The 126,295-nt window shown below is 35.9% G+C and overlaps 12 protein-coding genes, 2 long non-coding RNA genes and 1 pseudogene across 18 annotated transcripts; 9 read left to right on the forward strand and 6 right to left on the reverse strand.

Annotated features, from left to right (window-relative positions):
• The first annotated feature begins 13,193 nt into the window (after window positions 1–13,193).
• On the forward strand, window positions 13,194–14,687 carry LOC143530631 (uncharacterized). The gene is made up of 2 exons (XM_077026117.1): window positions 13,194–13,886; window positions 14,552–14,687. Exons 1-2 carry the CDS (start codon window positions 13,315–13,317, stop codon window positions 14,685–14,687), a joined length of 708 nt encoding a protein of 235 aa, XP_076882232.1. The 5' UTR covers window positions 13,194–13,314.
• A 15-nt stretch (window positions 14,688–14,702) lies between these two features.
• Window positions 14,703–16,609, forward strand: LOC143530583 (uncharacterized). The gene is made up of 3 exons (XR_013134892.1): window positions 14,703–14,805; window positions 15,019–15,110; window positions 16,374–16,609. It is a non-coding gene; the product is annotated as an uncharacterized LOC143530583 (long non-coding RNA).
• A 7,655-nt stretch (window positions 16,610–24,264) lies between these two features.
• LOC143530582 (uridylate kinase PUMPKIN, chloroplastic-like) lies at window positions 24,265–26,016 on the forward strand. The gene is made up of 3 exons (XM_077026074.1): window positions 24,265–24,544; window positions 25,562–25,720; window positions 25,806–26,016. Exons 1-3 carry the CDS (start codon window positions 24,310–24,312, stop codon window positions 25,886–25,888), a joined length of 477 nt encoding a protein of 158 aa, XP_076882189.1. The 5' UTR covers window positions 24,265–24,309; the 3' UTR covers window positions 25,889–26,016.
• Window positions 26,017–33,398: 7,382 nt separating this feature from the next.
• LOC143530584 (pyruvate kinase 1, cytosolic-like) lies at window positions 33,399–39,807 on the forward strand. 2 transcript variants are annotated; one of them, XM_077026076.1, is made up of 16 exons: window positions 33,399–33,594; window positions 33,687–33,783; window positions 34,611–34,708; window positions 34,852–35,007; window positions 35,081–35,158; window positions 35,528–35,659; window positions 35,886–35,966; window positions 36,068–36,139; window positions 37,001–37,090; window positions 37,206–37,350; window positions 37,459–37,547; window positions 38,063–38,158; window positions 38,253–38,320; window positions 38,426–38,525; window positions 38,664–38,723; window positions 39,465–39,807. In XM_077026076.1, the coding sequence occupies exons 1-16, from the start codon at window positions 33,526–33,528 to the stop codon at window positions 39,615–39,617; spliced, it is 1,584 nt and encodes a 527-aa protein (XP_076882191.1). In that variant the 5' UTR covers window positions 33,399–33,525; the 3' UTR covers window positions 39,618–39,807. The 2 variants fall into 2 exon arrangements, with proteins under 2 accessions (XP_076882191.1, XP_076882190.1); XM_077026075.1 differs by lacking the exon at window positions 33,399–33,594 and having other exon boundaries at window positions 33,693–33,783; window positions 39,465–39,806.
• Window positions 39,808–41,750: 1,943 nt separating this feature from the next.
• LOC143530585 (histone H2B-like) lies at window positions 41,751–42,249 on the reverse strand. Its single transcript, XM_077026077.1, has one exon. The coding sequence runs from the start codon at window positions 42,195–42,197 to the stop codon at window positions 41,772–41,774; it is 426 nt and encodes a 141-aa protein (XP_076882192.1). The 5' UTR covers window positions 42,198–42,249; the 3' UTR covers window positions 41,751–41,771.
• A 1,856-nt stretch (window positions 42,250–44,105) lies between these two features.
• LOC143530598 (uncharacterized) lies at window positions 44,106–51,323 on the reverse strand. 2 transcript variants are annotated; one of them, XR_013134894.1, is made up of 2 exons: window positions 51,221–51,323; window positions 44,106–44,396 (listed from the first exon to the last, which is right to left on the reverse strand). It is a non-coding gene; the product is annotated as an uncharacterized LOC143530598 (long non-coding RNA). The 2 variants fall into 2 exon arrangements; XR_013134895.1 differs by having other exon boundaries at window positions 51,230–51,275.
• Window positions 51,324–60,385: 9,062 nt separating this feature from the next.
• On the reverse strand, window positions 60,386–60,941 carry LOC143530586 (large ribosomal subunit protein eL27x-like). Its single transcript, XM_077026078.1, has one exon. It carries the CDS (start codon window positions 60,912–60,914, stop codon window positions 60,507–60,509), a length of 408 nt encoding a protein of 135 aa, XP_076882193.1. The 5' UTR covers window positions 60,915–60,941; the 3' UTR covers window positions 60,386–60,506.
• Window positions 60,942–62,021: 1,080 nt separating this feature from the next.
• Window positions 62,022–64,959, forward strand: LOC143530632 (flavin-containing monooxygenase FMO GS-OX5-like). The gene is made up of 8 exons (XM_077026118.1): window positions 62,022–62,558; window positions 63,323–63,393; window positions 63,794–63,940; window positions 64,025–64,107; window positions 64,191–64,324; window positions 64,411–64,586; window positions 64,708–64,790; window positions 64,914–64,959. The coding sequence occupies exons 1-8, from the start codon at window positions 62,030–62,032 to the stop codon at window positions 64,957–64,959; spliced, it is 1,269 nt and encodes a 422-aa protein (XP_076882233.1). The 5' UTR covers window positions 62,022–62,029.
• Window positions 64,960–68,461: 3,502 nt separating this feature from the next.
• Window positions 68,462–71,528, reverse strand: LOC143530587 (uncharacterized). The gene is made up of 8 exons (XM_077026079.1): window positions 71,223–71,528; window positions 70,546–70,608; window positions 70,332–70,427; window positions 70,005–70,052; window positions 69,783–69,854; window positions 69,628–69,686; window positions 68,984–69,077; window positions 68,462–68,793 (listed from the first exon to the last, which is right to left on the reverse strand). Exons 1-8 carry the CDS (start codon window positions 71,517–71,519, stop codon window positions 68,647–68,649), a joined length of 876 nt encoding a protein of 291 aa, XP_076882194.1. The 5' UTR covers window positions 71,520–71,528; the 3' UTR covers window positions 68,462–68,646.
• Window positions 71,529–72,499: 971 nt separating this feature from the next.
• Window positions 72,500–80,239, forward strand: LOC143530588 (U1 snRNP-associated protein usp106-like; annotated as a pseudogene). The gene is made up of 13 exons (XR_013134893.1): window positions 72,500–72,715; window positions 73,550–73,602; window positions 73,770–73,938; window positions 74,020–74,083; window positions 74,217–74,296; window positions 74,827–74,977; window positions 75,126–75,187; window positions 76,926–77,000; window positions 77,759–77,817; window positions 78,156–78,237; window positions 78,339–78,382; window positions 78,935–79,168; window positions 80,209–80,239. The product of XR_013134893.1 is annotated as a U1 snRNP-associated protein usp106-like (transcript).
• A 507-nt stretch (window positions 80,240–80,746) lies between these two features.
• LOC143530589 (uncharacterized protein At5g01610-like) lies at window positions 80,747–83,496 on the reverse strand. Its single transcript, XM_077026080.1, has 2 exons — window positions 82,970–83,496; window positions 80,747–81,071 (listed from the first exon to the last, which is right to left on the reverse strand). The coding sequence occupies exons 1-2, from the start codon at window positions 83,456–83,458 to the stop codon at window positions 81,033–81,035; spliced, it is 528 nt and encodes a 175-aa protein (XP_076882195.1). The 5' UTR covers window positions 83,459–83,496; the 3' UTR covers window positions 80,747–81,032.
• A 10,953-nt stretch (window positions 83,497–94,449) lies between these two features.
• On the forward strand, window positions 94,450–97,941 carry LOC143530590 (uncharacterized). 2 transcript variants are annotated; one of them, XM_077026081.1, is made up of 5 exons: window positions 94,450–94,607; window positions 95,467–95,693; window positions 95,811–95,891; window positions 96,911–97,261; window positions 97,377–97,906. In XM_077026081.1, the coding sequence occupies exons 1-5, from the start codon at window positions 94,496–94,498 to the stop codon at window positions 97,476–97,478; spliced, it is 873 nt and encodes a 290-aa protein (XP_076882196.1). In that variant the 5' UTR covers window positions 94,450–94,495; the 3' UTR covers window positions 97,479–97,906. The 2 variants fall into 2 exon arrangements, with proteins under 2 accessions (XP_076882196.1, XP_076882197.1); XM_077026082.1 differs by having other exon boundaries at window positions 94,479–94,607; window positions 95,470–95,693; window positions 97,377–97,941.
• Window positions 97,942–99,247: 1,306 nt separating this feature from the next.
• Window positions 99,248–102,765, reverse strand: LOC143530622 (thioredoxin F-type, chloroplastic-like). Its single transcript, XM_077026108.1, has 3 exons — window positions 102,396–102,765; window positions 100,590–100,689; window positions 99,248–99,640 (listed from the first exon to the last, which is right to left on the reverse strand). The coding sequence occupies exons 1-3, from the start codon at window positions 102,704–102,706 to the stop codon at window positions 99,506–99,508; spliced, it is 546 nt and encodes a 181-aa protein (XP_076882223.1). The 5' UTR covers window positions 102,707–102,765; the 3' UTR covers window positions 99,248–99,505.
• A 6,093-nt stretch (window positions 102,766–108,858) lies between these two features.
• LOC143530633 (uncharacterized) lies at window positions 108,859–109,392 on the forward strand. Its single transcript, XM_077026119.1, has one exon. The coding sequence runs from the start codon at window positions 108,859–108,861 to the stop codon at window positions 109,390–109,392; it is 534 nt and encodes a 177-aa protein (XP_076882234.1).
• A 5,362-nt stretch (window positions 109,393–114,754) lies between these two features.
• On the forward strand, window positions 114,755–120,672 carry LOC143530623 (uncharacterized). Its single transcript, XM_077026109.1, has 7 exons — window positions 114,755–115,137; window positions 116,026–116,264; window positions 116,832–117,399; window positions 117,795–118,137; window positions 118,489–118,583; window positions 118,920–119,114; window positions 119,823–120,672. The coding sequence occupies exons 1-7, from the start codon at window positions 114,955–114,957 to the stop codon at window positions 120,453–120,455; spliced, it is 2,256 nt and encodes a 751-aa protein (XP_076882224.1). The 5' UTR covers window positions 114,755–114,954; the 3' UTR covers window positions 120,456–120,672.
• Window positions 120,673–126,295: the final 5,623 nt, after the last annotated feature.

The raw sequence follows: 126,295 nt of genomic DNA on the forward strand, positions 1-126,295 counted from the left end.
TAATACTGAAACAAGTTAAAAGAAAGTTGAAAGTATTAGAGTGATAAGTTTAGTTTCTTCTAAATAATGTATACGAGGGTGAATTATAAATACTAGATTTATTATTTAAAGAGTTTGAGTCATAGTAAAATAAGATTTTGGTTCTATCAAGTTTTCTAGTATAAATAGAGGGTTTGGGGTAATATAATATGTGGTCTTTTCGTGTCAAGTATTATAATCAAAAGAAAAGAATCGATTTTAGTTGAGATCAAGTTTTATGTACACTTTCTTCGGCCTGATTTCCAACGTGGTAAATGTAAAGACGGATATTAGCAGATAACAAAATTATCATAAAACAAGATCATGAAAAGCAAAAGTAGAAAAAGAAAATGGTAATTATTATTACATAAAGTCAAGAGCTATCATATCTTACGGGTGACCCATCTTATATTGTACCATAGTATGTTGTGGGTGGATGTGGACCACTCAAATCACGTCTAAACTTTCATACAATGATTTTGATTTCGCATAAGATCATTAACAATCCCTTCATGCTACTTTTAGATTATAGTTTGTCTATCTTATGTCCATGAATATCCCTTACAAGATATATGAATAATCATATGTTCGCATATTCCTAAAAGACAGGGGCGGAACTATATAGTCACGTACGGGTTTACGGGAACCAGTGAGTTTCGAAATTTATATAGAATATAGGTATAATTTATAAGAGTGAACATATATACAATTTAGAACTGTGGTCTGGCGGTAACACTCCTCCGTTTAATCCTGCCATCCTTCTGTTAACCCGGGTTTGAGACCCAACCACATCGCCTCAGTTTTTAATTTCCGTTTTTTCCTTTTTTTTAACCAGCAAAGTTAGGTTTTTAACTTATTAACCATTACCCATCACTAACACACACAAAACATAACACAACTTCCGTTCTTGCAGTTCAAACCCTAACCCCCCACCATCTATCAATTCACCGCCGGCCGTCTCTCTTTTCTCATAACGTCCTCAGCATTTCTCTCCATCTCTCCTTCACTCCAGTCTTCACAATCACAGTAAGGTATGTTTTGATTTTTTACTTCAATTATTCTTGTTTATTTACTGAATTTACAATTAGAAAGAATGATCATGTTGAAGTTTGTTAATTGAATTAGAAAATTGGTGATGTTTAAATTTGATTTGTAGGTATTATGAATCTTAAAAGATATTTCTCAAGTGAACCATCAAACATCAATTATCCTTTCTATGGCGATGTTAGTTTTTTGTTAATTTATCGTATTTATGTTATGTAATATACCTTAAGGCTTTACCCGACCTGAACCGTTGAACCGACCTAAACCTCTGAATCGACCCGAAATTTTTATGGCCGGTCGTATAAAATTAGAGCATTTAAAAAGAGTGAATCCATTGGAAAAAAAATCCTAAATCCGCCACTGCTAAAAGATGAATAATAATATATTCTTATGTTCCCCTATACATTTAAAAGATGTGTAATAAGTGAAATATTATTACGTATAAATATACCCAACGCATAATATTTGCTTTACAATCTTAAAAGTTTTTGGTTCATAAAACCTTTGATCACGTCTTCAGATCGATCTTCTCGATATAATGACAATTTAAAAGTCTAGATATTATATATGTACATTTCGTAACATGGATATATAAGATTTAATGTGAACTTGTATAATAGGAGTGTACTTTATTATAGATAAACTTGAACAATAAGAAAAAAAATACTATTTAGGGTTATCTATCTAGTTTGTTACAGAATTAGTTACTAGGGTTTGTAACAATTCGGATTCTCCATATATTATACCCGACCCGCTTTTTATGATCGGGTTATTTTATCAAATAAAGTATCACATTTATCGAACTAATACCATTTTATTATTATTTTGAATATATTTAATTAATCCTTAAATATAACTTCCAATAATGTACAAAATTTACCCTGAACTTAAGTTTTTAACTCTTTTTGTATCCATTTTTAAAGTTCAGGGACTAAATAGAAAATGTGATATTATAACCCATATTCATAACCCTTTTATCTAACCCAAACCCATATCCATTAACCGTTTATGTTCAACCCGAGACCCGTATATCATAGCTTGGACCATAATTTTCGCCTTATACTTGGAAACTTAATCAAGGCCTTGTTAATATTGCTATAATCGGCCTTGCCGACATACCTAATTAAAGAAAAACGACTTTTATGAAACGATTTGATCGTATTAACGAAGGGTCTTAACCCGTTCTTCAATAAACAAGATATCGGCCACCAAAATACAATTAAATCTGCATGGACGAACCTCAGCCTAGCGCCTACTAAACCCATGTGTCTAATTAGATTGATCAGCCTTCTATACCCTGTTCATTCGCGTTTCTGGCCGTCCGGTTGAACTCGTCGTTGGCCTTCAATCCATTATTGTTTCAGGTAATTGTTTGCTCCTTATGAATCGATTTTAATCTTGTTTCAATAACCCTAACACTAATTGGATAAACAATAACTGGTTTAATCGAATTGCAGAATCTAGGGTTTATGTATATTTGGGGTTAATCTGGTCTTCTATTTTTAAACTATATATCTGGTACAATAAAAAATTGACACCCTAGCGCGGATGGCTAGGGTTTTGCGTTCAACTCTTTCAACCGGCCAGGGGCGCGAGTTCGAGCCCCCTTGATGCGATTTTTGGATCTTTATTTTTCCAATTTGTTTTAAAGGTTAAATGCTTTTTTATATATATATATAAATAAACATTATTTTTTTTATCAAACCGACATCTTGGAGTTTGTGTTTCTTGTGAAATCTCGTAAAAACTTTCGTCTACATATATGTGTGTGTATCATCCTTTAAAAATTGTAACAATTGTATTATTAAACTAGGTTATATACCCGTGTGATACACGAGTTGAAAACATTATTTCATTTTAATAATCATGATTTTGAAACTTAAAATCAAATAAACATGTAACCAAATACATTTACTAATAGTATTGATAAAAAATAGAGTGAATGACCAAACCAGATAAAATGAATAAGTAATAACTTGTAGATATTGTAAATAATTAACTAACATTAAAAATTCTTACAATTGGCAAAACATAGAAAGTACATATTTGTGACAACAATAAATCATAGATGGTGTAAACTGTAACCATACATACCCCAAAACAACTAAAGAAATCATTTTCAGAAGTTCGACCAAAGCAACAAATATTACACAAGAGAAGCCGAAATGCAGGTAAAAGTAAATTGAGTCATTATAATTTTTAAGACTTCAGTTCAATATAAAGCTCACCAGGCCAGTAATTCTTGAGTTCTATGGTAGTTCAAATCAAATTCAATAAGCGTCTGTAATCCAACAATGTTTTCATTGCGAGTTCTTCCTACTCAATATACTGGGGACTCACGTCACAAAAATATTGGTAAAAAACACAAGTCAAGCATATTAACAACCAATCCATGTTTACATGCACCAAAATATGTGACTTCAAAGTGTAACTCCAGTACAACTTACATCAACAAATAAGATTAAAAAATATTCACTAACCAAATGTCATGAATGCACTGTCTGCGTGAAACTTTGAAGATATTACGATATTAAATAACAAACACTACCGTGTTTTATGGCCACCTTCAATACTTCTCATAGTTTTGATAGCAGTGCAAGATAAATGTTGTTCTTCATGTACTCACAATGATTTTTTTCAGCCAAAGCTTTAGCATGTGGACATAAAAGTTCATAACTGAAATTTAAAAAGTTATTATAACATAATCGTGTCCCTAATCTGTAAATCATATCATGCGGGAATTAAAAAAAATAAGAAAGATGACTAATTAACTTCTACAATCGCATACTACACGCTCCTATGATGTCTCTCAACGTTTAAAACTTTAAATATGTCGTGTTCGCGGGTTGACGGGTTTAACCCGACATGAACCCAAAATCTTGACACGAACCCGAAACCGTGTTAGACATGTGAACCCAAACATGAAACATATATTTGTGGGTTGACCCGAACACAGCTCGTTTGACCAAAAGTTTATCTTTGATGGTTCATCCCAACTTTTGAATAATTTCTGCTCCAATATACCTATAAGACAAACAACAATAATAAAAATAAAACATATCTATATGTTCTACTTGTGATGGATTTATTTGTTTAAGTTCGTTCGTTGACGTCGTTCAGCTTAATTTGTTTTAAGTTTGTTTGTTTATGTACATATATATTAATTAAAAAAATTGACCCGTTACAACTTGGTCTAGTTTTAATAACTTTGTAGGCCCAACACATTTTCCTTGACATTAATTTTAACCGATTTAGTCATATTCATTCATAGGGGTGTTCACGGTTCAGTTTGAAACCGTGAAACAGCCCAAACCGGTCATCGGTTTGGTTTCACGATTGGTTTTTTTCTCAAGTGTTGGCCGATCGGTTTTAATAATTTCAAACCATAGCGAACGGTTTAGTTTATGGTTTGTACCAAAAACCAATCTTAAAAACCGGACCAGACCATATAATTTAGTTATATTAAATTTTTTAGATATTTTATATTATTTTGTTAAATATAAACGGTAGTGTAACTGTGTAAGTGTATATATATAATGTTCATATTAATTAATAATCAAGTACTAACTGAAACTTGAAAGATGGGTTGGGTTGAGGCCCAAATTCAAACGCAGTAACAAGTTGCAATGAATCTGCTTTTAGAACTTTTTTTCTCATTAAACTACTAAACTCCAAATAATATACATTTCATGTTTTCAGACCGCTCGTGTTCGTGTTTAAACGCCACTATGGACGAATTGTATTTAAATAAGTTTTGCAAATTATTCACAACCCACCATGTCCAAACCGTAACTAACAGTTTGGTTCGGTTCGGTTTAAAAGTTCAACGGTTTGGTTCGGTTCGGTTTAAAAGTTCAACGGTTTGGTTCGGTTCGGTTTAAAAGTTCAACAGTTTGTTTCGGTTGGGTTCGGTTTAAAAGGTCAACCGTTAATAACGGTACAGTATAAAAGTTCAACGGTTTGGATCGGTTTAAAAGTTCAACGGTTCGGTTTAAAAGTTCAACCGTTAATAACGGTTCGGTTCACGGTTTGACCCAAAAACCGCGAAAACCGGTCCGTGAACACCCCCATTCTTTCATTTGTGCACAGATATGTTTGTTCGTTTAAGTTCGTGAACTGTTTGTTTGTATTGTTAATGAATGAACATAAACGAACAGGAACACAACATTCCAATAGTTAAAGCAAAATGATTACCTGTAAACTTGAATCACCAACACCACAACCACCAATGAGTAACAATTACAACCTGCATAAGAAATCAACAACCAAATGAAAATAGGATAACAAACAGTTGATAACACCACAAAACTTGAGCAATACAGTGAACCTAATTACCAAGATTAATCAAAAGAAAATACAAATTGAGCTGAATTTGTTACAAATTGATGTGCATGTGAGGGTTGATCTTCAAACCCTTAATATTAAAATCCATATGTCTGTTATAGATTTAGATGCAGATGCTTCTATAATGCTTTAGTTTTATAGGTTCATAATTTAATATATCTTGTTATCAAAACTATACCATAAGAGATTTGTATTAACCTGAGAAAACTAAAATAATGATAGATGATATCTAAGTAGAATATAAAACACCTAAATATAATAGAAATTCAACCAAAACCAACCTAAATAAAACATTCATAATATCAATAAAAATACGAATTTCACCGAATTGAATATCCAATTGAGAAATATAAGCTATAAAGGAAGATGTACAATAACAACCAAACAGTAAGACCGTACGAGGATTAGCAAATGATCAACCGGAGAGTGACGAACCGTAATAAGCGGAGCAACCAAGACAAACAGACACGGTAACAATGAGACCCGATGATGAAAAAGAGCAGAAGCTTTCAAATCCCTCTTTACCAAATAATCATGTATTGTCTAACCTATTAATCAAACCCGAAACACCAAATGGTACTAACATAATATTGTCTGATAGGTTTTACATGACCAATTAATTTGTAGTTACAAGTATATAACTCAATTAATTATCTAGGTTTTAGAAAAGTTAGGAGCGTCGGGTCACATCTATTTTTAAAATCAATTGATGGGATAAACGGAGCATAATTAAGTCACCCAAAAACAGCACGAAATCAATTGCTAGATGATGATGATAATAATAATAATAATAATAATAATAATAACAATAATCCACATACCTAAAGTGAAAATGGCACAGAGAACTGCTGATTTGCTGCACACCTCCCTGCAACCAACACGAGTAAATTAATCAAGAAATTCATCAACATTATTTATTAGACTGATTTGTAGTAGATGGATTAGATACCTTTTAGTCAGTTCTGGTTTCTGGTCGTCGTTCGAAGATGATATGAGAGTTATCATCAACTGTATTAGCTTTTCATTAAAGAATCCAAGATACATAATATAGGATAATTATATATTTTAAATGTTCGTATTAAATTATTTAATATATTACAAGTTATATTTATTTATATAATTGGATCATATTATTTAAACGTTTTGTTTTATATATAAAAGTATTATATTGTATATTAGTGGTAGTTTATAATTAATAAAGCTAGTAACCAGCTTATAGATGAATGTTGAATAATAATATTTGATTTCCCACAATAATAATAATAATAGAAACCCATCGTTTAATCAATAACATTTTAATCACAAATGAACTCAGATCCGGTCGAATCCCGAATCTATTGTACATATTATGTAAATTATAATTAATTCATATTATATTATTTAATTAGAAATCTTTGTCGGTGAATCCCGAAGGGGTTTAACTTCTCTCATCCTCACTTGTATTTCGTCCATCTGATCAGGTGAGTAATCACTCCCCTATTTTACTTGTTTTCAAATGTTTTGGGGACACTTACGTACCATTTATCATATTATTTATCTTATTATTTCTCAAACGCAAACTGTGTTCTTTGTGTTGTGTATCAATTGAATGATTGCATGTTACTTGCTATTTGCTTAATTGCTTACTTGAATCGCATTCGGAGAGGTCCAACATAATCTCATTATAGTATGATCATACGACCGTCGTAGTGGCCGGAGCCCGATCGCATTGGCAATGGTTTCACCGACACCTCATTTTTGGTAACCAATGCCCATTCGCATGGCAACGGTTTAGCCCTTTCTTTATGGTTGATTGTTTATGTATGTGCTACGGTTTAATTGTTTATACTCACAGATAACAGTTTTGCATATTTTTATTCACTTATATCATTATATATTATTACCACTTTTGTTTGTGTCAAAACTGGTGATCTACTCACTCAACATGTGTTGTTGACAAACATATATTTTGTACGCATTTACAGGTTATAGATTTGGATTGCTTATCGAACTGAATCTCACATAGAGATGACTTTAGAATAAAACATATACAAGAATAGTTGGTTTTGTATTTGTAATTTTCTTTATTTTTGTTGTATATGAATGTTGTTTGATAATAAATAAATTAATTAGATATTGTCGCTTTATAATTTCATGATAGTAACCTTGCGAGCTGTGACAATTAGTCCACGCCCCGGCGTTTCCGCCGTAGGTTGGGGTGTGACAGGGTTTCTCCTAGTAATAATAGAAAGTACCATTGGCCTCTTAATTTGTTCGGCCATTGGATAATCATTGGACGATCTATGCTATGGTAGGCCAATGCATCGACCACGGACAACTTGGTTCAGTTTTGAGCCGACCGGTTACAAAAGATTGAAAGTCGACCCACCAATAGATCCCATAGATCGTGAAGCTTTTATGCACCGAATATAATGCCTTCTTTTGAGCAAAAAATTTTGTCCTTCTCGTACAATGTTTTGCTTATGGCATTACGAGAATGAATAACAAACACATGAGCAAAAAATATATTTTTAACTAACGTCAATTATATCACATGTTCGCATTTATAAAACTGATGCATGTATCTATTAACAAATTAAGTCAAAAACACAACACCATCCGCTAATTTTTATTTGGCTAAATTGCATTTTTTGTCATTTATGTTTTGTTCAAATTTCAGGTGTTATCCTCTAACTAATGTATTTAGAATAATTGTTCTTTATATTTTGGTTTGTATACAATATTTGTCCTTTTGCCCTAACTCCGTTAACTTTTAATTAGATTAAGTACTTCGATCATGCTTGTGCAAGCGAGGGTTTAATCAAAAACTTTATAAAACTATTTTGAATAGTTTAAGCATCTCATAACAAAATTAGATTATGCATATCTAAGATCAAAGCTTAGGTTTACATACAAAACATAACTTTACTATGCTTAATTTACTTTTAAGTTTTAACTAACTAATATAAGTAGCAAGGCTTCTAGCGAATTTGAAAAGGGCAATCAATAAATCAGAACATCCTCATATGAGTTGATCAACGTTTCACAAGATCAAAGCTTTCTTGATAGCGAAGAAACATACAAACAGAGCTTAAGAGTGGGCGTATGTATAGAGAGAACTGATATTAAGTGATGTGTCAAATGAACCCCAAGAACGCTTTATTTATAGGCTATTTCTGAATCCATAGCTGATCGTTAAGGGATCAATATCGATCCAACATCGTCGGCAAGACTACCTAACACATCGATGGCGATGCGTTAGAAAATGGACAAATATTGAATAACAATTTCGGGAAGATAAATTTGGAATCTCCCACCATTAAATGACTATTTTGAGAATTTTTTCATAGATATATAATATAATTTTGGGAAAATTCCCATAGTGGACTTACTTTGGAAAGAGATTCCACTTTTGTCCCTTCAATTTTAAATGTCAAAAAATGTCCCCCTCTAACTCATCTTTGACGATGTGTTAGGAAATCTAACGCTTCTTTTACGATTTGTTTGTAAAACACATGGTCAACGGCGTGTTAGCATCTAAAACACATAGTCAAAGACGTGTTAGCCTCTTGTTTGTTTTCTTTTTAGTATTATACTCTCTTCGTCCCATTATAAGTGTCATAGTTTGACTTTTCAAGTATTTCTTTTGCAACCTTGACCGTAAATATTTTTGTTCGTGTCATATAATACTTGATGAAAATTATATCAATGTAAAATACATTTAAAACCCAATCCATTCATATATTTTACATCAAGTATTATATAACACAAACAAAAATATTGTCGGTCAAAGTTAAACAAGAAAGACTTGAAAAATCAAACTAGGACACTTATAATGGGACGGAGGGAGTAGTAATATAACTAATTCTACTTATATTTATTTTTCTTATAACTTTTAATATATAAAGTTTTATATTATTTCGAACATACTTATGGGACATGCTTGTTTTTATCTACGAACCGAGATAAACTTCCCGAGCCGTGTCAAACTAATATCGAAATATTCATAAAATTTGGCCCTCGTTGTTTTAGATAAAATTTATGCCAACATATAGATAAAAACAAGCATGTTTTATCGGTATATTCGATATAATATATAATTTTATATATTAAAAGTAAGAAAAAAAACGAAAATATAAGTAGAATTAGTTAAATCAATATAATATTGAAAAAACAAAGAAGAGACTAACACGTCGTTGACCATGTGTTTTGTTACCTAACTCATATTTGACGATGCGTTAGGAAGTCTAACGCATATTTGACGATGTGTTAGAAAGTTTAACGCGTCTTTTACAAACACATCATCAAAGATGCGTTAAATTTCGTAACACGTCATTAAAGATGAGTTAGATTAAAACATTTTGGAATCTTAAAATTTAGGAATTAAGATTGGAATTTCTTTTCAAAGTATGCTTATTTTAAGAATTTTTCCAATAATTTTAGGTATTATTACGTTATGAAATGACTGAATGATTATGACTACGTGAAAGCAGGATTTATGTACAGTGTGAGTTGAGGGGTCTGAATCTGATAGCTTATACCAGAAGCTGTCTGTTTGTCTCTCTTGACTTACTGTAACAAAACACACACAAATAGTGTGTCATGTGTGTGTGATTTCCCTCCATAATTTCTGTTGCTCTGATGATACATGTAGACAGGGTCAAATCTTGAATGTACACTATCCCATCGTATTTAATTTTAAAATATAAAAACAATTATTTCATACGTATGGAGTATTAATAGGTTGGATATAGATATTCACTATAGCTCCCCTAAAAGTTTTACAATATTTTCATATTAAATCGGGTCGGGTCATATAAAAAACTCATTTCAGAAGATGATGATTGCATATAGGTCAATTTAATATGCACCAAAATGCTACATAATTTAAACCCCGTGTCAAACGTTGTTACGAGGTTTTCAAAGATGTGTAAAGATCTTGAAAAATTGGTTAAGCTACGATGATTAGTATAAATTTGATGTCGATCAGTAAGAGTTGTAGTTAACATGGACGAAAATGACCAAGAAAGTGAAAAGGATGGAAACTTTCACTATAGTAAACAAGAATTTGTACAGAGAAAATTAGATGGAAACAACAAGTGAAGCGATTAAAAGATATTTTATTATGAAACAAAACTAATTATGATTATGTGTTAGCTTTCCAGATTCCGTGTTGCTTCAAGAAATTTACCCGGTTTTAGGGATGAGCTTGGGTCAATACATGTATCCGTACTCGTACCTGATTGTACACGTACCAAAAATCAATAAAAACATGTATCGATACTCGCACCAAATTTTTTGTTATGGTACGGGTACAGGTATCGGTACGTGTATTTCGATACGATGCCCGTTTTTGTACCACTTTGCTCTTTTTTATCCAAATCTTCAACGATCTTGAAACCAATACCAGTACGAGTAACAAAAAGTTGAATTAGTCCGAGTATCTGTAATTGCATAGGTACGTGACATGTACCAACTTAGTACAAGTACCAAATTGGCGCCGATTTAATGATAAGATAGTATTGAATAACCATAATTCGGTCGCCGACTTTAAGTGATTTGTTTGTTGGTTCGAGTCTTAGATGTTATATTATTTATATTGAAGAAACATTTGGTACTTTGTTCAATAATAACATGGTTGGAGAATTTGTTTTATATATTAAATATCAAGAATCTCAATTAAACCCCATATATATATTTTAACAGGTACAAAATACTAAATGTACCCATACCGTACCCGTACTTGTACCCTATTGTACCTGTACCGAAATTTAACAAAAATAAGTACCAATACCTGTATCAAATATGCTAAATCGATACGAGTATGATACGAGTACGAGTACGAGTACAAGTATGGGTCTTGAGACAAAATAATCATCCCTGCCCAGTTCAGACTTCAGAGTATGATCACAAGATTCTCCTCGGGCCCGTTGGACAACATTGGTATTAAATCTGGCCCAAAATATTATTAGGGTCCACTTGGTATTTTGATCACGGTTTCTAGCTCCAAAATATTATTCGGGCCCACTCGTGTCATACGTTTGATGTTTGATGAAATGTGCAAATTTGTGATGATTTTAAGGTTTTATGATCATAGGATGTTGGACGTTGGAGTTCTTGTTTTATGATCATTGGAAGGATTGTTATCATCTAAACTGTTTGAAGTAACGATGTTAAATATTTGTTAAATTCATATTAAATAATGATTTTACTTGAAAATTTACAAACGATAATATATATATTATTAAAAACAAGTTCTCTCACAAATTTACTATTTACTTGATTTTGTGCTTAATTCACTTGTACCACATGCTATTTTATTTGTACTAAGATAAGTTTTAAAAATGCCCCTTCAATGTCTTGCAAAATCCGATGACACCCCTCTAAGTTTTGTTACATCACAAATATTTTTTTTTAATTTACACAACCAAACAAAAGGCACATTAATGATTCCGTATGCTAAGAAGTCTAACTTCATGTGCCAATCGTGTTAATGGATTAGTCATTCATAAACTTTATTGGACAAATCATCTATATTTAAATAATTTTATCAAAATATTTATTATATCTAATAATAGTCATAGAATAAATTAAATTAAAGTTAATGAGTTTGCGTAAAGGTTTAATTATGTTATATACAGAGTTTAGATTGATGTAAAATGCATGTTCATAATTTTTGAACATATTGCCATTTTATTTTTGGGCTTTCTCTTTTGATTGTTATATGAGTTACGGTACTATAACGAGCTGAAACATCAATTGGTATGGTTTAACATCACCGCCGCAACGTACGGGTCCGAAATACTGGTTATAGACAAATATAAGATCATCCTTTTTGCCTAGCATGTTCGAACTTGGTTGAAGATATAATTATTTAAATCATGTGTTTGAAGTTTGTTACCTTACTTCAAAGATTTAGAATGCTATTAGTCGTTGATTGAAGCTAGAAATGATTTTAGATCAGCCGGATACGTCTAGATGGGAGAAAAAGAAAAATATGTATTTACGGCCATTATTTTTACTATTTGGTGATTTGAAGAACTCGAGATGAGGTTGTATTTTGCTAACACAATGACACCAAGAAACTATATTTGATTCGATTGTTGTGGGTTCGTTTTTCTGGTGGTTTTCTAAAATTGTAACTTTCATTTGAATCAGGTAGCATGGCTTAAAAACTCATACTAGCATCTAATGTTTGTTTTTCTCCTGCCAGGATTTTCTAACCGGGTATGGTTTTTATTACTTAAATAAAACTTCATACTTAGTTTAAACAACTTCTGATCATACATGCTTTAGAAATCAGAAGTGCTTCAAATTAGGGACGAGCAAATGTACCGGGTACCGTCAATACCGATTCGGTACTAACTATTTGATGTTTCAGGATCGGTAAAGTACCATATTTATCAAATTTTTACCCTTGGTACCGATACCAAAACTTTAAGAAAAATGGTAGCGGGGAATTTGAAATCTATGTCGGTCAGTCACGGTATGGTACTGAGCTCATCACTACTTAAACACATCGGATATAGTTTGAAAGACATCAAAAGTAGTCTCGGCACTTTATGCTTATTTCAAGAACTCAAAATTAGTTTAGAGTTAGATTTAGAACTCATCAAAAGTCAATAATGTAGTTCACACACTTTAAAATTAGTTAAGAAAACTTATGAACATGTTTTAAAGACTACAGAAACAGTTAAAAGACACTTGAACTAATGCTGTTTAGATCAGTAAGGTACTCATTTGTAACTTAAAAGTCTTAAAACATATGAGATACACTTTTAACGGAAACGTGACGGAATATCCCTAACGCCACAAAACAGCTGACCCAACCACCTTCATAACGCTTAACGTCTCGTTAACGTCGTCTGTCTAATTTTCACCTCTTCTTCTACCTCGTCGGAGTAACCAGAAACCCTAACCATAACCCCAATGGCTTCATCCACAAACGACGGAACCCCTCCGATCGGCGACGGCAGTGACGTCATCACCAACGGCGACACCCCGGCCACCACCGTCACACCTGCCGCCGTGAATTCGCCGGCGAAATCGAGTGAATTGACTCCGCATGAACGGCAGAGTAAGAAACAGAAGCTCGATTCCGGTGATCACCGGAGGGAGCGTGAGGAGTGGAGTGATTCAGCGATCAGGATTCTTCTGGATTCGTTTACGGATAAATATATGGCGTTGAATCGGAGTAAATTGAGGTATAAGGATTGGGAAGTGGTGGCGGAACTGGTGGCTGAGGGTTGTGATAAACAGTCTCGGAAGAGTATTGAACAGTGTAAGAATAAGATTGATAATTTGAAGAAGCGGTTGAAGCTCGAGACGCAGAGGATGGAGAGTAATGGAAGTGATGTTAGTAATTGGATTTGGTTCCAAAAGATGGATTATTTGTTTGGGAATGCAAATGCTGCGAAAAGCGATGCGGTCTCCGATGATGATAAGTCTGCGGGAATATCTGCGGGCATATCCTCTGCTGACCGGCTACGCCCATCTGCAAGGTTTGATATTGGAATAATTTGTATTCCAATTGGAGAACGTTTGGGCACGAACAATTAAACAAACGGAGTCTGAGTTTTCTTGTCCGTGTTCGTTCGTTAAGAAAATGAACATGTTTGTGCTCGTTTATGTTCGTTTGTTAACATTATAAACAGACGCTTGATGAATGTAAATGAACAAACATAACTGAACAAAGATGAACGAAAATAACTAAGCTAAAACTAGTTAAAAGAAAGTAAAGATTGAAGAACAATTTGTTGGGCCCAAAAAGTTATTAAAACTTTATTAATTTGTAATGAGTCAAAAAGTTTTAAATGAATATTTTTGCGGGCGTAAATTAACTAACTTATACAAACGTTAACTAATGAACATAAGATCATAAACGAACGAACATAGATGATTTTTTTTATATGAACGAACGTAGACGAACGTTATGAACATAAATAAACGCACGACTACGAGATATGTGTTCATGTTTGTTCGTCTGACTAAATGAACAAATTTTTTGTTCATGTCCTTTCATTTATTAAATAAACATACATCCCGCCTGTTCACTGAACATTCGGTTTGTCTACAGGCCCATATGGCTATATATAATTTATCTGTAATGCTGTATCAAACTATCAATGAACTCATATGATCTTATGTATGTTTCTTATGTTTAAAGGCTTGCTCCCCACAATGGTTCTGTTCTTAACAACAAAAAATCCAAATCAGATGTGAAATGGAAAAGGGTGGTTTTTAAAGTCAGTGGCACTGCATTGGCTGGAAATGATCAAACCATTGACCCAAAGTTTGAGTAGTTTTCACATGTGAAATGAATTCATGTATCTGTGGCAATTTGCGTATTAATTGTTATGCTTTTAGGTGGCTTTAAAAGTTGCAGAAGAAGTAGCTGCTGCTTCCCGTTCCGGTGTTGAGGTAATTGTTGGTTAATGTTTTATCCATGCTGCAACTTGCAATTTTATATTTTTTTTAAACCAAGTTATTGACTTAAAGTAAAGTAAGTTTCTTTTATGTGCAAAACTGCCTTTAACTTAAAGACAATCACATAGTCATGAGCTATTACTTTTGTCCACACTATTTTGCATATTGTTATTATCACCTAAAAATATTTATTTTACTTGTGATTAGGTGGCGATTGTTATCGGAGGTCGTAACTTCTTTTGTGGCGATTCTTGGGTGTCAGCAACTGATTTAGATAGGCCGACAGCTTACCAAATTGGGTAATTTTAGTTGTCATTTTTACCTTAAAATCATCACTAGATTGTCCCAAAAAACTGTACACGTTTAACAAAAGTAGTTTTAATTTACTATTTTTTTGGTTTACCTTTAATTATCTTTATCATAAATGTAATGTTTTAACTCAATGATGTGTTAAATGAAATGGTAAAATTTGAGCTTTTACGCCTTTTAGTAACTAAAAGTTGCATCTATTGCATATATCTTAGAATTGGAATATTATATTTAAGTTTTGGTTTTTTATGTGTGGACAATATTTTTGGGACCGATGGTGTATATTTTAAAATAAAGATTACTGAAGAGGTAGGTTCCTGCAAAGCCCAGTTGGACCCGCAAGACTCACCTTGAAGAGGTACGTCTGCGCAAAGACCAACTGGATCCGCAGGACCCACCATGCTCAGAGAGATGAAGACCTTACACGCAGTAAGCCAGCTGTTCCCGCAGGAAAACCTCCCTTGGTACAGTACCCTGCCTGTTCCCGCAGCTATGGGTACAAGCCAAGAAGGAAGGCTACCCGCACTAACAGTAAGGCTACACGCGCAAGGCACTAACTCTTATACTTCAGTAATGTCACCTGAAGAAGGAATGAGCAAGGCGGGAATATTCCCGCCCAAAAGAGCCAGTCCGTACGCTTCTAGAAGATCTTTTGTACTATACCTATCAAGGTATGGACAAATAGACAAGATTTGACGAAAGCGACCCATGAACCAATCACAGGGTGACAGCTCACCGACAGTAGTACGAGGAGGAGCACGCTCCAGTACAAAATGTCACTATCAGCCGCTGCCTATCCATCAACTCCCATCTTGGCACGAACGTAGCCCATAGTTGGTGGAAAAGGAATATTATATACAGCTGGCCGTACCTGCTTGGAAACCTACCTTCGGCTATAAATACTCCAACACCTTGGAACGGTATCATCATCTTATCTGATATTATCTTATCTTATTTTCTCATAGCTATTTCTCTCTATATACACTTATCTATATACACTTATATTAAGAGCAATCTAGTCTGATTCTCACGCCGGAGGGTGGTCACAAGGAGGAACCCCCCCCCTTCTCAGTGACGAGCTCACGGTGTCTGTTTTGCAGGTCGAGAAGAATAACCATCTTTGCCGGACCTAACCCTCGTGGGAAACATCTACTTAACCCTAAGATTATCCTTAATCTGTCGGGGTCACTTAGTGTTTCTTCAATTACTATTTTATTTAGGGGTTTCTGATATTTCTGTGATGGTTTGTGTAGCATGATGGCAACAGTTATGAATTCAATATTGCTTCAATCAGCACTAGAGAAATTAGGTATTCAAACGCGTGTGCAAAGTGCGTTTGTGATGCCTGAAGTTGCTGAACCATATAACCGGTTACGGGCTATGCGTCATCTTGAAAAAGGAAGAGTTGTTATTTTTGGTGGGGTCGGTGCTGGCACTGGGAATCCGCTTTTTACTACTGATACAGCTGCCGCTTTAAGAGCCGTTGAGAGTATGATCCTTCATAGCATCTTTTATGTTGCATTATGGCAATTTTGGCACTTCTATTAATTGTTTACATTTATTAAAGTTGTTACTTATATATAAATGTGTATGTTATGTACATACATAAGATTAAACTAATTTGTTCATATGTTTTTATTTTTTTTTAAACGTTTACTTCACATGTGCAGGTAATAGAACCTATACATGACTTGTGCATGTGCGGTTCTACGAATAAATGAAATTTGTTTATATTCCTTTTTTTTATCTTTTAATTTAAAAAGAGATGTATAAACCTTGCATTTCAACCATTTTTTATGTTTTAAAAAATTTTAAGATTCAAAAAATGAATGATTTGCTTTGTTTGTCATGTTCTCACAAAAAAATTGTGTTCTTCATAAAACGCTCCCACATAGCGCGCGCGCACACAAACACATAGGGGCATGATCAAGAGAGAGCTCCTCCTTAGAGAGGACTAATAAAGAAAACGTGAAAACTCAACCCGACATGATTTTTTTCTATAAAAATCTAATTTAAAAAAAAAAATTTGATCTCGATATTACATATAGGCAATACACCAATATTGTCATGTTGCATATATGCAATACAAGAATATCGGAATCATTTTATTTATTTATTTATTTGTTTTACTGAAGAATAACCAAGAAGGATGGAAAAAAAATGTTTTTTAAACCAAGTTTTCACAATTTCTTTATTAGTTCTCTAGTTCTCTCTTGATCATGCCCCCATATACACATACATAGATATATGCATCGTCGACGGCATAAATCACTGAACTATCAACTTGTTGATGACATACTTTACAGGCGTAATTTTCTTGGTCCACTTCTCAGATGCGTTGACGACCAAGATGTCGACTACTTCCTAAGGGAAGTACACGAAGGCATCTGTGGAGTACACGCAGGTCCACGCGCAGTTGTAGCTAAGCTAAACAACGCGGGATACTTTTGGCCGGGGATGCATACGGATGCGCTGGCCTACATCAGAAAATGTAGGTTCTGCCAGCTTTACGCAACCAACACGCATCGCCCGAAGAACAAACTTGTTCCAGTCACTTCTTCATGGCCATTCCAGAAGTGGGCCAGCGATGTGATAGGCCCATTTCCCACAGCAGCAGGGAACGTTCAGTTCCTAGTGGTAGCCATCGACTACTTCACCAAGTGGATAGAAGCAAAACCCCTAGCCCAAACAACCGCAAAGCATATCAAAAAATTTATTTGGGAATTTATTATTTGTTGTTTTGGACTTCCACAGAATTTGGTGAGCGATAACGGCACCAACTTTGCTGACCAGAAGCTACAAAAGTGGCTAAAAAGCTTCAAATCACCCACACCTTTACCTCAGTGGCACACCCGCATGGTAATGGTGAGGTGGAAAGAGCAAACAAGAGCATCGTCGACGGCATAAATAAAAGACTCCTGTAGCACAGATCCGGTTGGGTGGACGAAGTTCCACATGTCCTTTGGGCAAACAGAACCCTGAAAAAAGCAAGCACGGGCGAAACCCCGTTCAGCCTCACCTATGGCACTGAAGCCATGGTCCCAATCGAGATTGGTCTACCCTCACCAAGAGTCATAACTCAACCAGAAGACAATGATGCGGAAAAACGGTTAGACCTTATGCTAACCGAAGAGCGCAGAGACTTAGCCGCAGCGCGTGAAGAGAACTACAAGCGACAAATGCAAAAGTACTACAACACGCGGGTGAAACTCTGCAACTTCAATGTCGGAGACTACATACTGCGTAACAACGAGGCTTCGAACTAGGAACGCCCAGGAAAGCTGGCCCCGATATGGGAAGGGCCATACGCTATTAAAGAAGTTCTGGGAAATGGCGCATACCGGCTCGAAAGGCTCGATGGCACCCCCATCCCAAGAACATGGAATGGAGCTCAATTACGCAGATGTTACATGTAGATTAATTCCAAACTTGTAAAGAAAAGGCCTAGAGCCACTTCTAATGGAAATGATTCTCCTTATCACATTGATGTTGATAGCCTTACCTTTATACTTATGAACTGACCACACTGATATGCCGATATTCACCGCATAAATAAGTGAAGGAGGAAGTAAGTCGTTGCGTGTGGAAAGCGGCACAACCCGCATAAACACAAAAAACAGCAAAAATTTCTAAGGGGAAGATGAGGAAAACCTTCACGCAGGTCAGACATAGATGAAGTTTGGTCATCCTACTAAGTGAAAGTGACGGTCCTACCCGCACAATCATGATAGAGGAAACAGAACATTAACCTATTATCTGACACGCGTCGAAAGGTTAACTTATTCAAAACACTTAAAAAATTGCTAAGTTAAACTAAAATATGCATGAACAAATCATATAAGGTTTACAAGGCAAGGCGTTAACAAAACATTTATATTCACATTAAAAGCTGTTCAAACATTACAAAATGGCCAGGTATCTACCCGCCTACAAAAAATACAAATCTATCCTAACGGTTGGAGAGGAATCTCAAGATTCAGACTTCGGGACCACTCCCTCCAAACCCACTTGAACCCGCACCATCAGTTGGCTGCGGCTGTTCAAGGAAAGATTTGAGAACAGCTAGCCCGTCATCAGCAGCAACAACTTCGTTCACCTTCTCCACAACCGGATGAGAGAAAGCAGCATACTGGTTCACAGCTTGGTCGTAGGCAGCTTCAGTATCAACATCATGTAGAGGAAATTTGGAAGGCGGGATGCCTTTCTCTGCAAATCCTAGACCAAGCAGGAAACCGGCCTTCTCTCCATCCTCATGAGAAGCGTTGAGGGCTGCACTCATGGCATCATCATAGGATGTGTTCGCGAAAATCCGATGCACAACCTACAAAAAAAAAAAAAAAAAAACTTTTCTAAGTATAAAGAAAAAGAGCAAAAAGCAAAGAGTTATGGAGCTATGCGTACCTGCGGCAACGCTTCTCGTAGAAGCCAGTCCTTATTGGACAGAACCTCTTGAAGGGTAGCGTGAGCTTGATCGCGTGCGCGTTCGGCCTCATTCTTGTTTAAGTTGGCGAGCAGCACTTCCTTGGCAGCAGCCTCCTCAACGCTTTTAAGCTTGCGCTCAGTGCGATCAAGCACACCCTTCTGATCCAAGAGCTCCTGTAGCTTCTTGGCATCTTCCAAAGCCAAAGCCTCATGAGCCTGCTGAAGCTTCTCCAGTTTAGCTTTTAATTCTTCATTCTCAGCGCGCAGAGGCTCAGCAACGGCTTCAGCTTTGGTGGCCCTTTCGGTTGCATTACGCGCAGTTTCCTTGGCCAACCTAAGTTGTTCGTTAACAGCTTGGGTAGCCTTGGAACGGGCCTCATGCCTGGCTTGGATTTCGGCCTCAAGATCCTTGAAGGCCTTCTCCTTCTCAGCAGCGGTGGCGGCAAGCTTCTTGTTCTCCTCCCGCAGCGATCGCACCTGAGCCCCCTCCAAGCTACGCGCAGTCCTTAACTTGTCGTTTTCACGACAAAGTAATTCGACACGCGGCTGCATCCGGGCGAGTAGAATGCGGAGCTCGTTGGACAACCTGCCCTCCTGGTAGCTAGCCATTGCCTCCCCCAATGCACCGCTTGGAGCGGCATGGCGCGCCCAGTCGACGCAATCTGCAGCCGTCCTGAGAGTCGTACCTCGGCGGATATTCCACCTTGGCGCATAGACCTCATTGGAATCTGAAACTGCAACAAAAAATAGTTAAGAAAAAATGAATCAGGAGGGATAACAGGCCAAAGTAACCCCACACACCTGTAGGGTCGATAACAGGCCGATAGCCGCTAAACCCATCACCCGAACCTAAAGGATATCCATCCAAGAGGTCAAGGAGATGGGAAGGAGGCAAAGATTGGACCCCCTCATCAACAGAGGTAAGTCTAGAGGTCCCAACTCTAAACATACCTGAAGAACCGGCCAAAGACGAGGTAGTCATTGACGCCGAAAGTGACACTGTAGAAGCCACTGAGGTAGAGACCATCGGAGATGAACTCATTTGAGATGAACTCATAACCGTGGTAGCCGCCGCAGATGTGCTCGCAGAAAAAGTCACCGCCGGTCCGGTGAAAGATGTAGTAAAGATGGCACTGACGGCTGGCGGAGAAGTTGAACTGCTCAGCGCAGCGAAACTGGATGACGTCATAACCGCAACAGTTGCTTCAACAGTATGAGCAACTGAACCAGCACCAGAAACAGGCGCAGCCGCCTGGGTCATCGCCTCGGATAGGTTGACCAAACCTATCGTCGTGGGTCCTGAACCGCTTCCTCCCGCACCGCTCTCGAAAGCAGATAAGTCCACTCCTGCATGAAGAAAAACCAAAGATATAAAAAACAAAGGCGGAAGGAAATGCGGAAAAGGTACACAAAAAATATACTTACTGGCTTTCTTGATCCTGAAAGACCTGACAGGCGGAGATGGACCCGAAGAAACTGGCCTCTTCACGACAGTTACCTTCGCAGCGCTTGGTGGCTCGGAAGTGACAGCCGTTGTCTCAACCTCTGAGACAACGACCTCGTCACCACCACCAAGGTTCCCCGCCGCCTCCTCACTCTTAGTCTCGGATTCAGACTGATTCCCCAGGTCAACAAAGGTAGCAACATTCGTTTTGCCCTTCGCGCCAGCCGCCTTCTTTTTCCTCACAATAAAAGGCCCATCTGCGGAGAAATTCCAGCAGAAGTTTGAGCATGAAGATGACGAGGATTAAAGAACTCCTTACCTGGCCGAGTGGCGCTTAAAATTTCGTTGTCTGGCGGGTAGACCTCTACAAATCTATCCGCAGTCTGCTCCAAAATGGGTAACTCGTTCTCATCGAGATCACGAGTACCCAACCGTGCGGGACCACCAGTCTCCCGCGGGTGCAAGAGAGACTGTAAGTCGTTCCCCTCTGAAATAAAAAGATAACAATGTTAGAAGAAAATCCTAAACCAACAAAAAAGACGGAGCATACCATAAGGAATATAGTTCAAACCGTATTCAAGGACGATGGATATTTGCGGCGTCCCAGACCCGGCATCCTTCCACACGCGGCTCATCCCAAGCATCACCATCCCAGACTCCGCGAAGCGATAAATCGGAGTCTGAATCTGGGAAATCTTGGTGAACCATTCCGCCTCCTGGTAATTGGAGGCGTGAAGGCTAGGAAGTGCCCTCCCATTCTTGAACGTCATCGCGATGGGGACGACGCGAGCGGAGACGTAGAAAAACTCCCGCTTCCAAGAACGAAGACTACGCTCAGTAGCGCAGATCTTCAAACCCTTGATCCGAGTAACAAGGGTATACCAACCCTGGATGCACCTCCAAGTGTAGAAGGTCATCAGGCGGTCGACTAAAGGCTCGATACCCAAAATACGGCTCACCCATTCAAAATGGCGAACTTTAGCAACTGCCATTGGGTGCACCTCCGTCAAATGAACACCGTATTTCTCTAAAACACGGTACACGAACTTCGTTAATGGGAATCTCAGACTCCCATATAAGAAGAACGAAGCGTAAACCCCTATCTTGCTTTTAGGGGCATCGTACACCGTCTGATGGGCCTCCGGGAACTCCGGCTCATAGGGCTCCAACATAAATTTCTTGACGATGTAATGGTATACATCGACAGAAAAAGTACACTGACACTCGCCAGCAGTACTCTTATCGTCCTTATCGGACGTCGACGTCGGGTTCTCGAGGTAAACGTCGGACTCCTCGACATTAACCTCTGGATCATGAGTAGAAGAAGACATTTTATAAATGTTAAAGATGAAAGAAAGCGGTTTCAGGAGAATGCTCGCCGGAAAAGATGAGAATTCGCCGGAAATCGCTTAAAAGGAAAAGGAGAGTAAAGTGAAGATGATGGATGAGATACACCCTCTCCCCCTTATATACTCATCGCAATGAATGCGATGAATTTAATGCGGATGAGAGAGAAGGCGTAGGAGCAATGACACGGCGACACGTGTGGATAAAGCAAGCTGGCAACAGGTGTCAAAAGGGCGCGTGCCATAAAACTCGTGCCCACGTGCCTGAAAAAGCGTCCTGATTGACCACATGCTGTCACGTCGTCATAACTTCCTGCACGTCCTGAAACCGTCAGAAGACGCCAACGTCCCTTCAACCGTTTGGACTGTCCTTATCCTTTCACCAACTCTCCGAATTCCAAAAAGATTCAAAAATAAGAGGGAATATACCCCCTTACCTTGGAAAGCAAGAAACCATAAGACAAGTGCGGGTACAGTGTCAAAGCGAAACCCTTCACATACTTAGCACTTGCAGGGAATTGAAGCCAAGAAGATACCTTGGAAAACAAGAAACCATAAGACAAGTGCGGGTACAGTGTCAAGGCGAAACCCTTCACATACTTAGCACTTGCAGGAAATTGAACCCAAGACGGATCTTATGGGTCATGCTTGCAGAAAGGGAAATAACACCCCCGCATGGCGGGAACGTTGAGAACTAGATTGTTTGAAGCTTCAAGGTGGAATTGGTTGTTTAACATTACCGATCACTATGTCTAAAACTACCAATACCCCATGGAGAACCTACACAAGTGAAACTCAACGCTCCCGACTTGCGGAGAGGTTACGCACCTACCCGCATCATACCCAAAGATCAGGCAGAAAAAGTCGGGAATTTTCTGCAAGTGACATTAGGAAAACTGCGGGAAGAATCCCCACGGAGAACCTTTAAAAAACGAAAACCCCTTTAAAACCCCTTGCTTAAAGTCCAAAAGGTCACCTCACTTATTAACAATTCATGAGAAGAACAATGGACTGGGGGGACTTGAAGAGGTAGATCCCCGCAAAGCCCAGTTGGACCCGCAAGACTCACCTTGAAGAGGTACGTCTGCGCAAAGACCAACTGGATCCGCAGGACCCACCATGCTCAGAGAGATGAAGACCTTACACGCAGTAAGCCAGCTGTTCCCGCAGGAAAACCTCCCTTGGTACAGTACCCTGCCTGTTCCCGCAGCTATGGGTACAAGCCAAGAAGGAAGGCTACCCGCACTAACAGTAAGGCTACACGCGCAAGGCACTAACTCTTATACTTCAGTAATGTCACCTGAAGAAGGAATGAGCAAGGCGGGAATATTCCCGCCCAAAAGAGCCAGTCCGTACGCTTCTAGAAGATCTTTTGTACTATACCTACCAAGGTATGGACAAATAGACAAGATTTGACGAAAGCGACCCATGAACCAATCACAGGGTGACAGCTCACCGACAGTAGTACGAGGAGGAGCACGCTCCAGTACAAAATGTCACTATCAGCCGCTGCCTACCCATCAACTCCCATCGTGGCACGAACGTAGCCCATAGTTGGTGGAAAAGGAATATTATATACAGCTGGCCGTACCTGCTTGGAAACCTACCTTCGGCTATAAATACTCCAACACCTTGGAACGGTATCATCATCTTATCTGATATTATCTTATCTTATTTTCTCATAGCTATTTCTCTCTATATACACTTATCTATATACACTTATATTAAGAGCAATCTAGTCTGATTCTCACGCCGGAGGGTGGTCACAAGGAGGACCCCCCCCCCCCCTTCTCAGTGACGAGCTCACGGTGTCTGTTTTGCAGGTCGAGAAGAATAACCATCTTTGCCGGACCTAACCCTCGTGGGAAACATCTACTTAACCCTAAGATTATCCTTAATCTGCCGGGGTCACTTAGTGTTTCTTCAATTACTATTTTATTTAGGGGTTTCTGATATTTCTGTGATGGTTTGTGTAGCATGATGGCAACAGTTATGAATTCAATATTGCTTCAATCAGCACTAGAGAAATTAGGTATTCAAACGCGTGTGCAAAGTGCGTTTGTGATGCCTGAAGTTGCTGAACCATATAACCGGTTACGGGCTATGCGTCATCTTGAAAAAGGAAGAGTTGTTATTTTTGGTGGGGTCGGTGCTGGCACTGGGAATCCGCTTTTTACTACTGATACAGCTGCCGCTTTAAGAGCCGTTGAGAGTATGATCCTTCATAGCATCTTTTATGTTGCATTATGGCAATTTTGGCACTTCTATTAATTGTTTACATTTATTAAAATTGTTACTTATATATAAATGTGTATGTTATGTACATACATAAGATTAAACTAATTTGTTCATATGTTTTTATTTTTTTTTAAACGTTTACTTCACATGTGCAGGTAATAGAACCTATACATGACTTGTGCATGTGCGGTTCTACAAATAAATGAAATTTGTTTATATTCCTTTTTTTTATCTTTTAATTTAAAAAGAGATGTATAAACCTTGCATTTCAACCATTTTTTATGTTTTAAAAAATTTTAAGATTCAAAAAATGAATGATTTGCTTTGTTTGTCATGTTCTCACAAAAAAATTGCGTTCTTCATAAAACGCTCCCACATAGCGCGCGCGCACACAAACACATAGGGGCATGATCAAGAGAGAGCTCCTCCTTAGAGAGAGGACTAATAAAGAAAACGTGAAAACTCAACCCGACATGATTTTTTTCTATAAAAATCTAATTTAAAAAAAAAATTTGATCTCGATATTACATATAGGCAATACACCAATATTGTCATGTTGCATATATGCAATACAAGAATATCGGAATCATTTTATTTATTTATTTATTTGTTTTACTGAAGAATAACCAAGAAGGATGGAAAAAAAATATTTTTTAAACCAAGTTTTCACAATTTCTTTATTAGTTCTCTAGTTCTCTCTTGATCATGCCCCCATATACACATACATAGATATATGCATACATAGATGTATCTATACCTACACATACATCGATATATGATTACATACATATATACATACATAGAATATATGCATACATAGATGTATCTATACGACTATACCTGCATGCATATACACATACATATGCATACATAAATGTGTCAATAACTACATGTATACGTAGATATACATAAACAAATATTGTCAATAAAATAGTTCTCCTCTGGTAGATCTCAAATGTGATGGCTGATCATATGTTTCTTTGTTAACCAGTCAATGCAGATGCTGTTATAAAAGGTACAAGTGTAAACGGTATCTGTGATGATAACAATGTCACTATCGATCAAATATCCTTCAGTGATGTGGTTTCTGGAGATTGCATTTCCATGGATTTTATGGCCATACAATTTTGTGAAGAGAACGCGATTCCCAGTTAGTTTATTCTCTCTTTCATAATAATTTTGTTCTTAAAAATGCATATAATTAATTAGATTAACAATTGTATTTGCATTTGCAGTTGTCGTATTTAACATGCTGGAACCCAGGAATGTTTCGAAAGCATTGACGGGAGAACAAGTTGGCACTTTGATTGATCAGTAGCACTAACCGAGTTCAGCCGAAACCCGCCTGCCCATGAAGTGTTAATATATTGTCTTCGGGTTAGTTAGATAGGCATAAAGTATATTAGTTTGGCAATGAATATTAATTGTGAAGGTAATTCCTGTTTGGAAATTGACCCCAATAAACGAGATTCTTTTAGAAAAAGAAAAATGGAAATCAATGATGGATCTAACGTGTACTTACTAAATTTTAGACGTGAACGAATGTGCCCAGTGAAATCTCACTTATGGCTAAATTTATTCTTAGGGTACTCAAGAAGTTGGGACAAGGATAAACCTTTTGTATATTACATGATATTTGGAATTTAAAGGAATTGGAATGTATAAAGGATTTTGAATTTGAGAGTGCTTTTGGGTTGTGAATTTTTTTCGAAGGAATTGAAATTTACAAATGAATTGGAGTCATCACTTTGAGTCTTTGACCATAACCTGCCAGGCACGCCACCGACGCTAACACGTTAACTGACACCAAACACGTTACTAGTGCCGGCCTTGTAATCGACACCTGGTGCGTAATCAATGACGTGCGTCTGATATGTTAACTGACATTGGATGTGTAACCAGTGTCTAATGCGTTAACCAACATCAAGTGCGTTAATCGACGTCGCACGCGTTACCAACAAACGACCCAAATTAATGCCATGCTACTCGATGTTGTTTCAATAAAAGCTCAAATCATGTCATATTTATATAAACTCGTGCCAAGCGCAACCCTAACTTGAAGCTTATTAACAAATAAGCATGAACACAATCTACCTATACTAATAAACAAAAATAATGATGATGATGTGTCATAACCACATTCAATATTAACTTTAATTTCCTTTCTACTTTCTAATCTCCATTCTCCTTAATTTATGGTATCCATAGGTCATGTGTATAATTGGTATAACCCATTAGTTGTAACCCATAAAAATGTATTTAATGTTATTTAAATCATAATAACTTTTACAAACTCATTACATGTAATTTTACCATTAGATATAGAAAGTTTGACCATAATTTAAAAAGAAACATATAAACCATTGAATATCTATAATAATTTTAAAATCAAATAGTGAGTTATTAAATTAGTTAAACAATGATTTACGAACAATTATCGTATAGTTATTAGTGACGTTTGTTTATAACAAATATTCAGTTATGTGTGTACTTCAAATTTCGTTATAATCTTTTAATTTATAAAAGCAGGGCCGACCCAAGCTTTTTAGAGGCCTAAAGCGGATGATAAATTTGGGGCATTTTCAAAAAATAATAATAATAAGTTGTCGCCCGCCTGTTTCAATGTAAACACTATCTTTTTAATGTTGAAATATGTTTGTAAAAAAGTTGTTTTGCATTGGATCAAGAAGAAAAATAGGTAGATTAAAGGATGGCTAACATTAGTGTGTTTAGTTGATTTAGCTACACCAAGACATGCAAAATTATAATCAAGATAACATTATATATGTTCAGAAACAAAAATATTAAAGTAAAAAAAATACAAATAAACATATCCTGATAAATAAATATCACTATACCAATTGATGCCTTTTGCTATTCAATTAGTTTATTTAATCATTAAGCACAGATTCATGAGTCTGCTACCATTCTAATTTGTATTGACGCTTTGATTTGCTAAAATAACGACACTATTTTTTTCATTCCCTACGATGTTTTCTTTAATTTTGCAAGATCCCAACGGTTTAATTGGATATTTATATCATAAATATTTGGTAAAATGTGACCCTAATTTTTTGGGTGGCCCTAAGCCCAAGCTTCAGCCCATTATACTATAGGGGCGACATTGTATAAAACACTATTTAAATTATATTTGTATTGAATATACAAAACATCTTTAATATATTTAGGTACCAATAATTGATTTCACGTTATCTTAAAACATTATTTCAATCATAAAAAAGTAAAATTTAAATACATAACATTTTAAGTGTGTGTGATAATATCTAATTATTAATCTATAAATTCAAAACAAAATTCCTAAATTACGTATGATTAAATACCTAAATTTTGGTTATTTGACAAAACCCGTGTAATACACGGGTTCAAAAGCTAATTTTATATACAGAAGGTCATTAACGAAGATTTTGAACCGTTAGAATTAAAAATAGATGCTTGAGACCATGGAAATTGCCACGCTATCATTCCATCATTTTTTTCATACTAGTAGAGTGCCCGCGTGATGCGGCGTCGAACAATAGTTAAAGGTTGTTAACGAGCTAATATAATCCAAACCAGGGCTAGCTTGAACTGGACTCGAACTTCATTCCGAGCTGAATTGGCTAGGCTTCAGATTAAACTTGAGATGGTATGCTTGACTGTTAATGTATGATTTGTTGTCCACAGCTGATCGAATAAGTTAAGGGTAGTTTAGTCTTTAATGTAATATGGCTCATCGCTATGCATGTTTAGCAAATGAGGACCATTCATTATAGATTAAGCTCATTCGCTAAGGGATTTAGCAAATGAAGGCTCATTCGTTAATGTAATATCCATTCGTTGAGGATGTTTAACGAATGTGAGGTCATTCTCTATGGGAAACCTTATTCGTTAGGTGTGTCTAACGAATGAGAGACCTCATTCATTAGTGATGATTAACGAATGAGGGTAGCTTATAAATAGGCATTTCCTAATGAATATACGTAGATATCTATGCCATATTTATTCTCCGTGTAACGTTACCATGCCGAATTCTCTATAGGCTTAACTTATGTAATGTATGAACAACAATGTATATCAATAAAGTATTGTTAATGTAATCGTCTTGTGTACGTATCGTGTTATGCGATTAGATCTTGGCTCAACTTTACAATTTATTATCATAAATATTACACATATAACTTAATCATGTCGATGGATTAATTCTAAGACTTTACTTAACCAAAAAGTTGAGTAAGTCAGTTGCTTGTTATAAGGACTGAACTTGTGTTTATAGAATATATAGTCTCTCCCATATTGTTTCTCCATTCATATGGACAGAGAAACAATAATAAATGTTTAACGCTAAACAAAAAGATAAATTATTTATAAGATTTCTAATGTGTTTTAACATTTGTATTGAACTTTATATGCATTTATATTTTCTCCTTCTTATACGAGAACCTAAATTAAGCATAATTCTTCAACTTTTAAATCATTGATAACTTTTCTCCACGACATTATTATATAAAAAATAACACCATAAAATCAAGCCTTTAAAAAAAATTACATAAGTATTTTCTTTTATAAAAAAACAAACTACTTTTTTTTGCTATACTATTTTTTTAAAGAAAAAAAATGATTTTCTTTATACTTAGGTGTGTTGTGCGTATAATAAGCGTGATTATAGTCATGCGTAATTATGAAAATATGTTGTGTAATTATCATAGAAGGTGTGTAATTATCTTTCTTTATGCGTAATTATGTGCAGGGAAAATTGCAACATATATTGTGTGATTATGTACGTGTCAAAATGAGTTGGTGTTATTTTCAAACAGGTTAGAATTAGGTGGTGTTATTTTCCAACTGATCAGAATAGGTTGATATGACACGCACAACCCGACGTTAGTAGACGCGTCAGGCTCGCTATGCGCGTCAACCAACATTGAAACGAACACAAACCCACATCTGTCGCATAAAGCAATATCAAACTTGTAATCAATGTCGATACACATGTAATGAAGGCACATCGACCACATAGTTGTTACCGTTACGAGCGTAAATTGACGACCATAAACGCATAATGCATCATCGGATGCGTAACCAGATTCGGTACCTGGGTAACCCGCGCTTGAACGCATGAAATCTAACGTCCCCATGTGTGTAACGCGACATCTGGCTCGTAACCGATGTCGGTACGCATGTAACCCGACATCAAACGCTTAACCAGTGTCGGTGTAACCCGGCGATGCTAAACGCCTTGCCAGAACCCGGTTGTCGGTCGTAAATCGTATTCGTGTAACATGCGAATTTTTTAAAATTACAAAGTATATCATTACTATACTCAAATTAAAGAGAACAAAATTTTTGTTTTTATGGTGTAGTTTCTTTTTCTAAATATTAACGTATGAAATAGTTATGATCTTTTAAAAATCATGAGGGGTAGTTGGTTTTACTTGAGGGACCAAAAATATAATTATTGTTTATATAGTAAAAGTTGATAAAAATTGAGGGGCCAAGATGTAAGTATTGATAGAAAGACATCTTTACCCTTAAAAAGAAGTTAAAACATGCATTAAGACTTGTAAACTTAGCAATATTTGTTGAACCTCTTAACTTTTAAGAGGTCCTTCACTCATTCTTTATATACAATAGAGATAAGGACCGGATGAGAAAATTTTGTATAACATGCTAATAGAGTATTGTTAATATTTTTCAAGTCTTCATTTCTTTTAAATGTTAATAACTTTTGATACAGCATATTTTTTTAAATTATATCATAAAATCGATTTTTTTTATTCTTCGTAATTTGAGTATAGCCTTGCTATACCTTTTTTAAGTCGAGGTGAAGTGCGTATAACGTGTTTTTTCAATATGCATAATTATATAAATATGGTGCGTAGTTATTTATGTTAGTTGTGCAATGCTGTAATTATGTATGTGCATAGCTATAATCATAAGTTGTGTAATTATCATATAAGTTATAATATTTCATATAAGGTGTGTAATTATTTATATAAGTTGTCGTTAAAAACAAACTATTATATAAGTTTGCGTAATTATTTATATTAGTGCACAATTATTGTGGACATACCCCCATCTCACCCCACCTCTATGCGCCACATGTTGCATTTTTATGGTTTCTTATACTACGCAAGTTCACTTCTCTTGTACATCAACTCTTATCTCTCTATATATGTGTGTGTTCGTAGTGTAATATAATTAATATGATGTGATGTAAAATGATACAATGTAATATGATATAATATAATTTGTAATTGAATTAATATAAAGTTATAATAAGAAAACTATAAATTATATGTTTTGTGTTAATTGCATAAATGGTCTATGAGGTTTGAGAAAATAACAAGTTTTGGATTTACCTTTGAAAAGTAATAATTTTGATATCAATGATTTTCCATTCGTAACATGTTTGGGTTCTAACTTCTAACATTATATTTTGCTAAATATTCTTTTAAATTTTTAAAATTGACAGTTTTGCTTTTTTAACTAAGGGATATTGGTTTTTAATACTCTTAACTTTCACCCGTCGGTTAATTTCACTCCCAACTTTCGATTTGTTATCCACCACTCACAACTTTCACTCTATTTGTTTACGGCACTCCCGAACTTGACGGACCCTAACTCCGTTAGTTTTTTTGCTGACGTGGCATTATTCTTGCTGACATGTCATTGTTCTTGCTGACGTGGCTTTTCTAATAATAATAATAATAATAATAATCTGTCTTCTTCATCGTCTCTCTCACCCAGGTCCCCAACCACCCCGCCCTCTTAATACACACAGCGACCGCCACCGCCACCACCGTACAACTCTTCACAGACACCGACACCACCATACAATCATCATCCGATACCTCATCTCCTGACGGATCCAACAGTCCGCGATCCACTAGTTCCAGAAACGACTTGCTGCATCAAATACGATAACAAAACAAAACCTAAACCATCCGCTTCAAAATACGAACATCATCATCGCCAATCGGCTCTTCGTTTCGACAAGCATACGTCCAATATCACTATAATTTCACCAAATGAACCTTAGAATGTTAATAACTTAGGTTCGGTTATCGGAAACCATGGCGGTGGATTAGGAACAAGTTCGGTAGCTTTAGGATCGGTTAATTCGAGTCGGAAAGGCACCACGAAGGATTCGGCTACAGTTTCCCCAATTCGAGACGACCTTTAAGTTTTCAAGTCTTGTCTTCTTGAATATTGATTGAGCACCGATTGAACAATAAAAAATGTGACGAGTTGTGCGGTGGTGCCGGTGTATGTGAGTTGTACGATGGTGGTAGTCTGTGTGTATTGAGGGTGGTATCTTGTTGATGTGATGGTGGTGGCTGTTTGTATTGAGGGAGGTGGTTGGGTGGGGAAGATGATGAAGAAGACGTGGGGGGGGGGGGGATGAGATATTATTATTATTATTATTATTATTATTATTATGAGTTTTTATCATAATTTTATTAAAAAGAGCCATGTAAGCAAGATCAGTGACATGTCAGCAAAAATAATGCCACATCAGCAAAAAAATTAACGGAGTTAGGGTCCGTTAAGTTCGGGAGTGCCAGAAGCAAATAAAGTGTAAGTTGGGAGTTGTGGGTAACAAATCGAAAGTTATGAGCGATATTAACCAATGGATGAAAGTTAAGAGTATTACAAACCAATATCTCTTTAACTAATTACATACTGTGTATTACTTATAACATATTTGGGGTCTAACACAATTTGTATAGTGAACTTTAATTTTTAATTTAGTTTTGTAAATGTTTTGAGCAAATTTAATTTTTAATTTGTGTTTTATTTTTTATAGATTACAAAATAATAAATAAATTTAAAGTCTTAACTTTGCTAGCAAAATGGTTGTAAAAGTAATAAACAAACATGTATGCAAATGGTGTTAAAGGTTGTTTGTCAACTTTATGTTAAGTCAGTGAGAAAACTAATTAAGGGGTAACTTGTTTTTAAAACTTACTTATTAAGAGAATTCATGAGCCATTAAAAAATGATTTTTTAAGTAAACTAAGCATACTCTATATTTGTCTAATTATATGGTAACATCTAAATGAAATCATTCAAAAGTTATCAAATAATCCCTTAGTCTTTTAGACTCCCAATATATTACAAAAGTAAATCTTAAGAAATATTTATGTAATTATATAAAAAAAGAATTTGAATTGTCGTTTTTTAAATTTAACATTATATTTAACAAAAGTTAGCATCATAACTAAACATGTTACCAATTGACAACCACATATAACAAACACATGTTAATTTTAAATTTTATACTCTCAAAACCTATTACTTTTGTCAAACCATAGCGACCTAATTAACTTTATGCAATGCTAATATAATTCTAAATGCGTTGAGTGGCCACATTTATATATAGGGGTATGATAAGGTACAAATGGAATTAACCATCTAAACATACGTATAGTTAGAGTAATTATTATTATTCTGCAGTTTTAAACTTGAGTAATTATATTAAGAAAAATGAAGAAGAGTAATAATAATTGATCTATTTATTTGTACGATTCTCATATTAAAAACATTTCTATTTGATCCTAACACACATATATATGTGTTTTTAATTTTGGTTTATAACTTTATACGTATAATTTATGTATCATAGTTTAGGCTTTAATTCAAACTAACGAGCCAACGAGTCAAATTACCTTGTCTCAAGCTTGGCTCGTCCACAAACCAAAGTGATCTCAAGCAAACTTTTTCGTGCGAGTATCGAGCTTTTTAAAAAAGATAAGTTAGAATTTATAACAAAGGGCCAAAAACATTGAACTCGGGTAGTTAGAGGATGAGAAATGAAAGAATTGACGAAACAACCCCTCCTTCCGCCACCCCACTCTGCTTTAAATATTTCATCCCCAATATTCACCGCTTTCTTCTGCAATTGCAGTGCTTGCTTGGATTAGGTTTTACTGACACTTGTCCGATTACGTAATCATGAACTCCAATCACCTTCTCCTAGAAGAACCGATACGTATGGCCTCCATTCTCGAACCATCCAGGCCTGTAAGTTCCTTTTTAATTTACCAATTACCGTTTCATTTTACTGTTTTTTTATAACTAACTGTGTTTCCGATCGTTGTTTTTTTGCTTTGTAGAGTTATTTTCCGTCAATGACGAAGATCGTTGGTACTCTCGGACCGAAATCGAGATCCGTGGAGGTTATTTCGCAGTGTCTCGTCGCCGGAATGTCCGGTAACCGTTTTATTATTATTATTATTATTATTATTATTATTATTATTATTATTATTATACTACTTTATTGATCTAGTAGTGTTTTTATCATGTTTTAACTTTTACGTGAACAGCTTCAGAAAGTAAAATTGGCTTGCTGTGTGTGTGAGAGTGTTTGGTTAATTGACAATGTTTTCTGAATAAGACAGTAAAATTGTTTATTATTATTATTATTAATACTAGTATTATTATTACTATTATTATTATCATTATTGTTGTTGTTGTTTACTGTACTGCTTTATGGATCTAGTACTGTTTTTATCATGTTTTACGTGAACGGTTTCAGAGAGTAAAATTGGCTTGCTGTGTGAGTGTTTGGTTAATTTATAGTGTTTGTTGAATGAGATAGTGATTGTTTTGAAAATTGTCTGATACGGAACGAAGTTGTGTTTGTGTATTGTTTGCTCAATGTTATTTCAAAGGAGATTGATTATGTTAAAGTTTTTTTACTCTGAATGTTTCAAAGTTCAAATTTGAAGATTAAGTTTTATAATTGAGAAGTTTATATAAGGTTTTTTTTTACATGTATAGGTTAAAATGTGTTTCGATTGGTCGAAATGAGTCTTTGTTATTTTGAGTTAGGTCGGTCATTAGTTTTCTGGGCAAATTGGGCATATAAATACTGTTTGGTTGATTTAGAGCAATCATACATTTATAGTATTTTTTTTACTACTGAAAACGGTCAAATTACTTACTGATAACTGAAATTCAAACAATTCCGACGTGGCTTCTGATTAGTGTGCTATTTGGGGTTTTTTTCCTGATATTTGTTAGTTTTTTACATGTAGTGGCACGTTTTGATTTTACATGGGGTGATGCTGCATTTCACCAGGAGACATTGGAAAACCTAAAAATTGCTATCAAGAATACAAAGAAGTTGTGCTCTGTAAGTTTCATTGCTAGTTAGTCGTATGATAATCATTTGTATTTAAAGTATACGTCATTTGTGTATAGACGTATACGACTATACGTCATGCAAAAGTTGAACAAAGGCCAGGGCAGTTAATGTGTTTTTTCCTATATTACCAGGTTATGTTAGATACAGCTGGTCCCGAGCTCCTTGTTGTGAACAAAGGTGATCATCCGATACCTCTTGAAGCAGATTCCTTTGTTGTTTTAACACCGGATCAAGAGAAAGAAGCAACTTCAAGTTTATTACCAATTAATTTCAGCGGTTTGGCTAAGGTGATCGTTTTATATATCCATTATATATGGTTATTGTTTTGTTCTAATTTGAAGAAACTTTTGGTGTTTGTAGGCAGTAAAGCCCGGTGACACCATATTTCTTGGCCAATACTTGTTTACAGGAAGTGAGACAACTTCTGTTTGGCTGGAGGTAACTTGACGATTAAAAATCATTATGTTAATGTACATTCAAGTAGATATATTGTTTACAGAAACATACAATTAAATATGGTTACATGTTTACCTCGTATATATAAAGTCAATACTTTCAGGTGTTAAAATGATATGAATTTAAAACTTTCCATGGAGCTTATAACCTACCATATCGGACTTTGTAAAAAGAATATTAGAAGCATGACCCTTACCAAAATAAATAGTTTAAACTTTAAAGCCAACAACTTTCATCTACAGAAGTCTGCTATGTTACAGATAGGGTTGATACAGTTGGGCCTATGACATTTCTATATGTTTATTTACTAGACTCATGATTCCTAATCACGTGCTTATATATTCAATGCAGGTTTCTGAGATCAAAGGAGATGATGTTGTTTGTCTGATAAAGAACTCGGCTGTTCTTGCTGGAACATTGTACACTTTACATGCTTCTCAAGTTCATATCGATCTACCTACACTAAACGATAAAGATAAGGAGGTAATTATTAACCCTACCAATTGATCAATTATGGGTGTTTACGTGTACCAATAATCGTTTAAAATGAATCATATGTTTCGTCATCAATTATTTATGTTTCATTCTTTTTCTTTATCCTTTTTTTCGGCGGACCCAGAAATTGCATAAATAGAATGTAACAGATTCTGTTTGTTTTGATCTTTCTTGATTTGACAATGTTTGACTTGCTACTTTCGTATAATGTTAGGTTATCAGCACGTGGGGAGTCAAAAACAATATTGACTTTCTATCTTTGTCACATACTCGAAGTGGGCAAGATATCCGACAAGTATGGATTACTTCTTTTTTTTATATATTTATAAAACTTCTTATGAATGTTTGTATTTACTTTTTTTCCATATATGACTCATTTCTCTTGCTATTTTGCAGGCTCGTGAATATCTTTCTAAACTAGGTGACCTCAGTCAAACTCAAATTTTTGCAAAGATTGAAAATGTGGAGGTGAGATAATGAGATGCTTAATTATGGTATTTTCTACAGATATTAACATAATGTATGTAGAGGCCATTAAGTTATTTATCCCTTTTTCATTAAGGCCACACTTATATTGAACTATTTTATAATAGGCCTTTTAAACGAACAAACGACCAAACACAAACAAGGTTTTTCTGTTCATTAAGAATATGAATGTGTTTGTGTTTGTTTATGTTTGTTTGTTAACAAGTAAATATGAACATCAATTTGTTGGGACTGAAAAATTAATAAAACTAAACTAAACTAAACTGTAATGGGTGATTTTTTTTTAATTTCACAAAGTAGACTAAATTGTAAAGTAGGAACTATAAATTTGAATAAATATATAAACAGATGTAAACTAATGGCCATAAATGAACGAACATAAACAAGTTTAATAAATGAATGAACGAGACATGCGTTCATGTTTTTTGTTCAACTAAATGAGCAATCAATGTTGTTTGTGTTCGTTCGTTTATTAAACAAAGAGCATAAACAAACTTCTTGCCGAGCAGTTCATTGAACATTCAGTTTGTTTACAGGCCTACTTTATAGGTCATCCAAGAATGTATCTAGTTTCATACTTCATTATACCAATTTCAACCAGAAACATTTTATACGAAAAAATGCCCTACCCTTCAATTTAGAAAACAACAATTGAGCCTATAAACCTATAAAACATTGACACTTCGGTTTTTGTCTTTTCAAATTAATTAAGAGAATTTTCGTCATCCAACAAGTTTTTGTAATGCGAAAATTGGTATAAATGAAATCAAGTACATATTGGAAGTCGTGCATAGATAATAAGTTTTCATAGTAATTATTTTTAACGTGTTCAATATACTACAGGGTCTCGTGAATTTTGATGAAATTCTTCAAGAAGCCGATGGGATCATTCTTGCTAGAGGGAATTTAGGGATTGATCTTCCACCAGAGAAGGTTGATTTTGTTTTTGTTTTTGTTTTTGTTTTTGTTTTTGTTTTTTTCACTCATTCTGAGTAAATCATTAATTTTTATTTGTAGAGACATAACCGATTTCCTTATTTAAACGCAGGTGTTTTTGTTTCAAAAAGCCGCTGTTTACAAATGTAACATGGCTGGGAAGCCCGCTGTTGTTACTCGTGTTGTTGATAGCATGACTGATAACTTAAGGCCCACACGTGCTGAAGCTACTGATGTTGCTAATGCTGTTTTAGATGGTAAGTAACTGGTTAATAATATTTAGTATAATATCAGTAAAATTATATCATTTATAGAATAAAGCTACGTCTCGGCTTACACTGGTGTAATTTTATGATATGCGTCAGGGGCTGATGCAATTCTTCTAGGTGCAGAGACAATGCGGGGGTTGTACCCAGTTGATACTATCTCTATTGTTGGTAAAATTTGTGGCGAGGTATTATTATTAATTTTTTGCTTTATTGGAAAATTCTCTATTGATTTTTATATAATTCCGTTTAGGGCAAGCTAGATGAAATAGAAACAAGTTTTAAACTTTTTTCTTATTTTAGCAACCGATTTTAGTTGTCGTAAAGTAGAAATTGATTTACACTTTACTACTGATTTTAGCAACCAAGTTTGTTATTTTTTTTATATATATTGTGTAGCAATGAATGAACTATTAGCTGGTAGCTAGGGTTTAAAGTGTAAATGAGCTGAACCTGAACTCGACTAGGTTCAAGCTCGGCTCATTATTGAGTTTACAAGCTCAAGTTTGACTCAGGCTCGGCTCGTTGTATATTAGTTAATTACTTTATTTTATTAATATACATAATACGTCTATAACATAGTTATCTTATAGATTTTTGCTTTACTTTGTTTTGTTTTTGTTTTTTTTTTTTGCATAAATGCAACATATAACAGTATCATAACTGTTGTTAAATATTCTGCTTTTTACCATACCGTTTGCAGTCTGAAAAAGTGTACAATCAAGATGCGTATTTCAAGAACACTGTCAAATACGTTGGTGAACCAATGAGTCACATGGAGTCTATTGCTTCTTCTGCGGTACCCAACTTCGATATTTTTTATATTGTTAAATAGAATAAACTTCTTTTTAAGCAATTCTTAAAAATTATATTAACTCGTGAAAGTTGTTTAGGTTCGTGCTGCCATCAAGGTGAGAGCATCAGTTATCATTTGCTTCACTTCATCTGGAAGAGCTGCAAGGTGTGTGTGATAATTCAAGTTTATAAAAATATTTTATGTTTTCGGTTTATGAAATGTATAATTTATTAATTTTATATGTAACATGAAATTTTATAAAACATGCAGGTTAATAGCTAAGTACAGGCCTACGATGCCAGTGCTTTCTGTTGTCATACCTCGCCTTAAAACAAATCAACTTTGCTGGACATTTACAGGCGCTTTTGAGGTAACAAAAATAATGATGGGATGTTTTCATGCTTATCCAAGTGTGAAGTTACAAGTTTAACCTTATCCACGCGTATGGTATTATGATTTGTTCATATAAATTTTACTGATTATTAATTGGCTTTTTTTGTTTAAATAGGCAAGGCAGTCACTCATTATAAGAGGACTTTTCCCCATGCTAGCGGATACTCAAAACCCGGTAAGAGCAACTCCCTTTTTTGTAGCTCAAAGTTTACAATATGGTAATTTTTTTTCATGTTTAAAAGATTATAAATAAAAAAGAAAAATTGTTTCAACCGGATCAAATTGATTTTTTGGCCTTGTAATATTGTTAAAAGAAATTGAGATTTTTGAGAAGGAAATGATAAAATTACCCATTATCAATGTTAAAAGTCCATGATTCATTGAAAGTTTTTTAATTTCAATTCCTCTATCATCCAAACACAATTTTTTGATGGAAAGTTTTCCGTTTCCAATGAATTTCATGAGCCCAATAGGAACTAAATGTACAAAAACCTGACTCTTACTATATATGTAAATACGCGGATTCTAAAACATCAAAACTTACCAAAGAAATTAAAATGTTTCAAAAAGAAAATTACCCTTTATCAATGTTAACTATATGATTGAAGGAAAGTTTTCCAATTCAATTTTACTGCTTAATGAACTAAACATAATTTTTGTATGATTTTTTTAAATTCCAATGTATTCTGTAAACCGGGTGAGACCTAAAATGTAACGCCTACTATAATTGCAGATACTGGAAATTTATTATAAAAGCAGCAAAGTAATACAAAAAGGATTATATAACAAAAGTATTGATTTTACCAGAAACATTTTTTAAATGATTCAAAATATAAAATATGAGATTTAAATATAATAGTATTTTTGTATTTTGTATGTTAGTGACGACTACAACATGAATAAATGGTTTTTGTAGGGTGGGTCTATGAGTGCAACGAATGAGACAGTTTTAAAGGTGGCTATAGATCATGGTAGGAGCATTGGTGTTATAAAACCACAGGATCGTGTTGTTGTTTGCCAAAAGGTGGGTGATGATGCTGTCGTCAAGATTGTCGGGCTTGAAGATTAGCAAACCGTAATTACTAATTACTACTATATGATTATGGTAATTAGCTTTCTTTTTATGCATACAACTTTGAACTAAGAAATGTTTGCATAGTCATGTCGACTTCAAGTTTTAATATAAACTATCTTATTAAAGTTACTTTTAGTTGTGTCTTTGCTCATTGTGTTCTTATTTTAGCTATTTTTTAACCCCGTAGATAGGCTCTTTGACAGCTCCTTAAAGTCCTAGGCAAAGCAATCATGTCATTTCTTTTGATACAAAAGAATCATTATATAAAAAGCCATTATATCATCATCGAAAATTAAGTCGTTCAAAAAAAGCCACTATATCATCACCAATTTAATAATTAAAAATATCTTCGGTTGAGGTTTTTGATGCCTCACATGCGTAATTCTCTTTTAATTTAAAACACGTGGCTAAAAAAATTGTCTCCTGGAACACATTCTTCGTGGAGGAAACCGTTTGAGAAAACCTCTTATCATCCCACCAAAGTGGCGATGGCTGTGATACAAGTTATAAACGTACTTTATAAAATTATACGTTTTTATACATGGACGAAGCTTCATGGTGGCCGGGGGGCCTTCCTTTTTTGTGTTCGGCAGTGAAAATTTACTCGTTTTCTTTCGCCCAAAAAATTTTATTCGTGAGTAAATTTACTCATTTTATACTTGTAAAAAAAAGTAAAAAAAACTCGTTGTAATGGATACAAATGTCGACAGAGGTAAGAAGCTTGTAACCCTCGAAATGGATGGGAGGAGGAACAGATGCTGACATGTAACACCCAGTTTTGAGGGGTGTTATATAAATTATAATTACAGTGAATTGGGTTAGTTGAGGATAGTTGACAAGTCAATGACTAAGTTGTGACATGAATTATAATGGCTTGTAATCATAACATATGCATGTGTTACGGACTATATTTATATTGTGACATGTGGAAGGGATTTAGTAAAATGAGTTGAAAGGTTTAACCTTTATGATTTTCAACATTAAGCCTCATCATAGGAGACCATCCTCTTGGGGGTGTTTTCGGTCAACTATGAAAGGATAGGAGCTACCTTTGTGCTGCCATAATCGAATATATGACATAAGTCACTAATCCTGTAAACCATGAGGGAACATTAACACCAGGGCAAATTGATTCCATATGTTTCCTAAACTCATCCCATTCAACAAATGCGACAAAAGTTCTTTCACAGTTATCATAACTTTAGCGAGATCAGACTTCTAAGTTTTTAAAGTACCTTGATACATCAGTGGGATTTTACTCACACCTTAATAGATAATAGTTGCAGATGTCACATGCCTTGACCCGTCTGCACAAATCTTCATACCACAACAGCTGCATCTTTCGTTGCTCACACATAGATCCTTTAAACAGCACCACTCCCTTATCGACACAAAAATTGTTCACAACGACAGATTAGAGAGACAACCATCGAAATCCAGTTAACCAAATACCCAAAAAATCAACCAGAATCACAGCTTTCATCACTCAATAGATACGTTAGCTTCGAGCCTGTAACTGTCATCACTTTTAACCCTTTTTAATTTATAAACAATAATCACTTTTGGTTCACATTTTGACTAAGGCCATGTTCAGGATTCCTTAATTACACTTCCTTATGACTTATTTAAGGAGTTTTTCAAAAGTTACAATATTCTAACTTATCAAAACTCATTTATCCTTCTTTAAAAACTTAAAAAAGTCACATTATCCACACTCTTTTAACAAAGTTAATAAGGAGGTAAAAATAAGAATCCCAAACACCCCCAAGTTTCAGTTCCGTTAAATAGTTTGATATCAGTATTGCTGGAAAAAGTTACAAACCTACTTAAAACACAGATTTATTCAATTACAAACCAGCTTCTACCTAAGTGGTTTCAAACTAGTTAAATTTTAGTTTAATTCAGTTAACCGGTTTATTTGACAACCTCTTACCACTAAAAATACTGCATATTAATTAAATAATTATCTCATGTTCTTCACGTTTACAACTTACTTAAGGAAACATTCAACAACTAATAAAAAAAAAATCAACAAATTAACCACATTAAAAAACTAAAACATAAACTTCATTTCATTACCAGAAAACACATTACAAACTTCTTAAAACACCTGCTGCTCCATTACACCAACACAAACCCTAAAACCAGCTAACCGCTGGTAAACTTGGTGACAGCCTTAGTCCCCTCACTAACCGCATGTTTCGCCAACTCACCGGGCAACACCAACCTGACCGCAGTCTGAATCTCCCGAGACGAAAGCGTATGCTTCTTATTATACCTCCCCAACCTGGACGCCTCCTGAGCCAACTTCTCAAATATATCATTAATAAAACTGTTCATGATCCCCATAGCCTTACTCGATATCCCTATATCCGGATGCACCTGCTTCAACACCTTAAAGATGTAGATCTTGTACGTCTCCACTGACTTCTTGTGCCTCTTCTTCTTCTTGTCCGTTGCCGACGCGTCCTTCGGCAGCTTCTTCTCGGCTCTCGGCTTCTTCTCCGCTGCCGGCGCCTTCTCGGCTGCCGGCTTCTTCTCGGCTGCTTGCTTCTTGTCTGCCTTCGGTGCCATTGGGAATGATTCTTTGTTTGTGATTTGAGAGATTGGATTAGGGTTTGGTGAATGAGTGAGATTGAAGGGGGTTATGTATAGGGGTGAAGGTGGGTTTTGATTGGTGGGATAATGTTGACGCGGATTGTGGATGTGAGCCGTTGATTGTGTGGGAAGGTTGTGTAAGGATATCTGACGGTGGAGATTGAAATGAGTGAATGTTTTGAAATGTGAATGTTCGCGCGGGCGGGTGAAAAGTGAAAACTCAAAATAAAATTTAACTTATTTTGTATACATTATTTTTATATTAAAAATTTTAACCATGATAAGAAGGGTTTTTTTTATTTTTGATAGTATGTTATGTTATAGTAATGTAAAATTTTAAAATTGATTAATTTAAATAGAATTTATAGTTGGTGGATATAGTTTAAAGACTTAATTGTAATTATGGTTTATGTGGACATGTGATGAAACCAAAACGTAACTTTCAACCATATGGTGGCATTTCGCAAATAAGGCCCATGTGATGGTCATTTTTTGTAATTGGGACCGGTCGTTACCTCTGTTAGTTTCATGGGCAAAATAGTTATTTTACACCCAAACCCATCGCGGTTCAGTATAACTCACCCATGCCCTCACAATATACAACCTTAAAAGCAACCGTTGTCTTCGTTTCGTATAATCGTCGACATTTTGTCGTCGTCCTCATCTCACCGTTGTCAAATCGCCCTAATGGCATGGTTGATTACCATTTAGGCAAACATCGGGTTATTCTCAAGTATGAACCGGGTTTCAATTTTGAGTTATGATGAATCGGGTGTGTAAGGATATGTGAAATTTGCTTCGTAACTTCGATTACTAAACAAGTTCCGATTTGTTCATTGTAGTTGTGGTGTTGGTCGATGTCACACCCTTAAATCGTTAATTTAAACAGCGTAACTCAAAATCAAACAGTACAAAGAAAAGTTGGACTTCTATTGTCACACCCCGACCAAAGGCGGCGGAACATGCCGGGATGCAACGGATTGTCCAAAACACAAGACACTATTAAAGTGACAATATTTAATCAACTCATTTATTTCATAAATCAATAAACAACACAACTTTGTCACACAAACAAATTGAACACAAATAAACAAATATATTGTTCGTTTTACTAATATCCTAATAGTCTTGGTAACGTTTTTCGTCAAGTCCTTGAGTCAACAAAAGTCAAACCTGTAACATTTCATAAAATAAAGTTTGTAAACACAAAAGTTGGTGAGAAATTCATAAGTTTGAGCATATATAGTAAGGAAAAGATCCACAAAACTAGTATACAAAACAATAAATAAAAACAATAATTTGGATAAAATCGCTAATAGAATTAAGTTAGCGACACCTAACTATAAGTGGATGCCAGATAGTCTAGGATTTTATAGTTATCGTTAATTGCATTACGTTAACGACACCTTGCTACAAGGGGATGCCGAGTAGTCTATGATTTATAGATTCAACCAACCAAAAGCGATAAACACATAGGCATATAATCATAGAACACCAAATCGAGCAAGTATTTAAGTAAAGTATACAATAACGTTTGTGGTTTAAGATTCAAGAATAAAACATTTAGTTGAATAAGTATGAAATGTGTCCCCCAAAATAAAAGATAGAAATTTGGGTATGAAAGTACTCAAATTTAAATTATAAACTTATTTTCATGATAAAGCATCGAACATCACATCATGACCTTTGACATTTGAACCAAATTTAAATTATAACGTTAATAATATAGCTTATTTTCATGATAAAGCATTGAACATCACATCCCGTACACTTAATATTGCTTTATGTTTACATATCATAGCTTGTAGCACTCGGTTTTGGTTCAAAGTCTGTATCGAATGCTTTCTTACCATTTAGATCGGTCACATAACTTGTGGCACTCGATCTCGGCTCAAAGTCTGTATCGAATGCCTTCTTCCCATTTTCTCCTGTTACATAACTTGTGGCACTCGGTCTCGGCTCAAAGTCTGTACCGACAACTTTCTTACCATTAAGACCGGTTACATAACTTGTGGCACTTGGTCTCGGCTCAAAGTCTGTATTAAAAATATTTATTACTGTTTAGGCCACTTATTTAGCTTGTAGCACTAGGTTATAATTTAAAATATGTATTAGAAGTTGTATTACCATTTAAACTGGTTACATAACTTGTAGCACTTGGTCTTGGCTCAAAGTCTGTATCAGTATATTTATCACTGTTTAGACCAACTGAAGAAACACTAACCGGACCTACAGCAGCTGGGAATGTTCAGTTCCTAGTGGTAGCCATTGACTACTTCACCAAATGGATAGAAGCGAAACCTTTAGCCCAAACAACCGCAAAGCATATCAAAAAATTTATTTGGGAATTTATTATTTGTCGTTTTGGACTTCCACAGAATTTGGTAAGCGATAATGGCACCAACTTTGCTGACAATAAGCTACAGCAGTGGCTGAAAGAACTTCAAATCACCCACACCTTTACCTCAGTGGCACACCCGCAAGGTAACGGTGAGGTGGAAAGAGCAAATAAGAGCATCGTCGAAGGCATAAAGAGAAGACTCTTGGAACATAGATCCGGTTGGGTGGACGAGCTTCCACACGTCCTTTGGGCAAACAGAACGCTGAAGAAGACCAGTACGGGAGAAACCCCGTTCAGTCTCACTTATGGCACTGAAGCCATGATCCCAGTCGAAGTCGGTTTACCCTCACCAAGGGTCTTAATCCAACCAGAAGACAACGATGCGGAAAGACGGTTAGACCTTATGCTAACCGAAGAGCGCAGAGACTTAGCCGCCGTGCGTGAAGAAAACTACAAACGACAAATGCAAAAATACTACAACACGCGGGTAAAACTCTGCAATTTCAATGAAGGAGACTACATACTGCGTAACAACGAGGCTTCGAACCAACAACGCCCAGGAAAGTTGGCCCCGATTTGGGAAGGGCCATACGTTATCAAAGAAGTTCTGGGAAAGGGCGCATACCGGCTCGAAAGGCTCGATGGCACTCCCATCCCTAGAACATGGAATGGAGCTCAATTACGCAAATGTTATATGTAGATCAATTCCAACTTGTAAAGAAAAGGCCTAGAGCCACTTCTAATGGAAATGATTCTCCTTTCATGATGTATTGATAGCTTGTAACCTATGAACTTCCCTTACGGGAAGAAGTAGTTGCGTGTGGAAGGCGGCAATACCCGCATAAACACAACGCCAAAATGTTAAAAAGTTCTAAGGAAAACCTACACGCAGGTCAGATGTAGGTAAAGTTTAGCCATCCTTGTAAGTGCAAGTGACGGTCTTATCCGCACAATCACAAACAAGGAAGCCAAACTTAACTTACCATCTACCACGTTAAAAGGTTAACTTATGAACACTTAAAAAAAAAAGGGATAAGAAAAACCTACACGCAGGTCAGATATAGGTCTAAAGTTAAAGCCATCCTACTAAGTGCAAGTGACGGTTGCACCCGCACAATCACGAAAGAGGAAGCGAAAACTTTAGTCCATTATCAACCACGTTCAAAGGTTTAACTTAATGCCTTAGAAATTTCGAAAAGGAAAACCTACACGCAGGTCAGATAGAGGGTAAAGATTAGCCATCCTACCAAGTGCAAGTGACGGTTTTACCCGCACAATCACGAAGGAGGAGGCGAAACTTTAACCCATCATCAACCACGTTCAAAGGTCCTTATTCTAAACACTTGGAAAATTGCTAATTCAAACTAAGTATGCAAGTCATAAGTTTATAAAGCAAGGAACCCAAGGAAGGAAATAACAATCTTATACGCAAAAAGATTAATATTTCACAATCTATTACAAGAATGGCTGGGTAACTACCCGCCTAAAAGAAATCTATACAAAGCTAAGTCTATCCTAGCAGTGGGAAAAGATCTTCAGGATCAGGCTTCAGGGCCACCTCCGCTTGGACCAGCACCGTCAGAGCGCGACTGCCCAAGGAAAGCCTTAAGGATGTTTAGCCCATCATCAGCAGCAGCAGCTTCATTCACCTTCTCCACCACTGGATGCGGGAAGGAAGCGTACTGGTTCACAGCTTGGTCATAAGCAGCTTCAGTATTAACATTGAATAAAGGGAAGTTGGAGGGCGGAAAGCCTCTCTCAGCAAACCCTAGACCAAGCAGGAAGCCAGTCTTCTCCCCATCCTCATGAGAAGCGTTGAGGGCTGCGCTCATCGCATCGTCATAAGAGGTCTCTGAAAGGACCCGACGCACAACCTACAAAAGAATACAAATTAGAACATTTTCTAATTACGAGCGGAAAGCGTAAAGAAAAAGATAAAGATACCTGAGGCAACGCTTCTCGAAGCAGCCATTGGAGGGTAGCTTGACTTTCTTTGTAAGCACGTTCGGCTCCGCTTTTATCAAGGTTGGCAAGTTGAACTTCCTTGGCGGCAGCCTCTTCGACGCTTTTAAGTTTCCTTTCAGTACGGTCAAGCACCCCCCTCTGGTCAAGGATCTCCTGCAGCTTCTTGGCATCTTCCATTGCCAAGGCGTCATGAGCATGCTGAAGAGCCTTTAATTTGCATTTAAGCTGCTCATTCTCTTCGCGAAGCGGCTCAGCAACAGCTTCAGCCTTGGCAGCCCTCTCAGTTGAGTTTCGCGCAGTCTCCTTAGCCAGCCGAAGCTGTTCATTCACAGCTTGGGCAGCCTTGGAGCGGGCCTCGAGTCGCGCTTGGACTTCAACCTCGAGGGCCTTGAATGCTCTCTCCTTCTCGGCGGCAGCAGCGGCCAACTGCCGGTTCTCCTCCCGCAGAGCCCGCGTCTCAGATATTTCTTTGGCGCGAGCTGCTTTTAACTTGTCGTTTTCACGACAAAGCAGCTCGACGCGGGGCTGCATCCGGGCTTGGAGAACCCGAAGCTCATTGGTTAGCCTACCCTCCTGGTAGCTAGCCATGGCTTCCCCCAACGCACCATGAGGAGCAGCATGGCGAGCCCAATCCACGCACTCCACAGGGGTGCGAAGGGTTGTTCCTCGGCGTATGTTCCATCTTGGAACATACACTTCATTGGAATCCGACACTGCAAAAGAAACAAAGACAGTTAGGGAAAGATGACAAAAATATACAAAGGAAAAAGAACCCTACGTACCTGTAGGGTCAATAACAGGCCGATAGCCGCCAAACCCATCACCTGAACCTAAAGGAAATCCATCCAACAGGTCAGGCAGACGGGAAGGTGGCATAGATCGGCGGGAAGCCCGGCGCGTACCTGATGGTCCGGCCGTCGGTGCCGGTGGCGCAGGTATAGTGGCAGCCGCTGTGGTAGCCATTGTTGGCGCCACCTCCTCAGCAACAGTAACCGCCGGCTCCGTGAAAGATGCTGTAAAAATTGCACTCACGGCCGGCGGAGACACCTTCTCAGCTGGAACAGCCTCAGGAAGGCTGGAACCAGCGGAAGCAGGCGCAGACGCCTGGGTCGACGCCTCGGGAAGGCTGACCGAGCCTACCGTCATTGGCGGGGGAATACTTGCTCCAACTCCACCCTGGAATGCGTCAACATCCGCACCTGCACAAGCAAATGTGTTGAATTTATTTGAAACAACAAATCTAGACAAGAATTATGGGGGTACTTACGGGGTTTCTTGAGCTTGAACATACGAACGAGTGGGGGCGAACCCGATGGAGCCGGCCTCTTGACACCGGTAACCGTCGTCGTCGCTGCCTCCCCGGAGGTATCACCTACAGCCTCCGGAGCGGTGGTCTCCTCACCACCGGGCTTCCCCGCCACCTCTGCATTATCTGACTCCGAGTCAGATAGGACTACCGGGTCGGCCGTAGAGGCCACCTTCTCCTTGCCTTTCCCGACGGCAGCCTTTTTCTTCCGCACCAGTGGAGGACCTTCTGCGGATTCCTCAGAAGAAGAAATGTCAACTCCAGCAGCAGGCACAGCATTGAGAGGTTCAGGATAGAAGATAGGCTTACCTGGCCGTCGGTGGCTCAGGATCTCTTGGCCTGGCGGGTAAACCTCCACGAACCGACCCGCGGTCTGCTCTAAGATGGGCAACTCGTTCTCGTCCAGAGCACGAGTACCCATCCGCGCAGGACCATCTTCCTCCCGCGGATTCAGGAGCGACTGAAGATCGTTACCCTCTGAAATCAACAAGAAAGTTAGAAAAAATCATAGTCAGCAAAAAGAAACAAGACATACCATAAGGGACAGAGTTCGAACCATATTCGAGGACGATCGGAACCTTATCCGCATTCGCCGCCTTCCACACCCGGCTCATCCCCAGCATCACCATCGCCGACTCCGGAAAACGGAAAACCGGGGACTGGACCCGGGATATCTTCGAGAACCATTCCGCCTCCTCATAATTGAGGGCGGGAAGGTTCGGAAGCGCCTGGCCATTCTTGAACTTCATAGCGATGGGGATGGCGCGAGCGGATATGAAGAAGAACTCTCTCCTCCATGAGCGAAGACTCCGCTCGGTGGTACAAATCTTTAAACCCTTGATACGGGTTGTAAGAGTGTACCACCCTTGGATGCACCTCCATGTATAGAAGGTCATCAGGCGGTCAACGAGGGGCTCAAGGCCCAGTATCCGGCACACCCACTCAAAGTGCCGGACCTTGGCAATGGCCATGGGGTGCACCTCTGTCAGGTGCACACCGTGCCTCTCTAGGACACGGTACACAAACTTTGTCAACGGAAACCTAAGGTTCCCGTAGACAAAGAATGCAGCATAAACCCCGATCTTGCCACTAGGGGCATCGTACACAGTATGGTGGGGCTCAGGAAACTCAGGCTCGAGAGACTCGAGCATGAACTTCCTGACGATATACTGGTACAGCTCGACAGGAAGAGAACACTGGCATTCGCCAGCAGTCTTCTGATCATCAGCATCGTGAGAAGACATGGTGGAAGAAAGAAGAGATTTCAGAGTAATGCTTTACTGAAAAGAGAAATTCGCCGGAAATTACTGGAGAAGAAGAGATGAAAGTGGAAAGTGTGAATTGCAAATAACCCTCTCCCCCTTTATATAGTAATCGCAATTAATGCGATGAAATTAATACGGAAGAGAGAGAAGTCAAAGGTGCAATGAAACTATGACACGTGGCAAAGGCAAGCTGGCAACAGCTGTCAAAAGGACGTGTGCCAGAGATTTCGCGGCTACGCGCCCGGAATCCCGTGCCCACGCGCCTGAAAAAGCAACTGGAATGACCACATAATGTCATGTCGTCATAACTTCTGGCACGTCCTGACACAGTCAGAAGAAACCGTCGCACGACGTTTGAGGTATTGGGTTGTTATCCATCCACCAACTCTTCAAATTTCAAAATTTAAAAAATTTGAAGACTAAGGTTCAAAAAAGTAAGCGGGAAAATACCCCTTACCTTGGCAAACAAGTAACCATAAGCCGGGTGTGGGTACAGTGTAAAGGCAAAACCCTTCACATACCTAACACCCGCAGGGAATTGAAGCCAAAATATTTGGCAACCAAGTAACCATAAGACGGGTGCGGGTACAGTGTAAAGGCAAAACCCTTCACATACCTAGCACCCGCAGGGAATGGACGCCAGGAATACCTTGGAAGTAAAGTAACCATAAGACGGATGCAGGTACAGTGTAAAGGCAAAACCCTTCACATACCTAGCACCCGCTGAGAATTGAAACCAGGAAGGATCTTCTGGGCAATGCTTGTGAAAACGGAAATAATATCCCCGCATAGCGGGAACATCGAGTACTACGTTGTTTGAGGCTCCAAGATGGAATTGGTGGTTTAAACATAATTGATCACTATGTTCAAAAAACTACCAGAACCACAGGGGGAATCCGCACAACTAAGACTCAATGCTCCTGACTTGCGAGGAGGTTACAGACCTACCCGCATCATACCCAAAGACCAAGCAGGAAACTCGGGAATTTCTGCAAGTGACAAGGACTTCCGCGGGAAGAACCCCCATGGAAAACCTTACAAAAACCCCTTTTCAAAACCCTTTGCTTAAGTCCAAAAGTTCACCTCACTTTATTAGACATTCGTGAAAAGAACATTAGACTGGGGGGACTTGAAGAGGTAGGTCCCAGCAGGGCTCAGTTGGTCCCGCATGACTCACCTTGAACAGGGATGTCTGCGCAAAGACCATCTACTCCCGCAGGACCCACCATGCTCAGAGAAGCCTACGCGCAGTATGCAAGCTGCATACGCAGGGAAAAGCCTCCCAATGGTAAAGTAACCCGCCTGTTCCCGCAGTTGCGGATACAAGCCATCAGGGAAGGCTACCCGCACAGCATAGCTACACGCATAAGGCTTAACACTTACAAATATTCAGTGTCACCTGAAAGAATGAGCAGAGGCGGGAGGGGGAAAACTCCCGCCAAAATGGGCCAGTCTGTATGATGGAGGATCTTTTGCGTGATACCTGACGAGGTAAAGACAAAAGATCTGACCAAGAATGTGACAGCTCACTGACAGCAGCGTGGCAGACAGCACGCCACAGCACTGTGACCAATAGCCGCCGCCTGCCCACCAACTCCTGCCAGACCACGTGCCTAGCCTGCAGTTGGTAGAAGACGAAGAGTGCACGGCACGCCTGCTCTGTGTCAGCCGCTACCTATCCACCACTCACAGGTAGGGCACGTGCATAGGTTACAGTTGGTAGCGTGTTGGGCCGGCTAAACCCCTTGGAAACCCACCTTCGGCTATAAAAGACAGCAAATGGTATTATCATTTCATCATCTACTATCTCGTATAACTTACTTGATAATTGCTCTAATAGTATTCATATACTTTTATATTTAAAGAGCAATATAGACTGATTCTCACGCCGGAGGGTGGTCACAAGGAGGAACCCCCCCCCTTCTCAGTGACGAGCTCACGGTGTCTGTTTTGCAGGTTCCCTGAAGTACAACTTACTCTGCTGGACCTAACCTTCGAGGGAAACATTACTTAGCCCCCAGATTACCCATAATCTGCCCGGGGTCACTTAGTGTTTCTTCACCAACCATTTAGCTTGTATCACTCGATTTTATTTCAAAATATGTATAGAAAGATTTCTTACCATTTAGACTGGTTACATAACTTGTAGCACTTGGTCTTGGCTCAAAGTCTGTATCAAAAGTCTGTATAGAAAGATTTCTTACCATTTAGACTGGTTACATAACCGAACAAAACCGAACCGTTAGTAACGGTTAGGTTTCACGGTTTGGGTGTGTCGGAATTTTATATTAAAAAGTCTAAGCTAACTAATGATATTTTATTGTAAAGTTTCCAATAAATTATGAAATTTACCAAACATCTCCTGATTTTATTCTTAATTAAAAATTTAAAGACCAAACAATGTTTCTTGTGTTTTAGACTTGTGCTTAGCCCACTTTGTTTAGTTATTGTTATTAATTATTAACACATATTTATATACACATACTAATACTTAATAGTATAAAATGTAATATGTGTCTAATAAGATATTTATACACACACATATATACAATATCAAATACTTAGAAATATATATATGATTAAATCATATGGTCCGGTCCGATTTTATACGGTTGGTTTTCGTTACAAATCGTAAACCAAACCGTTCGTAACGGTTTGAAAATTTTCAAATCAACCAAATGTTAAGAAAGAAAACCAACCGTGAAATTAAACCGATGACCGGTTTGGACGGTTTTACGGTTTCGAACCGAATCGTGAACAACCCTAATCACTACTTACCAAGGCTCACACGGAAACACGTATTGAAAAATGTCAACTTTTGTTAGTAATTAGAAAACTTGCAATACTTTGGGGGTGTTTGGCCTAGCTTTTTTAACAAAGCTTATAGTTTTTTTTAGTTTTTTTTTTATAAAATAAGCTTAGTTTAGTGTGTGGTTTGGCTTATTAAGCTTAAGCTTATTAGCTTATATAGGCTAATTTGAAGAAGCTTGTTTGAAGATGTTTTTTTTAATTTATTTGTAAAAGCTTATTTGTGTAAGGAAATAAGCATAAGCCAAAAAATAAAAGCTAGGCCAAACACCCTCTTTATCGAACTACACATTTAACTTTACAAAAACTATCAGAGTCGTTATAATGCATGCCAACATTTAACTTGCAATATCAACTATGATAGTTTTAAGGTTTAGAAAATCATAGTCGATATTACGTAAACAAACTTCACATGTACATTTTATTATCATGATCCCTTTCGAAGGCATGGCGTATGATCCATTTTCATATATATTTCTTCCTTACAATTCTATGTACGCAAATTTTTTTTATGAACATCAAGTTTTTGTCAAGAAATTTATTTTTTTATATGGATTACTTTAGGATTATTCGCATATAAAGAGAATACATAAAATACATAAATTTATTCACGTATAATATAGCTAAAGACTTAAAATGTTACCTGACATGTAGTTAGTAATATATATAAATAGGAAAACAATATTTATAATTTTCTTAATAATTTATTAATTTGCGTTACGTGAATCTTCTGTAAAATGCATGCATTATATAATATGAAAGAGAAAATTGTGTTGGGTACTATTGAGAGATTTACATATCTGTTATGATTTTATTGAGATGCGTAAGAAACATGGACAATGACATGTTACGATATTTTATTAAAATGATTATTGAAATGAGTAAGAAACGTGAAAAATGATTTTATGATTTTGTCGGAATGGGTAAGGACAGGGCCGGGCCTAGGGGGCTAGATGGTCGACGGTCCTTGACCCAACATCCTATTAAGCTTGAAATTTATTTTTAGAAACATTTATATGTATTTTTATAAAAAACGATATGCATATTTAATGTCTAAATTCAATTACATAACAACTAGAATGATCTAGTGATAAAAGGGTATGACTTCAACAAAAAAATTGTGGTATCTAGTCTCATTAGCCAGTTGAGACATGTTTAATCATATTTTTATACAAAAGTTTTTTACACAACCCAAATCATAACCATGTAAGAATATTCAAAAATTAAATTGTTTAAACCCAACAGAATACTCCTTTTATTTAAAGCCAAGAGTATTTTTAGCCTTCGGCCCAAATTTTTATTTCAATTCTCGAAGCTGACGCTGGGCAAGGAACATGAAAAATGAGAAATATTTTTATTTATTAATATTAATAGTTTATATTAAAGGTCAGTAGTAGCCCATGATGAGGACTTTATTTTTCTTTTCGTTCTCTTTAACCGATGAATAATTAGACCACATGTAATGGGTCGTCTTTTTCACCTCATAACACCCCTTCCCCTAAAACACCAGGAACACCACTAGGAGCGCTTTGGAGGTTTTAGAGGGGGGGGGGGGGGGCGGTGGTCTGGCTTGATCTTAATTGGTTGGTCAAAATTGGCCGTTTGACAACTGTCCTTAAAAAACATTTTTTTATTTATAATTATTTTATACCCTATAATACCCCGCTTATCAAATATTTAAACCACAACACATTCTCTCATAAAAATAACCCCACACACCAAAATGAGAGAATAATTCAACGAAATGAACCGTCGACTAGTTAAAATACACGACATTGGGAGTCAACGTTTTGAGTTGATGCAACAAAATTCTCAAGTCAATAACGACTTAGCCGAGATATTGAAAGAATGGCAAATGAACAAATATGCCATTTTGCCGCAAGACTTCACCCTACTCACCGACTAGACGTGCACAGAAAAACCGGTTTCGGAACCGAACCGGTGGAACCGACCCGGAACCGGTTCCAGTTCCTACCCGATGGACCTCATACCCGGTTTGGGTATTTTTGTACCCGAAATTCAGACCCGGTTCCACTAATTGTATTTTCCAATCGGTTCCTAACCGGTTCCAAATTGTACCCGGTCCGATTCTTACCCGAATAACCAGTTCCGCCGGTTTTTTTTAAAAGGTCAACTGCAGGTCAAACTAGCCGTTAGAACCGGTTACAACGGTAATATAGCCGTTGGAACCGGATTTTGAGAGAATTATAGCCATTGTAACCGGTTCCAACGGCCATATTACCGTTGTAACTGGTTTTTGAGAAAAAAGAGCCGTTGTAACCGGTTCCAACGGTAATATAGTCGTTGAAACCGGTTCTTTATGCTCAAAACCTATATATAAGTTGTTTTCCATCACTTGTGTCACCACCAAACTCAAAAACAAATTAAAATATTTCTTCTTTAGCAAACCCGACCATCCAGCTCAATATTATTATGGCACCCATCAACAAAACTAACAAGAAGGCTAAGAAGAGTGTTTTTATTGAACCCGTTCGTGCTATAGAGGACCCAAATGTTCTTGCGGTCGTCACCCATACCCGAAACCAAGACGTATGAAAGAATTGGGATTTGGTTGTCAATGCCGAAGGTGATCAAAAGGCTCGTTGCAAACTATGTGGAAAACAATTAAAACACGATTCAAACTCGACTTTGAGAAAGCACATCGAGAAGCCATATTGCACGGCCTTGAAGGGATTGGCGCAACCGATCAAGTTGACTTGGGTAAAGATGATACACTATTTCGTTACAACACGACTCAAGTTCAAGATAGAATGGCAAAGTTCGTTATTCAACGAGGTTTGCCGTTTAACCACTTTGATGACCCGGATTTGACGGCGTTGATTCGAGAAACTCTACAACCGCGATACACACATGTAAGTCGTACTACCTTAAGACGCCATTGTATAAAGTTGTGGGAGTGTGCTAAAAAAGAGTTAATCGAGTTTTTTCATTCTTTACAAGCGATGGTTAGTTTAACTACTGATGTTTGGTCGGCACCACACGGGTTGCCCGAATCATACATATATGTAGAGGTGCACAAATCGGGTTTTTTAAATACCCGGGTTCGGGTATGACCGGGTACGGGTATGATCGGGTATTGGTAGTAATCGGATCGGGTTCGGGTAGGGTATTGTCTCTTAAAATCATACCCTATGCATCGGGTTCAGGTCGGGTATAGCATCGGGTATTCTAAAACCGGGTATTTGAATACCATATTATCGGGTATTGAAAAAACCCTATTTACGGGTTTTTTTCCGGTATTTTTTGGTATAGATTGGATTTTTTAAAAGCTTACACTTTTTAGGGGTATTATTCGGGTATTTTTAAGGTGTTTTTCGGGTATACATCGGGTATTTGAAATACCCGGTTTCGGGTATTGGAAAACCCCGGTTTCGGGTTCGGGTATTACCGGGTACAAATCGGGATTTCGGGTATTACCGGGTACAAATCGGGTTCGGTTCGGGTTCGGGTTTTAGTGTCAAAATGCATACCCTATCCGTACCCTACGGGTAGGGTCGGGTACGGGTTCGGGTATAAAAAACAAGGGTATTAGAAAAACCGGCTCCGGGTATTTATTTCGGGTCCGGTTCCGGGTTCGGGTTTTTTGTGCACCTCTACATATGTGTCACCGCTCATTGGGTTGATCCGGTGACATGGCAATTGATGAAACGAACCATCGCTTTTGGAAACTTCCCGTTCCCACATACCGCCGAAAAGTTGTTTGACTAGCTTGATGAAGTTATAACGACTTACAACTTGAGAAATAAAATATTTTCAATTTCGTTTAACAACGCATCAAACAATACCAAGGCGGCCGAAAAATTTATCATCAAATATTCACCATCTTGTTTCGGGGATTTTTTTAATGTTCGATGTATTGCACATATCATCAACTTGGTTGTTTAGAAAGGTATCGACAATGAAAACATTTGTGACGATTTAAAATTTTTAGACTTAAAAAGGTATCGACAATGAAAACAAGATGTCTTCAAAAATGGTAAAATAAGACATCTTGAATATAAGAATTATTGCAAGTCGGTTGCAATAAAATATTTGGGGCCGAATTGGGATGTTCCAACCCGTTGGAACTCAACTTGTCATATGCTCAAGTGTGCTTTCGCCCAACGCCAAACTTTACAAAGTTTTTATAACAATCTTGTTGACGTACGAGAGGCCGATATGCTCCCGGAAAGTGTTTGGGTCAATGTCGGTTTTTTGTTGGAGTATCTTGACGTGTTCAAAAACTCAACAACAAAGTTATCGGGAGTCTATTACCCTACTAGTTGGGTTTTGCAAGAATTAAACTACATGTCTTGTACTTTTAAAGAGTTTGAAGAGAAGAACAAACTCTTCAAGAATACTGTTGTGGTGATAAAGGAAAAGTTTTTAAAATATTTTGAAAACATACCGCCGGTCTTTACTTGTGCGGCCGCTTTAAACCCCTATCGGAATGTTCATGGGGTTGAGACAACGATTGAGGAAATATTCGACAACATGGGTATGCACGAGATCGACCCGAAGTTGTCGACGGAAGCGAAGGAAAAGTTCAACAAAAACCTTCAAGACCTTTACGACCATTATTTTCAAATGTATGGTCCAAGCACGAGATCGTCTTTTGTGAAAAAAACAACTAGCAGGCCGTGCAAGGACCCACTTATAAACTTGACGAATGCGGTTCGTGAATCGGCATCTAAGAGGCAAAGAGGAAATACACCAACTAGCGAACTTGGTCGATATAGTGGAGCAAACTATGTTGAGGGTGCAACGGTCGACGAAATTCGCAATATTGATTTGTTGGCTTGGTGGAAAGGAAAACAAAACGAATTTCCTATTCTATCCGCCATGGCTCGTGATTTGCTTGCCGTACAAGCCTCAACGGTTGCTTCCGAATCCGTTTTTTCTCTTAGTGGGAGGGTATTATCAATGCGAAGAACAAAATTAACTCCCGAGTCTCTAGAGGTTTGCATTTGCCTAAAGGACCATTTGGATGCGGTGGATCGTGTATAACACAAGGCGAACTTTGAATACGAAATACCAATAGAGCGTCTTATTCATGATAAGGAGGCGGATGACGGACTTTCTTCCGATAATGAAGACGAGGGTGAAGACCAGAGTGAATACGAAGAGGAGTTGTAATTTTTATTTGTTTTAGTTAAATTATTTGTAACAAGTTCAATTAATATTTAGTTTTGATTTGTTTAATAATAACTATTTTTGTTTTGTTTATTACTAGTACCGGTTTATTGTTACATTTTTAATTTTTTGTTATTTTTTTAATAACGACGAACATTTTATTTATTTAAACAATAACTATTACAAACATTATTAAAACATAAACGATACTAAACATAACAACCTAAACCAAATAAACACCGTTCGTCGTTTTAATCCGGCGTCCTACAACGATTAAACGTTATCACCGGTGGTAGATGCTTGGGTTGTAGAGCCGGACCACTCTCCAACTTCTGCTTTTTTAGCATCCAAACTTCTTTTCTCACGACAATACTTATTCGTATGTTTTTGTAATGTCGAGTTGGATCCTGCTTTAAGAAACTTCGAGCAATATTTGCAACGAGCCATCTCTTGTCCGTCGATCATGAGACACAAGTCGTAATGAACCCAAACATCAGAGCATCGTGTTGTTTCGATCACCATAACAACCTCATCATTAGTTGCCATTTTCTTGTCGGTTTAACCTTAATCGTGATTGAGAGTGTGTTATATAGTTTGGAAAGTGGTTTAACTAACAACACACAACATTGCTATTTATAGTATCTTTTTAAGCTTAATATAGTAAAGAAACAGGTTCCAACGGTCAAAAACGGCTATATAGCTGTTGGAACCGGTTTGTAACGGCTAGTTTATTTGAATTTCAAAAAAAACCGGCGGAACCGGTTTTTACGTAATACCCGGTCCCGATTCCTACCCTACCCGGTTCCTAAAAGTTGACATTTTGGGGCATTGGTTCGGGTCTGGAACTGACCCGGTTCCTGACTGGAACCGGTCCTATTTTCTACCCGGTGTCAAAAAAACCGGTTCCAAACCGGTTCGGGTTTTTACCAGTACCCGATTATGTGCACCTCTATCATCGACAATGTCAGGAGACTAGTCGAAATCAGAAGATACATAATTATTAAGAAATATGGGCTCAATAAAGAAGACTAAATATTTTATTTTAGGTATTTGTTTTGTTTTTGATGTGTTTTTTTATTTTTATTGAGCGAGCCACGAGCCCGAGCTTCGAGCCTCGAGCTTTTTGAACAGCCCTACGCGCAACACCCTCATAGAGGCAGGGGTGGCTCGTGGGACAGCGAAAACAAATTAGGGCTTTAGGCCCCTGCTCAGTTAAGGCCTCTAAATAAAAAAAACGTTATATATAGATATATTATAATGAGTATAATATACTTAAAGAAATGTATTGGTGTGGTGGGTAGGCCTCGGTTGTTACTAAAGTATAAGTTATGAGTTCAAACCTTGTAATAATCAATTTTATTTCTTAACAGTTGTTATAAAAAAGCCCAAAAATTTTGTTTTGATTTAGGCCTTCACATTCGTTTAGCCGGCCCTGCATAGAGGGTTATTCGGTACACATGGTTTTAGTTTCACAATTTTATTTTCATGTTGTTTTTTCATGTTTAATTCTTTATTTGTTGTTAATTATTTTAAGTATGTCTTGATGCGTTTAAATTTGTTATATTTTTATAATACGTTTATTTGATGAGTTGTAATTATCCTTTGTAATAGGAATCATGAGAAGAAAAACAACATATATAAAATCGATACAATAAAGGACCGGCGTAATCTACTATATGATAAAGTGACTAAAACTCTTTGTGTGCCAACTAAAACAGCCAGATCTATGGCTTAGTTATGCTTCGACATACGTAAAAGGCTTGTCTACGCTTACTTGTTTGAATGCGTGTGTTTGTCGTGACTCAATATACGATTTAGTCGCATTGTTATCTATGATCTTTTTCCTTTTTTTTGATGAATTTTCTTTGCTTATTTAATAATTTTTAGACACGTTTATGATAACCCAAAAAAATGTAGATTAGAATAACATAAAATGAATGATTTGTTGTGAAACTATGGAGTATGGACTAAGAGAATATGTATAATAATAGACTCTACAAAGCGAATGATAACAAATAAATAAAATGAAGAATGCTTATCATTTTTCTTTGCGTGTTTTTAAACACAAAAATCATCTTTTTTTAAAAAAATCTTTGATCATTGCAGCAGTGAAACAGTGAGACACATATTTATTAATTTAGAAGCCTTGATCAATGCAGTCACGTTCATCTCAGCCACGCTCATCTCAGGCCAGTTACAGTCAGTTACTAAAAACAGTGAAACATATATATTTATCAAGTTAGAAGCTTTGATCAATGCAGCAGTCTAAAAAAGCACAAAGCTTTGACAATAACAAAATGCTTCAGCACACCTAATTCAATAATTACTTACATGTGGGTCTGCAAGAGCTAAAGATAGGAGAAGTTTACGAGGGATTCACTTGATGAAAGATATGTAAAAGCAATGAGAAACTCTGGTTCTAGTTGTGTTTGGTCTTACCAATGCCACTCCGAGTGAGCCAGGCTCGTTACAAACACATACAGACAGCTAGGCAAAGCAGGTTGGATTAGACAGATATATTAGACCATTTCACCACACCAGCTTCGTAAAACTCAAGTCAATTAAAACAGGTAAAATACTTGAATTATATAGAGCACTTTAAAATTTTCCTTACCTAATATCTTGAAAGAAATCTAATTCCTTAACGCATCTTTTAAAAATCGGAGAACAGTGAAGTTATTGAAAATGAGCTAATTGTAAACATAAAAATGATTTCAACTAGTGAATCATCCCTGAAAACACACTAACACCAGCCAATTAAAAAATAAAACAAAAACAAAACAAGTACCTCGATTGAATCACTACTACACCTTAGAGAGTTAGAGCTAATCACAAGCTTGTGGCTCGCTAGAATAAAAATAGCTTAAAAAATTGATTTAAAACAATCTGAGCTGAGTTGGCTCATTTTTGTAAACGAGCCAAAGTCAACCAAAGCTCGGATAGAATCATGGCTCGGCTCAACTATAAGCTAGTTTAACTTCAAAATCAAGCTAGAGCCTAGCTGAACGACATCACTTAATTTCAAGCTTAGGCTCAACTCGTCAAAATCCCAACCTGAACTACAAAAAACTGACACAAAATATCGCAAATTCGACCAAAACCAAGTAATCAACATATCACACCTAATAATACACTAAAATCAGCACATTCAAAACTGATGCAATCACATATTAATCAATGCAGATCAAACCAAAGCAGCAAAACTAGGTCAGAATATCGCTATTTCAAAACATATCGAAACTGAAACCAGCACGCATCACATAAAAACCACTACAAATTAACAATAAATATAGCAAAATTAAGTCTAACTCACGGAATTTAAACGTAAAATCAAATACTCGATATAAAAATATCGAAACCAAAAGTGCATTAAGAACAATAACAGTCTAGAATCATCATCCAAAACATAAAACTTAAACTTAACATAACAAACAAAAACCAAGCGAAACATAATACTCATCATTTCTTCAGAACCTGAGCTTGGAGAAGAACCACCTGTTCTTACCGGTCTTAAACCGTTCCTCAAACCTAGCTTTAGTCTCCTTACAAGCAGTCACCTTCTTGTCACGTGACTGCAACGCATCAACCGTAACAACATCCTTCAGATCCACATCCAAAGTGTACCTAGTCGGCATGATGTGGTTGTAGTTCACAAGCTTTATGAACGCCTTCACACGTGACTTCTTTGCTGTTTTCAGCGCTGAGTCCTTCCGGATCACCTTCTTCGGGTACTTTGAGATTCCGGCAACCAAACAGTGGCCGTACGGACGGTCACGGGTTCCATCGTCGAATTGCCTGACGATTACGGCCTTACGGCCGGCAAATCGGCCGTTGAGGACCACCACTGCCTTGTTTGGCTTCAGGAACTTCACCATCTTCGCCGCCGCCGCCGCTGCTGTTGTTACTCTGATTAGGTTAGGGTTTTGGCGATTAAGGCTTCTGATTTATAGTATTCATTTTTATGGGCCACACGCTTATAGGGCCTAGGCCTAATAACTTACTAGTCCAAAATTCTATTATTTACTTGAAAGTTGAAAGTTTAAGCCCACATGGTTTTATTTCTTCTTTTAACTAGATGTGTACAAAACCATTTTTCTTTTCCAAACCGTTCGGTTTGAAACCGGTTTAAGTGTAGAACTAGTTAAACTGATCAGAACGGTTAAGTTTGGTTTAAAATCGGTTTGAGGTAATTCGATTTGGTTTAAAAACTCGTTTGATATATGAAGCGGTTCGGTCCGGTTTTCGGTTAACAAGTTCCAGACTGGGTTTTTTGTACACCTCTACTTTTAATTAACAAACTACTCTACAAACTTTCGTGTTTTAAGTTAGGATATTCTTTTTAACATTTTCGGTTGTGTCGGGCTAGTGAGCTGGTGGTGGAGTGGTAAGGAACAGACTAGGTGTTTTATGTGACCAATGTTTGATTACAGCCTGTTCATTTAGTTTCACGTCACTAGGTGATGATGGGAGACTAGGTGAGTAGGTGGCTTTCACTAGTTGGACATTTGAACTAAACGGGGTGACTTTGAGCGAGTGTTCACATATGTTGGCATTGGGTGAGGGTTTTCCTAAAATCAAAGACGAGTGTATCCCGATTTAAATGTCAAGGGATCCAAAACACACAAATTAAGAAATGTTTGATCATTTTATTTTATGAGCTGTAAAATAACAATAAGGTCCTTTAAGTTATTATGGTTAAAAACCATTTTTCTTCCTTGGCTAAAAAATGACATTTAATAGTAAGAATATAATTGAAAATTGAATTTATATGTATAAAAATAATATTTAAATTGGGACAATTAAAAATAAAAAAATAGACATTTAAAATAGGAGGACAGAGAAGTATTAAATCACCATGTGTACATTATTAACCAATAATGTAATGGTATTGCTATGAAGTAGTTGTCCAATTATTTTGTTTTGTTTTAAATTGGGCATTTAACCAATAAATGCCCATAACGCACAAGATAACTTGCTTCCAAATCACAACATGACTGATTCCCTGAAAGTAGCTGTGATCGGAGCCGGCATCGCGGGCCTAGTCACCGCCCGCGAGCTTCTTCGAGAGAACCACCAAGTCACCGTTTTCGAAAAATCAGACCAAACAGGTGGAACTTGGGTTTATGACCACCGAGTCGAAGTTGACGGGTGCATTCCTCTTGATCCCAACCGAACCGTTGTTCACGGAAGTCTATACGCATCTCTTCGAACAAACCTTCCTCGGCCGCTAATGGGATTCTCGGATTTCTCATTTGAAGACAAATCATACGGTGATCTGAGGTTGTTTCCTGGTCATGAAGAGGTTCTAAAGTTTTTTCAAGATTTTGCTAAGGAGTTTGGAGTTGTTAAGGTGATTCGGTTTAATTCGGAGGTGGTGAGAGTTGAGGAGTTGAGGGATGGTGAGTTTGCGGTCGAGTGGCGGTCGATGGTGAATGGTATGATGGATCAAGAGGTGTTTGATGCGGTGGTGATTTGTAATGGCCTCCATACTGAACCCCGAGTTGCCAATGATGTTCCTGGTATGTTTTAGTATTCTAATAATGCTAGTCAAAAGTTGTCTAGTTTTTTTATTTAGGCCAGCCATACACCAACAGCCAGACACATGATACATGTTGTTTAAAACGGCCATCTGGATAAAGCTTGAACGGTCATTTTAACCAAATGTTTTTTACACTTTAACCGTTTATGATCAAAATAGCCATCTAGATATTGATTAAACGGTTGTTCCAACTGATAATATTCAAAGTTTGACCTCCATATGGTCAGAACAGCCGTCCGAATATTGTTCAAACGAACATTCTAACCTTTGACTAATAAATTCAAAGTTTGGATTTTTTGGTCAACACGGTTGTCTTAGTATTTTGTGAACGACCGTTTGATAAAGTGAAATCAAATGGGATGGTGTAGGTATAGGATAACCCTTTTATATTTAATATAGTCGTGTCTACTGATTTTAAACACTAAAAACACTAATTTACTTGTCATGTACCAATTAGATTACCGAGATCCGGTTTGTAAACTAATGTGGTTATTAACACAACCAATTAAGCTCGGCTCAAATAATGATTTTAACCTGTCGATCTTGAGTAACTCGCCAATGTCATTTATATCCTAAACCAACCTCACCTCACAATGCAAAATTAACCGGTTTTTACCATTCCTTGCCAACCCCACACGATCTATTTTAGGCTTTTAGCGTATAAGTTTTAATTTTATTGTTATTTATATTTATATTTTATATGGTAAATGCTTAAAACATCTGTTTGACATATGATCGAGACAGGCATAGAGCAATGGTCAAGAAAACAAGTGCATAGTCACAATTATCGTATTCCCGAACCATATCAAGATCAAGTATGTATCTTTTCGTGCTTTTCCTCTCTTTTAGTCGATATATAGAAATATATCGAGTTATGATATTGTTAGAAGGAAACATGTCAAATGGATCTTCATGTTTCATTGGGAAGAATATTCACATATTATTTCGATGAACATAGTTTGTATAGTTATATTATCTAATAACTTTATATAACCAAAACACAAAGATATAAACTCTACAAACTCAGTGTGAAAGAATCGAGAATATGATATTGAGCTATATGTATAATATGTTATTCGATTAATGTGCAGTAGACCAAAATTTACAATTTGATCCACTGGCTAGGTTAGGCTCTGTTAGGAAAATGCTCGGTGGAATCCAATATCTCTTATTTTAAAACCTCTAAAGTACATTTTGTTATCAACAAATTGATAGGTAGTCGTGATTGGGAGTGGGCCAAGTGCCGCTGATATATCCCGAGAAATCTCAACGACTGCCAAAGAGGTTCATCTTTCTTCGAGATCTTCAAGTGTCAAGGTTAGAAAGTTGGATGAATACGAAAATATTTGGCAACACATGAAGGTATAATTTGAGTTGAATGAAGCAAACTTATTGTACAATTAGTTCCTTGAAATGTAACCATATCAACATCCGCGTCTTTAACAGATCGAACGCGTTTTTAATGATGGGACGGTCAAGTTCCAAGAAGGAGATTCTATCGTAGCGGATGCTATTATACATTGCACGGGGTATGAACTATAACCAACACTTTGGTTTCTATGTTTTTCGGAAACAAATCACTAAACTCTTCTTTTGATTCGGTATTTGTTAGGTATAAGTTTCGTTTCCCCTTTCTAAGAGCAAACAACATGGTACATGTTGACGATAATCGTGTTGGACCACTATACAAACATGTATTCTTTCCACAATTTGCACCTAGACTCGCGTTCATTGGATTAACCTATAGTATGTCCTTCATTAGGCTCTTTTTCATTAGTTTAATCACTATTATTTTATGTTATTTTGTGGTTCTTATTACTATCATTGTGAAGACAGTGGCATTCTATTTCGAGTCCTTGAGTTGCAAGCGAAGTGGGTAGCACTTGCGTTGTCCAAGAAGATATCATTGCCGTCGAAAGATGAGATGTTGGTCGATGTTTTCAAATTCTATAAAGAACTGGATGAAAATGGACTCCAGAAGCGTCACACGCATTCACTACGCTTTCAGGTTATCATCTTTTGATTATTTTTGTTACCACATTATTGATAATTTTTCGTTCATATGAGTATATGACTAATGGTCAAAGAAACTGTGTTTCTGAGTTCAACATTGATGGCTTTGTTGACAGTTTGAATATATAGATTGGTTAGCTGATCAAGTAGGACTGCATGTTGAAAATCGGCTTAAGACGGCTTTTACGAGCCTTTTTGAGTATTATAAATCACATCCTAATGATTTTTTTTTTTTTTTTTTTTTTTGGAGGAAAAACCAAGAAAATGTAAAGTTTTCATTTTTATAATTTTTTTTTTTTTTTTTTTTTTTTTTAAAAAAAAGTCAATGCATTCCAATATGTTTCTACATAGATATTACATCAATATAGCAGGTAGGCGGGCAACAAGTTGCGCCGCCACCCCTTTCTGAATTGCAAACCCTAACCTGCTAAAGACATACCCCTGCCCCTTTGGAGTCGACACATTGCTATGCACAACCTTTTGGACCCTGGTTAGAAAACGGATAGCTTCCGGTGCCAAGGAGCCAAATGTATCAAAAGCCAGAGGGACAAAAACATGTTGGTTCTCTTCGCAGGCTTTAGCATGTTTCTCCACCTTCTTCGTTTCAGCCCTTTTCATTGCTTGCCCAGCTACAAACCCATTATCCCTCAAACCAGCTAAGGGAGATACCCCTGTGAGGTCAACACAAGCGTGTTTTCCCCCGGCCCAACCAAAGACGAGCAAATCTGCCGGTCGTAGAGTGGATCTCCCTTCCGTGGGGTCTGTAAGGAAGTTTACGGGGGCTTCCTTTTTAGTTGATATCCCAGCTCGCCTTAAGATGTCCCAAAGAACGTCCCGCACCCAATCATGTCGGTATTTGAACCCAGGCATCTCCTTGCAATGAACCGCATGCTCTCCAAATTTATCCAGGCAGGCCTTACGGCAGATCGGACATGTTTCGTCTTCTGGGTACATTGGGACCATCAAACGGTACTTAAGAATGGCCCTATACTCGACCGCAGACATGCTTTGGCCCAAGCCATCAATCGGGATAACGGTCAGAAAATCTTGGGCATGAGGACCTTGTAAGCATTCAAAAACCGCCTTCTGTCGAGGGGACAATCCAAAAACTTCTCCCAGGCTCTGAGCGATTTTTCCAAAAAGGGCATTCGCCAAAGTTTTTTGAGGCTTTGGTGGGGCGGTGTCCATATTAGAGAAACCGCCAATGTCAAAGTCTGGGAGAGCGCCATTTAGGCGTTCCAGGGCCTGCACGTAGTCTGGGTCCAGGTCGACAACTCCGCTATTCCTTAAGATGTGATTCTGTAGCTTCCAAGACTGAGCCCTCGACGCTACAAAAGCGTAAACCCCAACATCATGAGCCGAAAGAAGGCCTAAACCCCCTAAGCGCATCGGTAAAGATGCAAGTCGCCACTGAAGATCACCAAAGAACGGGCCTCCACATACAACTATGTCTTCGATGGCTTCTCGTAGCCCCTTATCAAAACAGGATACCGCATCATCCATCATATGGGGGTGGCATGTTCGTAACCCAAAAAGCAACTTAGCAACCCCCATGCAAGACCTAAGCAGGAGGAGTTCGCTCTGGGGATCCCTAAGGCAAGGTAAGAGTTTCATAAGATCAACCGCACGAGATGCTCTCCGCCTCGCCAACTCCTTAATAAAGTAGGGATCTCGACTAACAGCCCCTCCAAGGAGCTTTACCCCTCTCTCTGGTCTACCAATCCCACTAGGGAAGAGCCCATCTTTGACTTTCACCCCATTACACGCTGGCCAAAAAAACCTCGGTTTCCTAATGATTATAGAGACGTGTGGGTTTTGTAATCTCGTTAAAGATGATATAAGAAATGATTAGTGATCACTAATCAAAGGGAAACAAAGGTTTTACCAATATGTAGTCTATTGTGTGTATTACTGTATTTAGCAAGTGTTTGATTCAAATAATAATCAATAAATATATTACATTAAGTATTATAAGCATCCTGAGATTAGGTTTGAAAACAATTTATTGGTTTTTCTAAACAAAAAAACGATGCACTTTGTAAGTGGCTTTGACTCGGGTCTATTAAAACGGAGCTAATACCGGATTCTCAAGAAATATGGGACAGGGATTGCTTCTTAAAATATTGAGAACAAAACAAAATCTTGGACACAAATCTCCAATTATATATCGTATCATAAAAAATCTTTTGAAAGTGAGATCTAACCAATAAATAAGTTGGTGGTTTGAGCCTTGATGTTATCAAACTTTGGTGAATCTTGTTTATTATTTAAAATAGAAACTTGCTGCATAACGAGGAATTCGAATTGTGTATCACGTGCATTCAGAGACAATGCATTCACTGATTCACATGCTAATTGTACATGCTAGCTAGAAGATATTATCATTATGTGCTATTGACATCAGGTGTTTATCCTCGTTAAAGTGGCATACATAAGTGATCTACGTGAGGGGTCGTCTGTGCCCCCATGAACTTTTCATTGTTTGTAGTATATATGCAATTTGATATTAACAAACCCCCAAGGGATTCTCGTGTTTACCCCCACGATTGTCTTTGAAAGAATACGTTAAGTTAACATGGAGAAAGAAAAAATAATGTAACTAGAAAAAAATTAAAAAGTTTTATTGGCATTTGGCAATTATAAAGTCACTTGGTTTGTATGGGATATGAAGATGCAATGAAGAATTTAATTCATCGGCAAACACAATGTGGTTATTGTCTAATTGATTTTGTGTTTCATATTCGAGGGACTAATGTTGTTTGTTTGTTTGAAAAGTTGAGGGACTTATGTTGACATGTTGAGAAGATAGAGTTGGTGACTTGGTGTTGTCTATTTGCATTCTATCGCCAGGATGTAACACTCTTCCATCTTTCAGATCTTTCAGAATGTTTAGATCACCGTCTTCAACTCTTTTTTTGTTTTTTTTTTGTTTATCAATCTCTCAATTTTCTTTGATAGTCATTATTATCTTTGTAGTTATTGCATTTTCTCTCTCGTGCTCTTTAATTCGTGTATAATCATCTTTGTTCATTTATTCTAGTGTTTATGAGACTACAGATTACATCAACTGTTCGTCATATTGTGATTTGTTTTGTTAGTATTTGCTCTTTGAGATTTTGTACATATTGTGCATTTATTGGTTAATAAAGATCTCTGAAATTTTACGCATATAAGATGAATTTTATGATTAAAATTATTTAAACAATGATAGTTAAATATAGACGGTTCGTAACACTACAACTCATAGTTTCCACATATAGACATGATCAATATGTCACAACAGTTTTTTACCCCAGACAAAAAGTTGATTTTCTAAGTTGAAACTTCAAAAAGTGTTATCAAGATCTATCAACAACCATACCTTGTAAAATCTTACCCATAATAAAGCTATTGGTACTATTTGGTTGGGTCTAACGAGGATGAAATGATAGCAAACCGGCAAACCCACACTTCTATTAACATTTGCAAATAAAAAGATGAGTATCGAGACTTCATACCAACATTGATCGGTATGTGTTCAAACACTAAGCAAATTTGAAGAAAATCACGATGCGATATTTGGAATTCGTAAACCATAACACCTTGACTACCAGTTGATCGATTCTGTATCTTGTAATATTTTGGGTGGGTATATGTGCGAAAATTGTATTGACTTGATGTTATGATTTTTACCTTTTGTGTTCTCAGATGATTGGTTGCTTGTACTTCCATAACAAACTTTTGTAATTCGAGTTCTACATCTCTATGAAAATATAAAGTTATAAAATGTCTTCAACTATAATTCTGATCTCTGCTCATAAAATTATTCATGTATGTCGAATTATTCATCCAACATCAAATCAACGCAGTCCATTTGACATGTTCCCTTAATATTTGACCCTTAGGTATAAAACACGACCCAAATCAACCTATTCATAAGTAAATAGGTCATTTTCTAAACGTGCATCAAATAGTGTCGTCTATATTAGACAAATGTGCATCAATGAAAACAGTGGATACTTCAAAAAACCAAAGCAACGCATTTCAAAGTCCTAAACCAAATTTAACAATTACCATCATCGTCTCCTTACAGCTGCACCCTGGGCTCGTGGGGCAGCACCAACCGCTTGTTGTGTTTGGGCACCGGCTTGTTCTTCAGGCATGTTCATGCCTTGTGTGACAGCATTCATCACAATAAGTCCAAGAGGGACCAAGTACATCCACTGATATCAAAAGAATATGAAGATAAAGTTAATCATAAACTTGATATGATCCCAGAAAAAAAAATAAATGGTAAAACATGAACCATTTATAAATATATTAAAAAAAATAGTTTTGTTCATTTTGTTCTCACAATAGCTTAGTGTTCTGTAATAAACCCCGCCCTATATTAAAAAAGCCAAGATTACTCACATATTTAGCCCAAAAAGATCTCTCAACCATTGGCTTTACGCCTTCATCATCTCCAATATCAACGCCTCCAATATCTTCGGAAAATATTGGGGTCCTGATTTAAGTTGCAATAAAGAGCTTTAAATAAGATTATGTGAATATGCAAACTAATAAAAAAAATAAAACAATTATATGTTGCAAATAATTAGAAAGCCCAACGGTCTTTGTTACCTACTACTTACAAATAAAGCATGCCAGTTGAATCAGAATTTAAATTTTAAATAAAAATAAAACTAGTATTCAAGCCTATATAAACACCCTAAACTAAAATAATTATGATAATGAATATATAAGGGAAGTTTCTATAGATATTCAAAGCGCAATTATGTGAATTGAATGGTGAAAATTACACAATCAGTTAAAATATTACAGGCAGTAGAAATAGCTTTCAGAAGTATTTATTCTGTTTGAAGTTCTAAAAATCTATTGAGAAAATTCAAACTTTTTCAAAAACATAATAAATAATATAAGCCAAAATGGACATTTTGATTCAAAAAACCAAACGTGAAATGGAAACAAAAATCTGCCAGTTAAGATAAAGTAAGGACAATCATTTTTTGTTGCAGTTGACATGAAACTAAACTGAGAATCAGAAGTTATTTCACCTTGGCGCAAGCTCGCTGTACTTTAAAGCTGTGTGAGAATTGAAGAACAATTTTGCAGGCTGGAACAATAAACAAGAAATTACATATCAAAGATCAATTTATGAAGCAACACGGATAATATAAACAAATGAGTAAAAATATTGGTGCAAACTAACAAGTTTTAGTTGGCGAGGATACTGGCAAGCCCCAGAAGAGCCATAGTTAACAGCCAAAATATTAACACCTTCCTGTAATCATATATAATTAGTGCAAGTTCAGAAATCATCTGGTTTCCTATAATGAGACACTCTATATCAATGTCAACCATGATGAATACAAGCATATCTTTAACTTATCCTTAGGGTTGACTTTTTATACTGATGGAAAAGAAAAATCACCATGTGTATATGAATATGCTCATCTAGTCCATCCCTTGGAAGACACCTCTGAAGTAATAAAAAACACAAACATAATGAGAAACTTGTATTACACATAATATGTTTAAAGAGCTTCTAGACGATTCATTATTCATTCTGTTTCAGCAGATGCATAAACATCATGTTACACTGTTAACTGTTTGAACTTTGAACAACTTATTATCAGATCAAAATATCAAACATAAAGGAAAAAAACTGTCTTTTTTATCTGCTATGAATTCATCGTATGCAAAAATTATACATAAACCAGTAGTTAGTGATGCATAATATGTCTGCTATGAAACTTACTGCTTTTACTGACGAAATAACATAGTCCCTCCCAGGAGCATTTAACACATCAGATGGTAATCTAATTTTGTAGTAGTCATCATTTTCCAGTAGTTTCTGAAAGAACATATAATCAAGAAACCGAACTGAGTCATACAAAAAAGCATAAACAAAATGACTACAATGATAAAACGGAAAAAGAAAAAATATATAGAGGAAGCTGAAGAAGAATCACTTTAAACTTCTCCTTCTCTGTTGCAGTAAGATCGTTCCTTGAGAACCGAAGCTTCGTAAGAGTCTGATTCAAAGAAAATCAAATATATCCATTAATGGCGTTACGGATATACAACTATACAAAGAAGCATGTGCATATATCAGTCCTTGTTGAGAAACATTACAACAATAAAGCACATATATTTCTTCCATGGGTAATAACCAATAATCAAATGCTTTTGAAGTAATAAACAAAACAAGGTTAACCTATCAATAGCATATATCACACTTCATAAAAACTACTGTCAATTACCCTAAAAATTCATCAACAGACTTAAATCAAGTCAAGTATTTGTTTGAGCAGTCAACAGCATATACTACACTTGGTAACAACTACAGCAAACTGCCCTAACATTCATCAACAGACTTAAATCAAGTCGAGTATCTGTTTAACACTTTAACCAGTCAACAACATCTACTACACTTGATAAACAACTACTGCAAATTGCCCTAACATTCATCAACAGACTAAATCAAATACAAAATATTGTTTGACCAGTCAACGGCATATACTACACTTGATAACATAACAACTACTGCAAATTTCTCTAAAATTCATCAGCAGACTTAAATCAGGTACAAATTTCACCACAAAATCAGTTATCAGTATCTAAATCGTAACAATAACTTATTATATACCTGTCCGCCATGAGGAGAAGTCTTAATTCGAGCAGTGAAAGTGCCAGCGGCGGAGAACTCAGAGGAATCACCGAACGCGTGTTCGAGAAGGAATTGAATTCTGGAGTCGGATTCAGAGTCTTTCCTGGTAGTAGGTTGAGGAGGAGATTGGATCTGAGGTGATGATACGTCCGGTGAACGTCCGCCTTCTAGACCGAATTCTTCGTCGTCCGCCAGAAGCTCGTCCGATTGGAAAGCTGAGGAATTCGATAGGGAGAATAGGAATAGGAGTAGGAGTAGGAGGATCGAGAGCTTCATCGTGGTAAAGTAAACAGACAATCAGACTTTCATGTAATTCTAGCTTTTGTACATCCATTTCTTGTATTTTATATATTTTACTTTCATTTAGTCTATTTATACATCATGTTATTATACCTCTCGTTCATGTATGTATACATTCATTTTTTATATATATATGGTAGGGTTAATGTAAAAAACAATAGTTTTGTGAGAAACATAAGAATAGATCTTGGCCATTGGATCTAGTATCTAGTGGTTGAGATTAGTAGTTTATAAATACTGTATAATTTTCTATTTACATTGTATAGTGTCCTATTTTAGTGGTGTGCTTGATTTTAAAGCCTTCTCACACTTTTCACAAAACAAATATTTTTTATTTGAACTTTTATATATATATATATATAGACACCTCAATTTCACGTATTTATAAGCAAAAAAGACAGCCAAAAATTTGTTTAGGTCATTATCCTAAATTAACCGAACCGAGTAAATCAAAAATCGATTGGTTAATAAAATTAATTAACCAATGGCTTCATAAAAATCTAAAAAAAACTACAAAAGAAAATAGACATGTTATAATTCTACCTCTAACTATAACGAGACTAATGTTGTTATTCTTTAGCTTTGAAGAACTAATAAAGAAAGAGAATAGAAAGTAGATATGTAAATTCTAGATACCAATTACTCATTACAATATATGATATTTATAATACCAAAACAACTATTTAGAGACACTATTGAGGGAACAAAGTTATATAATTGGTTTAACAAAATAAAAGGGTGTCATACAAAAATCGTCGGTGATTCATAACAAGACAAAATTTGTTACTAAAGAAAAGATCACAACGTGTGTATACTTTTGTATAACTTACAACCAAATGTGGTCACGAGTTAAAATTAAAAGTTTAAAAGGTGGGAAAAAATTGGTGGTTAAAAAGATATTAAAGAAATAAATGGTTTCCCCAAAATAAACCCTTTAATTGGTCGATTGGGCTATTGGCTTGTTCATTTTCCCCCAAAGTAAAAACAGAAGACCAAAACCCTAACCACTGCGCGAGTGTGTGGAGATGGATGCAATCAGGAAGCAGCTGGATGTGTTAATGGGAGCCAATCGTAACGGAGACGTCACGGAAGTCAATCGGAAGTACTACGATCGTGACGTCTGTCGTCTCTTCTTAGCCGGCCTTTGTCCTCACGAACTCTTTCAACTCACTGTAAGCAAAATCCATTCCTCTTATTATACTATATGCATCCCGACACACAATTACCTCGTTTTAGGGTTTTAGCTGTTAATTTTCTACCAAGTATGTTATAAAATTTGGGGAAAATCGTGTTATGTGAGTGAATAGAAAGGAATTGTGTTCGTGTTGAATAGCTTGTTGTGGAATTGAGTTTTTTGAACTTTAGATTATCGTATTTAGGTGTGTTTTTTAGTAAGATTTGTTACAGAGAAACAGGCGGGGGGTGCAAATGAGCCAAGTCGCTCGTGAGCTACTCGATATTGGCTCGTTAAAATTTTGAATTCAGTCTAGCTTACACGAGCTTGAGCCTGACCTCGAGCTAATAATCTCGTTTAATAAACAAACTCGAGCCCGAGATTCACTTGTCAAGCTCAAGCCGGTTCATGAGCCTAAAGGAGCCCATTATTTATAAATTTTATCTAATATATCAAATATATAATTTAGTTATAAATATTATTATAGATAAAGTTATGAAAAAAATAATAAGTAGTTAATATACAGTATGTTATATATAAAATATAAAAAAAATAAGTAAAGTAGTTAATAAATAATTAAAGAGTCGAGCTCGAGCCTAGACGGGCTTGGCTTGGCTACACACTTAGCCTGGTTGCAATACAGTCAACTTGTGCATAACAATGGTGTCTACTTTTCAGTTTTGATTCAGCTTGACTCATTTACACCCTAGCCAGTTTAAAACAGGGGAGTTGAATTCCTGATAGCCTGGTTGCAATACAGGCAACTTGTGTGTATACTGTCACGTTTTGTTTTGGTGATGCTTACTCAGTTTTTTTGTGTTTTGAATTTCAGAAAATGGACATGGGACCATGCCCAAAGGTGCATTCATTTCAGCTGAGGAAAGAGTATCCTTTTTTTCACTTTTTATTTTATCAGTCTCATATTATTAAGTAATAAAGAAAGTGTTATGAAGATGCTATCTCAAGTAATGGTGTACTTTATATGGCTGTTAATCATACGTGAGATTTGAACATTACTGTTTTCAATGTCTGTGCTACTTAACTTTAATCAGATACCAAGAAGCAAAGGCAAAAGGTCAAGATAACTATGATAGGGAATTGGAGGATCTTATAGACAGACTTATTGTTGAATGTGACAGAAAAATTGCAAGAGCTCTTAAACGACTTAGTGAGGAAGATGCTAAAACAGCTATTGCTATCTCTGTGTCAGAAGTTACTCAGGTTGATTTAACTTTTTTTTTTGGGCTATTTTGTGTATCACTTTGTTATATTTTTTAATTTGTTGATTTGCTGAATGTGCAGACACCTGAGATTCTTGAGTTGTCAAAGCAGATAAAGTAGAAACTAAAAGAGGCTGATCAATGTGGTAAATTCTGTTCACACCAGCTAACATTTTCTTTTTCGTTTTCTGTAATTAACCCAAATTTTTTGCCTATCTTTAATATACACACATGCATCGATCTGTATACATACTTATATGTTTAGTTTTGGCACTCTAGATCTGGAAGGAAAAGCCGATATGAAGATTCGAGCAATGGAAATCGTCGAAGAACTCAGAATTCAAAGAGCATACAAACAGGTACATGTGTTTTTGTAGACCTTGCATAACTGTATTTTTGTTTACTCTTTGTGACTTTATTAAGAGAAAGCTAGGAGAGCTAGATTTTGTTTGTTATTTCTATATGGTTTGTTAAATCACCGTCTCTTGATAAATTTTTTGTATCTTTCATTTTAATTAATCAAACGACTTATAAATCATGAATTTGCTAATGTTTTGCATGCGAGAGACTTAACTTTTATGTTAACTTTAAAAACACAGTTCTATTATTCTTAACACTTATTGAATACTCTTTATGAAAGAAGTTTATCTTCAAAACTTATCAGTAAGATTCATTATTCTCAAGCTGTATTTTATTTAAACCAATGGGATAAAGAGTCATGTAAAGTTGTCTCTCTAAAAAAACCTCATAATGCAATTCCTTGTAAATAGAATTTGATTATAAAATAATTTGTTTCATTGAATTTCATGAATTAAACTGTCATCTATTGGCTAACCATCACAGTTAATCCTCATTTTCTTTCTAAATATTTTTTTTATGTTACTATCAGTCAATGCTTTTATTAGATGCATTTAACAAATATCGAGCTTCTTTACCACAACCTCTTCCAAATCCTCCGCCATTGGCACCATTGCCTGTGGCTAATCCGGATGCGCGCACTCAGGAGTTGATTAATGAGAAGCTGAAAAAAGCAGATCTTGGTAAGTTTGGTTTCTTAAATCAAATCCATCAAAGTGCAATATATTGATTTAAAAAGGTCAAAGCATTGACCTTTATATATTGTAGACGTAGTAGGTATGAATACAAAAATGATTATAGCTGCATCATGCATTTTCATTTGTTTTTTAGGTGAGCAAGGAATGTTGGATGAAGCACAAAAAGCACTGGAAGAGGCTGAGGCATTTAAGAAGGTTTGCAACTTTCTGATACATATTTTTCTTCTATTTCAACCCTTCCAATTGTGAAATATATTTGTCTTATAGATTCAAAGAATTTGGTTATTTTTTTCTTGTCATAGTATTCAGCTAGTATTATCCAGTTCTCAATGGAATATGATTGCACTCTAGGTCAAGATGATGGGGCATGATATAGCATGATGTATGTTTTTCTTTTGTCAACTTTTGTTGTGCTAATTAGTGAAACTAGTTTTCAAGTTTAGATGGTAGAGGTGTGGCAAAATGGGTGGGTTGGTAACAAGTAATTTTTGAGGTTAGGTTGACTCGTTACATTTTTTTTGCTTTGTTTTTGAAGTTTGTAGATATTTAGCGTGCCTAATATGATTACAAAGTTATATTATTCAACTATAAATCCAGCTTATTGAGTAAATTGTTTAGGAGGTTATATGCATTAAAGTTACACTTTTGACAGGTCTATACACACCAGGTTGGGTTGATCCAATATGATTATGGAAGTTGTATTATTTAGGGGGTGTTTGGGATTCCTTATTTAAGGTAAAAAGGCCTTTTTGTGATAAGTTGAAAAGGTCTTATGGCTTTATCATAAGGAGTTTCTAAAAAAGTGTTTGGATTAACATAAAACAATAAGTTGTTTTTTAAAAAGTGTTTGGTTTAACTTATTGATTTAAATGACCAAAAAGGACATAGTTAGCAATGGGTGGAATGGAATTTGGAAGGGTGGAATGGGTATTCTAATCATATAAGGAGATAAGTTAGCAAACTCCAACTTATTGAAACCCTCTATTTTGGCTTTGTTGATAAGGAGAAATGGAAAAGGCCTTATGTGTTCCCAAACACTTTGTTAATACAAAAATGACTTATTCAACCACCATAAGTCATAAGGAGAGGAAAATAAGGAATCCCAAACACACCCTTAGTAGGCAACATGCATTAAAACTACACCTTGGGCGAATTTTGACATGTCTTGTTTTTTAAGTTATTATGTTTTGTACTCGTCTGGACTGTTATGAATAATACATAACCTGTAGACTAGAGGGTAGATAATTTGTGCTAGCATTTGTGTATTTACCGACCCTAAAATCCTTTTAAACTTGCGGGTGAGTTTTACATGGGTGTGTTAGAATTATAGATGAATACAGTAGTCTAGTTTTTTACTTCGTTTACTTCTAATTGTTAATGCATCTCAAGTTCACTTTTATTTTGAAAACTTTGTGTTCTAATTTCAAATTGTAGATTAAATAATCAGCAATTTGCCAATTCAACATGACAACTTTCATGAATACTAGTCTCGTTTCTTGATCTTAGCGAAGATTTAAGTTGCATTACATGCAAATGCGTGAGTGTATTTTGCAACTAACTATGGTTTTTTTTTTGTTTTGAGTTGCATGTTTAGTGTTTACATAAATTTGTTAGTTTTTAATTTATGATTAAAAGAATAATTATTACAAGGGTGCGTGTCATAATTGGGACCTACTAGTAATATTTTACCATTTTCTAGCAACTTAAATGGTGTTTGTTTTGCTGTTAAGAATCTCTCATGGTATGAGTTTGATAACGGTATGGATTTCTAAGTTCAACCCTTTTATGCGGGTACTGAAGATTTCTAAAATCATGGATATCAAGCCCGTTGTTTTGGTCTATTATTATATGCTCTTGAATCTTCTAACGTGTTTCTTTTTATCTTGTGTACTTCACTTTTCTTTTAACATTTTTTTTCTATTTTTTTTGGTAGCTCTCAATGCACTTTGCTCCTCGTCAGGAACCTGTAACAGACTCCTCTAAGTTTACTGCTGCTGATGTGCGAGTTGTAAGTTCTCCAACTTACCGTTTGACTTGTGAATTGGTCGGGTCAGGCTATGTTTTTGTCTTTTGAGGGTTAAATGGGTAAATTAAAGAGATTGCTAGAAAGCAAACACGTTAAGTAGGAATAGCTGGCCAAGCAAGTCAAAAATTGCCAAAAGTTTATCTTGAATACATAAAACTTCTAAATCATTTTATCCATAAGAAATTAAACTGTTAAAAACATACTTTTTTTACATAAAAAACATACTTGTCTAGAATACTAAGTTCACGAAATCTTTAACATACTTTCTTATTTTTCACGAAAAAGCACACCAAGTTCCATAAGCTTTGCTAAAAAACATGATTGTGTCTCAACTAATTTTGCTAAATCAACAGTCTTGTGAAAAAATAGACAAATAGTAAAAAAAAATTTACCATTTTATTTTGACAAATCAGGGGTAACATGTAACTGTTATAAATATTTTTTTACAGATGAGTTAAGGGACTTTAATATAGCAAAGTTAGGTTGAGGGACTTTTTCATGTTTATGGACTTGAATTTTAGTATTTGAAAATTGGGTTAAGCGACATTTTCTTGAAAATTAAGAAAGTATATTTTTTTTATCATATTAATTCTTTTAAGTTATTTTATATTCATATCTGTTTTTCAAAATTTTCTTTTGACAAAAGGTGTTTCAGGTTAAGAAGTTGTCACAAATGCAATGAATGCATTAAAGAATTTTATATATATTTTTCTTGACACATTCTGATTTACCTTTTTCAGACTGACCAGAAGTTGCGTGTTTGTGACATTTGTGGAGCCTTTTTAAGTGTTTACGACAGGTAATTTATTTACTTTTCACAATGACTAATTCCTTTAAATATTTATTTAAAGGATGATAAAAAAAAACTAGTATCTAGGATTTATAGTAACTTCGGTGTTTGACCTGGCGATTATACCTCCTTGTCACCAGCAGGCTTTTGGGCCCAGTTTTACGAGGATAAACTTTTGCTGCTAAAGAATGTGCGTTTTTTAAATTTCTGTATTATGCTTGTTTGTTGATCATCCTACCATTAGCTAAACAACCATGAGATATTTTCTCGATATTATTGTTAATTATTGTGTCATTTAGTTTTTTAATTTATGAATTATTATGTTTTTTTGATAATGCGTATCTCAGTGATCGTCGCTTAGCGGATCATTTTGGTGGAAAGCTCCACCTTGGTTATATGCAAATTCGTGAGAAGTTAGCTGATCTTCTGGTAATATATGAATCATCTTTTACTTTTATGCCCTTGGATGTTAATAGTATTATTTGCTTCTTAAGGCACCCAGTTTAATTTCTCTATATTTGTTATGTCAGGAAGAGAGAACCAATAGACGGAAGGTTCCGGAAGATGATAGAAGGTAATTTTGTTTTTGTCTCGTCTATTTCATTGATGGATGTGAAAATTGTGGGACTAGCATATGTGAAATTTGTTCATTGTTTTTACTTTTTATATAACGAATTTGTGTCAAATATGCTTATGGAAAGTTTATTATTACAGTAACAAATTTGAGTCCACCCTGAGATTTATCCTGATTCGATTATACTAATTCGGGCAAAAACGTGCCAAATTACGACAATGCCCTGTAATATGTTGACACATCATCAAGTTTTAGTTTTCATCTTTTCAAGATTTCAAGGGTATATTTGTCACTGGGCATATTTTTTGTCATTTGTCAATGTTGATATTAATTGAAACTAGATACATGCTTGGATAAGAATATTTAGGAGGTTAGATGCATTAAAGTGATAGTTTTAGTGACTTAATTTGTCTTCCTTTTAAGTTTTAAGTTAACTTTTATTTTATTTTAACCGTTTGACCCGTTAAATATGAAATATAACTCGAGTTAACCCATTCATAAGTAAACATATCGATAATTTTCATATTTTGAGCATTTTAAACTTTTATTTAGATCGAAAGAATGGAGCAAAGATCTTGAACGGGAAGGTAGCAGAGAGAGAGTCAGAGCTAGTAGCCGTGACCGGGACCGGGACCGCACACGTGACAGTGATCGTAGGAGCCGAGACCGTGACCGGCATCATGATCGTGATCGTGGTTATGATCGCGATAGAGAAAGAGACCGTGATTCAAGGAGCCGACATAGGTCACGGTCAAGGGACCGTGCTAGGGATTATGATCGACCAAGGTTCGATTTCTATTAACGTTTTTTGACTGTAATCTCTTTGCTCTTTTATTTGTTAATACTACAAGGGTGTGCATGAAAACGAATTAACTGACCCATAATCGATGTGTCGGTTTTGGTTATCGATATTTTCAAAACCAACCCAAGTACATTATTTTGGGCCATTATACTTGGGTCCAAACATTTGAAGAACAAATCTGGTTCATGGTTAATCAACTCTTAATCGAAATGAACCAATATGCAAAATTGATTATATTAACCGAATTAATCGAAATCGATCGGTTTTTATACTTTGGTTCACCGAAAGTCCTGCCTTGGTTATGGTTTTGGCCATACATGCCCCAGGAATGCTATACTAGGGGTGTGCATGGGTCGGTTTTGGCCCAAACTGTAACCATAACTGAACTTTTGGTTAATCGGTGAATGATAATGGATAGGTTATGGTTTATCGGATTACATGCTGATTTGCTTAAGTTATGGGTCGGTTAACCTTTATGACAAAAATAGCCCAAAACTATGTAACTAAGTCAGAAAGTTTGGGCTTGAAATCATATAGCCACTTAATAAATTGCTATTAGCATTTGGGTTTGAACAATCTCAGCTTTTCCATTTGACACGTGTGTATAATAACCCAAGATTAACAATAAAAAAATGTATAATTTATAATATTAATACATATTGGTTTGGTTAATCGTTTATTTAGTATATTTGGTTCGGCCCGGTTCTTTTGGTGATGAATATATCGTAACCATAACCGATCCACTAAAAAAATTAAGTCGACGAAGCAGTTTTTGGTTAGGTTCGGTTATGGGTGGGTTAATTCAAACTTCACCAGTAGCTTGCTATGAGTGGGATTTCACTGGGTACATTTTTTTATTAATGTTTGGAAAAACATATTACAAATAAATATCTTCGTCATTTGATTTTACTCGTTTGGGCTGTTAGGGATAGGTAATAATGAAGTTGATCGTTCATTGGTAAATGGTCAGGTAGAAAACTCAGATATTTTAATGTGTTTTTTCAAATTTTGAATTCATTTGCAGGCGCTATGACCGGTACTAGCAATGAAGCGGATGTAATGTTTTTTTTCTGGTCCTTGCATAAACATTTGTTTTCTTTATTATTGGTTGGTGATGTTTAACATCAGATTTAAATCTTAAATTATGGATCTAATCGAGTAGTAGAACGAAAGTTTTCTTTGTCTTTGTCTGCATTTTAGGATTCCATAATGTTTTCTAGTTCAGGTATGTGAATTTATGACCCGTGTATGAGTGCAAGTGTATTGAAAAAAAAATTGTGATTTATCTTATTATTCAACAGCTCATTTATGACCCGTTTACGTTTTAAGTGTCTCTTATCTGAGTCCACTTCATGCCTCCGCCCCCGATTGACACCTCCCGATGACCACAGGGTGGTGTTTCCGAGCTGTACAGACAACCGATTGCTACGTCAGTATCCTAATTGTTCCCCTGTGAGCATTCCCAAGCAAGTTGACACTTGTTTTGTTGGAAGTTTTAAGGAGGAAACAAATTTTAAAGTTTAAACTTCACTGTTTTTAATAACATAAAGCACCTAATTATTTTACATTAAGAACACAATTAATGAATATACACCAAAATATGACCATTAGTATTCAATATCCTTATAACAGTATCGTGTCACATGATCTTCAAACAAAACACATGATTACATGTACATGTATACCAGCAAACTAATCATTCAAGAACATACATTCCTACCATCATCATGTCTTGCAGCCTAACCAGAAACATCAACAGTAAAGATTAATGATCACAAACCAACCAATTCAAAAAGAAACTCGAGTAAAGTTAAATTACCTTGTAAAAAAGTTTCTGTGTTGTAGAACTTATGCATCAGCTCTCTGATCATCTCCCTCGCTTTGTTTCTTCAGAAAAAAAAATAACAAAAAAATCACAAGAAAATTATAATGCCGAAGTGTACGACTAACAAATAAATAGTAGCTTCAAAGCGATAAAGGAATCACGTAAAAAGGGCATTCAAATGTTTATAACCTCCTCAATCTTTTTATTTAAAAGATTATTACTTTCATATAATTTTTTTCGTAATCAAATTTAAGGCATTGGGAATGCTTATTTTAACAGATTATGTTTACGGGTAATGAGAAGAAGCAGATAGCCAGTTTAATGAAAACAGATTATTTAACCCTAAGGACAATATTGCAATTTTGAATCCATCAACAAGAATCAGTTTGTAACAAGCATTCTAAAACTGATTATTGAAAACTAGAGGTGGCAAATGAGTTGGGTTGGGTCGAACGAGTCATGGGTTGAAATGAGTCATGGGTCAAAACGAGTATTGAGTCAAAATGAGTTTAGGTCATAACGAGTCAATTAAAAAAAAGGTTGTTTTGGTTTGGGTCAAAATAGGTTAAGGACAGACCGGGTTTTGAGTTTTTTTTTTATTGTGAGCGAGAATAACGGCGGAAACATTTTAGTTTTTTTAGATTTTTCGTTTTTTACTTATATTTTAAGTTATGATTTTTTTAATTATTTTTTTTGAATTTTTTGAGGGGTTTTCTATTAAGATCAAAAACCCTCAAAAAAATATTCAAAAATAATAATAAAAAAATTATAACTCAAAATATAAATCATAAACAAAAAAAGTAAAAACACTAAAATGTTTCATACGTTGTCCTCGTTCCATAAAAAAAAATAAAAAATCATCTAGAATCGAATCGAAACCGAAAGAATCGACGAAAATGAAACAAAGAAACAAAAGGCTAAAACCGGACCACATCAATCGAAATCGAAAAATCAATCAAAACGAAACTAAAAGAATTCAAACCGAACAAAAACAAAACTGAAAAAACGAACAAAAACGAGTCCGGAATCGACCAGAAAGAAACAAAAGAAACCAAAACCCAACACGTCACGGGTGAAAACTCGTGTTGACTTGAAACCTGAACCGAACCCGTTCCGATCTGAAACCCGTTTCGTGCCGAAACCTGTCTTGTACGAAAACCCGTTCCGATCTGAAACCTGTCACATTTCCTTATGACACTAACCCACATCGACCCATTTCTTTGAACTTGTCGACCCATTTTGACCCGAAAATAAAAGGATGGAATTTCAAATTGACTCATTTGAAAGGGTTTGGGTCAAGATTGTCACCCCTATTGAAAACATTGTGATCGTGTTTGTTCTAAGCATCAGATCCAAGACATTATAACCAGAAATCATTTAATACATATACGACTTGTATAACCCTATACGAGTCGCATAGATGTCAGACGGTTTCATTCGACGTTGACGAAAACCTAAACGAGTCGTATAATATGTATACGAGTGAAGGTGAAAACTTTGGAAAATCTGAAAAAAATGAACAAAAATGAGATATTATAGAGCCCATACAAGGCATATAATTCTTCAGTGATGAACTATACGCCTATATCAACACGAGGTGTATAGACAAGTCAAATTGCAGGTCTGACATTTCGAGCAAGTGACCTCTATTCTACTCGTATAGGCCTATACGACGAGATGTTATGACATCACTTGTTCTACAAAATTTAATAGGTAAAGTAAAGTCAAAAGTAATGTATTGGTGTGGTGGTAGGCTTGGTTGTTATTAAAGTATAGGTCATGAGTTCGAAACTTGTTTTTTTTTCCTTAACAATTGCCATAAAAAGGCCCAAAATCTCCATATTCGTTGAGCCGGCCCTGAGTGCGCCTAACGCATTTGATAACTATGATTCTAACAAACTCTACAACAATCATAAAACCTGTACCAAATTCAAATTAAAACATTACACATTTATCATACCCGAATGCCTCCAGACTGATCCTTAAGCACGATTAGCTCGTTACCGAGTCCACCAGCATCAAACGCAGCACAATCTTTGGGCACTTCAAACGACGAAAGCGCAAACTGCTTAAACACAACACCAACATCAAAGTAAATAATCCCAGAAGTGGGAACATCCACATGAATACCCTTCACAGGAAACCACAGGAACAGATCCTGAGCAGCAATCCCAGAAAGGTTGGAAATTTGGCCGTAACTGAGAACCCCAGCAAAGTTCCAATCAAATCTGACGCTGGTTTCAAACTTGGTGTCGCAAGAACTGTTTAAGTGGACTTGGAAGCGGTTGGTGGATGGGTCGATGGTGTAGTTGGTGATGCCCTTTGGGAGGAGTCCGATTGGGAGGCCGTTGGCGCTTAAGGCGTCGTAGATTGATGAAGACTGGGTTATGGTTAAGAGGGTTGACAGGATTATTATTGGTAGAAGAATATGATGATGATGAGGATTCATTGCTTGATTTTGGGGGATTTGAGAGATTGTGTGATTTAGGGTTTTGGTTATTATGAAAAGGGGGAATTGAGATATGAGAAATGAAAAATGCGCCTTTTCTTTTTAAAGATATGGTGGCAAATAGTCTACCCGGTTAATCGGTTAGTAACCGGGTTCTAACCGTTTCATTAACCGACTGGTTTATCTCCAGCCGGTTACTAACCGGAAAAAACCATCAGTTAGAAACCGATTTATATTACTGACTTTGAAACCGGTTAACCGACTTTTTTTTAATTATTTTATTAATAACCGGCTTTTATCAGGTTATTCACCAACCAGTTAATCGATTTTTATATTTTATCAAACCAGTTAGTGCCCGACCCGATTAACCGGTCATTTCCCGCCAAATTATTAACGGGGTAGAAAAATAACCGGTTATTGGTTAACCGATTTGTGCAGTTATACCGGGTAAGACCGGAATATTTGAATCAATCAGACTTGATTATATTACACTAGTTTGAGGCCCGTGTATTACACAGGTGATTGTTGAAAATTTTAAACTTTAGCCATTAAGTGAAATACAATCAACAAATTGATCATATATTGTTAATACAATTACAATTAAATTAAAATTACATAAATTACATAACTAAGATTACACAAATATGTTACAAATAGGTAAAAACTTCATTTCACGCTACATTTGTGATTGTATTAGCAGGTATACATTGTTTATCAAAATTCAAAATTTTTAGTCTATGTCTGCTTGTAACTCTTAATAAAATAACATGTAGGTCTGCTTATAACTCTTGATATAGCTATATATAATTGTCTGTGTGACAAAAAATGTTCTCTAAGTATATACCAACTCTAGATAAATGATAATATATATTCATGATATTAATAAAAAAAATATTCATACACATAAAATATCATAGATTTTAATCAATTAATATAATGTCATTTGAGAACATCTCCTCATGTTTATTCAAAAAAAACATGATTATTCCAAAAACCATATACCTGAACATTGATGATATAATTATCCTTATAATCTTTACAATTTGAAATTGATTGATCATGATAAATTTATTGTCATTAATATTCTGTGTATAAAATATTTTTAATTGACTTTATATTTTACAATTAAAAATTGTATAATCAAGCAACATAAAAACTGAAAATTTAAATATAACAAAATGATTTGTTTATTTCATATGAATGTAATTTCTAGGAAAATGAAAAATACATAATAACATTAAAACCATGTTCAAATAATGGTGATTATTCTGAGTTAAAAGAATATTAGAAGATTTAAAGTTGCATAAAATGAAGACAGAATTACAAATTTTGTCCTTTAAACAAATCCAAATTACGGTTCGTGTCATTTTTTTAGTTTCCTTGCAGGCGGTGTACTTTAAACTTTTTTTTCTACACGTTATGTCCTTTACGCTAACTGGGTTAGATAAACTCAGTTAAATACCATCACGTGAGGCGCATGTGAGGGCATATTGGTCTTTTCGTCTATATCCTTTTATTTATAACATTTCCCCCTCCTTTGTGCACCACCACCATCACCACCACACCTCCCTTCATCTCTATTACACCAAGATTTGAACTTATAAGGGCAATTCACACTATTTCCAAATCGAAGCCCCAATTCCAAATCAAACCTGCAAATCGTGACTTATAAGGGTCGAATTGAAGATCTGAACTCGTTTTTCTTTGAACTCACCGGAAACCTGCAACTCGTTTTTCCAGCAAGTAGATCTTAAAAGGCTTGCGGTGGTTGCAGGTGGCGGTTTACGGTGGTAGCATGTGTCGATGGTGTTGAAGGTGTTGGCCTGATAAGGTTCGGGTTAGGGAAATTGCAACTTGTAAAGATATTAACTACTAATCTTGAAGCCACCACCACCACCGTTAAATTTCGTTGGCCTGAAGCCACCGCTACCACTCCAACGCCACCGACACGCCTGCAACTGTCGCCGGAAACGCCACCGCCGCCTACCCCTTCAACTGAATCTATGGAATTGGACCAAAATCTGAGCAGAACTGAAACACCATGGCAGATCTGTTAGGTGAAATGCCGCCTACCCCTTCACCGCCGCCATCGCCGGAAACGCTCAGATCTGTTAGGTGAAGTGTGCTCGCCGGAAAACACGCCGGAAACGCTCAGAACTGAAAACCCTTCACCGCCGCCGTAAAAAATCGATGCTTTTACAAACCCTATGTTTGATGCCAATTTAGGGAATATTTGAGGTAAGGATGAGGGTTAGGTTAGGGGGTTTGGGCTTTATGAAAGCTTCTCTGCAACGGGGTGGGTGGGGGTATGGTGGCCGGAGTGGTTGTGGTATGGTGGTTGGAGTGGTGACCAGGTAAGGAGGTTGGAGGGAGATAAAAGATAAATTGATGGGATGAAGATCTGTAACTCAGTTTGTATTTGTTTAATTGGTAGTATAAGAGTAAAAGTGTAATGACCATTTTACCCATCACATGCTATGCACATGTTGTCATTTAACTGAGTTTTTCTAACCCAGTTAGCGTAAAGGACATAACGTGTAAAAAAGAAAGTTTAAAGTACACCGCCTGCAAGGAAACTAAAAAAAGGACACGAACCGTAATTTGGCTTTGTTTAAAGGACAAAATCTGTAATTCTGTCTAAAATGAATGTAGTGATTCTTATTTATAATCATTGAAAATAGAGCTGCCACTTTTACCCGTAACATGAAACCCAACCCAAGAAAACCCGTACCTGAACCCAAACTAACATGACTCGAGAAACTCGAACCCAAGAAAATACTAACCCGAACCTGAACTGAAGTAATTCAGGTTAGTTCTTGGGTTCGAATTTTAGGTTTTGGGTCAACCCAAAAACTTTTAGAGTTAAAATCATATGTATTTTTAGGTATTAAAGGCTAAGCCTTAGCCGCTGACGTTATCAGAATTTAGTCCAAGTCGATTGTTCTTATTCCACATATTATAAATCGAATGTTTATTGTTTATTATTTTGAATGTAAACCATAATAAACACTTTAATTAACACTTCAGAATTCACTAATCGTCTCTTGTTAATCTATATGAAGAATACTTATTATACGTAGTAATGGATTTAGTTGGAATAAATATATAATTTTAGTGTCATATATTAAAATAACTTAAAATAAAATATAAGGACCATATATGAAAATTGGTTTAAAAAAAGGTGTGAAGAGCTATGGTATTGACAAGTGGCAAATATTGTAGGTTTTTATTAGAATAGATAGATTAGAAGGGTTTCTTGTTCTTCATAATATCATTAATCGGGTTTAGGTATAGGTGGGGTATTGTGGGTAAGACTTGCGTTGCTCACCCTTAAATCTTAATAGCAGACTCAAATGTAGTTACACCCCTCACTTACAATCGGGTTCAAAACAAGTAACTATACTCGCACGTGACGGTGGAACGAGTTAAAGCATTACATGTTTGAAAGATATCACACGTTGGGGCGGGAAGTCGGTCAGTATTGATTTGGTTTGTTACTGTAAATGTTTAGTGGCAAAAGTTTCATTAACAAAGTATAACAAAGTAGGTGGCCCAAAGGTCAATTTATGAAAATAAAGTTGAGGGGCCATAAATTACATATATGAAACTTTTGTAACAAAAGTCCAATGAACCAAACTTTGTACGATAGGCTGAGGGGCCAAAGAGTATATACGTTAAAGTATCGTGGCAAGAGCCTATGAAATGAAAGTTTGTCACTTGCCTTTTTATTGGTTTATATATAGAATTTGGAGCAATAAGCGAAACTTGGTTTGTAACTTATCAATCGAATCAAAGGGGGTTGGAAGTAATTAAAGCGAACGATGAATCAAAACCAAAACAAACAAAAACCAAACTGAACTGTAAAATCGACATACTTTATCTAAGCAGGCATAAAATAGACGACCTAGGTTTCGATTCGTTCATGATGTTAAAATGAGTGTTTCTTTGCCACACAAGCAACATACCATCTTGATCATGGTCTTCGATTCATGGTATGAGGTTTAATTCAGTCGACTCCCCACTTAAAACTAAATATCAATCGTTGTACCCTATTATTATTTATTAAAGTTGAAGATCGATCGTTGAACCCACCCTATTATTTATTAAAGTCGAAGATCGATCGTCAAACAAGGGGATAGGGCATGTGTTTATCATCGTGCCCGATTATATATTTTGCATGTGATTAAACTTAATAAAAAGTGAAATGAGTTTGAGCATACAAACAAAGTCTGATAGAAAAGTAAATCATAAAACACAAACACCTGAATATATATATATATATATCAAATCTACCTATATAATAAAAGAATGAGTTTTTCAACAATATCCTATTTTTCCTCACAACTCTTCTACTGTCCACGTGGAATTTCCTTAAGATTTCATCTCATTATTTGTTTATAATATTAAAATTATATTATAATAAAATAATATAAATCACATGGCAGGTCATTTTGAATTTAAAAGAAATCCTATTTGAACAATTTTGTTACAATCTAATCCTTTATATCCCAAATATTAGCTAGAATTATGTCAAACTCAATTTGATCATTCATGCTTAACCCCAAAAGTCGCTCAATCTCCTTAGCAGCCTATCATTAATCGTCAATCTTCTTCAAGGATTTTGTTATTAATGTCTATCATTAATCTTCTATCTTCTTCAATAAGTATACTAACTATAATTTTTATTTAAAGAAATCGATTTTACATAAACTGCAATATCGAATCGTTTGCTTCTTATTTCTAATCGATAGCCATCATTATTGTACGACAAGGTATCTTCTAACAACAATTGTTCTTTCTCATTTGAATTTGTGTTAGTTGATGATTCATATAAACCCTAAATAGATTTCGTAATGCATTTTGTCAGGAATTGATGGCTAGAGCATCATCTCAAAATTGTTCTTGGTGTTTAAAACAGGTGCGGGTGGTGGACACAACATGGAAACTGATTTCGTTTGGTTCTCAGTTTTAAAGGTATTATGGAATTTGTCTCTAAATTTTAGGCTTTTTTATTAAATTGATTTGATGGGGTTGGTTCATTTCTAATGTTGGAATTAAACTGATCTATTATGAAAACTTAATAATTTTCATATATACCAAGGATGATTATATATACATATTTACCTCATATATATTTGACATCTTTATATGTATTTTTAGACAATTTGATACTAAATATTTTTATGATAATATCGAGATTAAACATGTTAAATATACCATTTTTGTTTTCAACCTCATCTCTCTTTTATTGTAGATTGAGGAAATATTAAGCTTAAATGGGGTATATGGGTCATTATGCATTCAATTATATATCATAAAATTGATAAAATGTGTGGTGTTATAATAAATTTGAGAAATATTTATTAAAAAATTTAAAATTTAAAGTTCCATTTATAAAGATATCTTCGTTATATCTTTTTATTTCAAGTTTAATATTTTTAATATCATAATAATAGCTTTCATGTTCAAAATATGCTGACAAAGTTTTTATTGTAGTCACTCATTTGGTTTTTTGAACATTTATTTAAAGGTGACAACACTGGTGTTCATGAATTTCTGATTCAAACTCATTGAATTAAGTAGTTGGTATGTTGATGTTGAATTCATAGGCGACAAATAGGTCTTCACATCTGACTGTGAAGATTTTACCTACCTATGAGTTTCATTATAATTATGTTGTTTTGTTGATTGTTTTAGTTCCTTTAGATTTTTGAACAATTGCATAATTCTCCCACTGATCCAAACCATTCAAGGTGATACCTGATGTCAAATTTATTTCATAAAGGTAACCCAAATATTTCTTTGGTATATGTTTATGTTAAGTTATTATCTAATCAGTCAAAGCAAGGTGTTACACACATGTATACATAGGTAATTTGGTTTTTCAATTTGTTAATTTCACTAATTTATATTCATATCATATTTTAAGTTTTTTAAAGTACAGATATAAATTATCAAAATGATAATATTCAAAAACATTAATGTCACTAATTTATATCATTTATTTTATTAGATGCTTCCTATAAACTTATTTTTAGTAAACTGAAATTTGTTATTAAAAGTCATTAAACTTACGTTTATTTATATCTTTGCAGAAATATGGATGCCAAAATTTTTCTGCTTCGAATTTCAAATTACATCTACATTTAGTATTTAAGGATTGTATTAGTTATTAACACACTTAATGCAGCTAGCAAATTGATTATATTCTTCAAAGCCTAATGTTACTTCCTCTCAACATGCAACTACCAAGCTTTATATGGAATCTTCAAGGACCATTATTACTTCATCTCGCACTATTGGTAATATAGATTCAACAATATTGATTCAATTGTTCATCATTGTTTTTGAAACATTATTGAACATTGTGATATTTGTTGTTTAAAGTTATAATATCATTTTTTGAAATCTTATTTAGTTATATCATTCTTTAATAGATTGATTAATAGCACCGTCTAACTTCACCGCAAAGATATATGTTAATCAGGTTTATAGTTTAATTTTTTTTAAAAGGGAATATCTCATAGAATAGTAACCAACTTTCAAAAGTGTTTCAATTAGGTCACTCATGCATATTTTTCTCAAATCAGGTCACTAAATCTTCAAATCGAGTCTCACCGATTTTTTTGTCTGTTAAGAAAGAAATAGAGGATAAGATGTGGGGGTCGGAATTTGCAATATATGTAGTTATATTTATAAAAAATTAAAAAACGTTAATTATATTAAAATTCAAAAATAAAAAATAAAATTCACGTTGCCACTCAACGTCAACATCAAAAATAAGATAAAAAGATTTCCTATGTGAAACAAAAAATAAAAACGTTAAAAAAATATGTTAAAGCCTTTAATTTAATAAAATATGAAAGTTGAGTGACCTAATTGAAACATTTTTAAAACTTGGTTACTATTCTATGAAATTGCCCCTTTTTAAAATTTAATATCTACTGCATGCATCTGTCATGACATTAGTATTAACTTATTATTTTAAGCTTTTCGGTAATATTCTATCGGTAAAAGCAATTGCATTGGTATTTTTTTATTATTATGTTTGTTTGTTTGGTTGGTTATTTTAAAAGTTGAGAAGTTTTATGAATTGCAATAATAGTTTAAAATTATAAAAATTGTTGTTTTGTTTATATTTATTTTATTAACAATTCGTGTATTACACGGCTTCTAACGATATATATTAAAAGACAACAATCTTAACACAATCTCGGTACCTTATGCTTCGATGACAGTGTCTTTTCCACGTATTGTCTTTCTTTACACGCGTCGATTTCCTGGTCATCCATCATCATCATCATCATCATCATCATCATCCAAATTCATATTTACTCTTCACACCCTCTACCTTCTCTCTCTCTCTCTCTCTCTCTCTCTTCAACCACCAAGGTCGTCAACACCACCGTCTTCAAGATCCTTCCCATCCACCGTTGCCGGGTTCTATTTGGAAACCCTTGGTGGCGGTGGTGGTCCGATGGTCTTTAATTTAGTGGGAGAGACAGTGGGAAGTGGTTGTGGTGTCTTAGGTTCCATTTCATAACCCTAGGCGACATTGTTGTGGCGGTGGTTCGGTCATTGTGGTGTAATTTAATAGAGAAACAAGGGGTTGTCAATGGCGGCGCAGACCTAGAATGGTGGATAGGGTTTGTGACATAAACCCTAGATTGTCCCTAACGTTGAGTGAGGTGGGGGGTTTGGGACCTATTTGGTAATTACATTGAATGCCATTGTTGTTGGATTGAGGCCTGATGCCTGGTCTTGTCTGATGTCTATCTTTGTATTTCACCCTTCAAGGTATGGGCGATTGTTGTAAACTGTGGTGTATTGTTGTTGATGCTTATTGCTATGTTGACTTTGTCAACGTGTGATTTTGGACATGTGGTTTTATGATGTTGCTGATGGCAGTGCTGCCTGCAACTTTGTTGTTGTACTTTTGGTTGGTTGACAGGGGTTGTTTACGCTTCGGTTCAGATGGTACAACTAACAAAGCGAAAGGTGCAAACTACATTGCAGAAGATAAGTTATGTTTGTGATGCGATGATTTGTGACTGAGCACCAAGTCTTTTGTATTATTAAACAAAGTCAGTTGTGGTTTTGTAAACAATTGTGGCTATGATGTTGTGTTGAGCCCTGTGTTGGAATCCTCTCTCGAGTTTATGCCTTAGTTTATCTTCGTTTTCATAGAGACTGTGATGATATGGATCTCTGAATGCGTTGCATTGTATGCAGCCATGGCAGAAACACCTAAGTTTGCTGTATCTTGACAGGCCATTAATTATGATAATTAATGTATATCCTACCCTCATGAGTGATGACTTAGAATCCAAGAATCTTGGACTTATGAACGTGTGAAAATGCCTATTCGTTAAAACTTCTTATATTTGTGGCTAGCGGGCTCCATAAAATCGGTTGCAACAGTTACATTCGTTAACTGTCGCTTATATTTATCATGCTTACCCCTTGGCCACAACTATTGTTTGACTAGCGAGCTGTATATGGTCTTTGGTTATGATCATATTCCAGTTTATGACAACCTGTTTTTGCAGCCGTATACTGGACCTGAGCCACCTCCAACAGTTTAGAAGGTGTTCAAGGTTGCTATGATGATGGTTTGAAACCAATCTGAGCACATCCGATGTCGGTCCGTTGTGGCTCCTTTGTTATGAGCTTTATTTGTTTGTACTATATGGAAGCTTGGCTGTAATTTAGTGGTATGATGATGGTTTCGCTATGATGACGCTCCATTATTTAGAATGGCACCGTATGGCAATCGTAACGGAGATCGCGGTGTATTGTGGCGGGGTTTTTGCCTCTGTTTTCGTCTGTTTCCGGGTTCCATTTTGTAACCCATGCGGCGGCGATGTTGTGACTGTTGCCGGGTTCCGTTTTGGAACCCTAGGAGACAGTTGTGGCGGAGACCAGCGACTTTTAGTTATTATATTAATTGTTTTCTCAGGCCTTTGCATCGGTTCTTCTCTTTAATTTGCTCGCAGGTGAGTAATCTTTGTTTTCTTTTTTGATTTTTTTGATTATCGGTCTTTGGATTTTGCACACGATTAGAGCAACGTTAATCTCTTTATATATCTATAGTAAACTATGGTGGGCTAATTTCTTTTAAAAATGAGTTTCACTATTGTGGATGTATTTAAATTAATCATATGAGTATTATACTATTATCCCTCCGTTTTGGATTTATAGTTTACAAACTGATTTTACATATTTTGTAAGAAGGTACCAGAGATAGAGAGGAGGAGCAGGCACCATTGATATCAGAGGAAGGAGGCGATTATGTCAAGTAAGCTGCTGTTGTATATTTCTTACTTTAGGATTCATGTTTAGGGTTTTTTTTTTCTTTGTGCCTAATTTTCTAGAACAAATTCGAACTTTTTGCATATTGAAGAATTATAGTTAACCAACAGTAATATTCAACGGCTCAGATGAATTCGAGTGATTATTTCAAGAACTACTGGCATTGCTCTTAACTTACGATGAGTGTTTTTGCTAATTTCAACTGAATTTTGAGTGTTTTGAATTTTGGGATATCATGTATATACTCAATTTTTAGGATTCCTTGAGCCCTAGAGCGTGTTTTATTTGTGAATTGCCTTTTGCATTTTGTTATCTATGAATTAAAGCTCTCATAATGGCTATTTGGGATATTTATGATGTATTTTACTGATTTATTATGAAGTATATTAATGTTCTTTTAACAAATATTTGAAAGTGTAATGACGTAACATGAATAAATGAGTCAGGTAGTCAGTTTGTTACTACTGCAGAGTCAATGCGGGTTTACAAACTGTAACAGGAGCCTGGAAATTCGTCCCCGGGTTCCCATTATAAAACTTGATACAAAATAATTATTTATAGTTTTTTTGTTTTGTTTTTGAAAGTGTACTTCAAACAAAGACATTTATAAGCTGTTCGAATCAAATTTATAAAACTTTGTTTAAATTAGATCCATCCTGGGGAAAACAGATTGATTCTCTTTTCATAGAATTTTAATTCTTTTTATTAAAATGAAAAGGATTTGTGTCATTTTTATTGGAGATTTTAATGATACAGAGAAGAAACTAAAGTGAAGAGGAGATTGAATTGGTAGAAATGAGTATGATAGAGCGGCATATGCAAGGCTCCTCCAAGTAATCTATCTAAATCCAACTGTGAACAAAGTCATTTTATAAATGGTCAGCGTATTCCTTTTCATTGATAGATAGATTGCTTGCGTTTTGTATTTTTTAAAGTGATTTTACGCTTCCTAAAGATCACCAAATGTTTTATGCAAGAGAATATATGAAGAAAGCATAATAATTAAAATTACCATCTTATGTGTAGGTAGTGTTTCATGATGAATCAACCATTACACCATATGTGAAGAAAGTATATGGTGGCAGCATGCATAAAGTTCTTTGTGTAGGTCCTATATGCAGTGCTATCTAGATTATTAAAAATGGAAGATACAGAGGTGGAAACCATATGTTTTGGATCACAGTGATGCAAGCTGCAAGAGCCTCATATGCGGGGGCTTCCAAGACTCATGCAGAATAATTGCTCTCTCATTAACTCTTATATTGGACTTTACTATAACTATTATATGTTAAAATGTTATTAAAAGTATTTTCCGTTTACGGGTTAAATTGTCTACAGGTCTCAACTTATATATTTATTCGTGTAGCACCGCCATAACACGCGGGTCGTATATACTTTTTGCGTAAATAAGTGCTTTCACCTATCTTTTTATAGGTTGCAGCGGGTCCTAAATACTAGTTAAAATTAAAAGACAAAAACTAAAATTTGATACAACATAGAGGGCCAAAAATACATTTTCCTCTCCATGAAAATTTAATTTTAAATAATCATATCACAAGAGTGGTGATAGCAATCTTAAAGTAATATTAAAATTGGTTAGAGAACATAGAAAGTTAGTTGAAGTAATATGACGTGGCATTTTGACATCCCTAAATGCACAAAATACGCATTATCCACTGAAAAGAAAAAGGAAAATGATGAAGGCAATGGCATCTTCATACAGCAATGACAGCTTCTGCTCTACCCATTGTTTCCCTCCATCCGCCCATCGCCGCCGTCAACCGTCGCTCCGGTACCACCCTCTCCACCCACCGCCGTCGTCTCTACCCACTACAAGGTTCTGTTTTTGCAAACCATTGCTACAATGCATTCCTGGATTTTAATACATGATGAATCATAGATCATCATTATAATATATGTTTTACTATCTCTGCCTAGTATATAAGTTTTATTCATGAACAAGTTGGTTTGATTCTAACTTGAGTTTATCTATAAACATTTATACATATTACATAGTTACTTGTTGAGTTGTTGTATCATATAATAAGCTCATTTAGGCTTGCGAGGTGGGCACATAAACCGGTTAACCGAACCAACCCGAAAATCTAACCGAAGCCGATTATGTAGAAACCGGTTTGTTTGGAACCGCTATGTAACTTTCTCCACCAAAACCGGGCAACAACCGGTCAAAACCCAAACCGAAACCGATTATAAACCGGTTTTGACTTTTTTTGACCAAACCGAACCGGTTTGTGCAAGTCTAGGCGATATATGAAGCTCAAGCCCTGGCTAGTTTATTAAACGAGCTTCAAGTGAGGCTCGAGTTTGTTTTTAAACTCAGCTCGATTTGTGCTTTTAGCGAGCCGGTTTCAAGTAACTCACAAGCAACTCAGCTCATTTACGAACTTAGTCCTAAATGAGCCGTTTTGCAAGCATCTGTCTTAGTTTTATTAATTTTAGATAATTTTACCGTACTTCCGAATTCATGCTTTTGACTTTAGATGTCAAAAGGATTACTTTTTTACTTCAAAAGTTATCTGTATTTTGTAGTTTTTGATACAAGTAAATATGATATCGAATTATTGATGATAGATTATTAGCAAAGTTCATTTCAATCATATATATCTCTCTATGATGTAAACTCTGACTTAGAATTACAAAACTGTTGATTTTGACTTGTTTAACATCTAGTGTAGTAGCAAATGACTCCAAAACAACACAAGTGTCTACTGATCTCGCCATTGAAAAATCAGAAGGCGACAAAATTGTTGACGGAATGGATTTTGGAGAATTATGTAATGAGTTCGAATGCATTAGCAGCCCGGCAGTCGAAGCTACCGCAAGACAGCTCGTACGTGACATTTTAGAGCTTCGTGAAGGCAATCGGGCTCTTGGAACTTATGCTGTTTCAGTTAAATATAAGGTATTTTATATATTATGTTAAATATTATTACAGAACCTGGAACCAATTTTTTCATCATTAATAGAATTTTAGAGTGTATTTTTGTTGTTATATTGAATATGTATTGTGTTAATGCAGGACCCGGTTAGAAGTTTTACAGGTCGTGAGAAATACAAGAGACCGTTATGGTCACTTGACGCATTGGATAAACCTATTGTGGTAAGAGTATTATGCTTGAATTAGACGATACTTTGTGTTAATTTCTAATAAATATATGGCCAGACACTATAGAAAACCAACGTACTTTCTGTTTTTTCTTGAAAAAGTTTCTTAACAATTTTTTTTCACATAAAAAACCAACATATTTTTTCTTGTAAGAGTCCATTAATAATATTTTGCACATAAAAGTCTGACATGCTTTCTATTTTTCTATTATAAAAGTCTCTTTGTTAAATTTGATTTACAAATATCTCTTAATTATGATCGAATGAATCATGAAAACATTATTTGACAAATTACATTATAATAGCGATAAAAACCATTTATTTTTAACTTTTTTAACGATTTTAGATTTATACAAGCTATTTTATATACTTTTACCTTTTTATTTTATTTAATTTGAGTTACGTCATCCATGCTCATGTAATTTTTATTAAATTGTTTCCAAAAGATTGTTTTCGATTATCAACTTATTGAATTGAAAAATGGAAAAGAGAAGATGAACATGAACATACTTTTCCTTTCCACGTGTCCAATCTAAAACATTAATTCATCTTGTTTTGTACTCATGTAGTATTAATAAGTGTAAAAGAAAGTTCAAATTTAACATGTGAATGGACTTTAATGTGTAAATTGTTGTTGAGAGATTTTTATGAGGAAAAATAAAAAGCATGTTGCTTTCTTATGTGCAAAAATCGTTAACAGACTTTTACGAGAAAAGTGTAAAAGAAAGTTCATCTTGTTTTGTACTCATGTAGTATTAATAAGTGTAAAAGAAAGTTCAAATTTAACATGTGAATGGACTTTAATGTGTAAATTGTTGTTGAGAGATTTTTATGAGGAAAAATAAAAAGCATGTTGCTTTCTTATGTGCAAAAATCGTTAACAGACTTTTACGAGAAAATACAAAGGTTATGTTTTGGTTTTTTTATAGTATTTGTCCAGAATGTATATTTTTGTATGTCTTAAAACCGTAATAATTCCAAATTATATAGTCCTCTCTCTCTTTCTCTCTCTAGAGTGTGCAGGACATGGTGATGTTGTCTACCAGTGTATTGAACATAAAGTGGACTTTGAAAGGAACCCCTAAAAACCCGATAGCTAGTGTCGGTGGGCCCGTGATTGTCAAAGTCAACTCTCGGTTTACGCTAAACCAAATAAGCGGTCAAGTTATTGAGCATGAAGAAACATGGGATTTATCTTCATCATCACCGATTGCTCAAGCATTTTTTTGGGCATCACGCCGCCTGTTTTCCACAATCGAGTCTGCAAAAGATTTATCTGATTCTTTCAAGAATGTTTCTAACAGTATTTCAACAGAAAATAAAAATGTGGATTTCTATCCGGATCCATCTGGTGATCCCAGAAAGGTACACTAATCTTGGTTTTAATATGGAATAATCAGAATCAGATAATTAACTTTAGCTAAATAAGTTGATGTAATATGTATGACTTAATTTTGAATTTTGTTTGATGTTATTGTAGTTTTTTCAAACTGAGGATGACTTTCAAAGGGATGCCATTCAACTCGCGTTGTTCCTTGCACTTCTGTACTTTTTAGTGCAGTTTTTGAGGACGACGTTGTAAAATGACACTGTAAGTATAAAATACGAACCGCGTAAATGGTGTAGTTACTGATACCTTCTTGTATTTTTTGTTTTATATAACAGGAATTTATGTGTGACATGCCTTTGCATTGTTCTGTTCTTGATATATGTATTCATGTCTATATATTTTGTGAAACAATGTTTTACTAAATGATAAAATAAATGTATTTTGGGTTGCGGTTGGTTGGTTCGAATGGTGGTTAATAATGAACCATTAGGTCCCTTCAAATGTTGGTTGATCATTGTGTCCCATTAAAGGTGGTTAATAGCAAACCACTGTGTCTCTTAAAATGATGGCTAATGGGGTAGTCAATGTTTATGAATCATCACCAATTCCGGTACATATATTAGTCATGATTTTTTTCTTACCATGTTAGTAGACAATCATGTTAATATCCGGACATGATTGTTTAGTCACTTGAAATTCTTAATAACTTAATTAGTTAGAAACTATGCTCATGTGTTTATTTAGTTCGTTTTTGCTTAAATAAACTTGTTACAAGTTATGTTTGGATTTTTTTCATTCCAACTATGAAAATGTTTTTATCTAGGGAAAAGGTTAATTACACGAAAACCATACTTCACCTTATATTCTCAGTGTTGAATACACGAGTACTTGAACGCATACGTCACATATATATCGTTCATCTTTACTTTGTGGGCGCGTTTATTTAAATTCTGGACAGAATTACAGAAATTGTCCTTTATATTTGTACCAAATTTCACTCACCGTCCTTTATCTTTAAAATTGATATGTTTTATCCTTTACGTTTTAAAATTCAACAACGTTTGTCCTTAGCCCTAACCCAGTTAGTTTTTCTCGTTAAGTCAGGGCATGTGCAATGCACATGAGGGCAAATTAGTCATTTTACTCATTTTATTAAAAAACAAAAATTATAATATCATCTTCTCCCTTTCACCGTCTTTAGAAACCTCTCTAGCCACCACCAACTGTTACCACCTCCTGCCGACCACCGCCACCACCCAGCCACCGTCTAGCGTAAATATTATAACATCATGTCCTAATCACAAACTCCAACCAGGACACATCTCTAGAAAAGAAAGAATCACCGTCTAGCGTAAATATTATAACATCATGTCCTAATCACAAACTCCAACCAGGACACATCTCTAGAAAAGAAAGAATTAAGTTTAGGCTGGGTGGTGGCGGTGGTCGGCAGGAGGTGGTAACAGTTGGTGGTGGCTAGAGAGGTTTCTAAAGACGGTGAAAGGGAGAAGATATTATAATTTTTTTTTTAATAAAATGAGTAAAATGACTAATTTGCCCTCATGTGCATTGCACATGCCCTGACTTAACTGGAAAAACTAACTGAGTTAGGACTAAAGGACAAACGTTGTTAAATTTTAAAACGTAAAGGATAAAACATATCAATTTAAAGATAAAGGACGGTGAGTGAAATTTGGTACAAACATAAATAACAACTTCTATAATTCTGTCTAAATTCTAAAATATCACATAACCCCATAAACACGCATGCATACCTTTCCCATTGAATGGCAAATACGAAAACTAAAAAAGTTTATTAATCTCTTCATGTTTTCTGTTCCTAATTTTTGGAAGCACACATGACATACCTTGTGCATATAGTGTTCTTTTCATGAGCACATATACTGTATTTATGTGCACATATTCATTTAAATATCAAGACTTAAATATTAACATGATAGAATAGACATATATATAAACATAAATATAAGTATTATAGACATACAAACATGCACTAAAGATGAATTCAAGAGCGAAATTTGATGGCATTGGAGATTTTAGATCTGGTCACAAACATCCACAAGTTGACCACTGGTTTCAAACGAACATTACTAATAGGTGGTGAACGTAATAAGATATACACATTGGTAAAACCCGAGACATTTTCTAACAACATGCTCTAACTTTGGGCATACCAACGATGAAATTCAAATAGTTATAAAAATATCGATTTGAAACATATGAATTAGTAGTAGATTATAATATAAACAGGTGGTGGTTTAATTGGATCTTACTTCTTCCATGGCAGCAACCAGACTATCAAACTTGGCACCAGTTACTTCTTTTGCAATTTTACCATGTTTAAGAATCTTGAAGGTAGGTACTACCTTTATGCCTAGCTCCTTTGCCAGTGACTGTCAACAAATATTAATATTACTGTCTAATCCAATATAATATCACAAAGGGGATGTTAAATAGGATGCAAATGAGCCAAGTCGCTCAAGAGCTACTCGAGATCATATCGATAAAAAGCTTGAAACAAGCCAAGTGTTATCGAGCCCGAGCTCGAGCCTAGTATGGGAAGATTGTTTATTTGTTTAGGCTCGTCAAGCCTTGTGTATTTTAAAGATTTAACTCTTTTGGACTTCCATGTATTAATTTCACACTACACAGTTTAGCTCGAGCCGAGATTTGGTTCTGATATTACACACGAGCTCGGGCTGCGCTTAGGCTTAAGTTTTTTTCTCAAAATATAAAAAATATTACTTAAAATGTATATAAATTAATTAATATATAAAAAACGAGTCTAGCCCGAGCTACGCTCGTGCTTGAAAAGATGACTCACAAGCCGAGCTCGAGCTTTAAAAAAAAGAGCTCGAAACGACCCGAGCTCAAGCTCTCGTAAGTCAAAACGAGCCGAGCCCATGCTAAAGCTTGTTTTTATTAAATAGGTTGTGTGTGAATGTCGACCGGTCAAGCCCAAACAGGACATAAGTTTTCAGGAGTTGACGCGAGCACGATCTGTGTAACCCAAAAAATTTACTCCGTATATTCTTTATTTAACATTAATACTATAATATCACAAATTCACATATAGTTACATTTCATTTCTCTTTTATCTTTTAAAAATTGACATAAAATACCAACCAGTTTATTTTTAAGCATATAAAAATATACGAGTTAAAAGGATCAACCCGTGAACCCGTCAAATCGACCTGAAAGCGGCCCATTTTGCAAAACAAGCGCATTCGCTGGTTCGACCTTAAACTGCTTAAACTAAACCCAAACCCTCGAATTTCATGTTAGGCTCATGTTTTGGTCACATGAGTTAATGCCATTAATATATATAAATATCGGGCATACCTTATTTTCTTTATTGCAGTCGAGCTTTAAGAAGACAACATCAAGATACTTCTCGGCCAATTCTTGGAACTTGGGAGCAATTATCTTGCAAGGACCACACCTATTATAAAATCAGAAACCATGGCCAAAGATGTTTATAAACAAATACCAACCAATGTTGCTTATGAAGGATATAATCTTGATTTCACATATGAACGAGGGTTAAATATGAACAACCGAGAAGTACAGTGGGTAAACTAAATAAAATAATTTAAAGATAAAAGAAGATAAAGATTAAAGAATAGATTAAATAGTTTAATCTCATGTTAGGCGATAATTGAGTTAGAAGTATAAATTTTTACTATGTGTTTTGAGTCTCATTAGGAATTAGAGTTAGGAAACAAGTTAAGGTTGGCACAAATAGATGTATAGGATCTTTGTATTATGTGTGGTTTTAGTTTTTTATAATAAAATAAAACTGAAAAGAGTCGAATACGTTGTTCATTTATCGTGTATTCGTGTGTTTAGTGTTGCCCGATCCAATTAAGTCCAACAGCTTAGTTGTTGGGAACTTATCTTCATCTTGTTTACAAGTACAAATAAACACCACTTTGTTGGATGCAAACCCAATCCAAATTACTATAATTAGAAAAGGTATTGCTAGCGATATCTGAAAAACCGGTTCATACCAGCCGGTTGAACCAGTTATACCGGATTTTGAACATGCAGTCGGTATTTAGAGCCCGGTATTTTTTGGGTGGTTTGCTAGAGCATTGAACCGCCGAGTTTTTTTTAAATACCGGTTTAAACTGATAAACCACTTTTAAGCCGAATAGATTTTTTATATTTTTTGTGGCCCGTAATTTATAAAATGGCCTTTTAACCTAGCAGATAAAATTGAAACAAGTAAACCCATAAAAGATGTCATAAACCCAGTGGTTTAAAAACCGGTACGTACCAGCTGCTTGAACCGGTTATACCGGATTTTGGCAAGGCAATCGGTATTTAGAGTCCATTCTTTTGGGCGGTTTGCTAGAGCATCGTACCGCTGTTTTTTTTTCTAAATACCGGTTTAGACCATGATATTTTTGATAAGGTTGAAACAAGTAATTATGCTAAAAGACGAATCGCTAAAAGCTAATAAACAAATTTTGTATCCTGCAAATCCAAGGTTGGCTTCTTTACATCTTTTGTAATGGATTACGTTTCTATTTGACTTATGTTCACGTGTGATATTTGATTCATGTTTGAGGTTTATTAATGTACTTTTAAGTTGTTTTTTGCGTTGAAGTCATATTTATATAGAATTACAAAGTAAACTATTCAACCCAGTTGAACCTCCCTGTACATTCCGGTTCAACCGGTTATACCATTTTTTAACTAAATCCGGTACGAGTAAAATACCGGTTTTAAAAACATTGCATAAACCTACTGCACACTTTTATTTAAATAGAACTTTGTTTGAAAATAAGTATTTTGGTACTATTTTTATTAAGGATTAACTTTAGGATTATTTTTTATTAGGGAATACCATGTACTTTTGGGTTACTTTGTTTGAGTTGAAGTTGCATTTATATGAAATTACATGGTAAATATTCAACCCGATATGCGTAAAAATCTGGTTTTTAAAACATTAATTACTAGGATCAAATACAAACAACTTTTAACCTGAAACCGTACAAATAACTTACATAGGCTAATTAATAAAGTTTTCTAATTAAGTAACTGTTATTACTTATTACTACACTTCATTTTTCTCGTGTGGTCAGTCTACTTCAAAACTGTAACGAAACAATTATGCCAGTTATTTATAAAAAAATAATTTACCATTGAGTGTACATATCAAGAACAACAGTCTTATCACCAGCAGCATTAACAATCGGCCAAAACGTATCCTTATCAACTTCCGTCACCACACCGACAGCCACCTCCGTACCGGAAGTCTCCAAGTTCGATCTCACCGTCACCGGAGACCTCAGTTTTCTCCTATCAACAACCGTCGTCACTAAACCGAACGACCGTTGAGCTTCTCCGGCGACGGTGGCGTGCTTGGCCGGCAGTGAGAACCGTGGTCCGATCGATGGCGCCGGCGCCGGAGTAGTAACTGGCCGGCAGACATGATTAATCTGTAACGCCATTGTAATAAGAGATGGAAGCTGTGGTCTGTGAGTATATGAGTGGTTGTGAGGATATGTGACTGAGAGAGGTTGATGGTGATAATATTGGGAAAGGACTGATTTGCCCTTGGATTTGGTTGATTTGACGCGAATATCTGAGGGTGGTTTTGGTATTGAGGTTTTTGTGGTGGCTTTTGATGGACGAACGAATTGAAGTGGTGTTTGGTTGTGTGGTTGAGAATGTTGTGTCAAGGAATGTTTGGATTCCTTAAACTAAGGGGTGGAAGTGTAAAGATCGTGAAACATGAGGGGGCGTAACGATACTCCAAAATAACTGCGTTAGAGCATTCTCAACCTATCCTTAATATTTTTATGAGAGAGTTTTGTGAATTATAACTTATAAGACTGGGTTTTGAGTGGTTGTTAGTAGATGAGATAAAAGTTATTATTTCTTTTTGTAAAATTAAATAAACTTTGTCTGTTCCTATTTATTTTTTAATATTTGTTGAATTGGTTACGAGTAAAAGAGATAGATAATTGTAATGATAAATGTATAAAAAATACTATTTAATTGAACAAGATAGAAAATGTAGGATTTTTTAATGTAATTATATATGACAGGTTGGGAATGCTCTTAAGAAGCTAATGTGTGTCGATGATGAAAGGGAAGCAAACTTCAGTTTTTAATTGCTTGTTTGATTACTTGAGTTTTCCTGTGTAACATCCTAAAATATTATAGTATTAAATAAAGGAAGATTTTGTTAAGTTGTCGAGCGTTAAATAATATTAGCTAGTGTTTAATTAAGAGTCATGGACTTGGATTAATTATGGTGGATTAAGGGTAATGGGCCATAGGTCCATGGGCTTTAAGGGATATAAATACCCCTTAAACCATCCCTAAAACCCTAATCCTCATTCTTACCTTTCATATTTGCCTATCACACTCAAAAACACACACACCTACACACATATATACACGGCCGTGAGGGTTGGGGCGAAGTTAGGGATCGAGTAGACGATAGTTCAAGTAGATCTTTATTACACGAGCTATATACAAGATCTAGGATTCTTAATCAAGCCAAACGAGATCAAACGAACACGAAAAGGTATGTTTTGATCTTAAAGTTTACGTTTTTATTAACGTTTAACCTTGAAACTTAGAACGAGATTAGACTGGGTGTAAATAGAACGCAAAGTTGTGAACTTGATGTTAGAAACAAACTTAAGAAACCCGCGTCTGCTTGCGAATCGTTTAAGATAAACCGAAGGTCTTATATTGAACGTTTTTTAAATTAAAGGTCCAAACTTTACATGTTTTCGGGCCCAATCAAATCCAAAACGATCACATGAATGATCGCGGGATGGTTAAATGCCATACCCGGGGATTTCATGTTGAACGATGATGATTACGGGGAGGATTAGGGACGAACAGGGCTGCAGCTGGATAACTTCGCTGCATGCCAAGTTCGCTGCTGATCAACTTCGTTCCCCAGTAAGTTCGCCGGACCTATCTTCGCTGAACACTAACTTCGCCGGACACCAAGTTCGCCGAGTACTAAGTTCGCCAGGACTAAGTTCGTTGAACATTAATTTCGCCTACGCTTAAGTTCGCTAACAATAAATTTGCTTAATATTAAGTTCGCCAAAAGTTAAGTTCACTGAGAAATGAATTAAAATCCTAGTGAAAAATGTGTTAAGACAGTTAACGGAAATAAAATTTTTTCAAGCTGACCTGACAGCTTAACCCCAGCCAGGGGCTCTGCCCCTTTGACCCTGCTAGGGGCTGCCGCCCCTAGAACCCCGCTGCCAGGGGCGCTGCCCCCGGACCCCCGTTCGTTGTGGGTTATATAAAGATAGAAATACGATACAACTAGTAATAGTTAATTGATACGTTTAATTGTTATACAGTTAGTCGTGCACAATTAAAGAAGGGAATTACGATAAACGGAGAAAGGAACAGAATTCAGGTGAGTTTCTAGCCCCATTTCTATGTCATGTTTTCGGGGTTGTGTGCATACTCGATGTGATTGTTAATACATTTATCCTAAGTGATAAGTGTGTGTCTTATGTGATTATGTGAAAGGTAAGAATGATTGCTTGCCGGTACGTGAACGATCTTCGGATATTGCACGTGTTGTCAAGTTATAATGTTATGTATGAAATATGAATGATATGTATGCACGTTATGAAAGGTAGGAATGATTGCTTGCCATTACGTGAACGATCTTCGGATATTGCACGCACTGTCAAGTTATAATGTTATGTATGGACTATGAACGATATGTATGTATGTTATGAACAAATGTAAGAGATAGAAAGGTAGAAAAGGGAATGGAACCTAATAATATCCAAGGCAGAAAAGGGACCGAGCCCTTTAATAATCTCGAGGCAGAAAAGGGACTGGACCCTAATAATATCCAAGGCAGAAAAGGGACTGGACCCTAATAATATCCAAGGCAGAAAAAGGGACCGGACCCTAATAATATCCAAGGCAGAAAAAGGGACCGGACCCTAATAATATCCAAGGCAGAAAAAGGGACCGGACCCTAATAATATCCGAGGCAGAATAGAATAGAGTAAAGTAGAATTTGAGTTATGAAAGTATGAATGAAAGAATGTATGTATGTAAAGTATGTGATGTTATTAACTAGAACTCACTCAGCGTAGCTGACTTTTAGTATGCACGCAGGTGAGTAGGATGAGACAGCTGGCTTGAGGGGAGACATATGGTGGATGAATAAAGAAGCTGGCATCTGAAGTTTTACTTGTTAATGTTGAACTAAAAGGTATGTTTTAAGTTATGTTTTAAAGACAAATTATGAATGTTTGTAACGACCGTTGATGTTTTATGTTATTCCGCGAAAGTTTTAATTAACTCTGATATTTAGAACTACGTTTATGAGTAAATCCAACACCAAACTAGGGCTACCGGTAACGGGGCCTTACAAGTTGGTATCAGAGCAAAGTTCGAGAGATTTAAGCATCCTATATGCTTAGACTCGAACAGAGAATTTGATTTAAGTAAGAAAAGAAAGAAGATGCCAGTTCGAGAATGCCATGTGTCGCTCAAGCAAGCTCAGTAAAGGTAAGATGTATGATTAAATGATGTATGTTAAATGATAAAGAAAGGATATGTGAACGATAGGGATAAGATTAATTGATTGTTTTGATTGACTAATCGTTTAAGTAGAACCAGCACAAATAGACTCATACATGGAAGTGTATAGGACATGGAAAGTAACGTGATAAGCTAATCACAGCTGGCTACTGTTATTACCTGTTAGCCTTACTATCCTTGTACTATATAGTTCCTTGAGTGATGACGTTTGTGTTTTCCCTTTTAGAATACGATGGTTGGAGCTGGAGAAATTGTTGGAGCTGGAGGTCGCACTAGGCGACGCGGCAGGCTTCGTCGTGTCCAGCAACCTTCGGTTGAGACAGCTTCCAACACCGGAGATGAGGGGAGTGCAGCTGAAGGAGGTCCGGTCAACAATGAAGGGGTTCAACTGGATCCCGCAATCCAAGCAGCTATTGTTCAAGTTGTAGCCACTGTTGTGAAGAATATGACTCCTAGAGGGTCTGTTGGAAGCCGTGAAAGAACAGCCGAAGGGGCAGGAGGTGATGGTAGGAGAGACGAAGAAGAAGAGAGTGAGGCCCCGAGTGGGGTTAATTCTCTGAAAGCCATGATGGGAAAAGAGGCCAAGGCGGGTGCAACTATAAGTCCTTCAAAGGATGTGGCCCGCCGGAGCTGACTGGTTTGGGAGACGCAATCGCTACACTTCAGTGGATAACCGCCATGGATAAAATTATCCGCATTAGCAAGTGCCGTCCCGACCAAGCTGTGGGTTACGCCACTCAGTCATTCGGTGAAGAAGCTATGTATTGGTGGGAGTTGGTTGAGTAGAGGAAGAGTCAAGAGGAGATTAAGGCTATGAAGTGGGAGGATCTGAAAGAGTTGGTTATGAAGAAATTTTGTGCTGACGCCGAGGTTGAAAGGGCAGAGATGAAGTTCCTAAACTTGAAAGCTGGGACGATGACGCATCATGAGTATACCACCGAGTTTAACCGAATGTCTAGGTTAGTTCCTGACATGGTTAACACTGAGGCAAAAAGGATCAAGTGCTATGTGAGGGTATTACCACAGAAAGTCCGCATGCTAGTAAGGACGAGTAAACCTGCTACCTTTGACTCTGCCGTCGAGCTTGCAGAGATGGTTTATGCAGACCTGGCTGCGGATGATATTGTGGTGGAAGACGAGAAGAAAGAGAATAAATGGGTCGCTCCTGTTAAACGGCCCGGTACACAGTTATGGAACCCTAAAGACAAGAAGCAGAAAGTATGGGAGAAAAGGTCGTGCAAAACTTGTGGTAAGGCACATGCTGGTGAGTGTAGATGGAGTAAGGGTTCAGATGTTTGTTTTAAGTGTGGGAAGAGTCATGCTGGTGAGTGCAAGTTCGGTACGAATGCTTGCTACAAGTGCGGAAAGGTGGGGCATTACGCTCCAGATTGTACTGCAAGGTCCGCATGTTACAAGTACGGTAAGCCAGGTCACTTTGCAAGGGAATGTACTGAGAATGAAGCTGGAGGAAGTGGGAAGAAGGATGCTGAACCGACAAGACCGAGGACCAGAGCCTACATGTTGACCTAAGAGCAAGCCAAGCAGATTCCTGATGTTGTGACTGGTACGTTCTTAGTAAATGGTATTTCCGCTTCGGTATTATTTGATTCGGGTGCGAATAGAAGTTTTGTAGCTACGACATTTAGTAAACTAGCTAAAATGAAATGTTGCCGAGTGTCTAAAATCTTGATAGTAGAAACCGCTAGCGACACTTCGGTGAAAATAATGAGAATGGTTAAGGATTGTAAGATAGAGTTAGAGAGACATGGGCTCATAGTTTTGTTTTCACCCGGCAAATTACTCGCCGAAGCAAAACACGTATTGCTAGAGAAGATTTTCACCCATTATTAGGAATGTTTCGTTATTCTTCTCGATCAAAATAGGTCTTACATCTCCACTACCTAGGGAGCCCAATATCTTTCTCTGTACATCAATAAATAATAAATCGTAACAAATTTATGTTGTCCACAACAAATAATTACAAGTTTACATAAAAAGCCATGTGTTTTTTTTAAATCAGATATCACATAAAATATCAATACCCATCTCAAACTTGTCTCATTACAATTTACAATCCTTTAGTTGTTCTTTCACTAATTATATCTATATATTAAATTATAACTTGTTGTTGCTTAATAAATTGTACTCTATGCTTAGTCAATGTTTCATTGAGTTACAACTTTTAGCAAAGTTATTTGTGTTGTTTTAATATTTAACTATTTTAATTAATTTATTATATTTAGGTTTCTTAATTACTTTTAACGTATAAGGTTCCACAAAATTTTGAATATACCGATGAGACAATGCTTATTTTTATCTACGTGCTGATATAAATTATGTTCATAATCAAGTCTGGTCAAAGTTATTTCGAAACACTTGTTGCCAATGCTGTTGCTTCTGGAAGCCGACGCGTGAATGGAAGCAACACCATTGCTCTGTCATGAATGGAAGAAACAGTTGTTGCCAATGCCGTTGCTTCTGGAAGCCGACATGTGAATGGAAGCAACAAGAAACACTTGTTGCAAAAAAATTACTCTGGTATCAGAGCCAGGTGCTCGTTTTTAAAAAAAGTGGGATTAGTAATCAAAAAATTACTAGTAATCAAATGTCTCTTAAAATAGATCATAAAGAAACTGATTGTGAATCATCAAACAATCAAGAAATAACCGAAGTAATAAACTTTAGAGAAAATGAAAACGGTTTTGTTTCAGATTATATGATTAATTTTAATCAACTAGAAAAAATTAACATGCTTAAATTCAAGCTTGACACAAAAACGGTTTTTAACCAACCTAATCACTTACAGAGTTTAGTCTCAAGAGCTTTCTCTAGAAAAAATAAGATTTTCTACTGCTTCAATACTGGAGAACTTTCAGTAGATATAAAAGATACTTCAGGAGAAGTATATCTACCTCTTTTAACTAAAGGAGAAATAGCAAAAAGACTTTTGACTATGAAACCTGAGTTAAGAAGAACCATGAACATGGTGCATATAGGAGCAGTATAAATTCTTCTAAAAGCACAATTTAGAGATGGAATTAATTTTCTTATAAAAATGGCTCTAGTTGACAATAGAATTGTTAACAGACAAGATGCTCTTTTAGGAGCAGTACAAGGAAATTTAGCATATGGAATATTTATGTTTACTATATATCCTAAATTTGCCTTACATCGGGATTCAAAAGATTTCGATAAAACATTAAGTTTCATACATCAATGTGAAAGAACCGACCTTATGGAACCGCGTAATAAAGTATTTACGATTAATTATTTAATCTCGTATGCTTTAACAAATAGTACTCATTCAATTGAGTATAAAGAGAAAGAGAATATAACAATCGAAGATATATTCTCAGAAATTGAAACTGTCGAAGGAAGTAAATTTTCTGAACCTTCACAGTTACAAGAAGATTGGGCAATTAATATTGCTCGCAATAAACAACCTCTAGTGTCCCGACCTAGAAACAATTTTACTGGAAACCCCTTACGAATAGGAGAACCCAATTTTACTGAATCACAATTAATAAGATCTATGTTTGAAAAGGTTGACAGATATGGTGAAATTCTTAAGGAAATAGCTAGTAAATGACTCCATCACAGCCAATCCTTAAAAATTTAGAAATAGGAACCATAAAAATTGATTGTATCTTTGACTTTAATCAAAGAAAAGAAACAATCGACAAATGGAATACATTAGTTTGATTATTCAATCTAATCTAGAAGAATTTTCTAATGCTAAGGCCTTATTGTTATTAATAGAACATAGGTCCGCAGGAATAGTCCAAGATTTTATTAAAAGAACAACTTGGAAGGAAGAGTTACATGGGAAAGATCTTTTTGATCAAATTATTAATGCCATGTATATTATGTTCTTAGGTCTTGATAAAGATCATGAAAACCAAAAATTGCTTTAAAAAGTAAGACAAACACTAATTCAATCACAACTTTGTGATATGTGTCTTCTAGATGACTTTACTTGTCTTTTTGAACAAAACTTATATAAGCTAAGCAAAGGTGAATACCATTCTTGGATAGAAGTTTACCTAATGAAAATTCCTATTGTTGACGAAAAAGCCAAAGAACGATGGAATAAAGAAAAGAACAACTTAACAATGCACTCTCTAGGATTTGCTACAAGAATTGTTAAAGAAGAAATTGCTATTTACTACAAGCAAAAACAGTTAAGGAAATTTAACAAAAGTTGTTGCAATAAACTCATTAAAAACCTCAATTATCTTTTGATAAGGAGAAAAACAAAAAATATTTCAAAAAGAAATAAAAAGTATGATTCATCTTTAGATAATAGTACGAGATGAATAAAATAAAAACTTTTAAATGGGGGGATGAAGATGAAGACCCAAACTATATACCTTTTTGCAAAAATATTCAAAAGAAAAATGAATTAGTTTATTCAAATGTAACTAATCCAAATTCTATTTATATCAAAGGAAAAATTTTCCTAAAAGGATATAAAATAATAACTCTACACTGTTATGTAGATATAGGGGCGAGTCTCTGTATAGCAAGCAAACATGTTATACCTGAAGAGCTATGGGAAAATACTCCCAAAGACATCAGTGTAACAATTGCAAATCAAGATACAATTAAAATAAATAAGGTTTGTAGAAACCTCATAGTGTATTTCTCAGGAGAACCATTCCCCATTCCTACAATTTATCAACAGGAAACATGAATAGATTTACTCATTGGAAATAACTTCTGTCAACTATACGGGCCTTTCACCCAATGGTTTGATAGAATATCTTTTCACCTTAATCAGGAAATGATTTTGATAAAAAAAGATAACAAAAGCTTTTCAAGTTGGAAAACCAGGATTTCTAGAATCAATGAAAAAAGATTCAAAAACAAAACAAATCCTAGGTTCTAATATAAGTAAAGAAATTATAAAACCAGAGGAGACATATTTCCTCGAAAGATATTTTCTTGAAATACAGAAATACCAAAAAATAGAAGAATTACTTGAAAAAGTATGCTAAGAAAATCCTATTGATCCGGAAAAATCCAAGAAATGGATGAAAGCATCAATAGAGCTTATTGATCCTAAGACTGTAATCAGGGTAAAACCTATAAAGTGCAGCCCACAGGACAGTAAAGAATTTAACAGACAGATAAGAGAGTTACTCGACTTAAAACTTATTGTCCCAAGTAAATCACCTCACATGTCTCCAGCATTTTTAGTAGAAAATGAGGATGAAAAAAGAAGAGGAAAAAAGAGAATGGTAATTAACTATAAGACAATTAATGCAGCTACCAAAGGCGATAGCCATAATCTGCCGTTCATGCAGGAATTAATAACACTCTTAAGGGGAAAAAATTATTTTCTACTTTCGATTGTAAAAGCGGTTTCTGGCAGGTACTGTTAGATGAAGAGTCTCAGTTATTGATAACATTTACATGTCCTGATGGTCATTACTAATGGAAGGTAGTTCCTTTTGGACTAAAACAAGCACCAAGCATATTTCAAAGACGTATGCAAAATGCTTTAAGAGGTTTAGAAAATTATTGTACCGTCTACGTTGACGATATCATAGTTTTCTCTAACTCAGAAGATAAGTACTATTTTCATGTTTTATCAGTCCTAAAGACTATAGAAAAATATGGAATTATCTTATCAAAAAAGAAAGCTAATCTTTTCAAAACAAAAGTAAATTTTTTAGGTCTTGAAATAGACCAAGGAACTCATTGTCCGCAAAAACATATCTTAGAAAATTTACACAAGTTTCCAGATGTTTTAGAAGACAAAAAACATCTTCAACGATTTTTGAGAATTTTAAATTATGCGGAAAGTTATATTCCTAAACTTGCAGAGCTTAGAAAACCACTACAGGTAAAATTAAAAAAGGATCATGTATGGGAATGGAAACAATCCGATACAGATTATATTAAAAAGATAAAGAAAAACTTAACAAGTTTTCCAAAACTTTATCTACCAAAAGAAAATGATTTTTTAATCATCGAAACAGACGCTTCTCAAGATTATTGGGGAGGGGTGTTGAAGGCTAAAACTGCCGAAAGAGAAGAAACATGTAAATACACTTCGGGAAGCTTTAAACAAGCAGAACGAAATTACCATAGTAATGAAAAAGAATTACTAGCGGTAAAAAACACTATTTCAAAATTTTCCATCTATCTAACCCCGGTAAAATTCCTGGTGAGGGCAGATAATAAAAACTTTACTTATTTCCTTAAAACAAAAATATCTGGAGATAATAAGCAAGGCCGTCTAGTCAGATGGAAAATGTGGTTTTCTAGATATTCTTTCGACATTGAGCATCTAGAGGGAACCAAAAACGTGCTGGCTGACTGCCTAACACGAGACTTTCAATAATCGTGAAAACTATTCACACCTTTTTTCTCCTGTTTAAGGAGCTAAAACCTTCCTCAAATTGAGCATACAAACCTTTTCCATAAAAAGAAAACACCCATGGAAGAGCTAAAGGCATTACGTCTCAAAGAAAAAATTCTTCTTATAGAATTAAAGTCTATTCAAGGAAAAATAGCACTCTATGACGAAAGTCTAGAAACAACTGCTAATTCATAGCAGGAATCCGAAAGGAGACAATCTGAATCTATTCCCTTTCAAACGGAAAAGGGTAAAGAAAAAACAAGTCCGTTTACTCCTGTTGCTTTGGAAAAAAGCAAAAGAAAAGTTAATGTAGAACTAAGATCTTCATCTAGTCCAGAAGCAAACGACTCTGGTAAAGACAAATCAAACCCGTTGATGGCTGACAGTTTGCCAAAAACTGAAGAGGTCTCATTAAGACCAAGTTACTCTCAAATCACACAGAGACCAGAAAATCCAAAAACAAGGTTCTATGTTATCTTTGATGGTGAGCACAGAGGGATATACGAAGACTGGTCAACAGTCAAAAGTTACGTGGATGGAACCAGCTATCCATTCAAAAATTTTGGGACGTTAGCACAAGTCCAACAAGAAGCCACTCGCTATTCAGCAAATCTTGGAAAAAGAGAAATACATTTGAAGGCGCAAGCCCAGAACTTATCTCCTAAGCATTCTCTGCTGGGTTAGTTAAGTATATTTATCCTTACTCTAAGAAATTAATTTAATAACCGAAGGAATGAAGAAAGCTATCAAAAACTTTCGAAAAAATATTGCAGTAGCAAAAGATGCTAACATCTTCATCAAATGTACCTCTACACTCCCAGATTGGCATCAAGGAAAGTCCTTCCAAAGTTACCATCATCTGGAAATCGGTCTTGCTAAAACAAGAACCGTGAATCCATCCAAAGTCATGGAAGAAAAATATGAAGACCCAATCAACTGGGTTGAAATAAGAGTAAAGAGTTTTCTAAAAATTCTTGAAAACTTGCAAAAAATAAAAGCTGGAAGCTTTAATAAAGGGAATTATTACAGTCACCACTGTGTAATTACCAGCTTTAGTAGTCTTCCACTACCAAAGCACGAGAAAGAAGCTTTATAAAAGATGGAGCAAAGAATCATCTTTAATAAAGTAGAAGCAGGGCCAGTCACAAAAGAAAGACTATGTCAGGAGCTTCAACGCACTTATGAAAATCATAATTGCTAGTACTGTTCAGACAGTACAAAAGAAGATAATAGCTCTCAACTTTACAGCTATTACTCGGATGAAGACACCGGGGAACTGGACCCAACACATGGGTATGTCGATTAAAAACGTCATGCATGACGAAATTAGAAGGGCATTTTAGTCCATTGTATAAATCTTCTCCTCTATATAAAGGAGATTGATTCTTAAGTTTAGGGCATCTCATTCTCGATCCCATTCTATCTTTCTTTTCTCTCTTGTAATCATGTGTATTAGTGAGTAATCTCCTTGCTAAAGGAGAGTATTATGTAAGGACTAAGAAGTTCTTCCCTCGGGAAGAACAGTTGTGAAATAAATATATCAGTTCTTATTATCCATCAAGTTCATCTTTAAGAATTTTGTAAAACCTGGAGCCCTGAAGTCATAAGAGTACCGTTGAGGCAGGAGGCCGTAGGGAACAGATTGGTTGGGTTGGTCACTTGTAAAATTCAACTTAAAAGGTTCACTTAGCTGGATAAGAAGAAGAGGTATGGTTTATTTCATAACTGTTAATTTACTTCAAAAGGTATTTATTATAATCTCTCCTTAAGCATCTTTACAAAATTTGATTTCTCAAAACAAAACTCGATTAATCTTTATCGAAACTAAATGATTTCTCATTGGGAATTTAATAAACCTAAGAACACAAATGAAGACTTCATGTCTTTTATAAATCCAAAGACATATACTCATGTCTTATAAAAAAATTAATAAACAAAAGGTTTTCAAAAGATTTCATGCAATTGAAGACTTTTTTATGATGTCTCTTACAAGGACAAAATTAATAAACGAAGGGTTTTCAAAAAACTTTCAAGCATTTGAAGACTTATTGTTGTCTTTCAATAATAAACTCCATAAATTGCTTAACGACATAACATATATTTATAAATTGTTTCACGTAGTGGCTCATCACCAGAGGAGGACACGTGGCTGGTGACTCACCTGTTTTAACAACACTTGTCACGCTCACACTTGTTGCCAATGCCGTTGCTTCTGGAAGCCGACGCGTGAATGGAAGCAACACCATTGCTCTGTCATGTTTGCTGTGTTTGCTATGTTATGTAATTAAATGTTTAACACTGGATAATATATAATTTGTAGGCTTTATAAACATTCCTAATTACAAACACAATATTAGTTTTTAATGGCCACGCCGCGTAAATACTAGTTTGTAATATAAATAAATCTAAATAAATATCTTCTTCTAAACAATAGTGACACTTTCTAGGGGTGGCTGGCTTCTAGTTAAAAACCGTTCACCAAAATAAAATCTAAACAATAGTGACACGTTGGGAGGAATAATATAATATTATTTAATTAATTTATCCCCAATCTACACAATTGTAACTTGTCTTTTGGGTCAATTTCACACATTCACATATCAATCATCTTCAGTTCCTTGACCAGAAAGCAACCGCGTATTCCTCTTTACGAATCTCCAACTTCACGATTCACACCTTAAATTAAACCGTTGATTTTGACGAATATGATGCCGATTTGGTGTTCGATGCAAGCTTTTGTGCATTTGTGATAGTAGACTACTAGTTGATTAATTAGTGTGTGTGATGGTGGCTGTTGCTCTGTTTCTAGGGTTTGTTATTGGGGCATTGGCGGTTATTGGCGTTGAAGTTGTCGCAGTGTTGTACTTGATTCGGAAATTAGGGGAGAAAACAGTTAAACATGAAGATGACGTCACGGTTACGAAGTCTGCAACTGATGAGCTTCAGTTTCCGTTTCCTAATAAACAGGTCTATTTCAATCCATTTGAATTAGTTACTTTTGTGTTTGTAATTAATTTGGTGGATGTTTAATAAGCAAGCTGTGTGTGAGAATTTGGTTGTTATATATATATATATATATATATATATATATATATATATATATATATATATATATACCTCACACCCTAATTTTGACCAATGTTTGACCAAAACTAAGATTTGGGTTGACTTAGATTATTCGTGGGGCTTTGTTGGCCCTGGATTCATCCTCTAATATTGCTTGTGCCACATCCTGCTGACCGGACACTGACTAGGCACTAGATAAAGCCTCTGCTTGCTCACTTGACCCTGCTGTGGAGAAAGCCGCTGCTCACTTCGTCTCACAATCCCCACGCCCGTTTAACACCGCTGCTCGCGACCGCTACTGGGCTTGCGCTACGCCGTTAGCGCCCTCGATAGGTGGATGGTGTTACCGTGTTCGCGAGTGAGATGGTAGCAGGAAGGGGCTAGCGCTTCTGTTCATGGTTCGACAACGGATAGTCTTATAAGTACATTAATTGGATTATTGAGAATAAAGTTTTAAAACTTTTATGACTTTTAGCTTCTCATCTTCTTGATAAAGCTTTAATTTACATCAATGCAATTTGATTCTTCAATAGTCATACCATGGTTTAAATGTCAAATGGCAAAAATGCCCTTTTGGTCATTTGACGCATTAAGTCATTACTTATTGATGGAAAAAGTTAGCATTGAAATACTGAGGGAGTATTTTGCATTGCATTTTTTAAATGATTATTTAATTTAATCAATTTCTAGTGTAGTACCACTCTTTCTAATGTGTAATACTTTATTTGATTCGGACCGTTATATTCTTACACCACTAAATATTGTTTTCTTGACAATTTTGTTTTTCAGGGATCGGTTTGGATTTTAGAAAATGAAAAGATCCCGAAGTCTTCACAGTCTGCTGATAAAAATTCACGGCCAGAAAAACGTAAAATTGAGGCTGTTGAGGTGACACCTGTCAAGAAATATGCAAGCGTCAAGGATAAATCACTAGTTATTACAGAAGCAGATGGATCATTCACAAATATTAATTTGTCGGGCTGTATTATAGAAGCTGTTTCCGCTACAAATTTGCCCTCCAGAAAGTGGTAAATTTTCTTTATTAAACACTCTGTAACATTATTAGTTTGTGTATTATAAGAATGCTTTAATTGCCATCAATAAACAGTGGTGTTACAATGGTTTGATTAAAAATAATGCATGTGATTTATGTATCATGAATTAACTATTTCTCGTTTTGTTTTAAACTCATGGACCCGTTAAAGGCGAATATTAACAAAATTCAGTTAGTGATGCATTGCTACTGGGTATGGAACTCTAAAATTGCAAAGAATAGGACCCTAATATGATAATACTCAAAATGGATATGCTCTTAAAGTGTCATTTTAATATTTTATTATGTGTGGGTCAGCATCGTCAAACAGTGTTGACCTACGCATAATAAAATGACATGTTTTAGCTTGTTATCCAGCCTGCTTGTTTTGCCACATGTAATTTATAATTGTTTTAACTTGCCAAAAAAATAAAATTGCACATGGATTTATAGAAAAAAAATAATATGTTCACCTTTTTTTCCAATGATAGTTATATTGAAGTTTTATCTTTAACTTTTTAGCATTATGACTAAATCTTTTCACAATTTTACCTTTTTACAGGGCCAAGAAATACCCAGTAAAAGTGGAGAACAAATCATCAACAATATATCATGGAAGCAAGTTATTCTACATGTATTTTGAGACATCATGTGAAAAAGAATCATGGTGTAAAGCTTTACGTCTTGCTTCTTGTGACGATAAAGAGAAACTTAAATGGTTTTATAAGTCGCGCGCGGAGTTTCACAGCTATCTTGCATCACTAAACATAGAATACCCTTCATTTTTAAAACCATCTATTGGTTTTAATCGTGAAATCGGGGATCGATCGATTAAATTAGACGGTTCATCATCAAAAGTTCGCAACTTATTGAAGAAACTTGCGAAAAAGACTTCTAAAACGGGCAGAGAAGATAAAAAGATTGAAAATTCGGTTGGCGGGTCTTCAAGAGTTTCTCAAACGGAAAAGAAAGTTAATTATGGTGGTGAAGAGAAAATTATTGATACAAATGTTAATGATAAAATGAGTAGTGATGATGGAACATTATGCTGTAATTTGTTGATTTCACGGTTGTTCTTTGATGCTAAAAGCAATGTGAATTTGAGGAATTCGATACAAGCACGGATTCAGGTTTGTGGGATGTTTATTTTGTAATACGAGGTTTGATTTTATGTTGAGGTGGAAAAATGGGTTGGTTAGGAATGGGTCATAATGGATAACTTTCTATATGGGTCTGTTTTGCGCAGAACATTTGAGTCTACATGGTTTAATTTTATTTATTTATTAGTAATTAACATGCCAAATTTGGTTACAAAAATTGTATTATTTGAATAAGTATGATTCTTTCAGACTGAGTAATGTGGTTTTATGCGTTAAAAGTATGTCATTGACGACTTTCGACCTGGTCTTTTTTTATTTGACCCGTTATAGATAAAACGTAACCTGAATGGGTTTAAAGCTGCTTTTTTGTGCTTGTTTGAATACTTGGAATGACTAAATAACTTTTTTTTTAAATTTTTTTGTAGAGAACATTGTCAACCATGAGGACTCCAAGTTACATTGGTGAAATAATATGTACAGGTGTCAATCCAGGGAGTATACCACCATATATTCATGGCATGCGGGTCCTACCATCGGATCTGAAAGAAGTGGTTGCAATGGAAATTGATATTGAATATTATGGTGGCGTGGTTTTAGATATTGGAACAAGGCTTGAAGTGCAAGAGCTAGAAAATTCGGATTCTAAATCTGTTGCTGTTGTCACCACCGATCTTCTAGAAGGTTTTGAGCTTAATGAAGAAGAGTTGAAGCTTAATGACCAACCAAATCAGACCATGGATCAAAAGGCTAATGAAGTTCATAAATTGGGTAAGTTGAATAATTTATATTTGGTTTAAATAATTGTTGGTTTGTTATATTTGAGTTTGATGTTTAAGTGAGGGTGAATTTTCTTGATTTGGGTGTTTAGTACCAACTATTTATTTAATTTTAAAGTTGTCGTCTAAAATATCACCCAAATAGTTAATTTTAATTTCTTGTTAGGTTCATGTCATGTAAGAAAATTTGAATCCTTATTGATGCTAGTATCTGTGAATTTGTGATCATATTAGATATAATTTAGACTATTTAGTATTTAGTTTTTTTTTTTTGAATTAAAAAAGGAAAAGACAAAAAAATTGTTAGCTTAATCAATTACCATACTAATTTATTTTTTTGCAGAAGATACCAAAAATGTTAAAGGAAATGAACAAGCATCTTCTACTGTACCCAAATGGAAATCTGTACTAAATTCTGTTGCCAAGCAAGTCTCTCAGGTTTGTATATTTACCTTAAGACTGATCAAATGCAAAGTTTAGCTAAAATGGGAACCAGTCAAACGTTAATGCACGTGGTATAAGTCCTTATTAATTAAACGTGGGACCACTAAGGACTTGTACCATGGCATTAATCGCTGTATCTCATACCAAAAGACCAAAATGTCCTTTTATTTAACAGAATTATCTAATGGAGTTAGTGGGATGGACTAAGATTGATATGAAAATGGAACTATTGGATTAAAAAAAAAAGTAAAATTTTGGACTAAAATGGTTATTATGGTCAAACCACTGGACTAAAACCGTATTTAACTTTAATATATTTTGTTTGTGAAGGTGCCACTTTCACTTGCAATAAGGGTAACAACTCTTCGAGGAACATTAAGAGTACATATAAAACCTCCACCGTCAGATCAAATCTGGTTTGGTTTCACATCGATGCCTGATATTGATTTTAGTTTGGAATCTGCTGTTGGTGATCACAAGATAACCAGTGGACATATTGCATTGTTCATCATCAGTAAATTTAAGGTGAGATCAATTTTGTTGGTCAAGTTATGCATTGAATGACACATTTTGACTTTCAGGTCAAATATTGACTTCTCAAATCCAGAGAAAGTATGAAAATTTTCAACTATTTCGACAAATACGTTTTTCAACTATCCTATTATTGGTTACAGAGTTCAAATTTGATGTGAATGTTCTAAAACTTACTGTGAGAATTTTATAATTTCGAATATAAAGAATTTGCTTTTTAGGTCAAACATTGTCTTCTCAAGTTCAGAAAAAGTATGAAACTTTTTAAATATTTCGACAAACCCCATTTTTAATTATTCTAAAATTTTTAGAAATTTCATATAATTTTGAATTTAAAGCATTTTGCTTTCCTGGATAAACATTGACTTCTCAATCTCAGAAAAATTATGTAACTTTTTTAAATGTTTTGACAAACCCTTTTGTTAGTTATCATATTATTGGTTACAGAGTTCAAGTTTGATGTGAATTTTCTAAAAGTTCTTAGAGAATTCATATAGTTTCGAATTTAAGGAATATCGGCTTTCAGGTCAATTATTGGCTTCTTAAAATCAGAAAAATGTATGAAACTTCTTAAAATATTTCGACAAACCTGTTTTTTAGTTATCCCTATTATTGATTAGAGTTTGAATTTAATGTGAATTTTCTAGAATAAAAACTTCATATCATTTTGAATTTAAAGTTCTGTATGGTTGACTTCTACAGACGGCTATTCGTGACACCATGGTACTCCCCAACTCAGAAAGTGTAACCATTCCCTTTATGTTAGCCGAAAAGAACGATTGGGTCCCACAAAAAAACGCCCCATTTATTTGGACCAAACCCGACCCCACCACCGAGCCCGCCACCGAACCAACGATCATAATCGCCCCCAATCGCCCCCAATCTTCCAATGGGGCCCGCCCACAAGAACCCCCACAAGATGTCAATACAAGTACCAAAAGTAGCACCGAAATCGCTCACGATAAAACAATATTAAATCAATCAGATAACGAAAAGTCACCGGAAAATAGTTCTAATGGAAAGTTGTCATTAAACGATGAGGTGGAAAGCGACAATCCAACACCGCCACAAGAGGAACCGGTGGAAGAAAAGCAAGTTGTTACAGTCACGAATTGGCGGCATCCATCACCGTCATCGCCTCATGTGTCGGTGGGGTCAACAGAAGAAAATAACGAGGTGGCTGAAGGGGATGATAAGTTAAGGAGAATCGGGACGAGGGCAAAGATGTTGGGGTTAAGGAAGAAAATGGGCGAGAAATTTGAAGAGAAGAAGCGGAATTTTGAAGAGAAAGGGAGACATTTTGTTGATAAGATGCGTGGACCTGGAGGGATTTGATTCGTGTATTTGAAGGTTTTGGCTTCAGATACGGGTCGGGTTTGTGGTTTGTATTTATTATGGTTGTTAAAGGAGTTGGAATGCTTGGTTCGTAAACATACATATGATGTGATTCTTTTAGGTTAAAATGGGTTATGTTATTTAGTGTTTGTTAAATGAGTAGTGTTAAAAGTCTCTTCAGCATTATGGTAATAAAAGAATTAATATTATTTAGTTTCTTAATGTGTGGTTGATATTGGTAATCGTATCGGGTTAGCCTATTCGGGTTGAGGTACTAATGAACCCGAAGGCATAACACTAAAATCATGTAACATGAACATAACTTGGGTAGTCCAGTTATCTAAAGGATTCAACTGGGTGCAATTTGTTGAGTTGGATTGTATATTGGTTGTAGTATGTTGCTACTATAAAATCTTGGTGGGCTTTCTCATCAGGTTGTTCTGGAGCTTTTTTGAAGTCTAGAACTAAATTTGTTGACATATGAAGAACTTGTTCAAAGGATTTTGGACTCCTTGATTTCATAAAATATTATATAAATATGAACGGTTTATGCCTACTTATTATGGTACGAGCTACAATACCTATAGTACGTGACTATGTAACTTGATAATACATAATTATATGACATCTATGTCCATCATCTGAAATACATGTGTCGCATTCTTATGTCTTACACTTTGCACCATTTGCATCCAACTCTTTTAACTACCATATGCTACTAAATTCTTAAGAGCACATGATAGCTATTTCTTTGTTTCGTATTCCTTTGATCTGATTATTCCTTCTTCAATTTTGTATTTGCTAAGCATTAGGCATAATATCTTGAGTATAAAATTGTTTTGCGCCCCATAAAAGAACAAGGTTTTAATATCACACATACGACCTTTAAAATTTGTGTTGTTGCATAGATGTTGACCAACCTGTAATATAATTTAATAGAACACATATTGAACACAAACTATAACATAACACTTCAAAGAACTAAGCATACGCTTTAAAATTAACTAAACACATACTTTAAAAGGTAACACGCTATTAAGTTATATTAACAAACTAACCTTCTCAACAAGGTTCTTCATTACACCTGTCCTACTTTTTGTAAACACCACTAAATCTTTCTTCATTGTTGGATCTTGATCAGTGACAACAACTTGTGAGTCGAGACTAAATGATTTAATAAACGTTCTCAGCAACCAATCGTATGATTCAATGGTCTCCAACACCAACAAAGCTGCACAAAGTGTAACATTTCAATTGTAGTTGCATATACTTTTTAAGAACACAAACACAATACTATGCACGAGAAACTTAACAAATTTTAAATAAAACCATATATGTTATATACTAATGTTAAAAGATATACATAATTGCATGAGTACACACACCTACGTGATTGAAACGTGAAGAGACTAGGTCGAACTGAGCCCAAGCAGAGCCCAAGAAGTCCAGCCCAACCCAACAGCAGCCCAAGTACTTCAGACAAGGTCCAAGGTCAACTATCGATCTGTCCTTGTTGATATGTGTATCATAGAGATGAGGTTGACAGAATCTTGGAGGGAAAAGAGTGTCCAGTCTTGGAGAGAAAAGAGTGTCCAGTCTTGGAGGGAAAAGAGTGTCCAGTGGATAATAGCCAGTCCTCTGCCTGGGTCAGAGGGACCAGCAATCAATAGAGAGAACTCAAGGAGTAACGGTCTAGAAGGGAGATTCCCCTAGACCATTATATATGTACATTTTCTCTTTGTAAATGGGGACACAAGAAAAATAATAGAACTCTTTTTACTCTATCTTGTTTATGGGTTCTCACTGAGATTAAAAAAGGACACACTCACACACAGCCCTCAAGTTCACAACCAATAGAGTTTGGAGAGACTACTCTCATAAGTTTCTATTAACATTTGTAATTTTTGTGACCTGCTTGTTGATCCACCATAATAATAACAATCACTCACAAATCACCATTCTTCTCTAGAACAACACACGAATCCTCGCTTAATCATTCACGATTCAATTAGGGTTCCAACACTGGCGCCATCCGTGGGACCTTCTTGATTGAAGGTCTCACCAAAATCTTGGAAGAATGGATGATCAAATCCTGAAAGGAATACCACTATTGTTTCATTCCGGCTCGGGCGACGACCACCATCAAATACACTGCTGTCGCCGTTGTCTCTCCGGCAAAAGGTTTTTGTCGTCTGTCCACTGTTTCGATAAACAAGTGTCAACCCAAGTGTTTACACCCAGTTCAGATTCTTCGTCGTTTTTCCGTTGCCGGAATCTTTCTCCGACTTTTCAAAATATTCCGTGAAGTCAAAAAATCTTGAAATACTCTCCGGGGAGCATGCATCGAAGAGCAAAAACGAGAAGAAAGTGGCAAACGGCTACACGATATTTAGATCTACAAACGTCCGATGGGCAAAATCAGGGAGCGAGCTCAACTTTGAGCCTCTTCTTCTCATATTTGAGTCATTTCAGCTCAGTTTTGGAGCCCCCATCCACTCACGTTCAAGTCTATTTAGTCTGCCCAGGCAAAGGGACGACCAGACCTTGCCGGTACCTTTGAAAGTTTTTTTTTCTTTACGGTGACGCTGGAGACGCCCCGCCGGTATCTCCACCCCTAATGAAAATAATTGGTTTGTTCTCTTTATCTTGTTATGTTACTTTAGCACATCATATAAGTTATAAGAGTTGTTTACACCATTATTAAAACTTGAAGTTCCACCAAATTACCAAAGCATGAATTTCTATATGGAAACACAGTAAATCTAAAAGTAAAAAGTAGATGAATAAAGAAGGAAAGAAAAGTAAGGTCAAATCCTATATTGGCCTACTTTATAAAGTTACTGTTTTCATAAAAGGTTGGGAAGTCACTTTTGTAAAGTATTAATTTAATATTAATTTATTGTAAAAGAAGAGACATGGGCACATGGTGAAGGATGTGTGTTGAACTTTTCAAACACTAGCTTCACGATTAATAAGGTAAGAGGATGGGAAGTCTACATTTTTTATTTTTTATTTTTCAAAGTAGATGTGACTTAACCACAAACATACATCTTTTTGGGCAACCATTATCTGCCCATGCATTATTAAAGTTTATTTATATTCTAAACATTGAAAAAGTTTGAAGCCCTTCCTGGTGATTCAGAACAAAGCCCCCGAGCCCCTTGCCAGGGGTGCCCTGGGACATTTGCTTTAATATGAAGGCCCTTTTTGGTGTTTCAGAAAAAATCCCCCGAGCCCCTTGCCAGGGGTGCCCCGGGACATTTGCTTTAATATGAAGGCCTTTCCTGTGATTCAAAACAAACCCCCGAGCCCCTTGCCTCGGATATCCTAGGAGATTTAATTTAATATGAAGGCCCTTCCTGGTGATTCATAACAAAGCCCCCGAGCCCCTTGCCAGGGGTGCCCTGGGACATTTGCTTTAATATGAAGGCCCTTCCTGGTGATTCAGAACAAAGCCCCGAGCCCCTTGCCAGGGGTGCCCTGGGACATTTGCTTTAATATGAAGGCCCTTCCTGTGATTCAAAACAAACCCCCGAGCCCCTTGCCTGGGATATCCTGGGAGATTTACTTTAATATGAAGGCCCTTCCTGAGATTCAGAACAAAGCCCCCAAGCCCCTTGCCTGGGGATGTCCTGGGACATTTACTTTAATATGAAGGCCCTTCATGTGATTCAAAACAAAGCCCCCAAGCCCCTTGCCTGGGGATGCCTTGGGATATTTGCTTTAATATGAAGGCCCTTCCTGTGATTCAAAACAAACCCCCGAGCCCCTTGCCTGGGGATATCCTGGGAGATTTACTTTAATATGAAGGCCCTTCCTGTGATTCAGAAAAAAGCCCCGAGCCGCTTGCCTGGGGATGCCTTAGAACATTTACTTTAATATGAAAGCCCATCTTGTGATTCAGAACAAACCCTCGTATAATATAATTCCTTTAGACAAAGTTCCCTTACTAAACAATCCTTCTTACCAAAACCTCTTCTAACATAAGCAAGTCATAACAGAGCCTCCTTCCAAGGAGGAAACTTCATTTCAAGACAATCCGTATATAATGAGGCTCCTCCCAAGACAATCCCTTCATTACAAACACTCCTCCCATACAATCCCTACTGAAGCCCCTTGCCATATTACAAGAATCTTTTCCAAAGAAGAAGATTTCCTTTCCAAGGGAGGAGGTATTTAAAAATTTCCCCCAGAAAAAAAAATATATCATTTGAGCAAGGGTTCCCTGCAAAGGAAAACAACATCTTCCAAATTTTATTACTGAAGATGAATAATCACTTTCCAGTTAAGGAAGGATTTGAAAAGTTTTTCCCAACGTGGAAGGAGAACCTTCTACAACAACTTCTCTCAAATGGCAAGATTTTCCTCCAATGAAAATTAATCCCCTTCCATTGGACGAGATATTCGAGAAACCCCTCATGTGAGGAAAGAGAGCATTCTACAACAGCTTTTTGCATTACAAGAATTTTATTTAAAGGAGAATAATCCCCCTCCAATGGATGGAATGTTTGAAGGGGACGACATGTGTGAAAGGTCAATTCCATTCAGAAGGAACCCTCCCCCCCCTACACCAACCTGGAGCTGGGGGAATAATTTGACATTTTGTCATAATGTCGTGGGTCTTCGTTATTGAAGTTTCTTTAATACGACAAGAGGGACCCGTTCATCAGCTTCTATGCATGAAGACGTATCTCATAAAGAGATCACCATTTTAGAGAGACTTCCAAGGAAAAATAATTCCCTTCCAATGAGTGAGAAGAAGAGTTCCCTTATAGAGAGTGACAAATTCTCTATGAAAGGAAAGAAGCCTCATGTGGTAACACTTCACGTTCCAAAAATTTTCCATTGAGAAGAAACTTTCATATCACTATTATCTTTTATAAGAAGGGAATGGGCCCCAACCAGCAGCCCCTTCCATCATCTTCATGTGTAAGACTTCTAATAGGCATTAAAACTAATTATGTTTTTTTTTATATTTATGATTAACAAATATAATGGGTCGACCGTACTTATAATTCCCCCAGATGGGATAAAGCCCTCTAAAGAAGACACCGTAATTATGATTCCCCCAGATGGGATAAAGCCCTCTAAAGGAGGCACCGTACTTATAATTCCCCAAGATGGGATAAAGCCCTCTAAAGGAGGCACCATACTTATAATTCCCCAGATGGGATAAAGCCCTCTAAAAGAGGCATCATACTTATAATTCCCCAGATGGGATAAAGCCCTCTAAAAGAGGCATCATACTTATAATTACCCCAAACGGGATAAAGCCCTCCACAGGAGGCCCCATTCTTATAATTCCCCAGATAGGATAAAGCCCTCTAAAAGAGGCATACTTGTAATTCCCCTAGATGGGATAATGCCCTCTAAAAGAGGCACCATACTTATAATTCCCCTAGATGGGATAAAGCCCTCTTTAAGAGGCACATCACATATAGTTTCCCGTTAATGGGAAAATGATATCAATGCTCCTTCACAAGTGTGAAAGGAAGGCCCGGCTGAGGGGCTTGGATCCATATACAAAATTAACCTAATCCATTAGGTTCAATACTTATAATTACCCCCGTGAAAAATAGCCCCATCCATGAGGCTCAATAATCATAATTCCCCAGGGGAAAATAGCCCCTTCTAAGACTTTTAGAACTTGTATTACCCCCAAGTGGGACATGGCCCCTTGTATGAGGCTCACAACTTATATATTTTCCATTAAATGAGACACCATACATATACACCCCCCTAAGGGGGAAAGACAATCGAATCTTCTTCACAACGAGTGAAAGGAAAGCCCGACTACAAATTGATAGCTAACCAACTACATCCACCTCACATGTTGGAAA

Source organism: Bidens hawaiensis, unplaced genomic scaffold, assembly GCF_021521415.1.
Source record: "Bidens hawaiensis isolate Kalapana, Puna unplaced genomic scaffold, B.hawaiensis_p1.1 tig00008951_1, whole genome shotgun sequence".
Classification (NCBI taxonomy): domain Eukaryota; kingdom Viridiplantae; phylum Streptophyta; class Magnoliopsida; order Asterales; family Asteraceae; genus Bidens; species Bidens hawaiensis.

Coding starts and splice junctions, on each gene's coding strand:
- LOC143530631 (XM_077026117.1), top strand. CDS start 13,315: ATGGCTTCATCCACAAACGACGGAACCCCTCCGATCGGCGACGGCAGT. Junction 13,887..14,551: donor CGGCTACGCCCATCTGCAAG/GTTTGATATTGG, acceptor TTATGTTTAAAG/GCTTGCTCCCCACAATGGTT.
- LOC143530582 (XM_077026074.1), top strand. CDS start 24,310: ATGATGGCAACAGTTATGAATTCAATATTGCTTCAATCAGCACTAGAG. Junction 24,545..25,561: donor CGCTTTAAGAGCCGTTGAGA/GTATGATCCTTC, acceptor TTTGTTAACCAG/TCAATGCAGATGCTGTTATA. Junction 25,721..25,805: donor TGAAGAGAACGCGATTCCCA/GTTAGTTTATTC, acceptor TTGCATTTGCAG/TTGTCGTATTTAACATGCTG.
- LOC143530584 (XM_077026076.1), top strand. CDS start 33,526: ATGAACTCCAATCACCTTCTCCTAGAAGAACCGATACGTATGGCCTCC. Junction 34,709..34,851: donor ATACAAAGAAGTTGTGCTCT/GTAAGTTTCATT, acceptor CTATATTACCAG/GTTATGTTAGATACAGCTGG. Junction 36,140..37,000: donor CAAAGATTGAAAATGTGGAG/GTGAGATAATGA, acceptor AATATACTACAG/GGTCTCGTGAATTTTGATGA.
- LOC143530585 (XM_077026077.1), bottom strand. CDS start 42,197: ATGGCACCGAAGGCAGACAAGAAGCAAGCAGCCGAGAAGAAGCCGGCA.
- LOC143530586 (XM_077026078.1), bottom strand. CDS start 60,914: ATGGTGAAGTTCCTGAAGCCAAACAAGGCAGTGGTGGTCCTCAACGGC.
- LOC143530632 (XM_077026118.1), top strand. CDS start 62,030: ATGACTGATTCCCTGAAAGTAGCTGTGATCGGAGCCGGCATCGCGGGC. Junction 63,941..64,024: donor ATATTTGGCAACACATGAAG/GTATAATTTGAG, acceptor CGTCTTTAACAG/ATCGAACGCGTTTTTAATGA. Junction 64,791..64,913: donor GCTTTTACGAGCCTTTTTGA/GTATTATAAATC, acceptor TTTAAAAAAAAG/TCAATGCATTCCAATATGTT.
- LOC143530587 (XM_077026079.1), bottom strand. CDS start 71,519: ATGAAGCTCTCGATCCTCCTACTCCTACTCCTATTCCTATTCTCCCTA. Junction 70,428..70,545: donor CAGAGAAGGAGAAGTTTAAA/GTGATTCTTCTT, acceptor ATGTTCTTTCAG/AAACTACTGGAAAATGATGA. Junction 69,687..69,782: donor ATCCTCGCCAACTAAAACTT/GTTAGTTTGCAC, acceptor TTATTGTTCCAG/CCTGCAAAATTGTTCTTCAA.
- LOC143530589 (XM_077026080.1), bottom strand. CDS start 83,458: ATGAATCCTCATCATCATCATATTCTTCTACCAATAATAATCCTGTCA. Junction 81,072..82,969: donor ATCAGTCTGGAGGCATTCGG/GTATGATAAATG, acceptor TTTTTTCTGAAG/AAACAAAGCGAGGGAGATGA.
- LOC143530590 (XM_077026081.1), top strand. CDS start 94,496: ATGACAGCTTCTGCTCTACCCATTGTTTCCCTCCATCCGCCCATCGCC. Junction 94,608..95,466: donor TCGTCTCTACCCACTACAAG/GTTCTGTTTTTG, acceptor CATCTAGTGTAG/TAGCAAATGACTCCAAAACA. Junction 95,694..95,810: donor CTGTTTCAGTTAAATATAAG/GTATTTTATATA, acceptor GTGTTAATGCAG/GACCCGGTTAGAAGTTTTAC.
- LOC143530622 (XM_077026108.1), bottom strand. CDS start 102,706: ATGGCGTTACAGATTAATCATGTCTGCCGGCCAGTTACTACTCCGGCG. Junction 100,690..102,395: donor CTTGATATGTACACTCAATG/GTAAATTATTTT, acceptor ATTTTATAATAG/GTGTGGTCCTTGCAAGATAA. Junction 99,641..100,589: donor ACTGCAATAAAGAAAATAAG/GTATGCCCGATA, acceptor ATTTGTTGACAG/TCACTGGCAAAGGAGCTAGG.
- LOC143530633 (XM_077026119.1), top strand. CDS start 108,859: ATGGCTCTAGTTGACAATAGAATTGTTAACAGACAAGATGCTCTTTTA.
- LOC143530623 (XM_077026109.1), top strand. CDS start 114,955: ATGGTGGCTGTTGCTCTGTTTCTAGGGTTTGTTATTGGGGCATTGGCG. Junction 116,265..116,831: donor AATTTGCCCTCCAGAAAGTG/GTAAATTTTCTT, acceptor ACCTTTTTACAG/GGCCAAGAAATACCCAGTAA. Junction 118,138..118,488: donor TAATGAAGTTCATAAATTGG/GTAAGTTGAATA, acceptor ATTTTTTTGCAG/AAGATACCAAAAATGTTAAA.